Source organism: Enhydra lutris, unplaced genomic scaffold, assembly GCF_002288905.1.
Source record: "Enhydra lutris kenyoni isolate GAN:26980312 unplaced genomic scaffold, ASM228890v2 scaffoldscaffold28, whole genome shotgun sequence".
NCBI lineage: Eukaryota > Metazoa > Chordata > Mammalia > Carnivora > Mustelidae > Enhydra > Enhydra lutris.
The window spans coordinates 5,828,625-5,956,207 of NW_019154112.1; the positions used below are offsets into that span (position 1 = coordinate 5,828,625).

The 127,583-nt window shown below is 48.4% G+C and overlaps 4 protein-coding genes across 5 annotated transcripts; 2 read left to right on the top strand and 2 right to left on the bottom strand.

Moving 5' to 3' along the window:
* Positions 1 to 2,169: 2,169 nt before the first annotated feature.
* On the top strand, positions 2,170 to 14,553 carry LOC111152258 (Fanconi anemia complementation group E). Its single transcript, XM_022510708.1, has 10 exons — positions 2,170 to 2,603; positions 6,131 to 6,749; positions 7,324 to 7,368; positions 7,660 to 7,719; positions 7,994 to 8,137; positions 8,513 to 8,636; positions 8,845 to 8,923; positions 10,509 to 10,575; positions 12,467 to 12,592; positions 14,051 to 14,553. The coding sequence occupies exons 1-10, from the start codon at positions 2,356 to 2,358 to the stop codon at positions 14,150 to 14,152; spliced, it is 1,614 nt and encodes a 537-aa protein (XP_022366416.1). The 5' UTR covers positions 2,170 to 2,355; the 3' UTR covers positions 14,153 to 14,553.
* A 960-nt stretch (positions 14,554 to 15,513) lies between these two features.
* LOC111152222 (ribosomal protein L10a) lies at positions 15,514 to 18,036 on the top strand. The gene is made up of 6 exons (XM_022510627.1): positions 15,514 to 15,666; positions 15,992 to 16,066; positions 16,144 to 16,224; positions 16,583 to 16,731; positions 17,353 to 17,525; positions 17,833 to 18,036. Exons 1-6 carry the CDS (start codon positions 15,662 to 15,664, stop codon positions 18,001 to 18,003), a joined length of 654 nt encoding a protein of 217 aa, XP_022366335.1. The 5' UTR covers positions 15,514 to 15,661; the 3' UTR covers positions 18,004 to 18,036.
* A 5,662-nt stretch (positions 18,037 to 23,698) lies between these two features.
* On the bottom strand, positions 23,699 to 43,290 carry LOC111152457 (TEA domain transcription factor 3). Its single transcript, XM_022510950.1, is given in 15 exon segments — positions 23,699 to 23,899; positions 24,114 to 24,266; positions 24,344 to 24,484; positions 24,697 to 24,870; positions 25,052 to 25,162; positions 25,164 to 25,186; positions 25,760 to 25,821; positions 26,389 to 26,438; positions 26,557 to 26,694; positions 27,273 to 27,284; positions 28,330 to 28,392; positions 31,861 to 31,925; positions 33,660 to 33,911; positions 42,908 to 43,114; positions 43,278 to 43,290. Coding segments are annotated over 15 exon segments (1,578 nt in total). The 3' UTR covers positions 23,699 to 23,785.
* Positions 43,291 to 44,353: 1,063 nt separating this feature from the next.
* Positions 44,354 to 56,255, bottom strand: LOC111152344 (tubby like protein 1). 2 transcript variants are annotated; one of them, XM_022510847.1, is made up of 15 exons: positions 56,209 to 56,255; positions 56,040 to 56,091; positions 55,555 to 55,645; positions 55,097 to 55,252; positions 54,370 to 54,516; positions 53,485 to 53,586; positions 53,291 to 53,410; positions 52,879 to 52,997; positions 50,194 to 50,199; positions 49,920 to 50,090; positions 49,626 to 49,738; positions 48,620 to 48,734; positions 48,444 to 48,542; positions 46,050 to 46,221; positions 44,354 to 44,487 (listed from the first exon to the last, which is right to left on the bottom strand). In XM_022510847.1, exons 1-15 carry the CDS (start codon positions 56,253 to 56,255, stop codon positions 44,354 to 44,356), a joined length of 1,644 nt encoding a protein of 547 aa, XP_022366555.1. The 2 variants fall into 2 exon arrangements, with proteins under 2 accessions (XP_022366555.1, XP_022366556.1); XM_022510848.1 differs by lacking the exon at positions 55,097 to 55,252.
* Between the last annotated feature and the right edge of the window lie 71,328 nt (positions 56,256 to 127,583).

Sequence of the window (127,583 nt, forward strand, 5' to 3'; positions counted from 1 at the left end):
GCAGTATCACCTGTCACTTGACCTTTGCAAAGCTTCACTTTATGCTCCTAAGAGTAGGAGGGTGGAGAGGGCAAATAACATCTTAGTATTGGGAAAATAGTAATGACATCATGGATCCCATGAAAGGGCCTCCAGGGTTCTTGAACCATTCTTAGAGCTTTCCTTCCTGTTCTCCTTCCCATTGGCTAGAATGCCAACCTTAGTGGGCATAAGCCAGAGCCACCATCACGGCGTAAAGCTGAGAATGGAGAACTGGCAAGGCATTGAAGTTTATTTAGCATTCCTGACCCTACCCACTACTTGTCAGGGTCTGTCCCCCACTCCCCCCAAACAGCTGGTCATTTGAAGACCAAAGACCTTTTTTATGAAGTTAGAACAGCCAACCTGAGATAGAGGTGTTGGCAAAAAACTTTTTTTCCTGCTATTTAAGCCTTTGCAAAGCAGTCACTCTCTAGGAAATACTCCTTAGTCTTTCTCAACACCTCCCTTGAAATTGTTTTGGGGGAAAAAAATGGCTTCAGTGGAAATCAGATCCAGCTCAAAATATTCCTATGGCTTACCCTGCCATTCAGGGGCACCTGGCTGGCTCAGTCCCTAAACCATGTAACTCTTGATCTCATGGTTATGAGTTCAAGTCCCACGTTGGGTATAGAGATTACTTAAAAACAAGATATTCCTATGGCTTACCATACTATTTAGAGTGAAAAACAAAGTCCTCTTTATGACCCCAAGGCCTCACAAGATCTAGCCCAGTTACCTTTCTGATCTCTTCTCTGATTACACTCTAGCAAGTACATTCTGCTCCAGCCACACTATGTCTTGGGGCCTTTGCATGTGCTGTCCCCTCCGCCTGAAATGGCCTTTCCACAGATCTCTATCTGAATTGCTTCCATATCTTCTTCAGGTTCATCTTGCCTGACTACCTACTTAAAATTACCTCACCCTATCTCCCTTCCCAGCTGTATTCGTCTTGAAAGCACTAATCACAATCAAACATTCTTTTATTTCCTTAGTAGTTGTCTCTCCTGTCTAGAGTGTCAGCGACAATGTGGAGGGTCTTTGCTTTGTTCCCTGAATCCCCAGCCCTAGGTGCTCAGTCAAGGTTTATTGAATGAATGGATGTGTGTGGCTGCAGAAGCTGAGAACAGTAACTAGAAACTGGAACCCAGAGTAAGGTTTATGGGTGCTGTGGGGGCTCTTCTCCCCTCTCTTTTTTTTTTTTTTTTTTAAGATTTTATTTATTTGAGGGAGAGACAGAGAGCCCAGCAAGGGGAGAGGTAGAGGGAGAGGGAGAAGCAGATACCCTGCTGAGCAGGGAGCCCGATGTGGGGCTCAATCCCAGGACCCTGAGATCATGACCTGAGCTGAAGGCAGGTGCTTAACCATCTGAGCCACCCAGGCACCCCATCCCCTCTCTATTTTTATCCTCTGCAGTGATTCCTCCTCCTTTCCCTCCACTTTCCTGGAAACCCGCCTTCTTCAGCAGCTTTCTTTATACTGAAACCTTGGGAGGTGGAGCCCCTAGTGGCCGCTGATAAAAAACCGGAGCAAGCCGGCTTCCTGGACCTCCGGAGGAAGTTCACAGCAAGGCCTTTGGCCATGTAGGTAGTGTTGGGTTTTACTACCACCCCATTCTCAGGGGTAGTTGTGTATCAAATATTTCTGGAGAGGACTAAAACCCTGATGTGATGACAGTTGATGGCCTGTGGAAGAGGTGATGTCAAGGTAGGGGGGCAAACTGATTAAATCCTATCGCAAAGTCCATGACCTACATACAAAATGGACATCAAGAAAAAATAAATGATGCCTGGGTCCTGAAGAACAACAGGATCGCTGACATACATTCTGCATCCACTTCTCATTCCCCTACAGTCAGGGACCAGTGCAGGAAGGTAGATGAGGGTCAGCAGACAACGACCCATCGCCCCACGAAGCCCCGCCCCACTCCACGACCTCTGCCATGACCCCGCCCACAAGTAACGCCCGTGTTGTGGTCCCGCCCCATCCGTGGAGCTCCCTCGGCCTTCGTCCCGCCCCCTTACTCCGTTCCTCAGTCCTTTGGGCCAGGACTATTTATGGCCCCGCCCCTTCCGGCCTGCCCTCTCCCCTTCCCGTCCGGCCCCGCCCCTGACCACACCCCCTACGTAAGTTTCTAAAGCAGCGTGCGAATCTTGGCGGGCTCCCGGCCGAGTGGCTCCGAAGCTGACTCCGAACGCTGAGCCGGGCAGGGGCACGTGCGGGAGAAAGGTCGTAGCGGCGTCCCGGCAGACGCTGGCGTTCTGCGCCCTTTCGCCTGTTCTCGAGACTGAGGTCAGGAACCAGAGCAGCGGCCGGCGCAGCCCCCTAGCCCTAGGCATGGCGGCCTCGGAGGAGGTTCCCGCTGTGGCTGAGGGCGTGGACTCGGCGCCCTGGGCGCAGCTGGAGGCCCCCGCCCGGTGCCTGATGCAATCGCTGCAGTTGGGGCCGGAGGGGGCGTGGCGCGGCCTGGGTATGCTGCGGGCGCTGGGCAGTCGCAGCGCGGAGCCCTTCGGCTGGGGCTGCGTCCTGGAGGCGCTGTGCCGGGAGGAGCCCGTCGTGGAGGGTCCGGACTATCGCCTGGAGCTGTAAGTCGTCTGGTCGCGGGGCGCCGCGTTTCATCCTCCACGTCATGTCAGGCAGGGGCTGGCGCCACCCCACTTTTCCAGATGAGACCGAGGCCCGGAGAGCTTCACTAATTCCCCACAGCCAGGCGTCCCTGCTGCGCACCCCTGCGACATGAAGGAGGGGCATCCAACAGACCTTCACTGAGGACGAGTGGGTGCGACACACGCCTCCTGCCGCGTGTAAATGAGTAACTAGAAGCCCTGGACGCAGATGGCTTCTGATCTCATACTTCATCTCTAAGGAAATCGAACTCATACCTCCAGTGTAGGGATACTTACGTATAACCACGTGTGCACAAGAGTAAAAATATGTGCGTTATAAAGTATACAAAAGTAGAAATTTAAAACGTGGTGACCGGACATCTAATGGGGTGGTTTTATAATGTTTTCAAAGCACAGTATACATTTTTAGGGCAAAATCACTTTCCCGATGACTTACGTTCTTTGGAGTGATTTTGATTTTTTTTTTTTTTTTTTTTTTTTTTTTGGCCTCTTTATGTGACTGAAAATTTCTGCTTGGAGCAGAAGGGTTAGCTCTGCCATTTTCTTATTTGATGGGCTTCCGTTACTGGCATTTAGTTTCTTCTCTTTCTCTTTTTTTAAGATTTTGTTTACTGGGGTGCCTGTGTGGCTCAATGGGTCAAACCCTCTGCCTTAGGATCGGGTCGTGATCTCAGGGTCCTGGGATCGAGCCCCACATCAGGCTCTCTGCTCAGCGGGAAGCCTGCTTCTTCCTCTCTCTGCCTGTTTCTCTGCCTGCTTGTGATCTTTGTCTGTCAAATAATAAATAAAATCTTTAAAAAAATATTTTATTTACTTATTCATGAGAGATAGGGGGAGAAGAGAGAGGCAGAGGGAGAAGCAGGATCCCCCAGAGCAGGGAGCCGGGTATGGAACTTGATCCCAGGGATCATGACCTGAGCCCAAGGCAGACGCTTAACCGACTGAGCCATCCAGGCACCCCATGGTATTCAGTCTCTTTTCAGTCATCCTTACAAGCCGTGTGTCCATTTAGTGAGTTTGGTTTTGTTAAAGGACATAATACAGTATCCATAAATGCCTTTAATTATGAAATTAAGGAAAAGACACAGAAAGTTTAAAAAAAAAAAAAGTGAGGTTTCCCCCTTCAGCCACCAGGGGGCTAGAGAGGGGGCTTTGCACTTCCAGATACTCCTCCCTCAGAATTAGGCTGGAGACTGGACTATGAAGGGCCATTCCATACATTAAATAGTTGTAATACTTAATTTCTTATGTTTTAGATAAGGAGAAATGGAAATTCTAATATTGTCTTCCCACACCCCACTTTGAATTTCTTTGAAGAAATGGGTTTAGGAGAGGGGCATCTGGGTGGCTCAGTCAGCTGAGCACGCGGCTCTTAATCTCTGCTCAGGTCTTGATCTTAGGGTCCTGAGTTCAGGCCCCACATTGGGCTCCAGGCTGGGTGTAGAACCTTACTTAAAAAAAGAAGGAGGGACGCCTGGGTGGCTCAGTTGGTTGGGCAGCTGCCTTCGGCTCAGGTCATGATCCCAGCGTCCTGGGATCGAGTCCCACATCAGGCTCCCTGCTCAGCGGGGAGCCTGCTTCTCCCTCTGCCTCTGCCTACCACTCTGTCTGCCTGTGCTCATGCTCTCTCTCTAACAAATAAATAAAATCTTTAAAAAAAAAAGAAGGAAAGAAATGGGTCAGGAGAACTTTGCACATCCCCAAATTGGAGGCCATGGAAATGTTTATCCAGCTGTCTGGTTTTTTTTCTTGCCAGAGTAGGAGGGGGACTTAATCTAGGGTCCCTGGTTAGAACTTTATTTCAGTATAATTGGTTTCTTTCATAAGCCCATGTATTTTATCTTACACATTTAACACTTATTCTGATAAGGGGTCCATGCACACACAAAAGTTAGAAGTCCTGAAGTAGGGTCTTCCCTGCCTTAGCACTTCTCAATATCCTCTACCACAAACTGACCACCTTTTTAACTTTTGCTTTTGTTTTTTTTCTCTCACTTCATGTCTATTGTTCACAAAAAAATAAAAGTCAGATTTTTTTTCTCTTTCACACCTCCCAGGTGCCCCTTGTATTGATGACAAGCAGCCCTGCACAGTCACATAGAGAGGAGCAGGGGAGTGATGGCAGGTAGGCTGGATGTACCCATGGCTTGTTTGCCACACCAATAAGCCTCAGGTCACAGTCACACAGCATCTGGATTCTTGCGTTGACAACATGGCAGATGGCTACCTTTGCTTTCTCCATGGTAGCCCAGGCTCATCTCCGGGCGCTTATTCTCAGAGAATTAATTCACCCAGTAAATGTGCTCCCAGTACCTGCGATGGGCTGATGCTGTGCTGGGTACTGGAACATGGAAGAAGAAGAGACTGCCTCTGCCTCTTAGCAATTCAGTTGGGTGAAAGGAACGTCAAAGCAAGATGACTGTGACCTTGTAAGTTCCGGGGGATAGCCAAGGCGAGCATAGGGCTGTATGGGAAGCACTGTACAGCATCCTGGAGTATTACTATTACTACTACTACTACTACTATTATTATTACTATTTTGGGTCTCGGCCCCTCCTGTAGAACTTTTTTTTTAGTTTAATTTATCTTTTTTTTTTTAAGGTTTTATTTATTTATTTGACAGAGAGAGAGAGACAACCAGAGAGGGAACACAAGCAGGGGGAGTGGGAGAGGGAGAAGCAGGCTTCCCTCTGAGCAGGGAGCCAGATGCAGGGCTCGATCCCAGGACCCCAGGATCATGACCTGAGCTGAAAGCAGACACTTAATGACTGAACCACCCAGGCAACCCTAATTTATCTTTTTAAGTAAGCTCTACACCCAGTGTGGGGCTTGAACTCAGGACCCTGAGATCACAAGACACACCCTCTAGGGGGCGCCTGGCTAGCTCGGTCAGTGGAGCATGTGACTCCGGATCTTGGGGTGGTGAGTTTATTTATTTATTTACTTTATTTATTTATTTTAAATAAATAAATCAGTCTTTAAAAAAAAAAAAATAGAAGAAGTCATATGTTCTACTGACCAGCCAGCCAGGGGCCCCTGGAGTATATATTTTTATATAAAGTTTGGAAAGGGATTTTTTTTTAAACATAAAACAAGCATGGATCTTTTATAGGATAGATTTCAATGTGAATTTTTTGAGGCGAAATAGGAGGTGTCAAAGAGCAGAGCCTAGCACAGAATACATGAATACACACTCAATTAAAAAAAGAAAAAGAAATTGTTTAAAAAAAAAGATGGAATTGCTCAGAGATTTTTTTGGTTTTTAGCAATCGTAAAATGAACTCAAACTGGCTTCACCACAACAAAAAAATACATGCTCAGTGAAGGTCTGTTGAATGGCACACATGCTGACCACCTCCATCCTATTGGTACTACCTCCTAGTGCCTGTCTGTCCATGGCCATCCAACCTCTAGCTCTATCCCAGCTGCCCTCTGCTCCTCCCAGCAAGATGCTCTTGAACTGCTTGTTCTCCTTCTGCTACCAGGAAACCCCTGCTGCTGCGATTGCCTCCGTTATGCCAGAGGAATCTGATGTCCCTATTGATGGCTCTTGGGCCATCGCTGCCCGAGAGCGGCCTACTCCCCGTGCTGCAGATTGCACGACAAGACCAAAGCTCCAACCCCGACGCCTGGCTCCAGACCCTGGGGGAGTTGCTGCGGAGGGATCTGAACGCTGGGGTAGCGACTGAGTGGACGTCCCCACTGTCTACAGACTGCCAGAGACAGCTCCAAGGCCTGTGTAGGCGGCTAGGCCAGGGAGGCAGGAGGCTGAAGTTGGCCCAGGCTCCTGTTCCTGAAGAGGAACAAGAGGAAGGCAAGGAGGACAAGGACTCCCCACGGCCTGGGAAACGCAGAAAGGGGCCAGAGGAAGAGCCTGCCAGTCCTGAAGGTGGAGGAGCCCCCAAAAGGTTCCGGCATTTGGAAAGGGAAGAGGAAGGAGGTCAGGAAGAGGAGAGACGTGAACCTGAGTCTTTGGAGCCCCCGGCAGACGGAGGAGGTGCCTCACCCATGGAGAACCAGCTTGTCGGGGCCGAGCCCAGGGAGGCTGGTCAGAGTCTGGAGGAGGCTAAGGACCTAGCCGAGAGTTTGCCCAAAGCTCTCCAGGTACTAGAATGGGGAGGCTGGGTTTAGGGTGATCCCCAAGGAGGGGGTTTATCCAGGGCCAAAGCTGGTCGGGAGACTATTTCCCAACTGGGATAACTGGAATCCGCAGAGCAGGGGGTAGGAGCGTAGGGTTAAGGAAACCGTCTCTGCCCTACAGACTCTGAGGAAGGGGTGGGAAGGGAGGTATAGGAGGGCAGAAACCTTTGGCCTTAATGATCGACAACACGAAGTTAAAGCATTACCACGCAAGAAGAGAAGCTCCAGGGCTATACTGTGGAAGGAGTGGAATCGTGCCAGCCTCCCGCCTGTCCTCCCAACCACAGGCCTAGGTCTGCCCCCATGAGGACGGATGCAGAGAGGACAAGTCTAGGCAGCTGCATTTCCATGGGCCTTGTTGCCTTTGAGTACTTAAGCACCTCTCAAGGTTTAGGCTTCGTGTTCTTCACTCCCTGGAATCATCCTTGCCTGCTAGCTCTCACTGATCTGGGGCCTTCTCGGAAGAGGGGGCTGGGACTGGGCCTGGGGCCACACTGTGCTGGTAGGGACTTGGCAGTGACTGGACTCTCCTCTTCAGGACCAGGTTCCCAGGCTGCAGCAGCTGCTCAAGACCTTTGGGGAGGTAAGTGGCCCCTGCTCACTGTTGCCCTGCCATCCACCTGCCGCCTAGACCTCAGCCCTACCCAGGGAAGCACAGATTGTTTGGATGGCGGGGGTCGGAGTGGCGGTCAGAGGACAGTCACTGTAGGGGCTTGTCTTGGCCCAAGGACAGATAGGTCATCTAACCCCAGACAAGTCCCTCTCCTCTGGTAGCATCCAGGGTCCTCATCCACCCACTGTGCCAGACAAAGGGGTGGTCTCTGACTGATCATCAAGGGCTCTGCTTGCCCTAACATGGGATTTGCCTTTCCAGGGGTTGGAGGGCGCTCCCCCACTTGAGCTACAGCTTCTCCATGAATGCAGTCCCAGCCAGGTGAGTCCATTAAGACCCTGAGGATACATCCCAGCCTTTTTCCATTTAAGTCTGTGTTTGCTTGCCTCATGTGGGAATGGGGGAGGGGATCTTGCTGGGGTTTTTCACCCTGTGTACTTTCTTTTAGCCCTTGGATCCTCACCATGGGGGCAGCTCTCCCAGCCTCATCCTACCTTGGAATATCCTTGCCCTACCCATTCTGCTGCCCTGTTGGCTTGAGACAGCCTAGCAGAGGCAGACTGAGTGCGTCTGTGTCCTCCCTCCTACTTGGCAGATGGACCTGCTGTGTGCCCAGCTGCAGCTCCCACAGCTCTCGGACCCAGCTCTCCTGCAGCTCTGCACCTGGCTCCTGTCCCTTTCACCAGATCTTAGCCTTAGCAATGCGACCATTCTGACCAGGAGCCTCTTTCTTAGACGGGTAGGTGTGTTGCCATACACTTGGCATGCTAGGCACTTTGTGGGAGAGAATCTGAACCTTTGGAAGGGTGGTGCTTGGGAAAGGGGGTTTCCAACCTTATAAGGTGTCTGGCCAGTCGAGGCAGTGTGGGGCAAGGGAAGGGCATGGACTTCCTCCTTCTTGGGTCCCAGACCCTTCCAGAAGTTGAAGGGGTTTCGGAGCTGGGGAACTGAGCTTTGTATCTTTTCCAATGGGTGAATCCATGTGAGTCTGAGATAAAAGAACTTTTGTTTTTTCTTTGTAACATGTATCACCATCTGAAATACATGTCTGATAAACATTTATTAAAGGGAAGAAGAAATGAGTGATTAATATTTTCCTCCCCTTTGGCTGTAGATTCTCTCCCTGACTTCCTCGGCCTCCCGCCTGCTCATCATGGCCCTGACCTCCTTCTGTGTCAAGTATGCCTATCCTGTCTGCAGAGCCCTTCTTGGCCCGGTGCTTCAGGCCCCAGAAACAGGTAATTGTGGAACCAGCCCCAGGCCTGGTAGCTCAGCCCTCTCATTTCCCAGCACCCTTCACTCCAGGCGATCCTGGCCATTGTGTATTCAGTCAGTAAAGATACCTTCCTTCCCTGACGATGCCCCCCTATAATGAGCCAGGCATTCTGTTCCATGCTCTCCTGCCCTTTGCCCCCAGACCACCCCCCTCTGCTGTCCCCTACGCAGGCCCAGCTCAAACGGAGTTACTGTGTTGCCTTCTGAAGGATGAGGCCCTGGCGCCGGACACGCAGGTTCTGATGCTGGGGTGAGCGTACAGCCCTCCCTGCTGCCCCTACTCCACTCCCTCGCACAGGCCCAGCCCGTTCCTGGCCTCCTGGAGCTGGAGTCAGCTGGGGATCGGGCCCTGGGCCTGAAGCAGGGGCCACAGCACAGCGGATGCCTCTCTTGCTGTGGCTTGAGCCTGGCTTGTGCCTCCCCCACTCCCACCCCCCCTTATGCTTGTGCAAGTTGCCATCCTGGGACCCTTCCCAAGCCCTGGGTTCCAGTTCTGGGCCAGGTACCTTGGGGAACACAGGGAAGAGGCCGGTGGTCTCCACTGGAGCAGTTCACAGCATAGCTGGAGCCTGGCCGGCAGTTAAGAGTCTGGCTCTGGAGCCAGGTGGACAGGATTTCAAATCTCAGCCTTGCCCTGTGTCGATTACAGCAGTATCATCTCTCTGAGCCTGTTTCCTCATATGAGAAATGGGGATAATATTTCCCTGGGAGGATTTTTCTAGATGTTAAATTTGGTAATGCACATAGACCACAGCACAGTACTTGGCTCAAGTCAGTGCTCAAAAATTGTTATTAAATTGGTGTTCAATTTGGGTATTAAAACTGGGGAGTCAAGACCCAGACACATAGGGCGCCTGGGTGGGTCAGTTGTTAAGCATCTGCCTTTGGCTCAGGTCATGATCCCAGGGTCCTGGGATTGAGCCTGCATCGGGCTCCCTGCTTGGCAGGAGGCCTGCTTCTCTCTCCCACTCCCCCTGGTTGTGTTCCCTCTCTTACTGTGTCTCTCTCTCTGTCAAATAAATAAAATCTTTTAAAAAAAAAAAAAAAAATTCACACAGAAACAAGTAAGTAGCTAAGACCCCATGACCCTAAGGCGAACTATAAAATGGAGACTCTCACCAGAGAAGGGGAGGGTCTGAAAAGTAACGTCAGCCACCTCTGATTGAGTCCTTTCTCTGTGCTTTTAGTTCTCTCCGTTAGTCCTCACACAGTGCTGTGAGGTGGGTGCTGTGAGGTGGGTGCTGTGGCTGCCCTAGAGACAGAAAACCTGAAGCTCATGTTCATTATGGGGCGTGGGCCAAAGGTCACACCGCCGGCAAGTGATAAACCCTGGGATCAGACTCTAGGCTGTGCATCTGAGAAGCCACACTGCTCCCATGTGACAACGCTGCCTTTCCACATGAACAGGGGATGGCTCCCTAGCCTAGGAGGCACAGCTGGAGTGGCCATCACCATGGGCTGGGTGCTGCAGGGAAGCCTGCCTTCTGGAAAGCCTCACGGACCTCTCAATGGGCCATGATCCTCTGCCCTGGGTCACCCTCACCTTCTCTCCTTACAATGCGCTCTCCACTCCTGCTATTTTTCAGGGAACCTTGGTACACCTCAGGCCAAATCCTTTGTGATCCACCGCCCCAGGCATCTTGGGTCATAGCTTTCCAGCACCAAGTGTGGGCTGGCTACTGGGTGGCCGCCAGCCTTGGGGGGGGTGCCTCTGATGACTTGCTGTGTTGGCTGGGGGAGCCTTGGCTGTCTCCAGGGCCTTGCCCTGCCTTGGGGGTAGGAGCTGTAGATATCCAGACGTGGGCTGTTCTCAGTGGGACCTCTGCTTCTTGCAGACAGATCTTGGAGCTGCCCTGGAAAGAGGACACTTTCGTGGTGGTGCAGTCCCTGCTGGAGCGGCAGGTGAGCAGGCTGCCTTAAGGAAGGGTGGATGCGGTGGTGTGGCAGTGCCATCGCCATGTGTGCCGGGTGTGCGGTGGCTGGTGGGCCTGGGCCCCCTGGGTTTCTGGTCCCTCCAGGGATGGAGGCAAACAGGACAGCTGCCCTGCAGCAAGTGGGGCCATGACACAGCAGGCGAGTCCTGGAGCTTGAAAGGCTGGTAGCCCAGAGCGGACTACATGGTAGAGCCCAGGCTGTGCCTCTTCCTAGCTGTGTGGCCTTAGGGAGGGACTTTTTGGGTTTGTGTGTGTGTGAAATTTAACTTAATTTTATTTTATTTATGAAAGTTTTATTTATTTATTTGAGAGAGAGCAAATGAGTGCAGGAGGGAGAGGGAGAGAGAATCTGAAGCAGACTCCATGCTGAGCATGAAGCCTGACATGGGGCTCGATCCCATAATCCTGGGATTGTGACCTGAGCAGAACTAAGAGTCAGACAATTAACTGACTGAGCCACCCAGGCACCCTGAATTTAATTTAATTTTTGAATAGGTTATAAATTCATAGGTTCACAATTTTTTTTTTAAAAGATTTTGTTTATTTATTTGAGAGAGAGACTGAGATAGCACAAGCCGGTAGGAGAGGGAAAAGCAGACTCCCCACTAAGCAGGGAGCCTGATGTGGGGCCCGATCCCAGGACACTGGGATCGTGACCTGAGCTGAAGGCAGACACTTAACCAATGGAAGCAAAGATTTTATTAATTTGAGAGAGACGGAGAGTGCATATGTGCAAGTGTGAGGAGGGGCGTAGGGGGAGGGAGAGAGAGAATCCCAAGCAGACTCCCCACTCAGTGCAGAGCCCTACTTGGGCCTCAATCCCATGATCCTGAGATCATGACCTGAGCTGAAACCAAGAGTCAGATGATTAACCCACTGAGTCACCCAGGTGCCTCTATGTTCACAAATTTTAAAGCTCAAAAGATAGAGTGAAAAATATTACCCCTGCCATCCAGATTCCCTTCTCCAGGGCTAATCAGTATTAGTAGTTTCAGGGGAACTCTCCCAGAGATGCTTTTATATACAAGGACCCATGTTTAAGTTGACTTTTTGCCTACTTTTTACATAGATGGCAACACACTGAGCTCAGTGCTCTGTCCCTTGCTTTTTTTTTTTTTTTTTTTTTTTAATAAAGATTTTACTTATTTGACAGAGAAAGACACAGTGAGAGAGGGAACACAAGCAGGGGGAGTAGGAGAGGGAGAAGCAGGCTTCCCCATGAGCAGGGTGCTGGACGCAGGGCTTGATCCCAGGACCCTGGGATCATGATCTGAGCTGAAGGCAGACGCTTAATCGACTGAGCCTCCCAGGCACCCCCGTACATTGCTTTTTTAACTTACAGTATATTTTGGCAGTTTTCCATACCACTACCTAAAGTTCTGCCTCATTTCTTTATAACTTAGATAGCTGACCTAACCTCTTTATGCCTCAGTTTTCCCGTTTACAAAAGGGGAGTGATGATAGTAGGTACTGCCCAAGGCCGGGGCGAGGTGGAAGTAGATAATTGGTAGAAAATGCTCAGAATAGTGCCCGATGCATAACAAGCATTTATTCAGTTATTATGAAGAAGAGCTGATGCTATTATGCTGATGGTACCCTTGGGACTCCTCACTTCTTTATATCTTTGGCCACCAAGCAAGGCTGAGACCTATGCGCCAGGCTTTATGTGCCTTATCTCATTTAATTCTTTTCAGTGTCTTTAGCGTTAGGTATCATGAGCACCATTTTACAAATGTAGAAACTGAGGCTTTGTTTGGTTATGTGACCTGTCCAGGCTTACTTAGTTAGAAAGTGGTAGAGTTTGGAATTGAATCTGGGGCCCTTTCTTATTCTCTTATCCCATCTCCCAATGTGTGCAGGTGGAGATGACCCCTGAGAAGTTCAGTGTGTTCATGGAGAAACTCTGTAAAGAGGGGCCAGCAGCCACCGCATCTGTGGCCTATGCCAAGCTCATGCTGACGGTGATGACCAAGTATCAGGCCAGTGTGAGTATTGGTAGGGCCGCGAGGGTTGATCCTGCTACTGTGAGTGCGCCACAAGCATGTACATCTAGGTGTTTGCCGGGGAAAACCCCCTGAGTGTTAGCCAGACCAACTACAAGTTCAAGCCTCAGACTGGGGAATGAGACTGCTCAGGAATTCGCTCATCCAGCCTTCACCACTGTGGGCCAGATACTGTATGGTGCACTGGGGAATCAACAGTCCCATCCTTGACTTGATGCTCTCCACCGGTGCCAGTGAGGTGGGAGAGAGGTGGTAACCAGATCAGCCTAATATCTGGAAGGAACCAGGTGAGAGGTGTGTGCAGGGCATTTGGTTGCGGAACAAGATGGGGCAACTAAACCTTGTGTTTGGGAGTTAAGACAGGCTTCTCAGCTCTGAAAGGGTGAGTGGTAGCCAAGGAAACAGTATAGGCGAGGATCTACAGGTATTAACTGAGGCCTAAAATCACGAGAATGGATGATGGTAGGGGTGAGGTTAGAGGTCAGAGTTTAAACACTGAGCCCTGCTAGGTCTTAGGCACTGTTCAAAGCCCTTTGCCTACGTTAACTTGTTAGTTTATTCCATGTGTTAGACCAATGAGAAGATACTATTATTAGCTCCATTTTATAGATGAGGAAATTGAGACTCAGGTTAAAGTGACCTATGCAAGGTCACATGGCCAGGCCATGCTAACATCTATGGAAGACCCTGTAGGGTCTGATGAGGAGCATGGGCTTTATCTTGAAGGTCAGGTGTCCTTGGCTGTTGGCTCTTTGCCTTTTTTGGGGAGTCACAGGCCCATTTGATGATTTGATGAAAGCTGTAGATCCTCCCAGAAAAATGAAAATCTGAACACACATTTATGCACATTTTCAGGAGGCTCCTGGATCCTCTGGAGAGCCTGACGATCCTGGAAGAAGGGCCTCCAATATGAGACATCAGAAGTTACCCCAGGGCCCAGCTGAAGCTGGAGTGATTTGGTCAGATTTGCATTTTGTAAAGGAGTCTCTGGTATCTGTAAGGAGTGGGGATTGGAGAGAAGATACAGGGTAAAGATCTGTCAGGAGGTTTTAGCGACAGGTCATAGAAGAAACAGTGTGTCATAGAAGGAGTGTGACAGCCACTGTGGAGTATCTCTGACCCTCAGTTTTCTCATCTGTAAAATGGAGGGTTGTGCTACATGAAGCTAGGTTTATAAAGTTGCCACATGGTGAGCATCCAATAATTGTCAACTGTCATTCGTGTGGCTCTCTTCGTAAGTTATACAGTTAATATCTGACCCAGGTCCACTTGAACCCGATTATGCACCTTGCATAATCATGGTGAAGTAATGCATTTAGATATCTCCTTCATTGTCCTTACGTCCTGATTGCTCTCTCCTTCCTAAACAGGGCCATGGGCAGAGGGGAAAGGGGAAGGATCAGTTGCTGGAGTCCTGATATGATTCTTCCCTGTCCCCAGATCACTGATATCCACAGGCTGGGCCTGGCCGCAGTCCTAGAGCTCAACACCACTTTCCTGAGGAAGCCCCTACAGGCCGCCCTGAGACATCTGGCCCCCTGACCTTCACTCCTGGAGCCTGAAGGCTACTTCTCCAGCTGCCTGAAGGATACTTCTGCTCTCAGCGCCTCACCCTGACTCGCTTGCCTGGGGGTAAAGGCAGAGCCTGGCCATGCCAAGGGTCTGCTGCTTCCCTGCTCTAGGATGCAGAGAAAACATCTTGGCCTCCTAGCCAGCAGAGAAGGTCCCGGGCTAAGCAGGCTTGATGAGCTTTATTTCCAAGGGATGCTGACCTTGGGCTCACTCCTTGTCACTTTTGCTTCAGACTGTGGGGATGGGAACTTTCTGAAAGACCTCAGTAGGGTCAAAGCAGACCCGGGTAGATGAATGATGCTTCAGGAGCCCTGAGGTGACCTGTGTCCTTGGCACAAATATCTTGCACTCAAGTGTATGTTATGACCCTCTGTGTTCTGACTTGGATAATAATTTATTAAAAAGTAGGAAGTTTGGGGCGCCTGGGTGGCTCAGTGGGTTAAAGCCTTTGCCTTCGGCTCAGGTCATGATCCCAGGGTCCTGGGATCAAGCCCCACATCGGGCTCTCTGCTCAGCAGGGAGCCTGCTTCCGCCCCCTCCTCTCTGCCTGCCTCTCTGCCTACTTGTGAATCTTAAAAAAAAAAAAAAAAAGGAAGTTTAATGTTTTCTTTGAGGCAGTGTCTGCCTTCTTACGAACTCTGGGTATTTTTTGAGAACTAACAGACACTGCCATCTCCCACCCTACTCAGTGACAAGGGGCATCTTTTTCCTGGCGAAAGTTTCTGTGAGGGGAAGGTGACAGATCTCAAGTTCATTCATTCACGTTCTGGGCAGTGAATGAGACCACTCCCCTCAGCCCCATGAGATCTGTCTGCTGAGTAGGTGACTGTGGCACTGACTACAGGGAGTGGGGCCTGGAAGGTGGGCGAAGCTCTCTGGAGTTGGAGAAGGTTTGTTAGTGGTAAACATTTAATGGGTAGGTGTGATTCAATCAACTATCAAGTACCTTCCCAGCTCTTCCCCACTGCAGGCTTCGAGGGAACGGGAGCAGAACTTTCTGAATCTCCCTTCTCACGACTTCTCTGAAACCATGAGCCCCAGAGCAAGATGATGAGGGAGGGGTCAGAGTAAAGCCTGCTGTTGAGACACGAAGCCGGTGTGGAGGGCCGGAGGAGGTGGGCAGAAAAGGGTGGAGGGGCAAAAACGCGGGAGCTGCACGCTCTCGGCGGCCATCACGCTGCGGTGCCCAGGACCAGCCTCTTTAAGGGCCTAGCAGTAGATGGCGCAAAGCGGGGTGTTCTGAGCCACGGGGCGCCCAGGACGGCACCTCCTCGCCTTCGAGCCAGTCTAGTTGTGCAGCGCGCGGCAGCGCCCTCTAGCGGCCGCAGACGCGGTGCTTCCCGGGGTTGAGCGCCCGAGCCTAGCTGCGCGGTGGGAGAGGGAGCTACAGGGGTAAGCATCTCGCGAGAACAAGAGCCTTATTTGAGCGCCTGCGCCACTTCCCTTACTTTCTTTTCCGGTTACTGCGGCGCGAGAATCATGAGGTGAGTGGCGCTTGGGGAGCCATCCACCGTCATCCGCGACTCCTGGCACCGTGGTAGGGAGGGGGACTTGCGGGCTGAATCGGTGGTAGTCTTTGCCCCTGCTTCGCTGAGGGGCATTTCTCGCCAGGCGTCGTCCTGCGCTGCCCGGCGTTCGAGTCCGCCTCCCCGGCGCTTGCATGGTAGTCGCACTCAAAAGGCCTGACGTGGTGTCCGGAATGCCCTCGGTGTGCTTCTGAAGGCTCGAGGCTTCCGATCACGCCGAAGCTTCCAGGTGCCGATCCGGGCCTTGCAGGTGCTGAGCGCTCGTCTTGCTTCTCTCTCGCAGCAGCAAAGTGTCCCGCGACACCCTGTATGAGGCGGTGCGGGAAGTCCTGCACGGGAACCAGCGCAAGCGCCGGAAGTAAGCGGGGCTCGACAGGGAGGGCAGCGGCGTGCGAGCCGCGGGGCGGCGTCCTCATTCTGTCGCCTTCTCTTAAGGTTTTTGGAGACGGTGGAGCTGCAGATCAGCCTGAAGAACTACGACCCTCAGAAGGACAAACGCTTCTCGGGCACCGTCAGGTTGGCACCGCTCTGACCCCACCCAGGCCTCCGTGCCCCGCCGTGCCCTCGCCACCTTCTAGGCCCCTGTTGAGCTGAAGGCGGGCGGGCGGCCACGGCGGCACGGACGCGCTTGGGTAGTTCGGACCCCCTGCCCCGGGCAGGCGTGGCTGGACGGACCCCCACCCTGGGTCTTAAAATAAGAGGGGAGGCGTGGGGAGGCCTTGGCCGAGCCCGCCGGCTAGTTTGAGAAGCCAGACTAGCTGTTGGTGAATGTGGATGTTCTGGGTAAGGCTCCGTGGCTGCCGCGGTCCCAGACCCCTTCACCTGCTTTGGAAACCCAGGCGGGGCTTGACCTGTTCTGTCCCCTAAAACGCAGGCTTAAGTCCACTCCCCGCCCCAAGTTCTCCGTGTGTGTTTTGGGGGACCAGCAGCACTGTGATGAGGCCAAGGCAGTGGATATTCCTCACATGGACATTGAGGCGCTGAAGAAACTAAACAAGAATAAGAAGTTAGTCAAGAAGCTGGGTGAGTGTGGCTTGGGCTGGTTTTGTATTTGGGCAGACTGTTGTCATGGGACTGGTAGAAGAGAGACGTGGCTGCCATTTGGATTTTAAAATGTTGGAAGAGGGGGCAGAGAATCATGGAAAAGCTCAGTTGTGGTGAGTTGACTTAAGTGATAGTTTAACCTATATTTGCTTTGAGGATTCTTTATAAACAGGGGAGCTCCCCTAAGCTCACCAGTCAGTCAGGTGAGTTAGGATTTATGCTTAAAGCTCTTTTATTTCTTTTCTTCTTCTTTACCCGGTGTAAGCATTTCACAGGTAGGAAACTGGTACTCTGGTTATTCTGTAACTAGGAAGTAGGCAGGATTTGAACTCAAGGAGTTTTAACCAGTGTGTGCATTTGCTATTAGAACATGAGTATGGGTCAGCCTGAGCTTCTGACAACAGGTTTCATGTAAATGTTGAGCCAGTAAAAGTTCAAAGGATAGAGATAAGCTGGAATAAGGAGAGGGTTAAAAAGACTTGGTATGTGGGGTGGGGTAGAGTTTGGTGGTTAGAGTCCGCTTTTGTGGTTGGTTGACAGCTGTTTGGAGGTTGCCTTCCGGGGCCAGTTCCTAAGCATCCAGTGGCTTCTTTTTACCAGCCAAGAAGTATGATGCCTTTTTGGCTTCAGAATCTCTGATTAAGCAGATCCCACGAATCCTGGGCCCAGGCCTGAATAAGGCTGGCAAGTTTCCTTCCTTGCTGACCCACAATGAGAACATGGTGGCCAAAGTGGATGAAGTGAAGTCCACCATCAAATTCCAGATGAAGAAGGTAAGGAGGTCTGACTACCATGCATAGGTTAAGTCTTGGTGATGGTAGGCACGACCAGTCCTAAAGTTTACCCCCATTCTTTGAATGGGAGCTCTGGTTCGCAGAATTTCTGTGGATACTTAGGACATGTGACAGTCCCTGAGTAGAATTGAAGCTTTGCACATAGCCCTGGTCTTCTGGCCTGGGGTTGGTCCTGTTCATTAGGGTCACTGGAGTTGGGGGAGGGATGGGTGGAGCCTATAGATGTGCCTTCTCTGGTTCTTTCCCATCTAGCTACCAGCCTGATTTGACTTTACCCTTCCCACAGGTGCTGTGTCTAGCAGTGGCTGTTGGTCACGTGAAGATGACAGATGATGAGCTCGTGTACAACATCCATTTAGCAGTCAATTTCCTGGTGTCCTTGCTCAAGAAGAACTGGCAGAACGTCCGCGCTTTGTACATCAAGAGCACCATGGGCAAGCCCCAGCGCCTGTACTAAGGCTCAGTTCAATAAATCCTAGTGCTACCATTACCTGGGCTGCCTGTGACTAGGGAGAGGGAGGTGCTTTGTGAGCTGACATGGGGTGCAGTTTCTGGCACCCCCTGGTGGGTGGTCATGTTCTCCATACTGCAAAAAAGGAAGTACATTTTGTCTGCCTTCAAAACTGTATAGTCTTATATTTGGATATTTTATAATTTGTAATAGTAGGGCTGCTGAACCTTGAGACGGGACGATCTGGGCTAAGACTCCAGCCTGTAGTGCTTCACTGTGTACTAGTGGAAGGAGAGGGGTAGGACCTTCACACTGAGGACGTGGATTCAGTTCTCAGCAGCATGCTGCTTAACCTGAAGTTGCTTTTCTGTACATCATGCTTTGATTCCATGGGTTTCTTGTTGTGTCCCTCTAAGTTGTACATCTTGGTACTTGGTAGGATCACAAAAACTGTTCCAAATGGAGATAAGGTTCCTAGATTCTTCATAGGGGAGTGGTGCACTTGATTTGTTTGTCTGACCCTAAATTTAAATACTCTATATTCAGGGTAGTAATTTACACTCAGATGCTTAGGAAGACACAAGTAGTAGACCTGTACAATATTGTAATTGCCCCGGTTTCCTTGGCAAGCTTAGCAAATGGGCTGTGGATTCTTCCAGACCCTCTGCTCTCCAAGTAGCCTCCCCACCCTTGACCTGAGGCCCTGCCCTGGTGGAGGTTTTGTGTTTGTTTTTTAAGATTTTACCTGAGGAAGGAGGAGATGCAGATTCCCCAGTGGAGGGAGGGGGTGGGGTGGGGGGTGAAGCAAGGCGAGGCGCTGCTCAATCCCAGAACCTTGGGATCATGACCTGAGCCAAAGGAAGACTGAGGCATCCGGGCATCTCTTCCTATTGGGAGTTCTTGCCTCCTGCACCCAGTACAGGAAGGTGGGTTTTGGTGCAGGAAATACCTGTAACTTAAGTCTGCTTCATTTAACTTTGGTAAAGTAACAAGTTCATCCCTCCATCTTAATATAGCTGAAGGGCTAGTGGCCTGCTCTTGATTATTCTTAATTTTGGCTTAGGTGGGGGGATTGAGCCCTGTAATGGGCACGAAGGATTATCCGTTTGCCCCTCCCGTTCACTAAAATGGATAGACGTTTTTAAAAAAATACAGCCAAAAAGCTAATCCAAAGCATAATCAGAATGTACCTCAAAACAAGCTTGAGCCATGAATGATAAGATTTTCACCAAAGATCCTAGTTTTGTTTTTTCTATTTTAGCTTTTAAGTTTGTAATTTTGCTTAAAGGTAAAATGGGTACAACCTAATCTTGGAATGAACCTTGGATTTGGGTTCTCAGGGTTAATAGGTGTAGTTTGCTCCTTCTCTGGTCTGTTAGTACAGTATTAGGAGTGATAAAATACCTAGGCTTGTCAGAAAATGGTCCAGAGGGAGGGGGGAAAAAGCTGGCATATGAAACTTAGGACCTAGTTTTATTGGAAGAAACTTTATGCAGAGTAAAAGTGATTGGAAGTTTATATATGTTGGCCATGTTTAACTCAGAGGGAAATGATTATCTGGGATTTTCTGAAGTTCTGTGATCTTTGTAATCAGAAGGAAAAAATACTAAGGCAACAAAGATATTTTGACGACTGAAGGAATGTAATCAGGACTGACATCTGCCTGGTCTCACTGTGTGCACTCAGGCACTGAATACAGCAGGCCTGAGAGCCACAGGCAGAATAAACCCTCAAGCTGGCTAAAGATGGGCCCCAACTGCACCTCTGGCAACCGGTCCTGAGGACCTTGGTGGACAGGGTTCTGAGCCCAAGACCAGAGAGACCATTTCTGTTCCACCAGCCACGGTGCTGTCTCAACACAAGACCAAAAAAACAACGGTTTGTTTTTGTTTTAAAGATTTTATTTGATAGAGATCACAAGTAGGCAGAGAGGCAGAAAGAGCAGAGAGCCCAATTCGGGCCTCGGTCCCAGGAGGACCCGAGCCGAAGGTAGAGGCTTACACTGAGCCACCCAGGTGCCCGAGCCAAGGGTTTTAGAGGTGGTTTCTCCCAACCTCCCATGCATACTCAACTATTTACCGGGCGGGAGAAGACGGCCTGTGATTTGACTGTGGGTGGAACCCCTTCTACTCCCTGAGTTTTTGAATCCCACTTCTCCCATTCAGGAGGCATGTGAGCCTGAATGAGTCCATTCTCTCAAATTGATTGTCTCATTCGAAATCTCAGATGATGGCACCCACCTAAAAAACAGTAGGACCAAATGCTGATGCTTTGCACGGTGTCAGGCTCTTGGTGCTCAAACAGAGGGTGCAAGATGGCTGCAGACAGTTGGGTTCCAGCCCCAGCACGCAAATACCTCCTTGCTTGGTTCATTTGGGTTAGGTGCTGATGAATGGGGAGAACAAGGTGGCTTCAAAATTAGTCATGCCCTCCTATTTGAACTGAGCCAAGGATTAAACATTTTTTAAAAGTTTTGGAAACTTGGGGGAAGGTAAGTGGGCGTTTTTAGAAAAGTACTTGGGAACTTGAGTCACCTGGATTTAAATTTACCCATTCTATCAAGCTTTAGGTACTGGGGTAGGAGTCCTTAAAAACCCACTATATTAAGCAAATGCTGTGCTCGCTTCGGCAGTACATATATTAAGCAAATGCTGACTCACTACTTTCTGCTGGGCTGTGGGGAATCTAGAGCCCTGGGACCTGCTCCCCGGAGGCTCAAATTACCACAAAAAAGAGTAGGCAGCAGAAGGGAAAGCAAAGGGAAAACGTGTGGAGGCCAACTGATTCCACTGTGAATGAAGTTGGCTATTTTAACCAAGTCCCAGCCTCTGGGATGATCAGTCTAAAGCTTAGTGTGCACCTGAGTGAGTATTCAGGGTTCAGGTATCTGGGGAGCCCCAGTTCAGGCGTTTATGCTACAGGGAAATAAAGAGCTCCGGTGAAACCTTCAGTGCCTAGGCTTTGACCGTGGAACTGGCTCAAAAAATGGCATTCCTCCCTCTTTCCTGGGAACATCAGAATGGGAATGGGGCAGAAAAGACAGAACTACCGTCCTTGTCTTTGGGGTCCAGCCATCGTGGCCCTTCCTTGTAGCTTCCCACAGAACCCTGAGCAGGGGTGAGCCACTTCTGGGAGAGGGCCTTGGGCTTTGGGCTCACAAGACAACTCATTCTGGGTCCTTCCTTACTTCGGGACCTTGAAATTAGTCATCACCGATCTCTGACTTCTGGCTCTCTTACATTTGTGTGGGGGGAGAAGGAGGGGATGGGGCAGAGCGGGGCGGGGTTGGGGAAGACAAACAAACTCAACTATCTCAGTTGAGTTTTCTCCATGAGACCTATATGATTTTAAAAGAAATTACCCGAAGGCTGTTTACTCCGGGGTAGTGAAGGCCACAACACACGTGATGATGCCTCAAGCACCCAGTAAATAGAATTACCTGTTAGCCCAGAGATTGGATTTTGCATCCAGTCCTAGGTCAGCACATGGTCTGGCCTAGGGTCCTTCATAAACTACTTTCTGACTCCACGACCCCCCACCCACCTGCCTGGAGTTCCAGGCACTGACCCCATCCTGCAAGTGACAACAAAAGGCTACCTGATGATTTAGTCTACCAGGTGCATGGACTTGAGAGTCAGGCTGACCAGATTCAAATCTTGGTGTATAGCCGGTGACCGGTTCAACGAAGAGAAACTTTAACTTCATCTGCAAACTTGGCTGAGCAAATGAAAATATAGGATGTTCATTTAAATCTAAGCCTTAGATAAATAACTTATGTCCCCTGACCCTCCCCGTTCTCTGGTCCCTGCTGTATGAGTACAAGCCGGCTCAGAGGGGAGAGCAGGGCTCAGCCAGGCAGACAGGAACATGTTGGAATCTGGCTTCTGCTAGCAGCCATTCCCTCGGGAAAGCACTCATCCTCCCTGAGGCTCTCTTCTCTGCTATCAAGTGAGAACCAGGAGTAGCCACGTGAAGACTGGGGATTGAGCAGGGAGGGGCTCCATCTCAGAAGTGTGTGACCTTGGGCAAGTCACTTCAAAGAGACAATTTAACAACTGAACCTAGGCCAGCACTGGGCACATTTTAGGATTCAACTCCCAGCAGGAAGGGGTCAGAGAAAGGAGTCTGCAAAGCTTTAAGGGATCTTTGAATCATACCTATTTTGAGTGTGGGTATGGATGCCCCCCCCAAGCCAAGATGGGGGAGGGTAAGAGGGTGGGGTGACACATCAGGATCTAATCTGGCAGGAGCACCCACATGAAGATAATCCAAGCTGGAGAAGTCTGTCACACACTGGTCACACAACTAACCCACAAACAAATAACTTTAATATTTTTTCTTTTTCTTTTTTTTTTTTTTTTTTGGAGCAGGAGCCGGGCCTTGAGGACCCCTGCCCCAGCCCTGTGCCACGTTTACGATATAACCCATCACAGCTGGATTTAAAAAATACACAAAAAAATATAATATACATTATAAAACCTAGGTTGGGTTTGGAAGTGGCCTGAGCGATATGCAAACTGTGAGGACCTTCAGGAAGCTCAGGGGCGGGCCGTGTAAGGAAGGGAAGGGGCACAGTACTTCATATGAAACTCATAAATGCCCAGAGGCGACTGGTAGACAGGCCAGGCCGGCTGAGGGGCCTGAGTGTTGGGGAGGGGCAGCAAGGAAAGGGTGAACCTTCAGTCCCAGAACTGGGTCTGGGGAGCTGCTGCTCCAGGCCTGGGAAACTGGAGGTGGAGAGAAACGTAAGGGAGTGAACCCACCGAGGGTTCACCCAACCCATGTCTTGGCCATTTGAAAATACCAAATCCTTCTGCTACCCCTTGTCCCTGGAACGCTGGTCTGCCCAGAGGCGGGGACTCCAGCTTCCTACTTGACCCTTCGAGCTATTTTGGAGCCTGCCCCTGGGGGCCTTCTCTGGTCAGGAAGGTGCTGAGGGGCTCAGGTCCCAGATGTGGGCCGGGGCAGCTTGGAGGAGGTCCGCATAGGGGCTCCCGAGGCCCTGGCCGCACTATGGGCTGACAGAGGGCACCTAACAGGTGCCAAGTACCTGCTGCTCCTCTTTTCCTGCTGGTCAGAAGCAGCTGCTCCCCTGAAAGGTGCCCCCCAACCTGGCTGGCTCCAGCTCCCTGTATAGACCCTGTCTCTCACCCCCTGTGGCTGCTCCCCCACTCCAGGGAGGTAGTGTATACCTGGGCTCTGGGGACAGGCAGCCCCGGGTGAGAATTCCAACTCTGCCCTCCTTGCACGGGTCTCTCAACTTCTCCGAGTCTCAGCCCATCACATGAGACACCCAGACCCACGCTCACCTTGCAGGGTCTGAGAACAGGGCCAGGCACACTGCAGGTACAAGAAAGTGTGGGCCCCTCTCTTGTCTTCTCACCCTAACCCCAACTCAACACTCTCCTTCCTGGAGCCTCTGCACTCTGACCCCCTTGATCTCCATTCTACTCTCCCCTGCCGGCCACACATGCCTGAGCCCGAAGGGGTTGGAGCCCGCCTACTGGAGGCTGGGCAGAGCTGGCTGATGGTTCAGCATCCGGGATGGGCTGCCCCACCACGGAGCTCTCCTCTCTTCTCCCACAATTAAAGCGCAGAACAGTGGCAGGGAGTGTGTGTGCTGGGGGGTAGGTGGGGAGGCCTCCTGGGTCCTGGGCCTGAGGCCTATAGGCGGGATGAGTCTCAATCCCAGACCCCCGGGGGTGGGAGTGGGGTGGGGGTGGGGGGCCAGGCAGGTGTGTGGAAAAGATGCTTGTCCTGGATCCTGATACTGGGGGCCAAGAGTGGCCTAGTCTTTGACGAGCTTGTAGACATGGTGCTGGGCCCCGTGCTCGCTGGTGGAGACTTCAAAGACGAAAGCAATGACGAGCAGGGTCTCCTGGGAGTCCCGGCTGGTGACTACCTGGGGGTCAGTAGGAGGATGCAAGGGATCAGGCGGCACAGGGCCACCGCTGGCCAAGGGGGCAGGAGGACTGGGGGGAGGGGGTGGGATTGGGCCTGAGCCTGAGAAGACCCTTCTCCTTTCTGGATAGCAGTCTTCTCAACTGAGCACTGGGGCTGCCCCCCACCTCAAGTGAGGCCCCGTGCCCCCCATGCACCCTATCCCCGCCCCCAACCTGCAGGATGGTGAAATTCTCCAGCACGCTGTTCATCATGTACTTCTCTGGCAGGTGCTTCAGCTTGTGGATGAAGTTGATCATGTACTCGCACATGGGGGAGCGGTGGATGCGGTACACGAAGCGGCCGTTCTCCAGCCTGGCGTATTCCGTCTGCGCATGGCGCGGGGAAGGCGTCACCCAACGGGCCTGCTCCCCGCCCCTCTGCGCCACCCTGGGCCCCCACTCACCTCTACCTTCTCCACCACCTGCTTGCCAAAGGAGCACACCTTGGTGGAGACGCTGATGGTCATGCTGTCGGCCGAGCTGTACTGAGAGCTGACCCCATAGAAGGCTCCGGGGCCCTCCTGGATGGTGCTGTTAAGGTCCGCCTGGGAAGGGGTGGGGGTGTGAGCCGGGCCAGCGTCAGGTGCGGGCCGAGGCCAGGGGAGGCTTTGCGGAGCCACATCGGTGTTCCACCCCAGGGCCCATCATTAAGGCCAGTGCCCTGCCCACAGGCCACAGGGTCCCCGGTGGGCGGGGTAGGCCTGGTGCGCTGCGCGGGTTGGGGAAGAGGTGGTCGGGAGCAGAGAGGGCAGCTCACCCAGAACTTGACGAGGAAGAAGGCGTTAGGGGGCCCTTTCTCATAGAGCTCCTTCAGTCCACCCTTCTTCTCGGGGAACTTGTCATAGATCTGTCGCACGTCTACAGCCTCCAGCGGCGGGTCGGAGAAGGCGGGGTTCGTCTGGCCGATGTGCACGAAGAGGTGTTTGCTGTACTGTGGGGAGGGCCCGGGACGGGGTCAGGAGAGCATGCGGGGCCGTGGGCCTAAGGGCTGCACTGGGACACGACTGCCCCGGGGCTTCGCCAGCCCGGGCCCCAGAGCCGTGGCCCTGGCCCACCACGCCGGGGTCTCCCAGGCTTGCGCAAATCCTCACCCCCACCCTCAGGCACGTTACCGTGTCGGGGTCTCGCTGCACCTCCATGAAGGCGGAATATTCGAGGAGCCGCAGCCGGGAGGAGGCGATGGTGCGGTCCTGCCACACGGGCACGGAGGCAGCAGCTGGGGGGGAGCGGGGTCAGGGGCTCGTAACCTGGGAGGGCGAGATGGACCCTCAACTGCATGGGCGTGTGCGCATGCTCACATCCGGAGCTGCCCCCCGGTTGCAGCTAGCCGATCCGTTGTGCGAACTACAAAATGGGGCCCCTTTCGGGTAGGAACATGGGCGGCACCCCGACCCCTCTGCCCCATCTCCTTATGCAGTGTACAACCCGCACAACTGTGCACGGTGGCCCCAGGTACTATACATAGGCGGGGGGTAGTTTAGAGGTCACTGTTAATGTGTGTTCAAACAGAAAATACGGACAAGTAAAAAGGGAAAGATAAAAATTATCCTGAATCCCAATACCTAGACAGAGTGCTACTCTGTTAAGATTTTGGTGTATTTCCAGAGAAGAATTTTATAAACATACATAAATGTAATATCTTCACTGATATGTACGACATTGTAAAAGGTAAGGGGCCTGTCCCTGACCGTCCCAATGCCCTATAAATGCCACGCCCCTCTCCCTCACCCTCCAAACACATGCAGGCCTTGCCCCCCGCCCCCTTCTGAGCTGCTGAGCGGGTGTGCAGGGGCAGCGACGGTCTTGTGCAGGGGACTTACTGCTGAGCGTTGGCGGCAGGGGCGGCTGGATGGGGTAAGCTGGCTGTGCAAAGGGCTTGATGCTGCAAACAGGAGCGCCGCCTGGTTAGAGGGTCACCGCCCCCCCCCACCCCCGGCCCACTTTCCACCTAGTCCCTTGGGAGGCTCATCTGGTCTCCACAGGGAGCCACCTGCCTTTCTGCCAAGGCCCAGAAGTGCACGCGGACAGGCTAAGCTCCCGCTTTGGGTTTTCTCCACATTGGAGCTTCTATGAAACCCTGCTGCATCTTACAACTGAGGCGCGCGCTGAACGCCGCCTTTCAACCCCACCCTGAGGGCGGCCCATGAAACTGAGGGTGTGTCTGAGGATGAAAGTCCTCTTAGAACCGAGGGAACCCAGCACATTTGACTCCCCCACGTGCTGACTCGGAGACCAACCCGGGGAGCAACCGAGGGAGAAGTGACCAAAGGGCAAACGGATGGCAAGTGGACGAGGAGGTGGATGAATGAACAAACATGAGAGAACAGACAGATGTGTGGCTCTCTTCCAGGCGCTCCCTGTCCTCTATTTTTGAATTAAAGCTTGGAGGCCAGCTCAAAGGGGACGTCCCAGTGGCAAGGGTGTGAGAGGGATGGGCCACAATACTCACTCCTGAGAGGGTCCAGGCTGCTGTCCCAGGAGAGGGGGGTTGCTCCAGAACTAGAGAGATGGGACAAAGACCAGGGGCCCCTCAGCATCCAGGACCCACCGCCACCGTCCAGCCCCGAAGGCCCTCCCTCACCTCAACAACCCCCGCCCCACCCCAGGCCCACTGTACCCGTGAGGAAGTGGAGAAGACGGCTTGGGGCAGAGGGGAGGGCGGGCTGAATTTGTTCTGTAGGACGCTGGCGGAGACAATCTGGGCGGATGACATGGAGGCCATGCTCTGGAGGGCTTTGTCCTTGGAGACCTGGTCCTGGGGAGGAGAGAGGCCGTGTGAGGATGGGCCAGGTCAGAGACGGGCTGGGGCTTGCCTTGGGGCCCCTCCCAGGTCCTAGGGCTCTGTTGTGTCGGCTCAGGAGAGTCTCAGCCCCTGCCGGGGCCTATCTCCTGAGTACATCACCCCTCTGAGCACAGTCCACATTGAGACATTATTTTATTTTATTCCATAACCCAGTATATACCCAAACATTTCCCCTTATGTTATCTGTCATGCACTCCCCTATTTCCTACTCTGTTTCATCATTGGTTCTCAAAGTATGGTCTGTGGACAGATGGTACCAGCATCACTTGGAAGCTTAGAAATGCACATTCTCGGGCCCCAGCCCAGACCCACTGATTCAAAAACTCTGCAGGGGAAGCCCGGAAATCTGTCTTCACCAGCCCTCCCAGCAATTCTGATGCGTGCTAAAGTGTGAGAACCACTCTATCTCATTTTTAAACAGTGTTGGTTGCCAACCCTATTAAGTTGATTTCACAATTCATACTTTGGAAATCCTGTATTAGGTGCTCTCCCCCTGACCTCGTCCCCAAGGGGAGGGGCAGACTACTTACCAGGTTCATGGCCTGCAAAGGAGAGGGAAGGTAGATTAGAAGAGGCACACAAGAGGGTGACATAGGGTAGGGACGCGACCTCCTCCACCCCCATCCACTCAACAGCCACCAGCCTCTCGGGTCTCAGGACCCCAGGGGAGCTCAGAGGCAGCTGTGGTCCCTCCTCCCACCTCCCCACTGCTACCCAAGGGGAGGGCTTGCTAGCTGGGGGTGCCCTGCAAAGGCAGGATGAGGGAGGGCAGGCTGGAGACCTAGAAGGTGGACCACGCTGGTGCCCCCGGGGGTCTGTCCGTGTCCTCTGCAGCTGTGATACAGGCCCAGGGGCCTGGAGCGCGAGGCCCAGCCTGGTGTGCAGCCAAGAAGCAGGGAGAAGCCACAGCTTACAGAGGCCCTGAGCCCGTGCTCTGAGATCCTCAGCTGCAGGGCAGCCAGGATTGAGCATCCAGTGCAAGGAAGAGCCAGGGCTACCACAACAGCCCTACTGGCCAGTGTGCCCATGTCTCCTCCTGCCCATCTGAAGGCCCCGTGCAATTAACAAGCAGCAATTAGGAAGGAGGAAAAGGAAAAGGAAGAAGAGAGGTGGGCCTTAGTGGCCCCCGGATGGTCTTCCTCTCCCTCACTATAGGGCTGGCTGTCACCCTGGGCTTCTGCTTAGTCTCCAAGGGCTGAGGCCCTCTGTAGCCCCAAGTGGCCTTTGGGTTTCATGCTGCTGTTTGCATTTGAGACACCCTCCCACCCGCCATAGCCCTCCAGCTGCCTCTCTGCCCTGCGCTCAGAAAACAGCAGGGCCAGGCCAAGTGGCAGGGGAACCCCTACCTTTAGCTTGGACTGAATCTCTCGAGATTTCCGCCTGGCTAGAACCTGCAAGTGGCTAGAGACCTGCAGAAAGAGAGAGAAAGAGAGAAAAAGAGCAGAAAGGGCAGAAGAGGCAAGAACAGAGCTTCAGCCAGAAAAGAGGCATAGTGAGAGCCGGCCACAGCAGAGGCCTGAGCTGTGCAGAGATAGCGGTGGAGGCGCCGAGGAGGGACCGGAGGCCCTAGTCAGGTGCCCAACATACCTTGATGCCAACCTGGTACTCCCGCACCTTCTTCCGAGCTAGAACCTGTATGTGGCTGGACACCTAGGGGCCGCCCCGCGCCCCGCCAGAGAGGAAAACACAGACAGTGAGGAGGCACGGCATGGGGTGGTCATGGTCAAGGAGCATCCCAGCCCTTGTCTCTGGGACCAAATGGAAGCCAGGGGGAATCATGGGGCCCTTGTGAGCAGACATCCCTGAGCCCTGCTAATTCTCTGCTCTCTTCTTGGCCCTATTTTGATCAAAAGCCTACCGTAGCCTCCAGGATCACTACGTACAGTTGTACAGGTCATTCACTGCACAAGAGGATCTAACCCAGTAAGGGCTAAAATCCAGCCCAAGCTCTGCCACTCAAGTTATGTGCCCTGGTGCCGGGCTGCATCTAACCCAGAGAAAGGGTATCTTTTTATTTTTCCAAGATGGGTGACTTTTTCCTCACTGATATTCTTAGAGGGGCACCTTTTTCTTATCTTTTTTTCTTCTTTGAAGGTTCCTTATTTATTCAAGTCATCTTAACACCCAATGCAGGGCTCAAACTCACAACCCTGGCTCTACTGCCTGAGCTGGCCAGGCACCTTGAGATACTTTTCTCTGATTGGCATCACCAACAGCCATAATGCTCATGCTGGCCATCAGATCATCCATCTGGGCCATGGCTTCCACGAAAGCTCTCCCCACCCCACTGCCAGGACATGGTCAAGGGTCTGACCCTTAAGCCTCAGAGAACCTATTTTCCCCAGGAAAACAGAAGGGAACACATGGATCCCCAAGGCTGCTTCACTTGAGCTCCTGATATACAATGGCTGTGGGCTTTCTCTGCAAAGTTGTTTTTATCCCCACTAAGATACAGCTTCTTTTGCTTTTTAATCATAACCTGAAATACTGTGTCTGTTGTTTCCCCACAGCGCCCCACCACCACTAGCTGGTTAGGACCCAGATGGCTGTGCCTCAGTCCGCCTCACTGGGCCCCAGAATCAGATGTCTGTCCAGCAAGGTTACCTGTCACTTCCTATGATGACAACGGTGACATTTACTGAGGAACTAGACTGTTCTCAGCATTTTACACATACCTCATCTGACCCGTACTAAGAAGTCAGTCCTAACATAATCCCCCAAGTTACAGATGAAGAAACCCGAGCACAGAGCAGTTAAGCAGTTTATCCAAGGTCACACAGCGGAGGGCTGGAGCTGGGATTTGAACCTAGGCGGCCTGAATCCCGAGCCAACTTGCTCCACCACCAAGCTATGCTCCCAGGATTCTTCTGACCCTTAGCACAGAGGACTACTGCCAAACGGTCAAGTCTGTGACAGCTGAAAGTCACATGGGACTTAATCCTAATGTAATATTTAGCTGTTTTTCCAGCATGGAGGCATTGCACTTGCTATTGATTGCTGTATGTATCTCTAAAAACCCTAACACTGCATTTTTTCAACCAAAAGTGAGACAAAAACCCTTGTCTGTCATCTGGTTGCTCTTTGCAACACATAAAGATGTGCTCTGTCCTCGCAAACATAGGTATGGCTTTGTCTGTCTTATCTATCTACCTACCGACTTATCTAATTTTTCTTAAGACTTCATTTTTTTAAGTAATCTCTACACCCTATGTGGGGCTCAAACTCACGACCCCAAGATGAAGAGTCATCTGCTCTACTGACTAGCCAGTCAGGCGCTCTGGCTTTCTGCTCTTCAAGATGTAACATTAGGGGCGCCTGGGTGGCTCAGTGGATTAAAGCCTCTGCCTTCCCCTCGGGTCATGATCTCAGGATCCTGAGCATCGGGCTCTCTGCTCAGCAGGGAGCCTGCTTCCTTTCCTCTCTCTCGCCTGTCTCTCTGCCTACTTGTGATCTCTGTCAAATGAATAAATAAAATCTTTAAAAAAAAAGATAGGCTGTGCCACTTAAAAAAAAAAAAAGATGTAACATTAATGGCAACAGCAGTGGCACATTCTTCCATTGTGCTTACTCTGTTCTAAGTGTCTTCCCATATTAGCTAATTTAATGGCCGAGGAACAGAAACTGAGGGGCAAGGCACTCCTTGCCCACAGGTGGGGGTGAGGGTATTTGAACTTGGGGATTTGATGTTCAGCCCTCCCCACTACAGTCCCAGGCTGCAGGAACAGGGCCCCTGTGGGTGGGGTCCCCCTGCTGTATCCCTAGCGCCAAGCACAGAGGCAGAGCTCTAGAATTCTCTCACTGAATAAACACTGTGCCCCAGGAACTGGCCCCAGGAGAGAGATTAATAAACGCCAGAGCAATGGGGGAGGCCCCTGCTCCCATACCGAGGGCGTGGACTCAGAATCTTCGAGATGGTGGGATGGGACAGGTCAGCTTTGTCATCTGCACATGTGGGGATCTGGCAAGGTGGGGTGCCAGGTCCAAACCCCACTAGACAGGGAGGCTGGAACGGCCGAGGATCAGAGGCACCCTCCGGTCCTCCAGTCTCTGAGCCTAGCCTGCCTCTCTCCCGGGCACCCCTGCACATCAGCCACCCCAAGCAGCCCCCTTTCTGGGTTTCCTCGCAGGACCAGAAGCCGCCCAGTCATCTCTCCCTGACACTACCACCTCCCTCACCTTTGCCACCACACCGGCCACCACCGCTGCGGACCTCTGTCCCTGCCTCAGAGCCTGGCCCTCCCTCATCCGTTACCCCAGCTGCTCCTGGGCCAGCATTCCTCGACAGCTGCCACCTGCCACTCCCTGTTCTAGTCCCTTCCATGGCACCCAGCTGCCCGGAGGGGAAAGCTGTCCCTCAGGCCTCTGGCCAACCTCCCTCCCTGTCCTCAGCACTTCCCACCCCTCTCTCCATGCACCGCACTGCTGACGGATGGCTCTTTCTGCCCAGTGGGCTCAATCCTGGATCCACTGCCTACCAGCTGAGTGACCTGGAGGAAGTTACTTAACGTCCCCCTGCCCCCATGTCTTCATCTGGAAGATGGAGATGATTACTAGACCTACCTCCCGAGGCTGCTGCGAGGAATACACAGATTCACGTAACCTTAAGCACCATGGGTGTTCAGGGATTCAATGGATATCTGACTTCCTCAGCCTGCTAGAACCTCTCCCCTCTTCTCTGCCAGGCTGAACCCCAAATTCCTTCTTAAAAATGCATCTTGGGTGTTGTCCCCTCCAGAAAGCCACGGCAACCCCCTCCTCCCTTCCCCTACCGGGTCCAGGCTCGACCCCTGTTTAGCAACACACACTCACTCTGGGCTTGGCCACGCTGCCCTGCTCTGCACCCGTGTGTCACTATCACCATCTGCCTCGATGACTGGTCGGGGGGCCACTCTGGGCAGTGACCACACCGGCCTGCCCCACGGGGCTCATCTCTGGTCACTGACCCCCAAGGCCTTGGGCGGCATGGTGGCTGCTTAGAGAGGGCAGTGCCCCCTTCTCGACAGACCGGGGAGTGTGAAGTCCCTCAGGGGAGGAAGGGGGACAGGGAGGGGCCGACGGTGGCAGATGAGGGCGCGCGCATGGGCAGAGGGCCCGGAGCGTGCATCCTCCTCTCCCTACCTGTTTTCTCGTCCGAGTCTTCCCGGTCCTCAGTTTAATGTAGCGTGCAATCAGCTCATTTCGACCTGGCATGGGGTGAGAGAAGAATGAAGAGTTGGCCAAGGGGGGCTGCTGGTGGCTGCAGACCCCACACCCCCTGTTGCAAAACACACAGACCCCCTCCCCCAACACCACCCTTCTGCCCCCTCCCCACCCTCTTCACTCCAAGAGGCACACGCAGGTGTGTGAGGGGTGGCAGGGAGCCCTAGGACCTGGGTGGCTGCTGGCTGAGGGAGGTGTGAGTAGGGGGCAGCAGGGTGGGAGGGGACAAGGTCAGGGGCCCAACAGGTTTCCCTGCAGAAAGACAGCTGGGCCGCTCACTCCTAGCCCTGGTGGCACCTCCATCCCCCTCTGTGCACGACGGGAGTTCGGAATCTTTAAGTGTAAGCATCTGTGTGTGAGCCAGGCCTGCTGCATGTGCCCCAAGAGTCTGAAAGATGGGTTCCTGTCCTAGCTGTCCTTGCGATGAGGTTGTCCAGGGACACCCTGGATAAGTCCCCTCCCTTCTCTGGCAAAACGGGCAGGAAGGGCTCAGTGGTGTTCAGCATAACTCTCACACGGATGGCCTGTGTCAGGATGTCCCTGAGTCCATCACTGTGTCCCTGAGCCTGTCCCCATGTCCCGGCTTACCAGTGTCTCTCCTGCCCTGTGAGGTGCTGACAGATGCTGATTCAATACCTTTTATCCCCCCAGTCCAGGCCCCCAGACCCCAACCCCACAAGCTCCCCACAAGGGCCACATTCTCCAGATTCCTCCTCCATGACAGAACCAGCCCCACTGCTCCTCCCTTCCTGCCTGCCCCTCTCCACCCCACTCCCTCCGCCCTGTCTAAACATACCCTGTGGGGCTGCCCCGGCCATCTGGGAGGTAGCCATCGGGGAAGCACCCGGGGACATCTGCCTGCCTTGTGAGGGGGCTCTGGGGCTCCAGTGGGCGTGGCATAGTTCCTGGGGACAGGGGCTGCAGCAGCCCTTACCACTTGGCCCAGCTGTCTCCTTTCCGCACCCCACCACGGTACTAGCCGCCGGATGGGACAGGCCCAGGGCCTGCCTCACTCAGCCATAGGCTGCCATGGAGGGTTGGAGGGAGCTGGCAAGGAGCCAGGCCCAGAAGGGTTGAGTTATCCCAAAAATGCAGCTCTGGGAGAGCCCTCTCAGGGCTGGACAAGAGGGGGACACTCCCTTCTGGAGGCAAGAGATGGGCAAGGTGGCAGAGAGCAGGCCAGGAGAGGAAGAGAGAGCTGGGGGGTGGGGGGTGTCTGAGGAATGAAGGAGTCCCCGTGTCCCTTCAGCCCTCTTCCTAACATAGGCCCTTGTCACAGTGTGGCCTGCCCTGACCCCATACCCATATGCTGGACAGAATTCGCCAGTAGGGCACCCAGGTCTCATCTCTCAGGCTTCCCCACGTGTGGGAAGGGACCCCTTCCCAGGCCTTTCTGGAGCACCAGGCACTGACCCAGTTTCCTGTGTCCACTGAGTCACCCTGAAACCTGCAGGCCAGCAGGGGGAGGAGAGGAGGACAGACGGGGATGTCAAGGTGTGGGCCCCAATCTGGTGGAGGAGGCCAGCCCGGCTTGTTTATGAGGAGGACCCAGACACACAGGCTCACACGCCCAGACTCGCCCGTGGCGGGCTGGCAGGCGGCCCCGCAGGACTTCGCCAAACCGGTTGGGTGAGGGGGCAGAGAGCAGGGGGAGGGGCCGGGAGGGCCAGGCTGCCTCCTCCAGCCAGGGCCGGTGTCCCGTGTCTCCCTACACGCACCGTACATCTTGCCCTCGTCTGACAGGATGATCTTGCGGCGGCCGCAGGGTGGGTAGATGGCCAGGGCCTCCTGGAAGCTCTGCTCGATGTCGGGGCTCCACACGCCCTCTGCGTCGTTGTCCAGCCCCTTGTCCAGGCCCTCAGGCCCATCCTCCCGGGCCTCCCCGGGGCTGCTGCTGGCATTCCAGCTGTTGGACGCTATTGTGCTGGTTGCTCTGGGCTCTGGGCCTGAGCCCACTGGGCCGCCGGAGCCTGCGGGGCAGACACAGACGGGTGAGGGCCGGGGCTCTCCCAGACCACAGCCATCTCCCAGCCCAGGGACAGGCGCTGCAGTCAGGGAGGTGGAGGCAACCAGGCTTATTCCGTGCTGTGCAGCCTTAATGAGTTACCTCACCTCTCTGAGCTTTGGTCCCCTAAGAGGAGGAAAAGGTGTCTTTGAGGTTGTGAGGCTTAAAATTAAATGAGGTCACGACAAAGGACCAACCACAATACCTCATATCTACACGGCACTTTTGTGGGCACAAAGCATGTTCATGTCCACTTAATCCTCAAAACTAAGGCAGGGAGGGCAAGGAGTGATACCCATTATTCAGAAGGGACACTGGGGCTCACAGTCGTGATGAGCAGAGTGGAGTGAACAGAGTTGCCGGGAGGACTGCTTTGCCAGATCTTTGCCCTGCTATCGGCAACCAGAGACCTCTTGCCCCCAGCCTCAGCGCAACCCTGCTGAAGACCCCCTGTGGGAGGGGGAGGGCCTGGGACCCAGGAAGGGTGTGGTTTTAACTTCCCTAAAAGATAACTCCCAGGAGACCAGCAGAACCTAAACACCGGGCAGGGACCGCCCAGGAATTGCAAGGAGGGAGCGATGCTGGCCGGCAAGGGAGCAGCCGAAAAGGTGCCCGGCCTGCAGCCTTGCTCAACCCCACCGTCTTCTCCATCCCACTTCCTGTTCCTGCACCTCCCGGCCCCACAGCAGCCCATAAACCACCCACACGCCCGCCCCTGCCCTGGCCCACATCATGGAAGAGCCAGAGCTCTCTAAACTCCGGGTTCCCTGCACACGCCAGGCTGGGTTATTAACCGAGACCACACCTGGCAGGCCCCCCAACACACGTAGCTCCAAGGCTCGCCCCACACCCCCTTCAGCCTCGGACTCTGCATGCCCAGTGTCCGGGGAGCTTAGGAGCCCCAGATGGCTAGATCCAGGGACTTGGCTCTGGTCTGCAGGGAGAGCTAGGGTGGGGTGGGGGGGGGCAGGGTAGAGGGGTGGGAGATCCTTCGGAAGCTATGGAAGGGAATTCTTTCCCCTCAGACAAGAATTCCAGGCCCTGCCAAATGGATAGGTGTCCTCTGTGCTGGACCACCTGCTTGTTTAGGGAGGCTTGACGAGCGTCACTAGTGGCATGGGATGGGGAGGGTCTAGAGGGCCAGATTATCAGATGGAAACAGAGTCAAGACTATTACTGTAATGAGAGCACCTGCCACACGTCAGGCCCTGTTCTGGGATTTTATACACATTGACTCATTTAATCCTCACGATAACCTATGCGGTAGAGACTATTATTAGCCTCACTTTACAGAGGAGGAAACCAGAGAACAGAGAGGTTAAACAACTTGTCTGACACACAGCTTGGAAGAGCTAGAGCCCGGTTCTGAGCCGGCCACTCTGGCTTCAGTCTTCTAACCAGAGGGAATGAAGCCGAGAAGCTTCACCACCTGGAGCAAGAAAGGAGGCAACCACCCTGAGCCCACCCAGGGGGCCCCGCCCTGGGGCCTCCCCTCTAGCCCAGAGGCTGGGGCAGCTTCAAGGACCCCCACCTGGCTGTAGCCCTTTCTGTGAGGTCCCCAAGACCAGGAGGAAGAGCTCTCCCACACCAGAAGGCAGCCAGGGAGAGGGGAAGCCTTGCTCCTGACCAATGAGAGGGGCCATACTCCTCCATTCCCAGGCCATTCTCCCCACGCACCCCCGTCCCCCAGGAAGCTAGATCCCTATCCCCTCCTCAACTCCTGAGGCCAAGTTCTTGGAATAAAAATGTGAGGGCACAGAGACTCTGGGAGCCCAGGGACGCCCATATTGAGGTAGTTGAGATACAGAGCCTCCCCCAGGATCTGACACTGCCACAGGCTGAGGGGAGGCAGGAGAGGGGCTGTGGTGCTCTACAACCCCTCCCAGCAGAGTCCTCAACCCATTCCCCCCAAATCCTTTCCTGAGGCCTCCCTCAGAGCAGCAGGGGCCCAGTGCATGGGGGGCCCTGGCAGCCCCAGACTTTGCAAAGCAACTTTCCTGCCTCCCCCAAGTCCCTGCCCGCCTCCCCTCTTCCAGGCAGTGCCCCCCCCTTCTCGGGGTGATGTCAACCCCGCCCCGCCCCCCGCAGGAGCACTGTGGCCAAATATGGCGAACACAGCAGTGCTTGGGAGCTGGGACAGACTGGGGGGGGCGGGGCGGCGGCCCCTGGCTGGGACCGCTGGCAGCTGGTGAGGGGGAGGGGAGCCCAGGGGGCGGCTGCAAGGACGAGTCAAGGAGACAAGTGGGACCACCGTCCCTTCTGCTGGCTCACGGGCACATGCAAGACTCACTTTCTAGGAACACTCCTGTGGGCAGAGGCACCAACACTGGGGCCCACAGGTAACCCCCCCCAACCCTGCGCAGCCAGGCACTGGAGCCCACGTGGGCAGGTATGCCGTGTGGGGGCCCGGACTGACACCCAGATGAGAACTTTTTGTACCCCGGGGCCCAGGCACCCCAGTGGGCAATGGCGAGCGGGCAGCTGTGCCGGGCAGGGCACTGAACTGGGGTCCCTGTCCTGCTGCAGCACTCAGGAGTCAGGCTGGAGGCTGTGGCAGGGGGACTGAGACCGGTGCATGCCCACCCCCTTCTCTTTAAACCCTCACACCGCTGGGGACCCAGCCTGGGGGCTGTGGGCTCTTTGGACAGTTGCAGGTTGGCCTGGACGAACGTGGGGCTCAGGCACCCTGCAGGGGAGCTGGTGGCCCCAGCCTAGGGCCGATCATCACATCATCCCCACCCTACAGAGCAGGGCTGGCAGGGGTGGGAGTCCCCCAGCTGCCTACTGGTGCTCACGCTGATGCCTGAACCTCTGTGTGCTGGGCTGTGCCATCCAGAGGGGTGGGAGACCGGGAGGAGGACCCAAGTGAGGGGCGAGGGGGTGGAGCCTGGGAGGGGCCTGTGGGTGGGGTCAAGAGAGGGAGACAGACCCCGCCAGGCAGATAAGAAAACAGACAAGGGAGACAGGAGAGTCCCAGAGAATACCCAGAGACAAAATCCCCACAAAACCTCGGGGTGAGCCCCAGAGGAGAGATCCAGAGAGAGGCAGGCTGACAGAACAGAGAGGGTGCTAGAGAGAGTTGGATCCAGAGATGGTGGGGGCCGGAATCACAGCTAACAGACCCAGACAGATGGAGACCAAGACCGAGATAGATGGAAACACATAGTTAGGGGGCTAAAAGGGGCAGGAAGGGGGAAGATCAATAAACTCAGATGCAGTCAGTGAGGGAGGGGAGAGAGGGAAAGAGAGAGAGAGAGTTATGTACATATAAGCCGACAACAGAGCCCAGGGTTCAGGACAGACCCTAGAAGGAAGGAGTGTCAGGGAAGACATTGCTGGGGGCCAGGGTCAGCCACAACAGGGTCATGTCCAGGACACCCCACTCCTGTCCCATCTGTCCTACGTCTTCAGGACCATCTCCTATGTCTCTCTTCAGAGGCCCATTATTACCACAGGCTGCAGACCCCTACCCCCGGACCTGGGGCCCACTCTGCCTCTACCCTCTGTCGGACCAGCCATTCCTGCTTCACCTCTTTGAGGGCCCTCAGCTTTCTAAGGTCAGAAGGTGCCTCTGGGTGGCGGCAGGGATGGGAGCTAGGAGGCTTGGTGAGCAGGCTCTGGGGCCCCCAGGGGAGATAAGGGGCCCCTTGCTGCCCACTCCCCACCCTCGGGCCAGACTGCTGGAATAACTGGCTGGACAGCTCCGGTGATGGAGGCCTGCCCTGGGCAGCTGCACAGGTCCTAGCTCCCTCTACCCCAACCCCCACCCCAGGCCCCGCAGCCTCCAGACCACCCAGGCCTATACTTCCCTTTCAAGGGAGTAGGGGAGACAGGCCTGAAGCTTGGGCTCCCCCAGCCCTCTGCTCTGATGGGAATGGAGACAAGGCCAGTCAAGGAAGGTGGGTGTCATCCCCAAGTCCCTGGCTACCCTTCCTTACGTAGCAGCCCCACTGGGAGGACAAACTGAGCCCAGTGACCCTCCTGGGTCTACTGGTCAGCAGCTGTCCACTCCTGCAGGGCCCACAGCCCCCCAAGGGCTCTCATTTGGAGGGAGAACAGCCACTCCAAAGGCAGGAAGATTAGTGAAATCAGCAGTCGCATCCCGAATCTCCCGCCCCAAACCTGGGCTGGGCTGACCCACCAGGGGGTTGAGGATGGGGAGGGAAGCTCCCCACCCGCTCTGCCTTTCCCTTCTTCCTCCTCACCCACCCCCACAGCGGGGCCAGCTGTTCTCCAGCTGCCAGAGGCTCCCACCCTAGAAGGAGCCATGCTCTGGTTGGGACTGGAGAGGGGGCAGGAGGGGGATGGTGTCTGCCTTTAGCACAAGGACCCCTGGGGGACCCTGCCAAGTGGCCACACCCTGCCAGACTGGGGAGGGAGTACCCTCCTCCCTGGGGCAGGGCTGAGATTTTTACAGGAGGAAGCAATTTGCAGAGCCCACTAGGAGGGAGGTGGGGAGGCCTCCTCCCCTCTCTCCCGCTTATTAATGTGCTTCCAATTTGGGAATCAAGACTCTGCACCCACCCACTCCCACTACTCAGAGCACAGGCTTCCTAGTGGACCAGAAGGGGCAGGATGCCCCCCAAGCCTTTCTTGTCCAAAGCTCATCCTCACTGTCACCACCCCTGCACCAGTGTAGGAGAGTGGGAGGTAGAGTTTCTAAGCCCTCAAACCTCTGCAGAGAGAAGGCAGAAGAGAGAGGAATGCCTGCAGTGGGAGACGTCCCTTCACCCCTACTCTAGGACTCTGTCCCACCTCATTTTTTTTTTTTTAACTCAATCACCTCTATGCCCAATGTGGGACTCAACGCCACGACCCCGAGATTGAGAGTCGCACACTCCACCAACTGAGCCAGCCAGGCGCTTTCTGTCTCCTCTTGTCCCACACCAGTGAAGGCCGGGTGTCCAGCCTGGGGGTGGGGGTGGCAGCCCATGGGTAGCTTGGTTAAGCCGGTTTCACAGTTGTCCATGGCCATGCCTGAGGGTCTCCTCTCAGCCTGCCCCAGCCCCTGGTACTGTGTCACCCGCTGAGCTGCCACCCGTCATTCGGCTGACCCCCCACCACTGTGACAGTCACAGTGTCCTCTACAAACATCCAGGCTTCCTCTTGGCTCTGCTCGCTCACACACACGCTCGCCTGCCACCGTCCCGCACATCCACGGTGACCTGCGTTCCTATCCTGTTCCTTCTTAAGCTTTTCATTGCGCTAACATACACGTAACATCCCCTTTACCATGTTTAAGCACACCATTCAGTGGCATTAAGTACTTTCCTTCTTTGTTTTTAAGGGTTCACCGTCCTCCACGCAGATGCCCCAGGCATCAGGGTCATGGGCTCCCAAATATGTCACACACGGTCTCCCAGGCATGCCTGGCTCAGCCCTGATGGCTGTCACCCACGCTGGCCCCGGGTCCCCGCAACCACAGAGTGTGCCCACCCACGGAGGCCCCCGGTCCCCCCCACCGGTCCCCTGACTCACAGAGCTGCAGGGGCAGGGTCTAGAGGCCAGGGTGCCCCCACACACACCTTCTTCCCCACTCAGCTTCTCACATAGCTACTCAGCGGCGTGTCACCATGCATCTCCTCACACGCACCACATACCGTCCTAAGTTTTACACGTGTCCCGTACAGTTGCACACACAGCCTGTCAGAGCTCCAAAAACCTGAGACCACTTCATGTGCTATAAACACACACACACACACACACACACACACACAAAGCACGCACAGTATTACATGCGCTCACCCCTCAGCACCTGACGTCACACAGAATGGCACCCGTTCTTGAACAATCGCAGTGTCCCTCACACACGCAGAGCATCAGGATCCCCGCGGGGTCAGACCCAGGCTCACGCTGCTGGTCGCTGAGAAGCCATGTCCCCTGCGATGGCCACTCATAGAGACCATGCGTACAGCTTCTTTCACACACACACACACACACACACACACACACACACACAGAGGACATCACTCATGGTGGCTCCCACGTACATACAGTATCAGTCACACACACCAGTGTTCTAAAGTCACAGGCAGTGTCACACACAGTTTCTGTCCTGTACAAGTCCAGCCTCACATGCAGTCACAAGAACTGGTTTTAGCCGGTTCTCTCACACTTGCACCCCTCACCGCCCCAGTCACCCACGCAGAATGTCCCACTCAGTTTCTCTCTCACACACGTCCAGCATCACACACGGTTGCACTCTCATTTCCCTGTATCGCTTCCTGTCCTTTCAGGCCTGGCAGGGAGCACAGGAAACAATCAGCACTCTAGGAAACCTCAAGGGCTGAGGCTTTGGGGACCTGTGGAGGGACAGGGATTCTCTGGCCTCCAGCCTCCTGTGGAACCCTTCGAGGACAGGCAAAGTCTGTTCCCCTCTCGGGTCCTTCCCTGAGGGGCAGCACCTCTCTTGCAGACAAGCCCAGGCTGGCGTGACACCAGGACAGAGGTGAGGGCAGGGCAAGGCCTTGAGGATGGGGCTGAGTGTGATCTGCTGACCTCAGACCAGAGAGGCTCCCGCCATGGCTCCAGGGCTGCCTCTGAGGTCCATGGAGACCTGGACCCCACAACTTCTGCAGTTCTCACATGGGAAGAGACAGCGACCTCTTAGCTACTGCCACAGAAAGCTGCAGCATTTAGGGCTCTCCTCACGGCTCCCCAGCAACCTGGGGTCTGGCACCCCAGATCCCTTCCCCACTCTCCTCATCGTGGGTGGACCCCTCTGCTCCCCAATCCTTCCTAAGTGAGGAGGTGGGCAGGACTGATAGCTTCAGTTCCCTTCCAGCTTCCGCACTGAGCCCTTTGGAGGGTCTGGGAGTCAGGCAGAGGGGCAGGCCATCCACGTGAGCTCACAACACAATTCACCCCGGCCAGCCTTGCCAGACCCCAGGGTCACTGCAGAGGGCAAGTTCCCCCAGCTCCACCTGGCTTCCCTGTCGCTCGACGCCTGCTGCCTGCAATCTTTCAGCCATACTTCACCTGACTTACAAACTGCTCAGTCACCCCCTGGTTTGTCCTCACTTTCTTCCTTAGCTCACTGATCGTCCACTCACCTCTCCAGACCTCACCAGGTTCATGGTCCATAATGGAAGGAGCAAGGACCACTGACTAGAAGACCGAGACTCTGGAAGGAGCTCAGAGATAGGGGACCTGAGAAGTCATTTATTTTAAGCAGGGAAACTGAGGCCCAAAATGACACAGGTGGTGAAAGGCCCAGCTGGGACCAGATCTCTAATTTCTTGACATCCTCTTTGAGATGTCCCCTCCTGGTTCTAATATTTCCAGAATACAAAGGGTCCACAAACCTGAGCAAGGATGGGAGCACAAAGACAGACAGACAGACAGACACGCAGGGGGACACACACACAACACACTCACACACACACACACACACACACACACACACACAGCTCTGTCCTGCCAATCACTGACCATCCTACAGAGCCAGTCCCCAGCCCCAATGCACTAATTAGCATTAATTATTGTTCCCTCCCTAGGGGGGTGGGGTAAGGCTCATGAAGTTGAGAATCCCATTGGCTCTTAGCCTCTCCCTGAGGAGAGGACATCCAGGGCCCCTGAAGTCACCCTCACCGGTGAGCCTGTTCCTAGAAGTTACATCTGTCCGTCCCCTGCCCACAGGGTGAACTGGGATCCACAAGACCACAGAACCATGTCCTGGAATGACACCCTCCTGGGGGAGGGTCTTGGAAAAGGAGCTGCAAGAATCTGGAAGGGAGGAGCACATAATCCCCCTAAATGTCCAACTTTGGGGGACTCTAGATTTCCTTTTTGCCCAGGCTGCCCCCGATATTCTAGCCAAGGAGGTGTCCAGGCCCCCTGCACTGGGGTGAGACGTGTATACACAGGCCACAGGAGATGGGATACGCAGAGCAGCCCTGAACTCCAGCCCCTAAGCTGTGTCCAGTCCCTACCCCCATCCCCTGCTTTCCTGGACTACAAGTCCAGGCCTGACCTGGTTCTGCCTCTACCTGGAGAGAAAACACAAAAGGAGGTGCCCCTTGAGAAGTCCTCCCCCAAGGCCTCATTCCCTCTTGTCCAGAAAGAATCTCTGAGCCCTGGGCCGCTCTCCCAAAAAGGTGACAGAGTGGGGTCTCAATGACACTGCCCTGGGGCCGGGCTAGCTAAAAACCAGATGCAGGCAGGCACTCCTGGCCTTCCCTCCCCAGTGGTGGTGGTAGTGGAGGGGACAAGCCTCCTTCCAACCCTCTAAAGTCTAAACAAGGGCTCTAAGGAAGTGTAGAGAAAATAAGGCCCCAAAGCCAGCCCTCTTTGGAGCCAGGCTCCCAGAGCCCTGGTCTGGACTCCGAACCTCCACCCCAACAGGGGCGGCAGAACTGGAAGGAGCTGAAGCCCCTGCTTCTCAGGGGGCGCACGCCCAGGGCACGAAGCTCTGCTCCCAGACACACTCCACAATCCAGCGCAGCCACAGGCACCGCGCGCCGGAGCCGGCCTGGGCGTCGGGAGGCCGGGCCCGAGGCCTGCGTGGAGCTGGGGCCGGGCCGGCTCCGAGAGCGCGCGAGCCGGGAGTCCAAAGGGCGGCGGGGCCCGGGACTAGGAGTCCCGGGTACGAGCTCCCCGGTGGCAGGCCCCCCAAAACGTGCGGCCCCCAGACCCCTGCCTCGACACCCCAAACGCGGACGTTTGGGGTGTCGAGGGACAGGCGATGGCACCGGGGACACTCTCCCTGCTCCCCGACCTCCCCCGACCAACTCGTCCGGGTCGCGGGGGGGGGGGGGGTGGGGGGGGGGGGGGGGGGCGGGGCTTCCCGGAGAGCTTCCCCCCCCTTCCCTCTAAACTTCCCGGCACCCAGATCCGGGGCTCGGGCTAGAGCTGGACAATAGCTCGGGGACCCAGCCCCCCTTGAGTGCCCCCCCAGTCCAGAACCAGCCAACCAAACCACCTCTCCCAGCAGGGCCTCCTCCCCACTTCTGCCCGGCTTACCTGGTCCGAGCTCGGGGGGGCGCTCCGGCCGGGCCGCTCCGCCGGGCCCGAAGGAGCTGAGAGGGGGGCAGGGGAAGGGGGGTCTTGGGGAGGGGGCTGGCCGGAATGTGCGGAATGAGCCGGGCTGGAGCGGGAGGCGCCGGGCGCGGAGGAGGGAGCGAGCGGGACGGAAAGTTTGTGTTGAGGAGCCGGGGCGGGGGGTGGGGGCTGAGGGGAAGGAGGGGGCGGGGCGCGCAGGGGGGCGGGCACCGGCCGGGAGGGGCGGGGCCGCGCGGGGCCGCCCCCAGTCGGCTCTCGGGCTGCCCACCCGGCGGCTTCGCGACCGGTGGCTGCTCCCAGCCTTCCCGCGCCTAGGCGCTCCCCTCCTCGCCTTCCTGTGCCATGCTCTCAACCTCCCCCTGCACGCCGGGTCTTACCCCACCTCCCCAGGACCCGACCGCAGTTTTGGGGCTCAGGCCTGGGCGGGGCCGAGGGCGGAGCTCCCGCCTACCCGCTGGACTCCAGTCGGGGTGCCGCGTCACGAGGGACCCCGCGGAGCCGGAGCGCACGGGCCTTGGGGCTCCCTACCCACGCCCCAGTCCCGAGCAGCCGAGGTGGAGCGCCCTCTCCCGCCCGAGAACCCGCCCCCAACTCTCGGGGCCCCAGACCCAGCCCCGCCCTGGCGACTGCGCCCGCCCTGCCCGGACCCGGTTTGTCTGGTTCTCCCCGAGAGGCTTGTTTCTCGAATTTCTCCCTTTCCCCCTCTTCCCGGACCTCCGGGGCCCTCCCTCTCGGCCCGGGGCCCCCGCGGGGGGCGTCTCGACACCACGAGCCCGCCGAGTTTCGGTAGGACCGGCGCTGGGCGCGGGGGAGGGGACGCGGGAGCGCCCCGGGCCTGGGCGGGAGCGGGGTTGGGGGTGGGGGAGGCTGGCCTCCAGCCCGCCCTCCGGACCTCTCCCGCGCTCCGGACCCCTCCCGCCGCCGCGTTCTCGGCACGCGCTGAAGAACCTCTGCTCGCTGGGTCTGGGACGCGGCTTTATTGGGGATGTGGGTACCCGGTCTTCCTCCCGCAACACCTACCCCCTCTTCCGAGCCCGCCCCACTCCTCGGAGCCCTTAGGACGATCCCGGAGGGGGTTAAAACAACACTGACTACTGCTCCTGGACAGGAAGTGACTGGGGCGCGGGGCGGGGAAGGGGGGCGGCTGGTGAAGCGGCGCAGGCTAGCTCTGCGACCAGATGTGCGGCTCCCGATTCCAGATGTTCTTCATCTCTGTCGGACCGCCGTCTGAGCTCCTCCCCTGCCTCGGCCTGTGCCAGGCTGGGGAGCGGATGGAGGTCACTCGGAGACAGAGGGGTCAGCCCCGGACAAGAGAGGAGTCTTCAGTGGGGGCTTTGGCGAACGGACCCTGCGGGCCTCCACTGAATCCTTTCCCCCACCCTTGGCGGGCGCTGGGGGTTGCCGGGGTCACTCGCAGGCCAGCTTCCCGTCGAAACTGGAGAGGGCGATGGCGAAGGCCTGCAGGGCGCACAGCGGGTAGCGGTAGTCTAGAGTGAAGGCGTCCTCCGCCACGCGCCCGAACTGCAGTACGATGTAGTCCGCTATGGACACAGACAGGGAAGCGGGGGGGGCAAGATTTCCTGGGGTCCCAATCCTGGCAGGCAGTGTCCTCACCTTTGGGAGAAGTCTCCCTCTTCTGCTTTGGGGCCCTTATCCTCAGCCTCCATCTCAATTATTTACCCTCCACCCATCCACCCCTTATCTGGCCCATCTGGCCCCACCTGCAGCTTGACCAGCCTTCAGACTATAAGCCCCTGAGGGCAGGGACCCTGCCTTATCTTCTGCCACCCAGGGCTGTGTGTACGCCAGGCACTTAAATATAGGAACCTGTCACACATCCCCCAGCCTAGAATCGTTTTCCAGTGGCTGCGGCCTCATTCCTTCCCATCCCCAGCCCCAAAGTCCCATCTTAGACTGCCAGGCTCTATCCCTTCACTAGCCCCTGCGTCCCTACCTTATTGAGTGGCTCCACTCAGCCCCATCCCATATCTGGTCCAGGATCCCAGCCCCAGTCCCAACACCTCCCCCAGCATCCATAGGAACAGGAAGTTGCTAAAAATACCCCTGATCTCTGCAGACCAGGCTCCACCAGAAATGTGATCTGGAGAGCAGTTTTCTAAAGCCTTGGGACAGGTGACACTAGGGACACATCCCTAGGATGGAATGGGGGATGGAGAAGTTGCTCGGTGTCAGCCAATCCTGGGAACCCATAGTCCCTTGGGAGGTACCTTTCCACCCCAAACTTCTTCACCCTAGTGGGAACCTGTCCCCCAGGCCTGTAACAGGGACATTTTTATTTAATTGTGTTCTGGGCATATCTTGTTTCCTTAACTCCTTGAGGGCAGGCCTTTGACCTTACTTGAGGACAACAGAGTAGGCATTCAAAGATGCTTGATGAATAATTCCTAGCCCTGCAAAGCAGCCATCTTGAAGCGATTGGGTCCTGGGGCCCTAGAACCAGACCACCTGGGTTCTCATGCCAGCTCTCCCTCTCTGAGCCTCAGTTTTCTCATCTGCCAAGTAGGGACAATAATAATACCTTCCTCAGGTATTGGGGGGACAGGGTTGTTGAAAGATTTAATGATTCAGTAACTGTAAAGTCCGGAGAACAGTGCCTAGCACATAGGAGGCTCTGTGTATCTGTGAAATAAATTCTCATGGCCAGTGGGAACTTTTGGAGTTGCTGAAAGACTCTGGGGAAGGTGCCGCCCTCTCTGAGCCTCAGCAGCCTTTTTGAGTGGTTCTCAAGCTCCAGCAGACTAACTCTCCCTTCAGCATAGTCTTTCTTACCCAGAATATCCCAGTATCCACCCCAGGCTCTAGTCAATGCTAGAAAGAAGGCCTGGGACAGAGAGCCCCAAGACAACTGCTTGGAATATTGGAGGTTCCTGGGAGCATGCTGTCAATGCCCATGCAGGAGGGAGTGACTTTCTTAGATGTTCTGGCTCCAGAGATCAAGGACAGCTTTGTGCACACCCGCTCACGCTTGTGTGTGTATGAGAGAGAGAGAGAGAGACAGCCAGGTGGTGGGGAAAGGCCCGAGGGAGGGTCAGGGTCCTGGAGGTGGTGGGGAACAGCCCAGCTTGGGGCCTCAGATACTCACGGTCATCGGCGTGAATAATCTGGAAGTTCTTGACCGAGGCTTGTGTGACTCGGCCTTGGAAGTTGAGTGTGTAGGAGCCGCTATCTTCGTTCCAGATAGGTGGCTTGTTGTGCAGCTCAATGAGGCTCTCCAGTGTCTTGTTCTGCCAGCGCACCAGCAACCCATCGCTGGCCTGGGGTGCCAAAGTAGAGTGTTAGGGAGAGGACGGTTAGGGGTGGCCGAGATACCTCGGGACCGAGGGGAGGGGGCCTGGGGACCTGGGCCTGCCTTCGCATGCGTGTGCTGGTATGCAGCCTGGACATCGACATCCATTCGGGGGATCCCCGAAAGGACACTTGGTCTCTGTGGTGTCCTTGTGGGCAGGGTGGAGCTCTATGAGAATGGGGTTTCCCTGTGGGATGTCAAAGTGGAGGGTTGGGAAGTAGCACTTGGCCCCCAGTAGGCGTCCATGCGCTTGACCCCCAGTGGGCCTTCGGAACAGCCGCATGCTGGCACCTGATCACAAGAAGGCACCAAACAGGAGCGCCTCGGTGGCTCAGTGGGTTAAAGTCTCTGCCTTCGGCTCAGGTCATGATCCCAGGGTCCTAGGATCGAGCCCCATATCAGGCTCCCTGCTGAGCAGAGAGCCTGATTCCCTTCCTCTCTCTCTGTCTGCCTCTCTGCCTACTTGTGATCTCTGTCAAATAAATAAATAAAATCTAAAAAAAAAAAAAAAAAAAAGAGGAAGGCACCAAACAGGCTAAGTTCGCCGAGGAGCTCACAGTTGCGCGTGGGGAGATGGACAGGTGAACAGCGGTTAAAATAAGATGTCCCAGAAGAGTTTCTCAAAGGAAGGAGTGGTGTCTATGGGATAGCGCTCCTGAGATGCTCCTTTCCCCAGTTCCCTTGGCACTGGTCCCATCATGGCTTAGAGTGAGTCGGCACAAGATCATGACCTCTGAGAAGCCTCCCTGACCTGGTGTCTGATTTCGATGTCTTAGCTCGAGGCTCCCTCCGTAACACCTTGCTCTTACTGTTTCTCCCACTACACTGTCATAAGCAGAATTAGATACTTAAAGGGAAGGCATTATATTTTATTGACAGCTCCGTGCCTCAGTTTCCCACACAACAGGGTCTTGTGAGGATTAAGGAAGGTAATAGTGCATGGCATGTTATTCAGATCAGTTAACAGCCCAGAGTGAATGCTCAGTAAATGTCGGATTGCTCTGATGGACAGTGAAATGATGAAGTTACCCGGAACGGCCCTGGGGAGTTCTCACCAAGCCCAAACACACCCAGGAGGCACTGCCTCTGGAGCTTTTGTGTGTTTAGTCCAGGCCCGGAAGGAGCAGCTGTGGGACCCCACAGGTCCTAGAGACTAGAGCCTTCCATGCCTCATGCCTCATGGGTTGGCTGAGCCTCTGATTACAGTGTGACTTGCCAGCATGGAAGGATGAGTGATCAGCTGACGGGTGTTATTTTTCATTGTAAGTAGTGACATCACTACAGGTATGGAGCAGGCCAGTCATCCTGTTTCTGCAGTCCTGGGCTCACTGACCTGCCAGTGCCAAGGAGCAGAGGGAGGGACTGACACTGAAGGAGGCCACCTCTCCCTGGGCCATCTCTCCCTCCTACCTTAGACCTCACACACAAACAAGCAATCTTTGCTTTTTAAAATAAAAGGCAAATCAAGTCACTCCTGAAAACCCTGCTGTGGCTTCCTGTTTCTGCGAGTACAAACCAGTTATACAGGCCCTATCTGCAACTCAACCCTCACCTCTCACCTCAGACCCACCAGGCACCATCCTGCCTCAGGGCCTTTGCACTGGCTCTTCCCTCTGCCTGGATGCTCTTTCCCCAGGTATCCGTCAGCTTGCTCCCTCACCTCCTTCAGGTCTTTGCTTAAACATCACCTTTTCAATGAGGCCCACTCTTTTTCTTTCTTCCGTACGACTTGTGACTTTCTAACATTCTACACAATTTACTTATTTGCACAATTATCGCCTACAGTCTGGTCTGTCTCCTCCCCTAGAATGCCAGCTTCATGAAGGCAGATCTTTTTTACTCACTGATGTCTTCCAGTTGCCTAGATTAATAATCAGCACTCATTATACACTGAAGGTGGATAGTACAATATACGCAATATGCAATTCATTCAGTGAATGAATATATGAATGGATGATGTGGTATACACTGAAAAAAAAAAAAAAGCCATTGTATTTGTTTCAGTGAATTCAATTACAAAACCCCCTAATTCATCCCACGAGTTTCCAGAATGAATGGATGTGCCCAGGAAGTTGGGTATGGGCAACCTGAGCCCCTCACAACCCCCCCAGCACCCCAGGAGTGGGTCATGAGTGGGTCAGGTGGGAGCAGGATCCTCAGGGAGAGGCGTCAGGGAGGTGCTGGGCTCACATTTCGCGGCCGGATGGGGACCCTCTCGTTGTCCGAATTCATGCCAGGAATGATGACCGTCATGCGCCGGGGTCCCCGGAAGCCCAGCACATTGGTTTCCTGGGAGGGAGATGCCTGTTAGGCCGGCCCATGTGAAGGGGAGTGTCCTGCGGGGGTGCGCCCAGGGGGATTCTCACATAGATCACCGCTGCCAGTTCCTGCCGAAGGCTTCCTACGTTAGTGCTGCCTCCTCCACGGTGCGGGTTCTGCCCATTGTCAAAGACGGTAAAGCGGTTGCCCAGGAGATTGGACCTGCAAGCAGGGCGGAGCTGGGGGCGGGGCTGAGGGATTCCACACCCCTGCTCCAAGACCCTTCCTCACTGCCAGGCAGTTTGGAGAGCTTCCTGTGTCAAGGGTGTGGGTGTCTTAGGACAGAGCTACTCTTGTCCCCTGCCCCAGGCGCTCCTCATGAGGTCTTTTTAGAAGCTGAATCTGGAAGGACACTGGACAACCTTCAGATCTCAGCTCCATCTCTTACTGCGTGACCCTAGGCAGGCTAAACTCTGAGCCTCAACTTTCCCCTCCGTAAAATGGGCCTAATGGCAGTATCTAACTCACTTGGTCAAGAAAGGGACTAAATGGATTCATATTTGGAAGTTAGAACGATGCCTGACACATAGGTAGGCCTTTCATAAGTGTTTGTTAAGTATATAAATATAAGAAATAAGGCGTGACTCGGGGGTCCCCCTTGCCCTTACCTCTCAGATGTGCAGTGAGGATTAGATGAGATATATGGGGGGGACACAGCACAGGTTAGGTGCTGGATATTTGTTTATGCATTCACTTAGTAAATGTTTTATTGAGTTGCTACATGTACCAGGTGCTGGGAATTCAGCCACGAACCAGACAGGTACCGACCGTCCCTGCCCTCATGGACCTTATGACCTATGTTAAGTGAGGTCCTTGGTCCAGCAGCCTGGGCATCACCTGGGGACTTGTTAGGAATGAAGAATCTTGGCCCACACCCAGACCCACTGGGCCATTTTAACAACGCTTCCAAGTGATCTGTGCACATTCACGTGTGGGACGCCCTGGGGCAGGGGACATTTCTAGAGTGCCCACTGTGGCGGACACTGCCAGGCACAGGGAGATGGAAGCGACTCGCCGTGGCATTCTTATGGCCCCCGGGCCTCCCAGCCCCACCTCAGCTTCCCAATGAAATTCTCCCCTCCTCTGGACAGATTGGTGGGGTCGCTGGATATGAGGTAATTGGCCGTCTTGCTACGTTTCCGCTTCCTGCCAGCCAGGAGAAACACCTGGGGAGAGAGGGACACAGGTGAAGGAAGGAGGCATGTGAGAGGGAAAGGAAGGCCTGTTTGTGTTGGACTCCACCCACCCCCTGGTATTTTGGCTCTAGGCAACCCCCCCCTACCCCCGCCGCCAGCCTGGGTGCTGAAACCTACAGTCTGTCTCCCCTGCCGCCTCCCCCCTACCCACCTTCTTCTCCGTGTCCAGGTGCAGGAAGTAGGAGGGATACAGGCCCCGATCCATGCCTTTCTTGTCCCGGGTCAGCCTGCAGCGTACTGTCCGGCCCTGGGGCGCAGGCCGGAGCACAAACTCCCGGGGCTCATCCACTTCCATGGGTGGGGATGGGGCTCTCTCCTCCTTCTGGTTTGGGGCAGAGCATGTATCAGGCCCAGAAGCACTGGCTCCCCTGCTCTCAGCAGGTCCCCAGTACTGGGACACAGGCAGGACAGGCAGGACAACTCACCGCTTTCTGTGTGGGAAGAGAACAGATGGGCCAGCTACAGTAGGTTGGGCCCCCACACTTCCCCAGGCTCTGGGGAGTTTGGCATTTCATTATTATTTTGTTTGGCTTCTGGTTAAGAGCCTGGGCTCTGGAGCAAGACAGCTTGGGTTCAAATCCTGGTTCCATCACTAACTCGGTCATCTTTCACTTGAAACACCATATGACTCAGTTTTTTCACCAGAGAAATGCAGAGGTTGGGGCTGGATACCCGGGAGAGACCTTACTTCATCTCTATATTTAACAAACACTCATATAAAGTCTACCAATGCGCTGGGCATTGCTCTAAGTATCTTCCAAATATTAACTAATTCAATTCCCTTAGGTAACTACTGAAGTTGTTGTCCAAATTTACTGAAGTTGAGGCTCAGAGAGGTTCAGCAATTTGCCCAAGTTCAAACAGTTAGTAAGAAGTGGAATTGGGCTTTATTTTTTTTTTTAAGATTTTATTTATTTATTTGACAGAGAGAGAGAGATCACAAGTAGGCAGAGAGGCAGGCAGAGAGAGGAGTAAGCGGGCTACCCACTGAGCAGAGAGCCCAATGTGGGGCTTGATCCCAGGACCCTGAGATCATGACCTGAGCCAAAGGCAGAGGCTTAACCCACTGAGCTACCCAGGTGCCCCTGGAACTGGGCTTTAAATGGTACCTGTTAGAACCAGAGCCTTAGAAAGATCTTCCGTGTGGACACTGTCTCAAGGGGTGAGCTGAGGTGGGGCCAAAGGTATGAACCGCTGTGTTCTAGAATATTAGCCACTGCTATCATTACAGTGTCTGGTAAATATCAATAACTGTAGTAGCCAGCCTCCAAGATGAGGCCCAGCGATCCCCGCCTCCTGGTATTTACATGTCATGTAGTCCCCCTTCTACATCTTATCAGAGTTTGGTCTCTCTGACCAATGGAATATAGCCCAAGTGATGGGGGGGGTGGTCATTTCTAAGGCCTGGTCATAGAAGATATGGTGGCCTCTCCTTGCTGTCTCCCTTGGGCCACTCTTGAGCCCTGGGTGAAGTTGGCTGCTATGTCATTAGACCATTCAGGCCACCCTATGGAGAGGGCCCCAGCCAACAACCATGACAGTGAACCATTTTCAAAGCGGATCCTCTCTTTCCGGCCAAGCTTTCCGAGTGACTGCTGACCCAACTGACATCTTGACAGCAATCTAGGGACAGACTCCCCAAGCCCAAAGTATCTTGCTAGGCCCCTCCTAGATTCCTGAATTCCAGAAACTAAGAAAAGAAATGTTTGTTTTTTTAAGGCACTAAGTTTTGGGGGTGCTTTGTCAGACGGCAATACAGAGGTAAGACAATGAATGAATAAAAAAGATTATCTTGCTCATAGAAAAACTCCCAATCACAGTTTGGTGGCATTCCCCCCTAGGGTGGCCTAGGCCCAGCCTGGTGACCCCACAAACCTGGTGTCCTCCACCCTCATGTTCTATCCCTCTCCTAAGAGGGAGAGCCAAGATTCCAACCCCAACTTTCCCACTATAGGGAACTTTCCCACTAAGGGGCTATAGGAGAGCCACGAGGAATCCCTGATAGGCTGAGGTTGGCCATTTTTGCCGAGGACAGGTTTGGACTGCGTGTGAAGTGAGGCTGGTGTTGGTGAGCAGGCCCGTAGCCCGCAGGCCAGGGAGCATCTCCTCTCCACTCTGAGCTGCTCCTGAAGAAACTCGGGAAATGTAAGACTATGTTTGGAATGTGATGTGGAGAAAGCCAGAGCTTACTCAAACAGTTCCACAGCTGTGAATTTCTAGGGCCTACTGTACAGGAGGCGGCACTGCGGTTGGTTATATTCCCTGTGGGAGATAAGAAACTGGCCTTTCAGTATATATATCGGAATCTGGTAAGGTTGACTAATGTGAGTCAGTCCCCTAAGACCTGACCACTCCTGAATGAACCAATAAATGCACATGGCTCAGACCCTGGCCCTGCCCTCAGCGTGATATCTCCACTTGTGGAAACCAATTTCTCAAAGCCTTTCATCCCTTTCTCTCTCCAGTTTGACCGCCCTCTCCTGCTTAACTCCAGCTTGTCCAAGTTGGTGCCTGAGTCCTTTTTGTGAGGAAGAGCAATATTCAAAATAGTTAGTAACCTGTTCTGCCCCTGAGAATGCCCCTGGGTCTGAATGGACCCTGGTGGGCCTGGAGGAGGGTTCTGGAGGCCCCTGTCTGCCCGTGTTAACCCTTCAGCTGCCAGAAGGTTGGGCCATCCTGGGTGTGCTAGCGGAAAACACTTGGGGCCCCAGAGCAGTAGTGTGAGAACATTTTAACAACTCACACAGTCAGTGAACATGCTCTGCCTGTGTGTTCTGCCTCTCTGGTACAGAAGATGGGTGTCCCTTCATGTGGCAACTGTGTGAGCATCTCTGGCTGGGGCTGCTGGTTAGGCAGCAGAGGGGAGGGCTTAGAGCCCAGATAACATCAGGCCCTCAGGGAGCCTATCCCAGCCCAGTGACCCCTCAGCCGCCTTCTCTGTTCTCACAAGTCTGGTGCCCTTTGTCCTCCTATCATGTTATCAGGGAGGGAGTCAAGATTCTAACCCCAGCCCCATTCCCCCACCCCACGAGGTTCTATACTCTAGTCCCCCAAACCCAGGCCCCTGCTCCCTGAAGGGGCCTCAGCCCCCTTCCCCTCTGGATCCCAACCTTTTTGGCTTTTCCTTTTGCTTTGCCCTTCTGATTGCTGTTCTTGGTCCCCACGGCTGCCCCTTCTTCCTCCTCTTCCTCGTCCTCCTTCCTCTCCTCTTCTGGGCCTTTGGAAGTGCCTGGGCATGGAGGGGGAGCAAGCCTGTATGCCCCTGACCCGGCAGAGCACTAACCCCCACGTCTTACTTGGACCCTCCCCACAAATACAAGAGAGTATTCCCGTGTTATCAGAGACTCAGAAAGGCTAAAATACCTGCCTGAGGCCACACAGCTATTCAAGTGGGGAGCAAGATGGCCGTCAAGTCGTCTGACCCCAGAGCCTGCTCCTCACCTGACTCTGATCCCTGCATCCCGGCTCCCCACCCCCAGGATGGCTTCTCCACATCACGGCACACAGACCACAGCCACCCACCTTTCTTCTTCAGAGCTTTATCAGATGAGCCTTCTTCCCGGACCAGAAACAAGGCTGCTGGAGTCTTCTTTCTCACTCTGGCCGGGCTCCCTGAGGGGTCCCTGTCATTCTCCCCAGACCCTGTGTGGGTGGATGTGAAGGAGACACAGTCCACCACACCCAGAGTCCCCTGTTCCTCCGGAGACCAGTCTCACCTTTCTTCTTCGTCCTTCTCATCCTGGGCCCCTCCCCCGCTGGTGCCTCTTTCTTCTTAAGGCGCAGAGGTTTGGCTGGGGGGACAGGGCTTCCCAGGTCCCCTGGAAATGGAGGGAGGGGTTAGACAAAGAAGAGCCTGTTGGGCCTGAAGGCTGCCTTCCAACCCACTCATCATTCCTTCAGTCCCCAGGGAAGCTGAAGGCCTGACAAGGGCCCAGGATCTGTCTTCTGCTCGTCGTGCTTTAATCCCGAGTCCATAAAGGGCAGGACAAATACCAGGAACTTCGTAGGCATTACAGAATGAATGAATGAATGAATGAATGAATGAATGAATGAATGAATGCCGGGCCTTCTAACTGAGCCTCCGATTTCCAGCTCCCACCCCAAACCCTTAGCAAACCCCCAGGAGACTTCCTCCAGCAGGTGCTACAGACAGCACACTGTCCCTCCCACAGAGGCCCAAGGTCCTAGCTCCCTCTTCCCCTTTAGATCAGCCTGTGGTACCTGTAGCCCAGGCCAGGGAGCCATGAACAGCATTTATTTCATTGACTGATTTGCACCGTAATCACTTTGATACTTTTATGAAAATTATAACAATAATTTATATTGAGTTACCAAAAAAAAACTAAAATCACAAAACTAAAATCCTCTGTCCTCCCTGGCTCACAGAGCCCCCTGGGCAGCCAGTGGGGCAGCGGGGGGAGGAGGGCGGTGGATACATAGTGATCTAGGTACTTAAGGACCACCATGGGGAAGACACCAGAGAAAGAAACTCTTGCATCCAGGTACTAGGTAACTTCCTGATGTCTCAACTCTCGCCTAGCCCTGAAGGACAAGGCTACTTTTCCGAGTCTGTGTGCTCCCTCTGTACCCTCAACACTCACCCTTCTGTCCCTGGGCCTTGGCCTTCCTCTCCTTGATACCCGCAGAAGTCTTCTCTTTAGGCTTTTTGGGTGGCAGAGGGGTTTTCTGTTTCTTTTCCTCTGCCTCCTCTTCCTCTTCCTGGTCCTCGTCTGATTCCTCCTCATCCTCTATAGGTAGAAACTTCTCATAATGGGGGCTGGCGTAGGCCCCATTATCTGGGAGCCCAGTCCCCCCAGATTGTTGGGAAGTGGTCATGGCGGGGGAGGCTCCCCTTCGGGAACAGGAACAGGAGGAGGAACACAGTTCCAGCACCTTCCTCAAATCCTGGGGGTGACACCCTAAGGTGTTCAGGGGAGTGAGCTGGGGTTGGGGGAATGCAAGGGACTTGGCAATCCTGTTCTGGGGGAAAGGCCCTTCTCTGTAAGGCTTTCTCTGTCCCCTCCAGGACCCTCTGCTTCTCCCTGGCCTTGTCCCTTTCTGACCTCCAGCCAGACCCATCTGGGCTACCTCTGGCCCCTAGCTGTAGTTAAAGGCAAAACTCTTAACTGCTCTGTGCCTCAGTTTCCCCATCTGGAAAACAGAGTAAAGAACAAGAGAATAAGGTTCTTTTCTGACTCTAAGAGAAGGCCAGAGCAGGGGAGGTTTTTTCCCCGAGTTTTCCGCCTCCCTGTCGCGGTTCCCGTGTGGCCACCTAGCGCCTTCTCCCCAGTGCCCGCCTCCCGGCCTCCCCGCCGGCCCCTGTCTCACCCTCGGCCGCGTCCGGGGCTCGCGCTACCAGGAAGGTTTCCCGCGGGTCGCGCTTGACCTCGGGGTCCCTGAGGAACTTGGCGTAGACGGTGCGCGACGGCCGGGCCTCTGGGGGTTGCGGGGCCGGATCCTCCCGCGGCTTCCCCCTCCGCCCGGCTGAGCCGAGAGGCCGGGGTCAGGCAGGGCCGGACCCCCTTCTCCAACGGCACCAGAGCCCCGGACCCTGCCCTCCTCGGGTTCCTCTCCATGGGGGTCCCCCTGGGCCCTCTTTACACTTTTGCACCCCATCCCCTGGCTTTCATACATCCCTCCTAGCCCCTACCCACTTCAACCCCAGCCCGCTCCCACCCCTCCAGGACCCCCCTCGCTGTCCCCACCCCCAGGACTCCAGGACTCAGCCGCACCCCTCCCGCGTCCCTCACCCTGGGGAGCGCTCCCGGGCTCGGTGCCCAGCCCGCCTCCAGGTCTCCGGGACTTGGATCCCTTAGGGCCCGGGGACTCCGGGGCCTCAGTCCTCTTCTTCCTCAACTTCTGCCCCTTGACGGGTCGCTGCGGAGTGGGGGGTCAAGAGGGCGGAGTAGAAGGAAAGGGGGGCTCTGTGGGCTGCCCGTGACCCTCTAATCCCTTGAGCCGCCAGAAATAACCGCGGATTATCGGGAGGGGAACCGCAGTCGTCTTCTTGGGGTGGGGAACGGTGACCCTCTCCCATGCATCATGGCCACGTCCAAGTCGGAAAGTCCCAGTTCTTCCCCTGGACATCCCATGCCCCAAAACACCCCTTCCCTCAAAAATAAAAAAAAATAAAAAATAAAAAAATTACAAGGAAGCAACCTCAGACGCTGCTGAGGAGGACGTGATCCACTCCCAGATCCCCTCCCTTGCGTGGGTTTACACGCAATGGCGGGTTCTCCCTGCCTCCTTTCCAAGAAGGGGTGGCGCGTACCTGCTTCAGGCGCGACTGGACCTCCGGGCTCTGGCTTTCCTCCTCGTGTCCACTGATTGTAGCAAAGGAATCAGTTTGTCTTCCTCCCCTTGTCTGCCCCCCCAGCCCCTCCCTCTGGGCCCCCCAGGGTTCTGGTAGGTTGAGGTGGTGGTGGGGGGCACTTCCGGACCTGTCCGAGGCCCACACCTCTCGGAGGGTGTCGTCCTGCAGGGGCATGGTGCCTTCCACTATCCGCACCCCTTCTCTGCCCACCCTGCAGCTCTAGGAAGCCTCCCAGCCCTCCCTCGTTAATCCCGGCTCAACTTCACCCCACCTCCCGCTGGCTCAAGAGGGCGGCAGCTGGGGGGGTGAGAGGTGCTCCTCTCCCGCCCAAGACTCCCCCCACCCCAGGTCCAGCCCCCTGCGGGAAAAGGCTGAACTCCCAGGTTCCGAGACCACCAGCCCCACCGTCCCCTACCCAGCCTCCACTTACAGGTGTCACTTTGTCATTTGTCAGGGGTCAGTGGGGTGTGGGAGGAAAATATCAGATAGATCCTGTATTTATCTTTTTTTTTTTTCATAAAAAACAAGAACCAGTGTTTGCTGATATTTAGTATACATGGACTGACAGAAGCAGGTGTATACACAGTGCTTTATTGAGAAAAATGCCTAATTATGGGTGTACACTTAAGATTTTTTTTTTTACTGATAGAGAACATGCTTTTTAAAAAGTTTAGAGACCAAGGGTATAGTTTTTTGTTTGCTTGTTTGTTTGTTTTTAAGTAATCGCTATGCCCAAGGTGGAGCTCAAACTCATGGCCCCACTCACGAGCCATTCATGACCCAGAGATCAAGAGTCACGCGCTCCACTGACTCAGCCCGCCCGGTGCCCCCCCAAGGATATAGTGTTGATGAGATTAATATCATGGGAGAAGTTTAGTTAAATGCTGAGGATCCCAGCTGAGATGCTGAGGTTAAATGCTGAGGTTGGTTAATTTGGTTAAATGCTGAGGACCCCCCAGGGGTCCCAGTCAGCTGTCCTGGGGGCTTCCTGAAGCCCGATCTAAAACTTAAAAGATGGTGAATAAGGAGTTCCACAGGCAAAAATAAAAGTGGGATATGTCACCTGGTAAGGGAACAAGATAGAGGCCTGGAAGTTGGAAATAGCCAGATGTGTTCGAATGTTTAGTGCTAGGAGGCAGGGCTCACCCATTGAGTCAGCCCTGAGCCCACAACCTGAGCTCTGTCACTTAAGGCCTAAAGGCCCTTGGGTGACTTACTTAGCCCTCTGAGCCTCGAGTTCCTCTTTTATAAAATGGGCTCGACCTGGTAAGGATACTGTTAGATTCGTTGAGATGAGGCATCTGGGTGGCTCAGTCAGTTAAGCCTCCAACTCTTGGTTTCTCAGGGTCGTGAGTTGGAGCCCTACATTGTGGCAGATTCAGTGAGATGACAGGTGGAAAGGAGCATGCAGTGGGCACTCAGTAATTGGGAATTATGTGCCCCTTTTCACTGCAGTCCCATTTCATCCCTGTCTCTTCAGCATTTGCAACACGACTTGATACATGAGTGGGATTCATTTTTTCAGTGAGTTAATGAGTTTTTTATTTCATTCAGGTCGCACCAGTGATCCAGTGAGATAGGCAGGGTAGAGATGATTATCTCCATTTTACATATGGACAAACTGAGGCTCAGGGAGGTGACTTGAGTGCTCGGGGAGTGCTCAAGTTCAGCCAGATCATAAGGTTGCTTTGTGAATCCAGATCTGACTCCTGTCAGAGCTTTTACTCCTAACCCTTGCATGTTTTACGCCATCACAGGAGTTAGAGAAGGGCTATGAATGAAACAGTCAGGCTTTTTGTTTTTCACTGCTTGGTCCACCTGATCCAGATGGGCCCTAATCAGTCTTCCTAAAATACCACTTCTTCAGCTGACACCTCTGCTCAAAAACATTCCCTGGCTCCCTGCTGCCTAAGGATCAAATTGAAATGGGCTGGGTTGGTATACAAGACTCTCTCTGGTCTGTCCCCAGTCTGCCTTTCTAACTGCAAGGCTATCCCCAGCCCTACTATTCACCCAGCCACATTGGTGTGCATAAAGCCTTTATATTCTCTCTCCTCCATGCCTTTGCTTAAGCTGTTCCCATCTGGAATGCCCAGCTTATTCCAAGAAACCTGTCCCACTCTAAATAGCCCTCAAGGGACGCCTGGGTGGCTCAGTTGGTTAAGCAGCTGCCTTCGGCTCAGGTCATGATCCTGGCGTCCTGGGATCGAGTCCCACATCGGGCTCCTTGCTCGTCAGGGAGCCTGCTTCTCCCTCTGCCTCTGCCTGCCATTCTGTCTGCCTGTGCTCGCTCGCTCTCCCTCTCTCTCTCTGACAAATAAATAAAATCTTAAAATAAATAAATAAATAAATAGCCCTCAAGTCCCCACCTCCAAGATTCCTCGGTCCTCTTTGGCCTCGGAATGCATAGTAACAATAACAGTAGTAGTAGTAGTAGTAGTAATAATAGCAGCATTCATTGACCAGTCCCTGTGTGTCAGTCTCGTTGCTCCCCTTCTCTCCCCACCCTCACAAGAATGTTTATAAGTCAGACATTAACACCCTAATATCAAAGGTAAGGAAACTCATGGCTGAGAATCGGTCAACGAATATTTCCAGACCATACTGACTTCGTGCCAAGCAGTATGCTAAGCCCAGGTCATACAGTGACAGGCGAAAGGATGTGGTCCCTGCCTCACGGAGCTGAACTTCTTCTGAGGAAGACACAGAGTAAAGACACAAGTACACTAATTCATTGATGTGTGATCTCGCTGTTATTAATGGTACTTAATACCAAGAACGAAAATAACTGGGTTCCTTGAGAACAGCAGGTGGGATCCAGGTGGGACTGATTGATTGATTGATAAGATTTTATTTATTTATCTGACAGGGAAAGACAGGGTAAGCAGGGGGAGCAGCAGAGGCAGAGAGAGAAGCAAGGCTCCCTGATGTGTAGAGATCCTGGGATCATGACCTGGAGGAAGGCAGACCCTTAACCCACTGAGCCACCCAGGTGCCCCAGGCTGGATTTAGAGGACGGACAGACAGGACTGTCTGAGAAGAAAGTTTTTTCCTTTCAAAGATTTTATTTATTTCACACACACACACAAACACACACGCAGAGCTCACACACAAGTGGGTGGAACAGCATAGGGAGAGGGAGAAGGAGCCTCCCCATCGAGCAGGGGGAGCCCCATGCAGGGCTCGATCCCGGAACCTTGGGATCATGACCTGAGCTGAAGTCAGATGCTCAATTGACTAAGCCACCAAGAAGGGAATTTTTTTCTTTAAGATTTTACTTATTTATTTATTTGAGAGAGAGAGAAAGTGAGGGAGAACATGAGGGGGGAGAAGGTCAGAGGGAGAAGCAGATTCCCCGCGGAGCTGGGAGCCCAAGATGGGACTTGATCCCGGGACTCCGGGATCATGACCTGAGCTGAAGGCGGTGGCTTAACCAACGGAGCCACCCAGGCGCCCAAGAAGGGAATCTTTTTTTTTTTTTAAGATTTTATTTATTTATTTGACAGGGAGAGAGAGATCACAGGTAGGCAGAGAGGCAGAGAGAGTGGGGGGAAGCAGGCTCCCTGCTGAGCAGATAGCCGGATGCGGATGCGGGGCTCCATCCCAGGACCCTGGGATCATGACCTGAGCTGAAGGCAGAGGCTTAACCCACTGAGCCACCCAGGTGCCCCCAAGAAGGGAATCTTTAAGCTGAGCCCTGACAGGGTTCCTGGCTGGCTCAGTCAGTAGAGTGTGCCACTCTTGATCTTGGGATCACGCATTTGGACTCTATTTTGGTGGCAGAGTTCACTTAATGAATATATACTAAAATAAACTGAGACTTAAAGGCTTTCAGAGACTAGGAATGAGAACATTCCAGGCATAGGGCACAGTTTATGAAAATGTTTCCAGGCAACAAAGCACTTCGCATAATAGGGCAGGGGCGCCCCTCGACCAGGCCCCCAAGACCATCCTTTAGAGGGTTCCTGAGGATCAAAAACCCCAGACAAACACATGACTAGGAACCGGAGGGCATCTGCGGCTCAGGGCTGATCTGATCAGGCGAAGTGAAAACTGACATATCCGTGTTCTAACGGGGGTGGGTGGGGGTGGTGGTGTGTTGGGGGGTGTTGGGGGTGTGGGGCGGGGCTCAGGGAATGCCTCACATCTTGCTCCCTGTTCTCCAAACCAGAGCTGTCTGTGCTGGACTGAAAGTGGGCTGGGTGACCACCCAGGTCAGAGGACACGGCTTTGGAGTGTGGGCCGGTGTGAACAGCAGATGCTTTCAAGTGAAAGAAAAGAGGAATGCATTTCTCAGACCTCTCCTCTGAGGTTGCACGGACGTGATAGGTTCTCAAGTAGTAAAGCCTCGGGTTCTTCTGCTTCTTTTCACGTTCTGAAGGTTCTCCTGAATCAGCACTGGTAATCTTAAAGGTGCACATGGTGGCTGAGGAATGTTTTATAATATTAAAAACCATTCATATTGACTCTTAAATTTGTATATATGTAGGTCGGGACAATGTGTGAAGCGCGATTGTTGTTCCTCGGATTGACACATCAGATGCTATTTTGGGAACAGTTCTGTTTTCCTAAACATATATAATAAGGCGGAATTAAAATGTCTGAAACGATTTAAATTCAATTACATTTTGCTACTTATTTTTTTAAAATATATTTTTAAAGGATTTTATTTATTTATTTGACAGAGAGAGATCACAAGTAGGCAGAGAGGCAGGCAGAGGGAGAGGGGGAAGCAGGCTCCCTGCTGGGCAGAAAGCCTGATGAGGCCGCTCTATCCCAGGACCACAAGACCACCACCTGAGCCGAATGCAGAGGCTCAACCCACTGAACCACCCAGGTACCCCTACATTTTGCCACTTATTAATTAGAAAACATATTTGCCTTTAAATTTTAATATATAATTTTGAATGTGAGGAAAGTCACTTTTGAAAGCATGTGAAAAATAACTTTATTAAAAAGGTTTATTTCTTTAGCGGCACCTGGGTGGCTCAGTGGGTTAAAGCCTCTGCCTTCGGCTCAGGTTATGATGCCAGGATCCTGGGATCGAGCCCCACATCAGGCTCTTTGCTCAGTGGGGAGCCTGCTTCCCCCACTCCCCTCTCTTGGCCTGCCTCTCTGCCCACTTGTGATCTCTGTCTGTCAAATAAATAAAATCTTTTTTTAAAAAAAAAAAGGTTTCTTTCTTTAATTTAATTTATTAAAGGTTTTATTTAGTAAAATAAGCAGAGAGAAAGAGAGAACAAGCTGGAGGGAGGGGCAGAGGGAGAGGGAGAAGCAGACTCTCTGCTGAGCAGGGAGCCGCATAAGGGGCTTGATTCCGGGACACTGGGATCATGAACTGAGTCAAAGGCAGATACCCAACCAACTGAGCCACCCAGGCACCCCAAGTTAATTTTGTTTTCAAAAATGTTTTTTTTCATTTATTTTGGAGAGAGGGAGAGAAAATGGAGGGAGGGGCAAAAAGAGAGGGAGGGGCAAAATCTCAACCAGACTCCACGCTGAGTGGGGAGCCTGGCAGAGGACTTGATCTCATGACCCTGAGATTGTGACTGGAGCTGAAATCCAGAGTCTGGTGCTTAACCAACTGAGCTACCTAGGTGTCCCTAAAAAGGTTGGTTTTTTGTTTGTTTTTGTTTTACATTTTTATACTTACTTTTGAGGAGAATGTATTCATATTTTGTATGCTTTGAATGTAATTATATATTTTTAAAGATTTTATTTATTTATTTGACAGAGAGAGAGAACACAAGCAGCGGAGCAGCAGAGGCAGAGGGAGAGGCAGGATCTCCCCCGAGCAGAGAGCCCAACATGGGAATCCCAGGACTCTGAGATCACAACCTGAGCCAACCACGCTCCTGCAATTATGTTTTTAAAAATCCTTCAAGAGTTCGCCTGGGTGGCTTAGTGGGTTAAGCCTCTGCCTTGGGCTCGGGTCATGATCTCAGGGTCCTGGGATTGAGGCCCACATTGGGCTCTCTGCTTGGCAGGGAGCCTGCTTCCCCTCCCCCCCCACCTCTGCCTGCCTCTGTGCCTGCTTGTGCTCTCTCTCTCTGTCAAATAAATAAATAAAATCTTTTAAAAGTATATTAAAAATTAATGCAGGCCCAGATCATGAGAGGAACAGAAAGTAGCAAAGTGGATCTCAGAAAAAAATGAAAGGAAATGTCTGGGTTTTGGTGATGCTAGATTTGGTGAGCATGTGTGGGGAATTTAGAGACAGTATATAAATATTCAGATTTGGGTCAGGTCTGGATTCAGGATTGAGCATCAAGATTTTGGTTAAAATGAAGGTCTGAGAGGGTGCCTGGGTGGCTCAGTCTGTTGGGTGTCTGCCTTCTGCTCAGGTCATGGTCCCAGGACCCCCAGCAAGGAGCCTGCTTCTCCTGCTCTGTCTACCCCTCCCCCTGCATGTGCGCTCTCTCTCTCTCTCTCTCTGTCAAATAAATAAATACAATTTAAAAAAATAAGTAAAATGAGGGTCAGTTTAGGAATAAGAATAAGATCAGGAATACAGATAACTTCTAATACCTTCTGACCTAACACCATTGCAACAGGCCTTTCTCCAAAGAAACACAGTCTCAAGTCTCCCTAATTACACCTTGTTTCGGTCTAAAAATGACAGTTCTTAGCTTGATCATTGGCATTAGTCACCAGATTCAATTCCACATGAATTTTAGCCGTTTTCTAAAATTAAATCTTCTTTTTTTTCTTTATGTAGACTCCACACCCAGCGTGGAGCTCAACATGGGACTTGAACTCACGACCCTGAGATCAAGTTGGGCGCTTAACCAAATGAGCCACCTACGTGCCCCTAAAATTAAATCTACTTTCAGAAGACAGAAATTCACCACCACCACCAGCTGGGACGCTGATAAATAGTGACTCCTACCACATGTCAGGCACAGTTCATCCTCACATTAGGGCTTGCCTGGCTTCAGCTCAGAGAAGCTAAGCGACTTGCCCAAGTAACGTGGGGCCATACTGTTGACTAAACACCCACTCTGTGCCCGATATTTACTTGTGTTATCTCTAGTCCCTGTGGAAACTTTGAGAGGTGGCTGGGCATGTGGTTTCACCTCCCTGTGGGCCAGTTTTCTAGCCAGTAAAGTGGTGACAATCACGGTACGTGGCATTAGGGAAGTTTCCAGAATCGAATGGACTGATACGTGTAGGCGCTTAGCACAGTGCTGCGCGCAGAGAAGGTGCCCTGTTGATGTCACCGAATATTGGTTTATCTTCATTTCACAGATGGACCGACGGGAAGCCCAAGTCTCTGAGGGGCTCAAACCCAGGGATCCTTGGGTCAGCGTAGGCGGTGCAGTGGTGAAAAGAGGGGATCTTGGGAACGTCTGAAGCAGTGATTAAGAGCTGGAGATTTGGGGCGCCTGGGTGGCTCAGTGGGTTAAGCCACTGCCTTCAGCTCAGGTCATGATCTCAGGGTCCTGGGATCGAGCCCCGCATCGGGCTCTCTGCTCAGCGGGGAGCCTGCTTCCTCCTCTCTCTCTGCCTGCCTCTTTGCTTGCTTGTGATCTCTGTCTGTCAAATAAATAAATAAATAAATAAATCTTAAAAAAAAAAAAAAGAGCTGGAGATTTTACCCAGAAACAGTCCTGGTTCACCACATCCCAGCTGGGGTACCTGGGGCAAGCTTTCCCTCTGGCTTAAAATATCTTGCCCCTGACCTCGACTTCTTGACCTGTAGATGTAGATGTGTACCAGGAAAGGATCCATTCAGTCAGGCTTATCAGAAACCTGGGAACCCCACAGCCTGAAGGTGTGTCCAGGCTCTGGCAAAATAGAAAACAGGCCTGAGCTTTGAAATGACCACTTTTTGCCAGCTTTACTTTTTTTTTTTTTTAAGATTTTATTTTATTTATTTGAGAGAGAGAGAGCAAATGAAAGACAGAACACAAGCATGGGGAGGGGCAGAGGTAGACTCATGGCCCTAGCAGGGAGCCTGATGTGGGGCTCGATCCCAGGACTCTGGGATCATGACAAGCCAAAGGCAGACGCTCAACCAACTGAGCCGCCCAGGCACCCCTGCCAGCTGTATTTTGCTGAAGTTGTCTGGGGCTTCTTTCATCCATCAAGGTTCTGTTGGTGTCATGTGGCTCCTGGCAGACTGTTCCCACAAGGAAGTTTCTCTCAGTGAACCCTAGACTTCCAGTGCCGGGGTCCTAGCCATAGCCCTGCTTTTCAGATAAGGGAACGGAGGCTCAGAAAGGCTAAGTCAGTGTCCAGAGTCTCACAGGTGGACTGTGAGTGAGTAGGACGCAGACCAGCCATCGGAGCTCAGAGCCCTGGAAGAGCACCACGGGGGCCCACAGAGGAGCTTTTGGGTTGTTTGCTGAGTGAAGCTCTAGGTGCCTACTGGGTGCTAGCTGCAGAAGCTGAAAATGGGATTCACGCTCAGTTTTCATCAGCATGGAGCTCACAGCCTGAGGGAGAAGTGTTGCTTGGCGGCAGAAGTGGTGGGATGGAGGTTGGGGAGGGCAGAGAATGAAACAGGGCACTGACATCCACTCTAGAAAGTCTAGTGTGACAATGATGTTATCGCGGGACTTCACGGCTTTTTGCAGAATCGGTGTGCATCTGGGCCGTAAGGGCTCTACGGGTCATGCGGTGTGACCCCCAGCAGAATCAGGGGTCCAGAATGAGAGCTCATTCAATAACTATTCATCGAGACCATACTGTGTGCCAAGCACTGTTCTGGGTATTTGACATGTGGTAGTGAACAAAATGTGCTAACCCGCTGACCTCATAATGCTGACCTCATAATGCTGACATTCAAACCTATTACACAGTGTGTTAGAAGGTGAGGCAGGGGCATCTGCGTGGGTCAGTTGGTGAAGCACCTAACTCTTGATTTCGGCTCAGGTCATGATCTCCACATTGTGAGATTGAGCCGCACATCGGGTTCCATGCTGGGCCTACATGGAGATTAAGAGTCTCTCTCTCTCTACCTCTATAAAAGAAAAGAAAAGAAAAGGAAAGGAAAGAAAAGAGAAGAGAAAAGAAAAGAATGTGATACATACTGTGCAGAAAAGAAAAGCAGAAAAGGGGGGGAAAGGTTAAAAGTATGAGGGGAGCAGGGGTTGCATATTAGAGTGATCAAGAAAGGTATCCCTGGGAAGGTGACATCTGAATAAAGATCTGAAGAGGTGACAGGTGAGCTGCATCAATATCTGGGGGCAGAGCATTTCAGACAGATGAAACAGCATGTGCAAAGGCCCTGAGGTAGAAATGTGCTCAGCCACGTTTGAGGAACAGTAAGGCTGGAAGAGAGTGGGTGAAGGGGAGAGCAGTAGACAAGGTCATAGAGATACTTGGGGTGTAATGGAGGCTGAAGAGCAAGGGAATTAAGGTAACATTTAGCTCTACTTATTGAGAACCGGGGAACATTGGAGGGTTTTGAGCAAATTTTAATAAGACCACTCTTATTAACATTCAGGAGGGCTGGGGAGGCAAGGAGGCCAGCAGTTCACCAGGAGGTGACCAGGTGAGAAGGTGGGGGGCAAGACAGGCTACCCTGGCTCATTACTTTTGGGGTTGAAGGGTCAGGGTGGCACTCAGGCTTTGGCTTGAGCAACTGGAGGCCTGGAGATTCCATTAACTAGGATGAGAAGGACCTTGGAGTGTCATGTGTGGGAGGTCGGGAGTCTAGTGTTGGATGCGTTCAGTTTTAAGTACCAGTTGAGGGGTGCCTGGGTGGCTCAGTGGGTTAAGCGTCTGCCTTCAGCTCAGGTCGTGATCCCAGAGTCCAGGGATCAAGCCCTGCATCAGACTTCCCACTCTGTGAGGGGTCTGCTTCTCCCTCTGCCCCTCCCCCTACTTGTGCTCTCTCTCTCTCTCTCTCTCAAATAAATAAATAAAAATTAAAAAAAAAGATTTTATTTGTTTATTTGACAGAGAGAGACACAGCGAGAGAGGGAGCACAAGCAGGGGGAGTGGGAGAGGGAGAAGCAGGCTTCCCACCGAGCAGGGAGCCCGATGTGGGGCTTGATCCTATGACCCTGGGATCATGACCTGAGCCAAAGGCATCCGCTTAATGACGGAGCCACCCAGGTGTCCCAATAACTAAAATCTAAAAAAAAAAAAAAAAAAAAAAGTGCCAATTAAAGGGCACCTGGCTCACTCAGTTGGAAGAACCTGTGACTCTTGATTTAAAGGTCATGAGTTCAAGCCCCATGTTGGGTGTAGGGATTACTCAAATGAATAAATAAGAATTTTTAAAAAGTGAAGTGCCCATTGGATGGGCCTGTGTGATGTCACAGGGCAGCCTGACACAGGGTCTGGGCTAGAGATACGACATTGGGAGTCACAGCCCCGTCTATCATAGTTACAGTCAAACACCTGGCTGGAATGACTGAGGGAACAAGTGAAGATAGAGCAGAGGGGGGACTAAGGACTGAGCACAGGGGCACCACAATGTTAGAAGGTGCCGGGACATGAAGAGGGACCAAACAGGGAGCCTGAGGAGGAGAAGCCAGGGAGGGAGGAGGAAATGCTGGAGTGTGAGAGGGGGAGCAAGCAGGGGAGCAAGCAATCGTGTCAGGTGCAGCTGAGAGGAAGGGCTAATTTATTGTGGAGGCCCATACACCTGGGAGTAGAGGCGGGGCTATTCACAATCACACAGGAGCGACAGACATAAACCAGGGCTGTCCCAGGCAGGCGACAGGTATGGCTGCGGTAGGTGAGCAAGGAAGCTGGCTGGTGGCTGTCCCACTGTGGAGGTTGCTGGTGGTGCAGGCAAGGGCATTGCTGGAGGAGCTGGGTGGGGGCATCTTGGAGTGAGTGGGAAGAAAGAAAGTGGGGAGGGCCAGGGCAGCGGAGAAATGGGGTGGTACCTGGTGGGGGAGCTGATTGGAGTGGGAAGTGTTTTAAATTAGGAGAAATAACATATTTGTAAGCTAAAGGAACAGGGAAAGGTGACAGATCCTCCAGCATATGTAGTTTCTGGTGAAGTTGAAAGATAGTGGGAGTTGGGGGGGCCAGAGGAAGTGAGCTGGGTCAGAAAGTGGGGGGGGGATGAGATGGAGATCCCTAGGGTCAGCGGTGACATGGTGATGATACACTCTGGTGGCGGAGGGCAAGTTGAGAAAGGAAAGGAGGCCAAGAGACAGAGAGGCTGGGGTGGGCATTGGAAAGGTTTACCTGGATATGGAAATGACCAAGAATTAGCACAGGGACATACAGGAATGTCAGTGAGGCAGGACCCAAATCTTCAAAGAATGGTGTAGTCTGGTGATATGAGATTCAAAACTGAGGTCCTTCTTAGGACTAGGGATGGACAGATAATTGTCTGGGAGCATCTACTTGTCCTCTAATATGTCTTCTTCCTTAATAATAAGCCTCTGATTTGTAGCTAAGCATAAGGATACCCAGAAAAACACATTTCCCAGCTTTCTTTACAACCATGTGGCCATGGGGCCAAATTCTGGCCATTGGGATGTAAGTGGCAATGTGCATGCCACTGCCTCAAAGTGTTCTTATGGGGGCTGTGTACCGTTCTTGGTTATTTTTTCCTTCCCATGTGTTGGCAAGAGGGCCTAATGGCTGGAGCTCTCGCAGCTATCTTGAACCATGAGGTAACTTTGAGAAAGTGAGCTGTGACTGTGGAGCCACCAGCTAGAAGCCTTGATTTGAGAGAGAGAGAGGACAAGAAAATAAACTCATCTTGTTTAAGTCACTGTGACATGGAGATTTTATTTTTTTAAGATTTTATTTCTTTATTTGTGAGAGAGAGAACAAGCAGGGGAAGGGACATGAGGGAGGATGGGGGGGTGCAGAGAGACAAGTAGATTCCCTGTTAAAAGCACAGATGCTAGACACCAGGGCTCAATCCTGGGACCCTGAGATCAGGACCTGAGCTGAAGTCAGACGCTTAACCAAGTGAGCCACTCAGGTGCCCCAACGTGGAGATTGTCTATTACTCGTAATTAAACTTAATGCTAATGGCTCCAAGTGGAAAGTTATGTTTGGGTTGTACTGAAAATGACATTTAGTGCTAGCGGGTATTGGCAGATGCTAGGATGCCTTTGAAAGTTGTTGAACAGGATACAGGCTGACGGGAACTGGATGTCCAGAGAGGCTGTGGAGAGTAAGCTAGAACACATGCAGGAGACAGCGGAAGCGAGGATGCATAGTTAAGTCTTGGCTCAATGACAGCATCTGAAGGACTGGGTCTGGACATCAGGTTTTAGGAAGGTTGTGAGGTTGGCATTAGTTTAACTAGCAGTTTCGGGATTTGATCATGGTGAGAGTCAGGCTGGAGCGAGGCTTAGGGTTGCAATTTAGACCAGGGTTGGATTTCAGGTCGGAAATGGGAAGAGTGCCAGGGTTGGCCTTGGGGTCACTGGACGTGTCTGGCACACTGAGAACTGGGCACTTAGGGGTTCTGGGATATGGCTGGTGCTAAGGTTAGCATCTGATGCAGTGGCTCCCAAGGGGAGATCAACTGGGAGAGACGGATATCCTTAGAGCCTGGGGCCAGGTTGAAGGCAAATCTGGGGAAAACTGAAGCTCAGTCTGGGTTTGGGTAACTTTGGGGGCCATGGTGCCCAACCATGAATTGGAATCATTCAGTGTTTTTTTAAAGTTTATTTACTTATTTATTTTTTTAGTAATCTCTGTATCCAATATGGGGCTCAAACTCATGATCCTGAAATCAAGAGTGGCATGCTCTTCCAACCAGCGAGGCACCCCCACTCAGTTTTGTTTTGTTTTGTTTTGTTTTAAAACGCTGATGGTTGGCGTTACCTCCCAGAAATTCTGAGTTAATTATTATGCAGTGGGGCTTGGGCAGAAGGCATTTTAAAAGTTCCTTGGACAATCAGAGCCATCTGTGGGGCCTGAATTTCTCACTCTTTAAATTAATCCTCTTGGCTAATTAGTGGTTTTCAAAGTGGGGTCCCTGGCCCAGCAGCATCAGCGTCACTTGGGAACATACTGGAAATGCACGTTCTCAGACCTTACCACTAACTGTCAGCAGCTGGGGCGCAGGGGGATGGGGGTGGGCAGCGATCAGCATTCTAGCACCCCTCTGGGGGATTCTCATGCCCACTCAAATTGGAGAATCACTGAAAAACAGCACCGTCTCTGGGAGGCCCTCAAGAAAAGACTTAACTCTTGGGCAGTTCTCCACGCTTCTCTGGGTTGTGGAACCTCATCTCTCCAGCTGTGGATGGCAAGCTCCATGAGGTAAGGGACTCTGAACATCCTGTTCACAACTGTGAGGGCCTGGCCCAGAGCCCATGCTGAGGAACTGAACCAGGACAGAGAGACACAAAGAACCATCTGTGAACAGGGAGGGGAGACCCTCCCTGCCTTTCTCTTCTCTTGGTTCTGCAAAATGTGAGCCTAATGTTTGCTGGGTTTACAGATACAGATTTCTGGCACACGTGGGCCCTCAAATGCCTGTGGGGCGACCTGGCACTTGGGGGCAGAGGTGTGGGTGCGCTCCAACATGGGGTGTAATACCACCAGCCAGCACCGGTCCCAAGTCCGTCTGTGCATCCCCAGTGTGGTGGGTGACTGTGACGTTGGCCTGGTGTAGGACTTGACAGGCAATGTACGACATTTTTCCTTTTTTTTTTTTTTTTAAACTTTTTATTTTGAAACAATTTCAAACTTTCATACACGTCGCAAGACCAGTCTAATGAACTCTGGAGTACCCTTGGCCGAAAGATCCCAACTGAGTTTTGCTGACTGCCGGAACAACGGCGTTTACCAGTCCAGGACCAGGCTTGGAATGGGTTGTTGGTCTCCCAGTCCTCTTCGAGCTGTGAGAGCTTGTCTGGGGGACTATGGCTATCTGCGATCTTCACTTTAAATTCCTGTGATTGGAGAGTTGCCTTCTGGACCCCGCCTCTGTGTAAAAAGCCACTTGAACGTCAGCTTAGCTGAATCCCCAGGCATCCTGGGGGTGAGCAGGGACTGAGCTAACCCAAAGCCGGGCAGGACTTGGCTTGATTGGCCCCTTACCTGGGCCAGCTGGGAGCATTCTCACCTCAGGTGCCCTCCAGTCTCCCCCTCACTGCTTTCCTCTGCAGTGATAGGAACGGTGACCTCCGGCATTCCCCCCATCACATCAGTTCCCCCTGAGTGACTGGCTCCACGTGGGTCACCTGCTTCCCCTTGGATGACTTGGTTTCATTCGAGGATGGGATACTCGGATTGGCCAGTTTGAGTCTTGGGCCCGCCTAGGGGCGGGGCTCTCTATAATTGATAGCCCGACGCCCAAGAGAAAAGGGTCAAGCAACAATAAAAAGGAGGGGTTCTGCTACTTCTGATCAGTCCGCAGGGGGAGCCATTGTCAAGAGTCAGGAATGATAATAATCCTAGCGGTATTACAGCTACTGGCTCAGTAGCAGTCCTCGTTTATTTATTTTTTAAGATTTTATTTATTTATTTGAGAGCGAAAGCGAGCGCGCGCGCATGCGAGCAGGGGGAGGGGCAGAGGCAGAGGGAGAAACAGAGACTCCTGAGCAGTGAGCCTCACTTGAGGCCCAATTCCAGGATCCTGGGATCGAGACCTGAGCTGAAGGCAGACGTTTAACCGACTGAGCCACCCAGGCGCCCTCTAGCAACCCTTGTAACATTTACTGAGAGTTTGCTGGCTTCCAGGCACTGTTTACTACAATCACTTCATGTGATAGATGTTACTTTCAGACGCGTTTCCACTGGAGGCAACTTCACAGAGAGGCGCAGTCAGTTGCCCAAGTTCACACAGCCGTGTCCAGCAGACGCGGGGGTCCCACGTCCGCAGGGCTCTCTCCAGAGGAGGTGTTGGCGCACACAAGAACACACCCTGCCCCCTCCTCCGTGACCTCCAGCGGCACCTGGGAGCCCTGGGGGAGCAGAACACCTCAGCAGATTGCTTATCGGAAGTCCAGAGCCTAGAGCAAAGCCCGGAGGAGCAGAAAACAGAACTGGTGAGTTCATCGTCGTGGTTCGCCACTGCAATACTTACCGACCTTTACAAAACCCCAGTGGTCAAGCCACACCCCAGACCAATTAACCAGGATCTCGGGTGGGGAGGGGGGGGCGCTCAGGCTTCAGTATTCTTATGTGTTTTGTTTTGTTTTTAGTAAAGATTTTATTTATTTGAGAAAGATAGAATGAGCAGGGAGAGGGGCAGAGGGAGAAGCAGGCTTCCCGCTGAGCAGGGAGCAGGACTGGACTGGGGACTCCATTCCAGGGCTTTGGGATCATGACCTGAATTGAAGGGAGATGTTTAACCTACTGAGCCCCCCGGGGCGCCCCAAGCTTTAGCACTCTTTTTAAGGCATCCCCGGTGAATTCAATGTCCAGCCAAGGTGGAGAACCAATAGTATAGAGGCCTTCTGGCTTAGTGGAAATAGCTGTGGGTTAAGATCTACCTGGGTTTGAGAGACTTGGCCCCATCATCGCAAGCTGTGTGACTTTGTCCCAGCCACTTAGCTTCTCTGAACTTCGAAGTCCTCATGTGTGGAAGATCTGTGGCAAAGATAGCATAGGGATTGTCAGGGCTGAATGAGACGTCCCTAAGGAACTTAGCGGCTCACCATCACTAGGATGAGGCTGTGGAATAGACTTTAGGGGCTTTGGGGGATCCTCAGACTCCAGGTTTTTCCACCTGGAGCTTCTGCTCCCACCGAGGGCCCTGAGGCTTCCAGATGGGGTGAGCTTGAGAAGGGATGGGCAGGCTGGAGTTGGGGCAAAGTGGTGGCGGGAAAGAGGAAATGGTTGTGCTCATGCACTGACTTAGCCCTACCACTAGGTGGCGAAAGGAACACACCCACTGGGGGAGGACACCAGCCACGAGAGGAAGAGGGAATAGCACAAAGATACTAGAGGACTTTTTTGTTTTGTTATGTTGTGTTGTGGGGTTTTCTTTCTTTTTTTTTGAGTACTAGGTATGCTAAAATCTCATTTTCGTTCAAATTTATTTGCTTCGTGCAACAGTCCTGTGGTAGGCACCATTATCTTCCTTTAGCGGGTGAAGAAATTGAGGCAGTTGCTAACTGGCAACTAGTAATTAAACCCAGTCAGTCTGACTCCAGATACTAGTCTCTTAACCACTGAGGTCATAGAAGGTCAGAGCTGCGAGGGCCTTTGGACGTTCTTGGGTCTTGTGATTCTTAAACCTGTTTGATGATAAAAATCACCTGAGGCTCTTTTAGAAAAATTTCAAATTCCTGGGGCCCAGGCCAGGCACTGAGTTAGAATGTCCCAGGAAAAAGGGGCCTGGGAATGTGTGTGGTTAGCAAGAGACCCCCTTGGATCTGTTCTCAGAGAAGGAAAGTGACCTGTTCAAGGTCACATGGCCAGTCTCCTCCAAGCTCTTAACACCCTGAAATCCAGAAGCCAGGTCACCCCTAAAAGAGATGAGACAGTATACCACGTGATCCAGCAATTCCACTTTTGGGTGACTCCCTGAAGGAATTGAAAGCAGGGTCTTGAAGAAATATCTGAACACCCACGTTCACAGCAACATTACTCACAATGGCTACAAGGTGGGAGCCACCCTCAAGTGTCTGTCAACAGATAAATGAATAAGCAAATGTGATCGACATATACCATTAAATATTACTCCAGCTTAAAAAGGAAGGGGGGGGCGCCTGGGTGGCTCAGTGGGTTAAAGCCTCTGCTTTCAGCTCAGGTCATGATCTGAGGATCCTGGGATCAAGCCCCGCATCGGGTTCTCTGCTCATCGGGGAGCCTGCTTCCTCTTCTCTCTCTGCCTGCCTCTCTGCCTACTTGTGATCTCTGTCAAATAAATAAGTAAAATCTTTAAAAAAAAAAAAATTCTGTCACAGGCTATGACATGGATGAACTTTGAGGATGTTATACTAAGTACAATAAGCCCATCACACAAAGACTGTACGATTCCACTTACATGAAGTACATACAGGAGTCAAATTCACAGAAGCAGAAAGTAGTACGATGGTTTCTAGGAGCGGGGTCGGGGGGTGCGAAGGGGGAAGAAGGGGATGGGGAGTTCGTGTTTAACTCATACACAGTTTGGGAAGATGAAAAGAGTTCTGGAGATGGATGGTGGTAAAGGTTGTGTAATAATATGTACTTAATATCACTGAACTGCACATTAAAAAATGATCAGAATGGTTGATTTCTATGTGTATTTTACCACAGTAAAAAAAAATATTGGAAAAAAAAAAGTTGACCACAATCTGTGCCTAGAGCTTGAGGGTGATAGCGAGGAGGAGTCAGAAGATAAATATGATTTCTTTTATCTTTTTTTAAAAGTTTATTTAAGGAATCTTTTTCTTTTTAAGATTTTATTTATTTATTTGACAGAGAGAGATCACAAGTAGGCAGAGAGGGGGAAGCAGGCTCCCTGCCAAGCAGAGAGCCCAATGCGGAATCATGACCTGAGCCGAAGGCAGAGGTTTAACCCACTGAGCCACCCAGATCGCTATTTAAGCAATCTTTACAATTGACATGGGGTTGGAACTTAAAACCCTGAGACCAAGAGTTTCTGAGGTGCTTTTCCACCTGAGCCAGTCAGGTGCCCCCCCCTTCCTTTATCTCTTGAATGATGTAATAAATATTAAATAAAATTAAAATAAATATTACATGGACATTGAGGAACACTGTCAAATCCCCCCTCTCCTCAAAAAGGATGTGCTGAAGTGCATGGGTGACTCAGTCTGTTAAGGGTAGGACTCTGGATTTCAGCTCAAGTCATGATCTCAGTGTCGTGAGATTGAGCCCAGAGTGGGGTTCCATGCTGAGCGTGGAGTCTGCTTAAGAGTCTCTGCCTCCCTCTCCCTTTACTCCTCCCCTCCTTCTCTCTCTCTCAAAAAAAAAAAAAAAAAAGGATTGTACTAAAAATGTATGAATATATTTTTTTCCCAAAACTTCACCAACTTTGGTTTTATCATTTTTCTTTTTTTCTTTTTTTTAAATATAGGCTCCATGTCCAGTGTGGAGCCCAATGTGGGGCTTGAACTTAAGACCCTGAGATTAAGACCTGCACTGAGATCAAGAGTCCGATGCTTAACTGACTGAGCCACCCAGGTGCCTCTCTTGCTCTCTTTATTTTTTCTATTTAATGGATGAGAGATGGTATTTCATTATTGTTTAAATTTGAATTAAAACTTATTAGATATTGGGACACCTTGGTGGCTCAGTTGGTTAAATGTCTGCCTTCGGCTCAGGTCATGATCCCAGAGTCCTAGGATCGAGTACCATGTCTGTCTCCCCACTGGGCAGGAAGTCTGCTTCTCCCTCTGCCTGCTGCTCTCCCTGCGTTCTCCCTGTGTTCTTGCTCTCTCTCTGACAAATAAAATCTTTTTTTAAACAAACTTACTAGAACTTAAGTGAAAGGTCCAAAATTTACCAGTGTCATTGGTACCAGCCTTAGAAATGATTTCCCCCAAAATGTTAATTGCCAATTATTATATGAAATAAAGCAAATCTGTGTTTAGGTTAAAGTGAATCAATAAAACGCCGACATCTGTGCTGCAGAGGGGAGCAGGCTCCCTGCTTTGATTGTTCTTACTTATTCAAGAATTCCAGGTTCTCAGACTGAGGCTCTTGAGGAGCTGGTGGGAGATGGAGATTGAAATGAGCAGCATAGAAGAGCTTCAGGGCATGAGGAATGAGGGAAGAGAGGAAAGGGGATTTTAATTAGTGTGCTGGTGAACTATGTATCTGAATCCCTTTGAAGTCCTTTGAGAAGCGTGACTAAAGAATGAAATTGCTTGTTAATTACTTTAGGCTATGGGGTTGTATATCTTGGGTCAGATCCTGTTCTGAGACTGAACCACCTGGGACTGTGTTTTATTAGGGTTCCACCCTTATTAATGAAGACAGGGGTATGAGCTTTGCGAACTTCCAACACCCTGACCTTCCTGCCACCCACTGACAGGGCCACACCCTGAACCCTGTCATCACCCGAAACTGCCCCACCTCCGAAATGACGATTCAGACATCCCGCTCTCTGATACTGGTCTTCCCACACCCCACCTGCTACCCTTTGCTCACTTTCTTCCACCACACCTCTCCTCTGACCCCATTGGGACTTCCAGCCCATCGATCCCAATTCTGCGGAGCCATCTTTTCCCTTTCCTCTTGGTAATGGCACCTACTCTTTCCTTGGAAGAAAAAAAAAATTTTCCCCCCAGTATGGATAATGTGATTCAGCTGAGACTATCTCTACCCTTCCTCTACCCCAGGGATAGGCATAGCTGGGCAATCATATTTCAGACCTCTGGCCAGCAGCAATGCATCATGTGATGCTGGTCAGTCCAGGGAGAGCCAACCCCAGGACTATTGCTGAGATTCCAGAGAATTTTCTGGACATTTCCTTTCTGCTCAGGTGGCTCAGTGGACAGGACATAGCCTGGACTGGCTGGGGGTCTTCCTGGGGATGAGAGCCTGCAGAATAGTAAGAAAAACTGAGCAAAGAGAGGAGATTTCTAACAATCTTTTTTTTTTTTTTTTTAAGGCAGTTTTTTTTTTTTTTTATTTTGTTTATTTATTTGACAGAGATCACAAGTAGGCAGAGAGAGGGCGGGGGAAGCAGGCTCCCTGCTGAGCAGAGAGCCCGATGCGGGGCTCGATCCCAGGACCCTGGGATCACGACCTGAGCCGAAGGCAGAGGCTTAACCCACTGAGCCACCCAGGCGCCCCTCTAACAATCTTGTTGTAGTATCTGAAACTAGCCATTCCTGAAACTATCTTGGGTTTTTCAGATAATAAATCAATATCTAAGATTTGTACACTGGGGTTGGATTCTATCAATGGAAACAGACCTGTTTCTGTCCCACTCCTGCAAGGCTCTAGATCGGGGGTTCCTAAATGTGGTGCTCATCAGAATCACGAGCAGAGATTTTTTTTTCCCTTAAAACCTTATGTGAAGGATGCCGTGGATACAGAAAAGTGCGTAAAACATAAATGTACAAGCTAGTGCGTTATTATAAAGCCAGCTCCCATGTAACCTCACCTATATCAAGAACTAGAACACTCTATAAGCCTTAGCCCCTTGCTCCTGTTCACAGGGAACCACCATGCTGACTTCTATGGCAATCATTTCCTAGCTTCCTGTGATCCTTTTCAGCCTGAGCGGACTTCCTGTTGGAGGAGGTAGTCAAGAGGACATGACCATTGGTTGACCCTTGAGCTAGACTCAGGTAATCTGAGGCTCCTCATCCCCCCTCGCCCCGTCCTTAGAATGTATGTTCTACCCAACCTTCCCATAGTGGGATCTGTTTTCAAGGACATAGTTTTGAGAGAATAAGGTGGTGTTGAGACTGTCCGGTTATATATGTGACTGATATTGGGACATCCAGCAGGTGGGTGTGGAGGTCTACGCCTTGTGGCCATGAGTGGCCTGTCTCTTTCTTGGGTCTCTCCTTGCCCTCTGTAAACAGGAGCCAGTTTTCAAACTAACACTACCCTAGACACTATGGTATAGTTTTGCCTGTTTTAGAGTGTTACATAGGAATTATTTATTAATCTTAGTGAAGCCAAATTTGTCAGACTTTTCCTTTAAGGTTGGTGTCATGAAAAGAAATCTGTTACCCTCTCCTCCACTGCGGTTTTCATCCTAATTATTTTCTTTCACCCTCTATCATCTTTTATAATCTTTATTCTGCCCTCCAAATTTAGGACAAAACCCACCTGGGATTTATTTGTGTATGGTGTGAGGTAAGGGTCAAGTTTCGTTTTTACCTCCTGTGAACACTCAATCCATTTACTGGAAAGGCTCATGTGCGTCCTTCCCCTTGCTTTCAATGCCACGTGATCACAACGTATTGATGTCAGTTTCTAGTCTTTTCTTGGTTGGTCTGTCCTTGTACAAATACCACTCTGTCCTCGTCACTGTACTTTGATTAAAAAGTCTTGATTTTCAGTAGAGCAATATTTCCATATTGTTCTTCTTTAGGAAGCTATTCTTAGCCCTTCATTTGCATATGTAGTTTAGAATCAACCTGTCATGCTCTACAAAGAAACAAAAACAAAAACAAAAAAAAAGCAAAAAACAAAAACCTGTGGAGATTTTTATTTGATTGTGTTGAGTCTATAGATCAATACATTGTTCAATATTGAGTCTTCTCATCTTTGTTTTCTTTTTAAGATGCAAATATCAGGGGCGCCTGGGTGACTCAGTGGGTTAAAGCCTCTGCCTTCGTCTCAGGTCATGATCCCAGGGTCTTGGGATCAAGCCCCGCATCGGGTTCTCTGCTCATCGGGGAGCCTGCTTCCTCCTCTCTCTCTGCCTGCCTCTCTGCCTACTTGTGATCTCTGTCTGTCAAATAAATAAATAAAATCTTAAAAAAAAAAAAAAGATGTAAATATCAGGGGGCATCTGGGTGGCTCAGTGGGTTAAGTGTCTGCCTTTGGCTCAGGTCATGATCCCAGAGTCCCAGACTGAGCCCCACATCTGGCCCCCCGCTTAGCAGGGAGTGTTTCTCCCTCTCCCTCCGTCTGCTTGTGCTCTTTCTCTCTCTCTCTCTCTTGCTCATTCGCTCTCTCAAATAAATAAATAAATCTTTTAAAAAAATTTATCTATTTATTTATTTATAAAGATTTTATTTATTTATTTATTTATTTATTTATTTATTTATTTATGTGACAGAGACCCAGCGAGAGAGGAAACACAAGCAGGGGGATTGGGAGAGAGAGAAGCAGGCTTCCCGCTGAGCAGGGAGCCTGATGCAGGGCTCGATCTCACGATCCCAGGATCATGATCCAAGCTGAAGGCAGATGCCCAATGACCGAGCCACCCAGGTGCCCCTAAATAAATAAATCTTAAAAAGAAAGATGTACATGTTAGGAAGAGAAGATATAGGAAGGGGGCTAATTTCTTTTTTGTAATTTCTTTTTTGGGGGATCCAGATTTATTGAAATATAATTGACATAAAACACAGATTGGGTAAATTTAAGGTATACAGGTATTGATTTGATAATTTATATATTGCAAGATGATTACCACCGTAAATTAGCTGACACTTGCTTCCTGCCACATAATTACCATTTCTTTTTTGTGGTGAGAATATTTAAGATCTACTCTTTAAGTAACTTAGTTTTTTAGAGATTTTATTTTTTTAAGATTTTATTTATTTTTGCAAGAAGTTACATATATATTATATATCTAAATATATAATATGTACTATATATATTTTATATCTAAATATATAATATATATTATATATATTTATGTATTTATATAATATATAATATAATTTTAGATAGAAATCTAAATTTATAACTAGATATAAATCTAAATTTAAAATTAAAATTAAATAAAAATAAAAATAAATCTAATTAAATCTAAATCTAAATATATAATTTATAAATAATATATTATGTGTATAATGTATGTGTATAAGATACAGTATTATTAGCTATAATCACCATGCTGTCATTAGGCCCCTAGAATTTGTTAATCTTATAACTGGAAGTCTGTACCCTGGAAGTTTGTCTTCCTTGAACAGAGAAATATTTATATGTATGTGTACATGTGTACTCACACATAAAATTATTTAGAGAATTTAAAATTGTTTTCTCTATAATGCTTTTTTCCCCATCTCTTTTAGATTTATCTCTACATAATTGCTATCTATATATTTTTTAAATATTCTATTTATTTGAGAGAGAGAGAGCACGAGCAGGGGAAGGGGGAAAGGGAGAGGGAGAAGCAGGCTCCCCACTGAGCAGGGAGCCTGATGTGGGGCTTGATCCCAGGACCCCAGGATTATGATCTCAGCCCAAGGCAAACATTCAACCAACAGAGCCACTAAGGTGCTCCAATAATTGCTGTATTTTTAAATGCCATTCAAGTGGCTTAAAGTTCAGATTCTTTGGCTCATCTTTTGGAGAGTCTGAGTAGTTCTGGGGGCGGCAGACAAATGTGAATTTTGGAAAAAGCTGCCCAGGTGATTATGATGGGCGGCCAGGGTTGGGAACATGGATGTCTCTGGGACTCCACTCATTGTCTCTTTCCAGTTCTGTTCAGCCCCCTTCCCCTCCAGCAGGCTTAGTCCCAGAGGCCTTTGAGTGCATGCAAGTCTCTCTCTGGGAATAACCCGCTGATCCCTGTGGGTCCTACCATCTCCCTTCACTCCCATGCAGAAAGTCCCATGCATTTTCCGAAGGGTCATCTACACCTGTTATTTTAACTTTTTAGGCTTACATACTCCTTTAAATACATTTGAAGAACCCTGTAGCCACTCATACATTTTTTAAAGATTTATTTATTTATTTGAGGTGGGGAGGGGTAGAAAGAAACTTAAGCTGACTCTGCACTGGGCACGGAACCCCATGTGGGGCTGGATCCCATGACCCTGAGATCACAACCTGGGCCAAAACCAAGAGTCAGTTGCTTAACCAGCTGGCCACCCAGGCACACAATTTTGACATCTAATTCAGATCATCCGAACCCACCCCTGCGTCCTTCTGGTCTACCAGGCTGGCTCTTCCTTTCACCCTGTCATTCTCCTCCACCCCTGCAAGGTGGCTTCTGGTGTCTGCCTGCCACTAAAGCTACTCTACTCCAGGTCTTTAGACTTCCAAGTCGCTCAGTTGTGGGGAGTTTCAGTCTTTGTTTCCCTGCCTTCCCTGAAGCATCTGGCATGCTCTCTCCCTGGGTGCCCGCAACAGCACACTTTTCTCGTTGCACCCCCACCTAGCTCTAATGAGCTACTCACTGACCATGTTGAGTGATTGAAGGGAACAAGCTGGGAGAGAGCATCCGGGCACCTGGAAGGGAGGGTGCCAGAGCCGTTTACTCAGCTCCAGCCTCTTCATTTCCTACGGAGCCTCTCCCATCCCAAGACCTGCCAATCATACCCATGGATACAATGTTTCCCCCCAAATGAAGAAAATAGCATCTATCATTGTAAACCTTGAAGTGCACTGAAAAGACAAAGAAAGACATTTAAAACCACCTGAAATCCCCCTACCCTGAGAAAATTCATGATCATGATGCTGGTGCCCGTCTGGCTGCCTCTCTATGCATTTATACATACTCACAAGTGTTAGTTTACAGAAAGTTGGCAAAAATGGTGGTTATCCTAGATGCCCTTTTTTAAAAAAATGTTTTTTCCTTATTTATTCATTTTTCCTTTCCTTCCCCAGAAACCAGTGTTAACACTCTGGTGTATGTCCTTCCAGACTTTCCGCTTGTTGACAGAATTACACATAAAAACACTGGAACATATATAGGATTATTTTTGTTACTATTTTTTATATTAAAAAATCTGACCATGTTATATATGCATCTTTTCTTCGTGCTTAGGTAACCCCTTGCATCAATTAGAAGAGCATTAACTTACCTCTTTTAAGGGCTGTATAATATTCCACATTTATTTATTCATTATTCCATTAAAGAGCATTCCACCGGGGCACCTGGGTGGCTCAGTGGGTTAAGCCTCTGCCTTCGGCTCAGGTCATGATCTCAGGGTCCTGGGATCGAGCCCCGCATCGGGCTGTGTGCTCAGCGGGGAGCCTGCTTCTCCCTCTCTCTTTGCCTGCTGCTCTGCCTACTTGTGCTCTCTCCCTCTCTGTCAAATAAATAAATAAAATCTTAAAAAAATAAAATAAAAAATATAAAAAGCATTCCACCATACACAAAAATAAACCCAACATGGATAAAGACCTAAATGTGAGACCTAAAGCCACAAAAATCCTAGAAGAGAGCACAGGCAGTAATTTCTGTGACATCGACCCTAACAACATTTTTCTAGTATGTCTCCTGAGGCCAGGGGAAAAATAGCAAAAATAAACAAGTGGAACTTCATCAAAATAAAGCGCTCTGCATAGCAAAGGAAACACTCAACAAAACTAAAAGACAGATTACTGAATGGCAGAAAATGTCTGCAAACAACATATCAGGTAAAAGGTTAGTATCCGGGGACACCTGGGTGCCTCCGGCTCAGGTCATGATCCCAGGGTCCTGGGATCGAGTCTCACATCAGGCTCCTTGTCCAGCAGGGAGCCTGCTTCTCTCTCTGCCTTTGCCTGCCACTCTGCCTGCTTGTGCTCTTTCTCTGACAAATAAAATCTTAAAAACAAATCTTAAAAAAAAAAATGGTTAGTATCCAGAATAAAGAACTTCTACAACTCCACACCAAAAACCCCCAAATAATCCAATGAAAAAATGGGCAGAAGACATGAACAGACATTTCTCCAAAGAAGACATCCAAGGGGTGCCTGGGTGGCTCAGTTGGTTGAGTGTCTGCATTTGGCTCAGGTTATGATCCCAGGGTCCTGGGATCAAGCCCCACATTGGGCTCTCTGCTCAGCGGGGATTCAGCTTCTCCATCTGCTTCTGTAGCTCTCTCTGCTTGTGCTTGCTCTCTCTCTCAAATAAATAAATAAAATCTTAAAAAAGAAGAAGACATCCAGATGGCCAACAGACACATGAAAAGATGTTCTTCATCATTAATCATCAGGGAAATGCAAATCAAAACCACAATGAGATAGCACCCTACACCTGTCAGGATGACTAAAATTCAAAACAAAAGAAAAAACAAATGTTGGCAAGGATGCAGAGAAAGGGGAACCCGCTTACACTGTTTGTGGGACTGCACACTGGTGCAGTTGCTGTGGGAAACAGTATGGAGATTACTCAAAAAATTAAAAATAGATCTACCCTATGACCCAGCAATTGCACTACTGAGTATTTATCCAAAGAATACAAAAACACTAATTTGAAAGGATAGATGCATCCCTATGTTTATAGCAACATTGTTTACAATAGCCAACCTATGGAAACAGCCCAAGTGGCCATTGATAGAGGAATGGATGAAGATGTGGTGTATAGATACACAATAGAATATTACTCAGCCATAAAAAAGAATGAAATCTTGCCATTTGCAACAACATGGATGGAGCTAGAGAGCATAGTGCTAAGTGAAATAAGTCAGTCGGAGAAAGACAAACACCATGTAATTTCACTCGTACGTGGAATTTAAAAGAAATGAACAAAGGCAAAAAAAAAAAAAAAGCTAGAAATAAACCAAGAAAGAGACTCTTAACTACAGAGAAGCTGCCGGTTTGGGGAGGTGGGGGCAGGGGATGGGAGAAACAGGTAAAGGGGATGACAAGCTGTGAGTAATATACAGAATGGTTGAATCACTGTATTATACACCTAAAACTAATATTACATTGTATGTTATCTATAATGGAATTAAAATTAAAAACAATAAAAATATAAAATTTTTTTTCTTCTCCCCTCTTATGCTCTCTGTCACTCTGTCTCTCAAATAAGTAAATATAATCTTTAAAAAAAAGTTTTTAAAATTTATTTGAGAGAAAGAACACAGTGAGAGAGAACACGAGTGAGGTGGGAGGGGCAGAGGCAGAGAGAGAAGTAGCCTCCTGGCTGAGCAGGGAGCCCGATGTGGGGCTCAATCCCAGGACCCTGGGATCATGATGTGAGCCAAAGGCAGACACTTAACTGACTGAGCCACCCAGGCGCCCCTGGATTGTCTTTTACTTAACAATTTGTAGGAGCTCTTTGTATAATATAGATATTAACTTGTCTCTCACATGGATTTCAAGTGGTTTCCTGTTCTCTCAACACCTTTTGACTTCGGGGAAGGTGTCTTTTGCCATAAACAATTTACAGTTTTTATATGATTAAATGTGTGTACATTTTCTCTCACAGCTTGTGGCTGTCTGGTCTGGTTTAAAAGGTCGCCTGGGTATATATTATATATATTTTGCGTATAGTTTGCAGGTATGGTGTTAAACCATCTGAAATTTATTTTTTATTTGGTGACACTGAGAGGTAGGGGCCCTAGCTCATTCTTCTTGGTGGGAGACCCGCTGAGTCAGCATCACTTAGCACATAAAGTGCCATTCTTTTCTCACTTACTGGAAGTTCCACCATTGTTATACATGAAATCAAATCTGTATTGGGATCTGTTCTTTTTTTTTTTTTTTTTTTGACAGAGGTCACAAGTACGCAGAGAGGCAGGCAGAGAGAGAGAGAGAGAGGAGGAAGCAGGCTTCCCACCAAGGCTTTAACCCACTGAGCCACCCAGGAACCCCCTTGGGATCTGTTCTTGTGCTCTCTTCTGTTTCACTGAATTTTTCATCACTTTCTTGACCATTCTTGGAAAGGTGTTGGCTGGAATCAGAGATCTGGACGAGCTGATGCAGGACTGCTTCTGCATTGAGTGTTTATATAGCCTTCTCTGTCCCCTGCTTCCTTCCCTGATAGCCTAGACAGCCACTCAAGCCCCCCACCCTCAACGCCTCCACCGCAGACACCAGCACTAATCTCCTTACGCCCTTATCCCTGTTTACGTCCTGGCCAGCCTCCTCGCTGAATCTAATCCCCATCTGGCCCTGCTTCCCTTCTGTCATCCTGTCTCCCACCCCCTGACTACTGACACCCTCTCCCGTGCTCCCTTGAACTCAAGCATGGGAAGGGCCCTAGCGTTTGTCTTCTGTGAACAGTTTCCTTCCCCTCCTAGCTCTTCTGGAAAACTCACTCTCCCTGGGGACCCTGCTTCCCTTACCTCGAGCTCGAATGGTGGCCATTCTCTCTCCCGTGCTCCTTCTTCCCCCCTCCCCTCCCCTCTGCCTGGGCCAGGACGTAGAGTCGGTGACCTGCTTGCTCCACTTCCAGAATATGACACTTCCCTCTCCCTCCAGACTCTCCCTCCAGACTCTCATGCCATTTGACAATACAAATCAACGACGTTGTCGCAGACGTCCTACGGAGCCCTGGTCACTCATTCCTCGAAGAGTTAGCTCCTGACTCGCTGCCCTTCTCTCTGACTCCACTCCAGCCATAATGCTGGACGTGTACAGTGTCCCCATAGATGGTCCTTCCATCCCCTGGCTTTTCAGTTTCCCGACCGACTTCTTTCTACCAGCCCCGGCCTCAGCATCTCCCCCGTGGTCACACATGTAGCTTTGCTGTCCCCGCCCATAGGCCCCTCTCACCCTGGCTCTGAGCGGGTTCTGCCTGAAATCCACGCTGCACAGGCAGGCTCTCTCCACCTCCTATCCTACCCCGGCTTTCACCTCCATTGCTTTGGGCTCCCCTCTTTGACGAGTTTGTACTTTGCTGTTTGGCCAGAGATGGCCTTTCTGTCACAGTTCTGGATTCGTCTGTAGGAGATCACTTACCAGAGACTCTGGGCAGGGGTTGGTGGGGGGGTTGTGTGTCCTAGATATCTATTACTGTATGACTTACTGGCCTGAAACAATGACCGTTTTCTTTGCTCATGATTCTGTGGGTCGATGATTTGTCTCTGCTCAGTGGGGCGATTCTTCTGCTGGTCACCCCTGGGGTCATTCATGTGGTGGCAGTCCTCTGGTGGCTTGCCCGGGGCTGGAGGAATGCCCCAAGACAACAGGCTGGTTGGTACTGGCCACCAGCGGGGACTGGCTCTGTGTGTGGCCTCCTGTCCCCCAAGAGGTCTACTAGCCCCTTCCCCTGGCAGCTCAGGGCAGCAGGAGAGGGGTAGTGGAAGCGGCAAGCCTCGGGGGACCTGTCCTCAGAACACCCACAGAATCACATCTGACGGGGCGCCTGGGTGGCTCAGTGGGTTAAGCCGCTGCCTTCGGCTCAGGTCACGATCTCGGGGTCCTGGGATCGAGTCCCGCATGGGGCTCTCTGCTCGGCAGGGAGCCTGCTTCCCTCTCTCTCTCTCTGCCTGCCTCTCTGTCTACTTGTGATCTCTCTCTCTCTGTCAAATAAATAAATAAATAAAATCTTAAAAAAAAAAAAAAAAAGAATCACATCTGCCACTTTCTGTTGGTCCCAGTGCATCACAAGGCCAGTCCGGATTTGGGGGAGTAGAGAAATAGATCCCACCTTCTGATGGGAATTGCAGGAAAGTCACATTGCACAGGGATGCACGTACAGAGAGGGGAGGGATATGTGGCCCGTTCTGCAGTCTACCACACTGTGTTAGCTTGGACAGCTAGGAGAGGAGTTAGCAGCTTGCTTAGCTGGTTGACTAAACCTTGCCCTCCATGATGGCCTCTGTTCAGTGAGGCTGAGCTGGAATTATGTAGAAGGATTCTGGAAGTATAGGAAGGGGGAGAAAGGGACTGGATTTGTCACATGTGACCCACACATCCCCTCCTCTCACTGAATCTCCTGAGAAGTCCCAGGGGACACACCCGCCATGAGGAGGCCAGAAATATGGTAGCAGGGGGAGGACAAAAATCCTTGACGAGTCCCCTGTTGGCTGTTTCTTGTCCGCCAGGAGCCGTGGGGATGAGACCCAGCCATGAGATGGGGCCTCACATTTTAGTAGGAAAGCTAGAGTCCTGGATGAGGAGAGGCCAGGTGGCAGCACTCAGTCACCAGAGACACTGGGAACCACAGAATGGCAATCGGGATGTTTCGACCTGTGTGGGTTCCGAGGGAGGCTAAATGACTATGGTGTCCCCAGGAATAAGAGATGAGGGGCCTATTAAAATATTTCTTGATCTTGAGAGCAGAAACACAACAGGTCAGGTAGCCAGAAGCCTGACTTAGTTTCCACAGTGATGGTCGCAGTCTGGAGCTGAGGCATATCATCGACTCAGAGCCCTGGGATGGAATTGAGCCCAGCGTCCCCTTGAGACAAGATCTTACAAAAACCCCGTAAGCATGCAGTATAAATCACCGAAGCTTTCCTCAAAGGGCTCTGCAGCCATTTACTAAGGTAACTGTGTCTTGGGGAAAGGGACATTCTCAGACTCGTTGGAGACGACTAGATACTGGCTTTGAGTCATCATTAATTCCTGGGAACCCAAGAGCCAGAGGGGGCGTATGGTGGTCAGATGATAGATGGAATTTTGACTCACGTCTAAGTCACAGTGAGCCAAGCAAGACCACTGACCCTTCCTGTAGTTATTTCCCTGGTCTTTTGAATGAATGCTAGGCCAGTGACAGAATCCTCCCATTGGCTCTCAGAACCATGGACTAAAGGCTATTATGGTTTGAAGGACCACAAGGAAGGATCCCAGAATTTTTCCCCTCTATGCAGATAGTAAACCAAAAGGCATGTTGCACACTTGGGGAAGCTGCAGGGTGAAGCTACTTAGGTTTTCCTTTCCTTTCCTTTCTCCCTCCCTCTCTCCCTCCCTCCCTCCCTCCCTTTCTTCTTCCCTTCCTTTCTTCTTTCCTTCCTCTCTCTCTTTTTCTTTCTTTCTTTCTTTTTTGTTTTGTTTTGTTTTGTTTTGTTTTTGAGGCAGGGAGGGCCAGAGGGAGAGAGAATCTCAAGCAGGGTCCACACTGAGCACAGAACCCAATGCGGAGCTCGATCTCATGACCCTGAGATCATGACCTGAGCTGAAATCAAAAGTCGGATGCTCTGGGACGCCTGGGTGGCTCAGTTGGTTAAGCGGCTGCCTTCGGCTCAGGTCATGGTCCCAGCGTCCTGGGATCGAGTCCCACATCGGGCTCCTTGCTTGGCGGGGAGCCTGCTTCTCCCTCTGCCTCTGCCTGCCACTCTGCCTGTGCTCGTGCTCTCTCTCTCTCTCTCTCTCTAACAAATAAATAAATAAAATCTTAAAAAAAAAAAAAGTCAGATGCTCAACCGACTGAGCCACCCAGGAGTGCCCCCCACCATGATGCTACTTAAACAAGCCCCCATTTATCCCACTTGTTTGGCTTGTGCAAAAGCCACGTGGCTTTTAGAGAATTTCTGTAATTCATTATGAACACAATCAGATGGTGACGCCAATGGCAGCTGCTGTTCTAGATGAGATATCTTTACTGGAGTAGATTAGCAGAGTCCCTGGTCTCCTGGTACGGCACTGTTGATCTGGCCAATGACATTTTCTCTGTAACAACTGAGAGTATTACCCAAATTGGTTTAATTTCACCTGTCCCGCCGGACACAATACCTTCACAGCCTTGCTGCAGGGCTCTGTCAACTCTGGTTCTGTCATAATCTAGGCTGCAGAGATTTTCCTCATTCTACACTTCCACAGAGCATCACTGCCTTGATGACGTCATGTGGGTCAGACCCAACGAGCAGCTCATAGCAAAGACTTCAGATTCCTGAGTGAGGTCCAAATAAGCTGGAGGGTGGGAGACAAAGCCCATAAAAATGTAGGGGCTCGCCACCTTTGGGTTTTTTTTTTTTTTTTTTGGGTTTTTTTTTTAAAGGTTTCATTTATTTATTTGACAGACAGAGATCACAAGTAGGCAGAGAGGCAGGCAGAGAGAGAGGGGGAAGCAGGCTCCCTGCTGAGCAGAGAGCCCGATGCGGGACTTGATCCCAGGACCCTGAGATTATGACCTGAGCTGAAGGCAGAGGCTTAACCCACTGAGCCACTCAGTGACCCCAGGGCTCGCCATCTTAACAAAATTTCTGGAGGTGGGGGTCCAGTGGTTTGGAGCAAATTGGATTTATTTCCTTAAAGATGAATGTTGCGTATAACAAAGAGGTACTGTATATACATACAATGGAATATTCCTCAGCCATCAGAAAAGATGAATAGTTACTATTTACATCGATGTGGGTGGAAATGGAGGGGATTATGCTGGGCAAAATAAGTCAAGCAGGGAAAGACAATTGCCATATGGTGTCACTCATATGTGGAACATAAGTAATAGTGCAGAGGACCACGGGGGAAGGGAGGGAAAACAGAATGCAAAGTCATCAGAGAGGAAGAAAAACCATGAGAGACTTTTGGTTATAGGAAATAGACTGAAGGTTGCTGGAGGGGAGGTGGGTGTGGGGGGGTGGGGTAACTGGGGGATGGGTATTAAAGAGGGCACTTAATGTATTATACCCAACCGATAATTTATTGAACTCTACGTCTGAAACTAATGATGTACTATACGTGGGATAGTTGAATTTAAATTTAAAAAACTAAAAAAAAAAATGGTGAGTATTGCCTTCCTTGTACTGACTGTGCCTAAAAGTGAGACCCAATGCTTTGTGGGTCCTTTTGGATTTGGGAGACATTATGCTTTGAATTGCTTTTCTCAGGAAGATATATTGAAGTTTTAACCCCCAATACCTCAGAATGTGACCTCATTTGGAAATAGGGTCTTGGCAGATGTAATCAAGTTAAAATGAGGCCATTAGGGTGGGCCCTAACCTAACATGCCTGGTTTTTTTTTTTCAAAGATTTTTTTTTTTTAATTTATTTGACAGAGAGATCACAAGTAGGCAGAGAGACAAGCAGAGACAGAGAGAGGGGGAAGCAGGCTCCCCGCTGATCAAGGAGCCCAATGTGGGGCTCGGTCCCAGGACCCTGGGATCATGACCTGAGCCAAAGGCAGAGGCTTTAACCCACTGAGCCACCCAGGTGCCCCTGTTTTTTTTTTTCTTTTTCTTTTTTTTTTAAAGACTAATTTATTTATTTGAGAGAGACAGAGTGAGTGAATCTCCAGCAGAATCCCCGCTGAGTGTGGAGCCCAACTCGGGGATCGATCCTACGACCCACAAGATCATGACCTGAGCCATAATCTCGAGTCAGATGCTCAACCAACTGAGCCACCCAGTTGCGTGTCTCCCCACCCCATGACTGGCGTTTCTATATGAAGAAAATGCACGTGAAAGCACAGACGCATAGGGGAAACACTATGTTCTGACAGAGGTAGAGATTATAGTGATCTGTCTATAAGCTGAGGAACACCAAAGTTTGCTGGGAACAACCAGAAGCTGGGAGAAAGGCTTGGGATAGATCCTCCCCTAGACCGTCTGAGAGAATATGGCCCTGCGACACTTGATTTCAGACTTCCACCCTCTAGACCTATAAGAAAATACATTTCTGTCATTTTAAGCCCTTTGTGTTCATGGTAATCTGTTGCAGCAGCCCTAGAAAACAAATACAAGAGGCGGCGTATATCACATGTGAGTGCGCATCTCTGACCCACTCCCTGAGTTTTGAGTGGGGTCCATGGAGGGGCGGGCAAATGGCTCCAGCACTTGGGTCTTATGACCCAAGAGGTCGAAGGACAGTTGAAGTATCTACGGCAGAGAGAAGCCACTGGAAAACCTTAATGGAGAGTCACAGCACACATGTAGAAGCTTTTGGAGCATTTCCATGCCCTCGTCTGCAGAGAACTCCTTTCCTTCTGACTTAGCTCCAAGCTTGCTACTAAGCGTTGGTAGAGACCATGGGACCTCAAGTGGCCATGTGATCTGAGATGCCCATTAAATACTGAGTAATATCCGAGCCGCCATGTTATAAGGCAGAGAACATCTTGAAATATTGGGGTTTGTCTTAAAGGATGAACTGCTTTGAAGAAGTACCCAGGATAGATAGATCTAGAAATCAAACGGTGGAAGTGTAAGCAGTTCCTATCACAATTATATCTAATAATCTCTTCATATGTTCTTTGCTTCCTGTTCCTACAACTCTGAGCTCTGCCAGTTTAAAAGTCATGATTCCCTTGGGGTGCTGGGTGGCTCAGTGTGTTAAAGCCTCTGCCTTCGGCTCAGGTCATGATCCTGGGGTCCTGGGATTGAGCCCCACGTCGGGCTTTCTTCTCAGCAGGGAGGCTGTTTCCTGCCCACCCCCGCCCCGCCTGACTCTCTGCCTACTTGTGATCTCTGTCTGTCAAATAAATAAATAAAATCTTTAAAAAAAAGTAAAAGTCATGATTCCCAGTAGAGGAATGCTTCCACCATGGGGCACAAGGTTGAGTTCATTGATCTGGAACCCAACACTTGCCTGGTCATTTGGGGGCTCCTCATGGCACTGAGCCAACAAAGAAGTGCTTATTCTACTTGCTGGAATGATCGAATCTGACAACCAAGGAAAAATAGGGTTGCTATGACATGATGAGGTCAGAACTCTGTCTAGAATCTGGGGTGTTCTCTGGGGTGTCTCTTAGTATTTTTACATGCCCAAGTTAAAGTTAGTGGAAAACAATAGCCTAACAACATAAGACAGGACCGCTGAGAATTCACATCCTTCAGGAATTCAATAAAGTGTTACCCCATCAAATAAAGAATTCAGTCAACTGAAGTACTAGCTGAAAGCAAAGGGATCATGGAGGGGCGACCGGAAGAAAGAGGTGATTAACATCACTTGCAGTAAATTACAAAACAAGATTGTATGAGTTAGGTACATTTTCTTGCTTGCGTGTTAGATGCGGACATACTCACAGGCACACAATGAGTTTTCGAGGGCTATCATAAAAAAGCCGCTGGCTGGGTGGCCTAAAAAAACCATTAGGAAATCTATTCTCTCACCATTTGGGAGGTGGAATTCTGAAATCAAGTTGTGGGTGGGATCATGTTCTCTCGAAGGCTCTAGGGAAGGAAACTTTCTTGCCCCTTCCAACTTTTGGTCGCTCCTGGCAGTTCTTGGTGTCCCTTGGGCTGTAGACACATCACTTTAATCTCTGCCCCCACCAGAACATGGTATTCCCCGGGTCTGTATCTTCCTAAGACATTTCCCTCTTTTCGTAAGAACACGTCATATTAGATTGGGTCCCATCCTAATAATCTCACCTTAATTTGGATAACTTTGTAAAGACCATATTTCTAAATGAGGTCCCATTCTAAGATATTGGGGGGCTGTTAGGACTTCAACCTTTCTCTTCAGGAGACATCTCTACCCCTAAGACATAGACACACATACCCATAATGCATATATATAAAGAAATATATATATTTCTTTCCCCCTCTTTCTTCAAGTGCCCTTTCTAGTTTCTATAAAGATTGTGATGGGTGGTTCATCTTACAGTTCAGTCTGTAGACTACAGAAGAGTGAGCCAGAATGTGATTGCCTCTAGGGGTAATTAACATAATTTAGAGATGGCTGTAGGGACTCTGTATCCCCTTTTGGGGAAAGGGTGAGAGTATCTTCATTGTCTGAAGGATGGTTGCATCTGTCCTGTTAGGCAGAAGTATAAGGCTGTGTGTATGTGTGTGTGTTTTAAGATTTTATTTATTTATTTGATAGAGAGAAAGAGCGCGCGAGAGGGAACATAAGCAGGGAGAGTGGGTGAGGGAGAAGCAGACTCCCCGCTGAGCAGGGAGCGCAATGCGGGACTCGATTCCAGGACCCTGTGACCACCACCTGAGCGGAAGGCAGCCGCTTAACAACTGAGCCACCCAGGTGCCCCAGGCTGTTTTGTTGTACACAGAAGTTTAAATACAAGTAGAAGAGTGGGTAGGTATGGATGCTGGGTAGGGAAAGGGTGGATCTTCACTGTCTTTCAGCTGCTCATCCCCCTTCCTAATTTCCCTCTGACTTGCTGGGTGGGAACTGTGTTTCTTTTCTGCCCTTTGGCTTCCTGCGCGCTTGTGCCAGCAGGGGGCACTAGAGGAAGACCCGACAGCCCCAGCTGGGACTTGGCCCGCGCACCCGCTGGGCCCCATCTGCTTTGCACCAGCAACAGGCACCCCCGGGCACCAATAGTTGGCGTCAGCCCCCAGCCTGTTTTGGGAGGCCCAGTTCCGGCCTGGTCACAGCCCCTTGGTATTTGTGACCCAGCGACACAGCATCTCTCCTCGGAGTTCTGAGTCCCAGTCCTGGGAGGACCCTCCTCTGAGCTGTTGAGCTGCGAGCACAGCTAGACACTGCCTCTCCTCAGAGGTCGGACCCCCACTTACAAGAGGCCCTCCCCGCCCCCATCTCCCCAGCCCCGCTCCAAGCTTCTCGGATCTTCCTTTTGCTCCCTCAGCCCTTTAATGGTCAGCCGTGTTTGCAGTAATACATAAGTCTGTGGGACCTCAGTGTCTCGTGTCCACTTTTCTAGCTCCCATTTCATCAATGCCCTCTTTTTGCATTCTCTCTCTTAAAATGACTAGTGAGATATCTATTTTCTTGACTGGACTCTGATGGGGATAATTACTGGACAAGGTTGGGGAAGAGATACCAACTTTATTGTTTGAAAATCAGATGGCAAGGACCTAGATTTATAAATTTTTGCAGACCCACAGGACTGAATGAAGACCCCTACAAATATTCAGTAAATGGTAGAGTAATGAATAATGAATGAATCAATGTGCCCATAAAAGATTATCCATGTCGGGGCGCCTGGGTGGCTCAGTGGGTTAAAGCCTCTGCCTTGGGCTCAGGTCATGATCCCAGGGGCCTGAAATGGAGCCCCACATCAGGCTCTCTCCTCAGTGGGGAGCCTGCTTCCTCCTCTCTCTGCCTGCCTCTCTGCCTATTTGTGATCTCTGTCAAATAAATAAATAAAATCCTTAAAAATAAAAAAAAAGATTATCCATGTCCTGGAGCGCCTGGGTGTCTCGGTTGGGCATCCTGATTTTGGGTCAGGTCATAATCTGCAGGTCTTGAGATCGAGCCCCGAGTCTGGTTCTCAGCTCAGCCAGAAGTCTATTTGGGATTCTCTCTCTCTCTCTCCGCCCCTCCCCACCATGCTGGTGTGTGCTTTCTCTCAAATAATAAATAAATAAATCCTAAAGAAAAAAAAGATATGCGTGTTCTGAACTGTGGAGCCTGTGAATGTTTTCTTATACAGGGGGAAAAAAGAGTCTTTGCAAATGTGATGATTAAAGATTTTGAATTTGGGAGATTATCCTAGATTATTGGGGTTGCTTTAAATGCAAACACATATATTCTTTTTTTTTTTAAATTTTTTAAAGATTTTATTCATTTATTTGAGAGAAAGCATGAGAGCAAGAGAGATTGAGAGAACAAGTCAGGGGAGAGGCAGAGGGAGAAGCAAACTCCCCACGGTGCAGGGAGCCAGAGGCGGGACTCCATCCTTGGACCCTGGGATCATGACCGAGCAAAAGGCAGACACCTAAACAACTGAGCCACCCAGGTGTCCCACATGTATTCTTTTTTTTTTTTTTTAAGATTTTATTTATTTATCAGAGAGAGAGAAGGAGAGAGAGCGAGCACAGGCAGACAGAATGGCAGGCAGAGGCAGAGGGAGAAGCAGGCTCCCCGCCAAGCAAGGAGCCCGATGTGGGACTCGATCCCAGGATGCTGGGATCATGACCTGAGCCGAAGGCAGCTGCTTAACCAACTGAGCCACCCAGGCGTCCCCCCACATGTATTCTTATAAGAGGGATGCAAGGTAAGATTTGATAGAGAGAGGAAAAGGTGAGGTGCTGATGGAGCCAAGGCAGATTTTAGGAGGCTGGCCTGTAAGATTGGAGTGGTAAGCCAAGGGCAGCTGGCAGCCCCTGGCCCCTTGCAGGGCCATGGAACAGATTCTCCTCTAAAGCTGCTGGAACTGTAGGAGGGTAAGTGTCTGCTGTTTTACACCATGCGGTCTTGGAAATTTTTTCCAAGCAGCTCTAGGAAACGAATCCGTGAATGTTAGATTGGATCCGATTGCTCTTTGGGGCACAGAAAGCAAAAAGGCACTGCCAAGGCATTTAAAGAGGGAGAAACACAGAGCTGCAGAATGACATGGGAGAGGACTTTCCAAAGGAAAATAGTTCTTCTCATGTCACATCCCAGTGGTTTAATTAGGTCAGTGTCCTGTCCGTCTTGATTCCACCTGGACCCCCCTCATTTTTTTTCTTTCTTTCTTTTTTTTTTGGACCCCTCATTTTCAACTCTGATTTATTCCCTATTCTAACCCACCTACTCCGTAAAATGCTTTGAAGGGCTTTGGAGTAAAAGACAGCTCCAAGTACATGTCAAATGAGAAGAACTGAAGTCACATTATAGGAGTCATCGTTCGTTCATTCATTCTTCAGTCTTGGACTCATTTAAAATATTCAACAAACCAAATTAATCTTCCCAGCACTGTGCTGGATTTGATAAAGACACTCCTTAGGAGGCAGGATCAAGACAGACAGAAATGATGAAACTAGAGTGAGCCTAAGCAGCTTGGTTTTTGGGCTCAGCATGGCTAAGAAACAGGGTAATAGGGCCAAACATCAGCCTGCCTGGGTTGTGGTCCCCACTGGGCTGCTTGCTTGCCTGGCTACTGGGCCTCAGTTTCCTCCATTAGCCAGAGTACCTGAGTGACTATATGGAAGAAGGCTGGCTGTTTACCTGATTAGTACTCTCACATTACACACAAAGACATTCCTATTGTGTATAAGCCTTACCTGTTTCGGGGTCTGTTTGTGATAGCAGCTGGTCTGCCTTATTAATACAACATTCTCGGACAATAGATTCATCAATTTCTGGGGAAAGGATTCATTGCCAATGGAGCCTGTAGTACTGGGACATAAGAAATATGTATTTGATCTTTCTTCTGTTTCTGAGCTCCTAACACCCTTTGAATTTCCTAAGAGGCAAGAGCAATAGGAGCATCATTTGTTATATTTGATTTTCTGTCCATGGTTCCCTGAAACAGCTCCAGAGCCATACAGGCAAAAGGAGTGTCTTATTATTCATAACAAACCCCTTTAATCACACTTTATGTTAGGAGGTGACTTTTGGAAAGCCCCTAAAGATGGGGAACTGGTTGCCAGGGGAAGCAACCACTGATTAGAGGATTGGAACTTTCAGTCCTCTACCCCTTGACCTTGGGGGAGTGGAGAAGGGCTAGAGATTGAGGTCAATCACCAATGGCCAGTGATTTAATCAATCATGCCTATGTAATGTAGCCTCCATAAAAACCCAAAAGGGTGGGGGTTCAGAGAGCTTCCGGGTAGATGAATACATCAGAGCTGCTAGAAGAGAGGTGCTCTAAGAGGCCCATGGAAGCTCTACACGCCTTCCCACATGCCCTGCCCTATGCATCTCTCCCACCTGGCTGTTCCTGAGTTATATCCTTTTTATAATAAACTGGCCATCTAGAAAGTATATGATTTCCTGAGTTCCATGGGCCACTCTAGCAAATTAATCGAAACTGAAGGCGGGGGATGTGTGTGTCATGGGAACTTCCGATTTATAGTCCGTTGGTTGGAACACAGATGGCACCCGGGACTTCCGGTTGATGTCTGACCTTGGGGTGGGGAATAGTCTTGTAGACAGCCCTGAACCTGGGGTGTCTGGTGCTATCTCTAGGGAGATAGTGTGGGAATTGAGTTAAACTATAGGCTACCCAGCTGCTGTCCCAGAATTGCTGAATGTGTGGAAAACACCCACACATCCGCTGTCAGAAGTGGTGTTGTAGCAGAGTAGTGTGAGTAGCAGAAGAAACAGGAGGAAGTGAGTTTTTCCTTTACATTGAGTCATTTTGGCTTAGAGCAGGGCTAGGCAAGCCCCTGAGCCAAATCCAGCCTGCCATCTGTTTTTCATTGTTGTTGTTCGTTTCTTTACTTTTCCTTTAAAATTTACTTATTTATTTTTTTAGTAATCTCTACACTCATTGTGGGCCTCAAACTCACGACCCCAAGATCAAGAGTCATATGCTTTTCCAAGTGAGCCAGCCAGGTGCCCCCCACTTTTTAAAATTAAATTGTATTTTTAAAAAATATTTTATTTATTTATTTGACAGAGAGAGACCATTCAAGAGAGGGAACACAAGCAGGGGGAATGGAAGAGGGGAAAGCAGGCTCCCCGCTGAGCAGAGAGCCTAATTCGGGGCTCGATCCCAGGATTCCGGGATCATGACCTGAGCCGAAGGCAAACACCTGATGACTGAACCACCCAGGTGCCCCTAAATTGTATTTTTTTTTAAGATTTTATTTATTTGACAGAGATCACAATTAGGCAGAGAGGCGGACAGAGAGAGAGAGAGAGAGAGAGAGAGAGAGAGAGGAGGAAGCAGGCTCCCCGCTGAACAGAGAGCCCGATATGGGGCTCGATCCCAGGACTCTGGGATCATGACCTGAGCTGAAGGCAGATGCTTAACCGACTGAGCCACCCAGGCTCCCCTAAAGATTTTGTTTTATTTATTTTTAAAGATACACACACACACACATATATATTTAAAGATTTTACTTATTTATTTGACAGAGACACAACGAGAGAGGGAACACAAGCAGGAGGAGTGGGAGAGGGAGAAGCAGGCTTCTCGCTGATGTTGGGCTTGATCCCAGGTCCCTGGAACCATGACCTGAGCTAAAGGCAGTCACCCAACGACTGAGCCACCCAGGCACCCCAAGATTTTATTTTTAAGTAATCTCTACACCCATCAATGGGGCTTGAACTCACAACCCTGAGGTGAAGTGTCACATGCTCCACGGACTGATCCAGCCGGGTGCTCCCTTCACACACTACATTTTTTTTTAAAGATTTTATTTATTTATTTGACAGAGAGATCACAAGTAGGCAGAGAGGAAGGCAGAGAGAGAGGGGGAAGCAGGCTTCCCGTGGAGCAGAGAGCCCGATGTGGGGCTCGATCCCAGGTCCCTGGGATCATGACTGAGCCAAAGGCAGAGGCTTTAACCCACTGAGCCACCCAGGCGCCCCTATATTTTTTTTAATTCATTCATCTTTCATTGGACACTTAGGTTGCTTCCATGTCTTGGCTATTGCACATAATGCTGCAGTGAATATGAGACAGCGATTTTTCTCTTCTTGGGGTAAATATCCAGGAGTGGAATTGCTGGATCATGGTAGTTCTACTTAATTTGGGGAGGAACCCCCTTACTATTTTTCATAGTGGCTGCACTAATTTACATTCCCAACAAGAGTGTGTGAGGGTTCCCTTTTCTCTACATCCTCATTCACACATATTCTCTTGTCTTTTTGATAATAGTCATTATGATGCATGTGAGGTGCTATCTCATTGTGGTTTAGTTTCATCTTTTTTTTTTAAGATTTTATTTATTTATTTGATAGAGACACAGTGAGAGGGGGAACACAAGCAGGCTGAGCGGGAGAGGGAGAAGCAGGCTTCCCGCCAAGCAGGGAGCCTGATGCGGGGCTCGATCCCAGGACCCTGGGACCATGACTTGAGCTGAAGATTGAGCCACCCAGGCACCCCTAGTTTCATCTTTTGCATGTAGCTGTCCAGTTTGCCCAGCACCATTTATTGAAGAGACTGTCCTTTCTCCATTGTAAATTCTGGCACCTCTGTACATCTATGTGTGGGTTTATATCTGGGCTCTCCATTTTGTTTCATTGATCTATGTATGTGTTTTAGTGCTAATACCATACTGTTTTGATACTATAGCTTTGTAATGTAGTTTGAAATTCAGGAATGTGATACCTGCAGCTTTGTTCTTTCTCAAGACTGCTTTGGCTCTTTGGGGTCTTGTGTGGTTCTGTACAAATTTTAGGGTTGTTTGTTATATTTCTGTGAAAAATGCCTTTGGAATTTTGATAGGGATTATGTTGAACCTGTAGATTGCCTTGGGTAATATGGACATTTTAACAATATATTTTTTCCATTCCATGATCATTGAGTATCTTTCCATGTATTTGTGCGTTCATTAGTGTCTTAGAGTTTTCAAAGTACCAGTCTTTCATGTTCTTGGTTAAATCTATTACTCAGTATTTTATAACTTTTTGAAATAATTATAAATGGCACTGTTCACCTAATTTCTCTTTCTGGTAGCTCATTATTAGTATATAAAAATGCTACAAATTTTTGTATGTTGATTTTGTATCCTGCAAGTTTACTGAATTTGTTTATTCTGGGTTTTTGTTTGTTTGCTTGTTTTGATGGGATCTTTAGGGTTTTCCATATCTTGTCATCGGCAAATAGTGACAGTTTTACTTCTTCCTTTCTGATTTGGTTGGCTTTTATTTCTTTTTCTTACCTAATTGCTCTGGCTAGGACTTCCAGTACTATGTTGAGTAAAAGTGCTGAGTGAGACTTCTTATCTTGTTCCTGATCTTAGAGGAAGAGCTGTCAGTTTTTTTTTTTTTTTTATCATTGAGTAGGATGTTAGCTGTGGGCTTGTTACATACAGTCTTTATTATGTTGAAGTATGTGCCCTTGATACTCACTTTGCTGAAAGTTTTCATCATAAAACAGTTGGTGTATTTTGCCAAATGCTTATTCTGCAAACTATTGAGATGATCATATTATTTTTATCCTTTATTAGTTAATGTAGTAGATCATATTGATTGATTTGTAGATGTTGAATGATCCTTGCTTCCTGGGGATGAATCCCAGTTGATCATGGCATCTGATCCTTTTAATGTATTACTGAAATTTGGTTTGGTAATATTTTGAGGATTTTGCATCTATGTTCATCAGGGATACTGGCCTCTAATTTTCTGGTTATGCCCTAGTCTGACTAGGGTATCAGAGTAATGCTTACCTTGTAAAGTGAGTTTGGAAGTATTCCCTCTCTTCATTTAAAAAAAATTTTTATTTATTTATTTATTTAATAGAGAGAGAGCGCATGCATGCACGTGCGTGCCCAAGCGCACAAGCAGGGGGAGGTGTAGGCAGAGGGAGAGGGAGAAACAGGCTCCCTGATGAGCAAGGAGCCCAATGCGGGGCTCGATCCCAGGACGCTGGGATCATGACTTGAGCTGAAGGCTGATGCTTAACCCACTGAGCCACCTAGGGACCCCTTCATTTTTTCATTTAAATTGTAGTATAGTTGGCACACAAGGTTATATTAATTTCAGGTGTGTCTATCTGTTATATTCACCACAAGTGTGGCTACCATCTGTCACCATAAAATGTTATTACAATATCATTGACTATATTCTCTTTGCTGTACCTTTCATTTTCATGACTTATTCATCCCATAATTGGAACCTTGTGTTTCCCCTTCAGTCATTTTGTCCATCCTCTACCCTTCCCTCTGACAATCATCAATTTGTTCTCTGTATTCATGGGTCTGCCTTTTTAAAAAAGTTTTATTTATTTGGGGTGCCTGGGTGGCTCAGTCGGTTAAGCATCTGCCTTTAGCTCAGGTCATGATCCCAGGGTCCTGGGATTGAGCCCCACATTGGGCTCCCTGCTCAGCAGGAAGCCTGGTTTCTCCCTCTCCTGCTCCCCCTGCTTGTGTTCCCTCTTTCACTGTGTCTCTCTCTGTCAAATAAATAAGTAAAATCTTTTAAAAAAGAAAAAAATAAAGTTTTATTTATTAAGTAATCTCTATACTGCACGTGGGGCTCAAAATCATGACCTCAAGATCAAGAGTTGCATGCTTTTCAGACTGAGCCAGACAGGTGCCCCGTTTCTGCTTTTTTTGGGGGGGACAAATTTATTTATTTGAGAGAGCGAGGGAATGTTTGTGCACTAGTGGGGGGGTAGGGACCTGTCTATTTCTCCTTTCAACCCTGTTAGGTTTTTCTTCATATATATTGATGGTTTGTCATTAGGTACATAAATGTTTATAATTGTTTTATTTTCCTGCTGTATTGAATCTTTTATTATTATTTGTTTATTTTTATGTAGCCCAGTATGGAGCCTAACATGGGACTTGAACTCATGACCCTGAGATCAAGACCTGAGCTGAGATCAAGAGTTGGGCGCCTAGCTGTCTGAGTCACCAAGGGGCCCCTTGAGCCTTTTACTGATGTATACTGTCCTTTGTTTCTTGTAAATTTTTTTTTTCAAATCATTCTGGCTAATGTAGTATGGCCACTCCTCTCTTTTGCTTACTATTTGCATGGAATATATTTTTCTATTCTATCATTTTCAACCCGTTTCTGTCTGGATCTCAAGTGAGTCTCTTGCAGATATTATCTAGTTAGAGCTATGCTTTTATGCAGTTGTCATTTGATTGAAGACTTGAATCCATTTACACTTAAAGTATTTACAGTGGAGAAGGGACTTCTCTCTAGTGCTATTTGTTTTCTACATGTCGTATAACTTTTTTTTGTCCTTCATTTCCTGAATTCCTGTCTTCTTTTGTGTTTAGTTAGCTTTTTTAATAGTGCAATGTTTAAACTCCTCCTTAATTTCCTTTTGTGTCTATTCTGTAGCTGTTTTCTTTGTGGTTACCATGGAAATTATAATTAACATCCTAAAGTCATGACATTCAAATTTGAATTTATAGCAACCTAACTTCAGTAATATACAAAAACTCTGTTCCTTTACAGCTCTGTCCTCACCCCTTTGGGTTTTTGATATCACATATTACATCTTTGTATAGTGTATGACCAGAAACATAAATGAATACTTCTTCAAAATACATTAGTCTCCTAAATTATGTTGAAAACAAGCTTTGGCTTTACAAACCAAAGTTACAGTATTAGGAAGACTAGTTTTTACACTAATAATTTTTAAAAATGTGGAGTCTTAAACCATGTGGAAAACAAAAAGTAGTTACAAACCCTTGCTACAATAATACTAGCATTTATAATTGCCCATACTATTATTGATATCTTTATATCTCTTCCTGCCTTTGAGGTACTGTCTGTCCAGTGTCTTCATTTCACCTTGTAGAGCTCCTTAGAGCAACTCTTGCAGGGCAGGTCCAGCGGTCACAAACCCCCTCAGCTTTTCTTTACCTAGGAATGTCTCGATTTCTCCCTCAGTTTTGGATATAGGAATCTTGGTCAACAGTTTTTTCTTTTGGCTCACTTTCTCCTGCCCTCAAATTTTTTGGTGAGAAATCTGTTCATGACGGTGGCTTGTATGTGATGATTCGCTTCTTTCTTTCAGGTTTCAAGGTTTCTCATTGCCTTTGGGTTTTAAACATTTGATATAGGGAGCCCTGGTGGCTCAGTTGATTGAAAGTGCTCAGCACAGAGTCTGCTTCTCCCTCTCCTGCTCCTTCTGCTCTTCCCCACTCCTTGCATGCTCTCTCTCTCTCTCTCAAATAAATCAATAAATAAAATCTTTAAAGAAAAAGTTTGATTGTAAGTATCTTGGTGCGGGTCTCTTTGAGTTCATCTTATTTGGAATTCATTGAGTTTTTTGGATGTTTATGTTCTGTATTTCATCAAATTTAGGAAGTTTTCAGCCATCATTTTTTCTAATGTTCTCTTTGTCCCGTTCTCTCTCATCTGGGCTGTCATGATGTGTAAGTTGGCCTACTTGATGGTATCCCACAGGTCCCTTAGACTCTGTTCATTTTTCTTCAATCCTTTTTCTTTCTGTTCCTTGGCCTCAATAATTTCTAGTGTCCTGTCTTAAAGTTCACTGATTCTTTTTTCTGCCTTTGAATCAATCTAGTGAATTTTTCATTTTCATTAAGGTCCTTTTCAGATCCAGACTTACTTTTTGGTTTCTTTTTTTTCTTTTTTCTTTTTTCTTTTTTTTCTGGTTTTCTTTTCTTTTTTTTTCTTTTTTTAAATTTTAAAAATTTTAAATAAACATATAATGTATTTTGATCCCCAGGGGTACAGGTCTGTGAATCGCCAGGTTTACACATTTCACAGCATTCATCATAGCACACACCCTCCCCAATGTCCATATCCCCACCACCTTCTCCTGTCCCCTCAGCAACCCTCAGTCTGTTTTTTGAGATTGAGTCTTTTATGGTTTGTCTCCCTCCCGATCCCATCTTCTTTCATTTTTTTCTTTTCCTACCCCCTAAACCCCCCACGTTGCATCTCCACTTCCTCATATCAGGGAGATCATATGATAGTTGTCTTTCTCCGATTGACTTATTTCGCTAAGCATAATACCCTCTAGTTCCATCCACGTCGTCACAAATGGCAAGATTTCATTTGTTTTGATGGCTGCATAGTATTCCATTGTATATATATATATACCACATCTTCTTTATCCATTCATCTGTTGATGGACATCTAGGTTCTTTCCATAGTTTGGCTATTGTGGACATTGCTGCTATAAACATTTGGGTGCGCGTGCCCCTTCGGAGCACCACGTTTATATCTTTAGGATATTTACCCAGTAGTGCAATCACTGGGTCATATGGTACCTTTATTTTCAGTTTTTTGAGGAACTGCTACACTGTTTTCTAGAGTGGTTGCACCAGCTTGCATTCCCACCAACAGTATAGGAGGGTTCCCCTCTCTCCGCATCCTCGCCAGCATCTGTCATTTCTTGACTTGTTAATTTTAGCCATTCTGACTGGTGTGAGGTGGTAACTCATTGTGGTTTTGATTCGTATTTCCCTGATGCCAAGTGATGTGGAGCATTTTTTCATGTGTCTGTTGGCCATTTGGATGTCTTCTTTGCAGAAATGTCTGTTCATGTCCTCTGCCCATTTCTTGATTGGATTATTTGTTCTTTGGGTGTTGAGTTTGCTAAGTTCTTTATAGATTTTGGATACTAGCCCTTTATCTGATATGTTGTTTGCAAATATCTTCTCCCATTCTGTCTTTTGGTTTTGTTAACTGTTTCCTTTGCTGTGCAAAAGCTTTTGATCTTGATGAAATCCCAGTAGTTCATTTTTGCCCTTGCTTCTGTTGCCTTTGGCGATGCTCCTAGGAAGAAGTTGCTGTGGTTGAGGTCAAAGAGGTTGCGCCTGTGTTCTCCTCAAGGATTTTGATGGATTCCTTTCTCACGTTGAGGCCTTCATCCATTTTGAGTCTATTTTTGTGTGTGGTGTAAGGAAATAGTCTAATTTCATTTTTCTGCAAGTGGCCGTCCAATTTTCCCAGCACCATTTGTTGAAGAAGCTGTCTTTTTTCCATTGGACATTCTTTCCTGCTTTGTCGAAGATTAGTTGACCATAGAGTTGAGGGTCTATTTCTGGGCTTTCTATTCTGTTCCATTGATCTATGTGTCTGTTTTTGTGCCAGTACCATACTGTCTTGATGATGACAGCTTTGTAATAGAGCTTGAAGTCCGGAATTGTGATGCCACCAACTTTGGCTTTGTTTTTCAATATTCCTTTGGCTATTCGAGGTCTTTTCTGGTTCCATATAAATTTTAGGATTATTTGTTCCATTTCTTTGAAAAAAATGGATGGTATTTTGATAGGAATTGCATTGAATGTGTAGATTGCTTTGGGTAGCATAGACATTTTCACAATATTTGTTCTTCCAATCCAGGAGCATGGAACATTTTTCCATTTCTTTGTGTCTTCCTCAATTTCTTTCATGAGTACTTTATAGTTTTCTGAGTATATATTCTTTGCCTCTTTGGTTAGGTTTATTCCTAGGTATCTGATGGTTTTGGGTGCAATTGTAAATGGGATTGACTCCTTAATTTCTCTTTCTTCTGTCTTGTTGTTAGTATAAAGAAATGCAACTGATTTCTGTGCATTGATTTTATATCCTGACACTTTACTGAATTCCTGTACAAGTTCTAGCAGTTTTGGAGTGGAGCCTTTTGGGTTTTCCACATATAGTGTCATGTCATCTGCAAAGAGTGATAGTTTGACTTCTCCTTTGCCAATTTGGATGCCTTTAATTTCCTTTTGTTGTCTGATTGCTGAGGCTAGGACTTCTAGTACTATGTTGAATAGCAGTGGTGATAATGGACATCCCTGCCATGTTCCTGACCTTAGCGGAAAAGCTTTCAGTTTTTCTCCATTGAGAATGATATTTGCGGTGGGTTTTTCATAGATGGCTTTGATAATATTGAGGTACGTGCCCTCTATCCCTACACTTTGAAGAGTTTTAATCAGGAAGGGATGCTGCACTTTGTCAAATGCTTTTTCAGCATCTATTGAGAGTATCATATGGTTCTTGTTCTTTCTTTTATTAATGTATTGTATCACATTGATTGATTTGCAGATGTTGAACCTTGCAGCCCTGGAATAAATCCCACTTGGTTGTGGTGAATAATCCTTTTAATGTACTGTTGGATCCTATTGGCCAGTATTTTGGTGAGAATTTTCGCATCTGTGTTCATCAAGGATATTGGTCTGTAGTTCTCTTTTTTTATGGGATCCTTGTCTGGTTTTGGGATCAAGGTGATGCTGGCCTCATAAAATGAGTTTGGAAGTTTTCCTTCCATTTCTATTTTTTGGAACAGTTTCAGGAGAATAGGAGTTAATTCTTAAATGTTTGGTAGAATTCCCCTGGGAAGCCATCTCACCCTGGACTTTTGTTTGTTTGGAGATTTTTGATGACCGTTTCAATCTCCTTACTGGTTATGGGTCTGTTCAGGTTTTCTATTTCTTCCTGGTTCAGTTTTGGTAGTTTATATGTCTCTAGGAATGCATCCATTTCTTCCAGATTGTCGAATTTGTTGGCATAGAGTTGCTCATAGTATGTTCTTATAATTGTTTGTATTTCTTTGGTGTTGGTTGTGATCTCTCCTCTTTCATTCATGATTTTATTTATTTGGGTCCTTTCTCTTTTCTTTTTGATAAGTCTGGCCAGGGGTTTGTCAATCTTATTAATTCTTTCAAAGAACCAGCTCCTAGTTTCGTTGATTTCTTCTATTGTTTTTTGGTTTCTATTTCATTGATTTCTGCTCTGATCTTTATGATATCTCTTCTCCTGCTGGGTTTAGGCTTTATTTGTTGTTCTTTCTGCAGCTCTTTTAGGTGTAGGGTTAGGTTGTGTATTTGAGACCTTTCTTGTTTCTTGAGAAAGGCTTGTACCGCTATATATTTTCCTCTCAGGACTGCGTTTGTTGTGTCCCACAGATTTTGAACCGTTGTGTTTTCATTATCATTTGTTTCCATGAATTTTTTCAATTCTTCTTTAATTTCCTGGTTGACCCATTCATTTTTTAGAAGGTTGCTGTTTAGTCTCCATGTATTTGGGTTCTTTCCAAATTTCCTCTTGTGATTGATTTCTAGCTTCAGAGCATTGTGGTCTGAAAATATGCAGGGAATGATCCCAATCTTTTTGATACCAGTTGATTTGTGACCCAGGATGTGGTCTATTCTGGAGAATGTTCCATGTGAACTGGAGAAGAATGTGTATTCTGTTATTTTGGGATGGAATGTTCTGAATATATCTGTGATGTCCATCTGGTCCAGTGTGTCATTTAAGGCTTTTATTTCCTTGTTGACCTTTTGCTTAGATGATCTGTCCATTTCAGTGAGGGGAGTGTTAAAGTCCCCTACTATTATTGTATTATTGTCAATGTATTTCTTTGATTTCATTATTAATTGGTTTATATAGTTGGCTGCTCCCATGTTAGGGGCATAGATATTTAAAATTGTTAGGCTTTCTTGTTGGACAGACCCTTTGAGTATGATATAGTGTCCTTCCCCATCTCTTATTATAGTCTTTGGCTTAAAATCTAATTGATCTGATATAAGGATTGCCACCCCCAGCTTTCTTCTGATGTCCATTAGCAAGGTAAATTGTTTTCCACCCCCTCACTTTAAATCTGGAGGTGTCTTCGGGTTTAAAATGAGTTTCTTGTAGGCAACATATTGATGAGTTTTGGTTTTTTTTTTTTTTTTTTTTTTTAAAGATTTTATTTATTTATTTGACAGAGAGATCACAAGCAGGCAGAGAGGCAGGCAGAGAGAGAGGGAAGCAGGCTCCCCTAGAGAGCAGAGAGCCCGATGCGGGGCTCGATCCCAGGACTCCGAGATCATGACCCGAGCCGAAGGCAGCGGCCTAACCCACTGAGCCACCCAGGCGCCCCGATGAGTTTTGGTTTTTTATCCATTCTGATACCCTGTGTCTTTTGATTGGGGCATTTAGCCCATTAACATTCAGGGTAACTATTGAGAGATATGAATTTAGTGCCATTGTATTGCCTGTAAGGTGACTGTTACTGTATATTGTCTCTGTTCCTTTCTGATCTACTACTTTTAGACACTCTTTGCTTAGAGGACCCCTTTCAATATTTCCTGTAGAGCTGGTTTGGTGTTTGCAAATTCTTTCAGTTTTTGCTTGTCCTGGAAGCTTTTGATCTCTCCTTCTATTTTCAATGATAGCCTAGCTGGATATAGAATTCTTGGCTGCATGTTTTTCTCATTTAGTGCTCTGAATATATCATGCCAGTTCTTTCTGGCCTGCCAGGACTCTGTGGATAAGTCCGCTGCCAATCTATTGTTTTTACCCTTGTATGTTACAGACTTCTTTTCCCGGGCTGCCTTCAGGATTTTCTCTTTGTCGCTGAGACTTGTAAATTTTACTATCAGGTGACGGGGTGTGGACCTATTTTTATTGATTTTGAGGGGCATTCTTTGCATCTCCTGGATTTTGATGTTTGTTCCCTTTGCCATATTAGGGAAATTCTCTCCAATAATTCTCTCCAATATACCTGCTGCTCCCTTCTCTCTTTCTTCTTCTTCTGGAATCCCAATTATTCTAATGTTTCATCTTATGGTGTCACTTAGCTCTTGAATTCTCTCTTCGTTGTCCGGTATTTGTCTCTCTTTTGCTCAGCTTCTTTATTCTCTGTCATTTGGTCTTCTATGTCACTAATTCTTTCTTCTGCCTCATTTATCCTAGCAGTAAGAGCTTCCATTTTGATTGCACCTCATTAATAGCTTTCTTGATTTCAACTTGGTTAGATTTTAGTTCCTTTATTTCTCCAGAAAGGGCTTTTATCTCTCCGGAGAGGGTTTCTCTAATATCTTCTATTCCTTTTTCGAGCCTGGCTAGAACCTTGAGAATCGTCATTCTGAACTCTAGATCTTTCATATTATCAATGTCCGTATTGATTAGGTCCCCAGCCTTCAGTACTGCCTCTTGTTCTTTTTTTTGTGGTGAGTTTTTCTGCCTTGTCATTTTGTCCAGATAAGATTTGCTTTCTCCTCCTCTGGAATTCCACTGTTTTCCTTGGTGAGTGAAGTTGGTCTTGACAGGGTTTCTTGTTGATCTTCTGGGGGAGGGGCCTGTTGTAGTGATTCTCAAGTGTCTTTGCCCCAGGCGGAATTGTACTGCCCTTACCAGGGTCTGGGCTGAGTAATCCGCTCGGGTTTGCTTTCGGGAGCTTTTGTTCCCTGAACGCTTTCCGTAGAGGTCCGGAGGACGGGAATGAAGATGGCGGCCTCCCAGTCTCTGGCCCGGAGGAGCCGAGAGCTCGGGGTCCCGCTCCTCAGTGCGCCCCTAGAGAAAAGTGCCCAACTGCCCCCGTCTCCCTGGCCTCTGGTCGCGCTTGGAGAAAAGTGCTCAGTCGCTTCCGTCTCCCTGGCCTCCAGCTGCACGCTTGGAGAAAAGTGCTCAGTCACTCCGTCTCCCTGGCCTCCGGTCGCCCTCCGAGGTCACCGAGCCTGTGCGCCCAGTTCAAGGTAACCCTCAGCTGAGAGCTCACTCCTCAGCTTTGTCACTGTAGTTGGCTTCCCTGCTCTAATACCTGCAAGCTCTGCGACACTCAGACACCCACGGTCCTTCTGTGACCCCGCGGGACCTGGGGTTACGCTGACCCCGTATGTGCTTCCCCCCGGTTTAGCCTCTGGATTGATGTCCCTCTGTGGAGCAGACTTTTAAAATTCCTGATTTTGTGCTCCATTGCTCTGCCGCTTGCGGGGAGCCGGCTCCTCCCCGTGCTGTCTATCTTCCCGTCACTTTGGATTCACTTCTCTGCAGGTCCTACCTTTCAGAAAGTGATCGATTTTCTGTTTGTAGAATTGTTGCTCTTCTTCTCTTTGATTTTCCGTTGGATCTGTAGGTGTTTGCAATGGTTAGATAAGCTATCTAGTTGAACTCCTTCTACCTGATGTCGTCTCAGCCTGCTACTTCTCTGCCATCTTGACTCCTCCCTCACTTTTTGGTTTCTTTTTGTTTTCTCTCTCTTTCTTGATATTTCCATTTTCTTTATACATTATTTTCTTGACTTTTTCCGTATGTTCCTTGAGTTCTTGAAACATATATAAGAAAGTTGTTTTAAAATCATTGTGTTATATCTGCCACTAGATCTTTTTCAGAGAAAAATTATGTTAAATTATTATTTTTTGGAATGGGCAATACTTTGTCATTTCTTTGTATGTCTTGTGACTTTTTTTTGGATTGAATATTGGTTATTTGAATCTAATAATGTGTTATTAACTCTGAAAATCAGTACTCTTTCCCCTTTCTCCAGGGTTTGCTGTTTTTGCTACTGCTTTTTTTTCCTTAGTTATCTAGTTTATTTGATTTCAACATGAAATGTTTTTATTAATTTTAGGGCAATTTATATATTTTTTCATTTCATTTTATTTCCTTTCAGTGTTCCAGCATTCATTGTTTATTCACCACACCCAGTGCTCCATGCAATACGTGGCCTCCGTGATACCCACCACCAGGCTTGCGCTCCCCTCCAAAACCCTCAGTTTATTTCTCAGAGTCCATAGTCTCTCATGGTTTGTCTCCCCCTCCAATTTTCTCCAAATCACTTCTCTCTATCTCCTAATGTCCTTCGTGTTATTCCTTATGCTCCACAAGTAAGTGAAACCATATGATAATTGATTCTCTCTGCATGATTTATTTCACTTGGCATAATCTCTTCCAGTCCTGTCCATGTTGATAAAAAAAAGTTGGGTATTCATCCTTTCTGATGGAGGCATAATATTCCATTGTATATGTAGACCATATCTTCTTTATCCATTCATCTGTTGAAGGGCATTTTGGTTCTTTCCACTGTTTGGCAACTGCGGCCATTGCTGCTATGGACATTGGCGTACAGATGGCCCTTCTTCTCACTACATCAGTATCTTTGGGGTAAATACCCAGTAGTGCAGTTGCAGGGTCATAGGGAAGTTCTATTTTTAATTTCTTGAGGAATCTCCACACTGTTTTCCAAGGTGGCTGCACCAACTTGCATTCCCACCACAGTGTAGGAGGGTTCCCCTTTCTCCACAACCTCTCCAACACGTGTTGTTTACTGTCTTGTTAATTTTGGCCATTCTAACTGGTGTAAGGTGGTATCTCAATGTGGTTTTGATTTGAATATCCCTGATGGCTAATGATGATGAACATTTTTTCATGTGTCTGTTAGCAATTTGTATGTCTTCATTGGAGAAGTGTCTGTTCATGTCGTCTGCCCATTTTTTTACATGATTATGTTTTGTGTGTGTTGAGTTTGAGGAGTTCTTTACAGATCTTGGATATCAGCCCTTTGTGTATGGTGTCATTTGTGAATATCTTCTCCCATTCTGTGTGTTGCCTCTTTGTTTTGTTGACTGTTTCATTTGCTGTGCAGAAGCTTTTGATCTTGATGAAGTCCCAAAAGTTCATTTTTGCTTTTGTTTCCTTTGCCTTTGGAGACATATCTTGAAAAAGTTGCTATGGCTGATGTCGAAGAGATTACTATGCCTCTGTTCTCCTCTAGGATTTTGATAGATTCCTGCCTCATGTTGAGGTCTTTTATCCATTTTGAGTTTACCTTTGTATATGGTGTAAGAGAATGGTCGAGTTTCATTCTTCTACATGTAGCTGTCTAATTTTCCCAGCACCATTTATTGAAGAGACTGTCTTTTTCCCACTGGATATTTTTTCCTGCTTTTTCGAAGATTATTTGAGCATAGAGTTGTGGGTCCATATCTGGGCTCTCTACTGTGTTCCACTGGTTTATGTGTTTGTTTTTGTGTCAGTACCATGCTCTCTTGGTGATCACAGCTTTGTAGTAAAGCTTGAAATCAGGCAACATGAGGCCCCAGTTTTGTTTCTCTTTTTCAGCGTTTCCTTAGCAATTCAGGGTCTCTTCTGGTTCCATACAAATTTTAGGATTGTTTGTTCTAACACTTTGAAAAATGCCAGTGGAATTTTGATGGGAATGGCATTGAAAGTATAGATTGCTCTGGGCAATATAGACATTTTAACAAGGTTTATTCTTCTGATCCATGAGCATGGAATGGTCTTCCATCTTTTTGTGTCTTCTTCAATTTCTTTCAAAAGTGTTCTGTAGTTCCATGAGTACAGATCCCTTACCTCTTTGGTTAGGCTTATTCCCAGGTATCTTATGGTTCTTGGTGCTATAGTAAATGGAATCGATTCTCTCATTTCCCTTTCTATATTTTCATTGTTAGTGTATAAGAAAGCAACTGATTTCTGTACATTGATTTTGTATCCTGCCACATTACTGAATTGCTGTATGAGTTCTAGTAGTTTGGGGGTGGAGTCTTTTGGGTTTTCCTAAGTATCATGTCATCTGCGAAGAGAGTTTGATTCCTTCTTTGCCAATTTGAATGGCTTCTATTTCTTTTTGTTGTCTGATTGCTGTTGCTAGGACTTCTAGTACTACATTGAACAACAGTGGCGAGAGTGGGCATCCTTGTCATGTGTCTGATCTCAAATGGAAGGCTGTCAGTTTTTCCCCATTGAGGATGATATTTGCTGTGGGTTTTTCATGAATAGATTTTATGAAGTTGAGGAATGTTCCCTCTATCCCTATACTCTGAATCATTTTAATCACGAATGGATGCTGTATCTTGTCAAATGCTTTTTCTACATCAGTTGAGAGGACCGTGTAGTTCTTCTCTCTTCTCTTATTGATTTGTTCTATCATGTTGATTGGTTTGTGAATGTTGAACCACCGTTGCATCCCATGGAGAAATCCCACCTGGTCATGGTGGATAGTCTTTTTAATGTACTATTGGATCTAGGATCTTGTTGAGAATCTTGGCATCCATGTTCGTCAGGGATATTGGTCTGAAATTCTCCTTTTTGGTGGGGTCTTTGCCTGGTCTGGGGATCAGGGTAATGCTGGCTTCATAAAAACAGTCTGGAAGTTTTCCTTCTGTTTCTATTTTTTTAATATTTAATTTATTTATTTGACAGAGAGAGAGGGATCACAAGTAGGCAGAGAGGCAGGCGTGGGGGTGGGGAAGCAGGCTCCCTGGTGAGCAGAGAGCCCAATATGGGGCTTGATCCCAGGACCCTGAGATCATGACCTGAGCTGAAGGCAGAGGCTTTAACCCACTGAGCCACTCAGGCGCCCATGTTTCTATTTTTTGAAACAGCTCCAGGAGAATAGGTATTATTTCTTCTTTGAATGTTTGGTAGAATTCTCCAGGGAATCTGTCAGGTCCTGGGCTCTTGTTTTTTGGGAGGTTTTTGATCACTGCTTCAATCTTGTTACTAGATATTGGTCTATTCAGGTTGTCAATTTCTTCCTGATTCAGTTTTGGAAGTTTATACGTTTCCAGGAATGACACATTGGACCAGATGGACCTCATAGATATATACAGAATATGCCATTCTGAGAAGAAGGGATCAGGTTTTGGATTGTACAGGTTTTGGTGTTCATTAATGGTAGAGACAGTTTGTCCTGTGGATTTGGGTGAATTCCTCTTCTCCAGGTCCCCAAATATTCTGAGGTTCCTGCACCCATTCCAGTTTTATGGTCTTAAAGATATAAAAAACCTGTATTTGTCAAAAGAGTCCCTTGCATGAGTCTCATTCAGTACTAGATGCTTCAGTATTATTATAGGATTTTTTTCTCCCTTGGTATCCATAGCTCTTGGTCACACCACTTCAAAGAATTAAGAGGTGGACCAGACAGAGTGGTGGGCAGCAAAGCAATATTTATTGAGCAAGAGCAAAGTGATAGTACAAAGCTTCCAAGGGATTGCCCACTACTGTTTTTGTTTATTGCTTTCTCTTCTGGTTGCTCTAGACTGTCACTGTGCTGCTCATCAGCCTGAGGTATAAACTTAGTGTCTTGTCCGGTTTTGGGTTTGTTTGTTTTTTTTTCAGTCTTTCCCTAGGCATTTGTGGTTACTCTCTAATTTTCCCTATATATGTGTTTGAATATCTTAATCTTTTAAAAAATTATTATTTTTCAAGATTTTATTTATTTACTTGAGAGAGAGACAGAGCATGAGCAAGGGGAGGAGCAGAGGAAGAGGGAGTGGGACAAGCAGACTCCCTGCTGAGTGGTGAGCCTGATGAGCTCAATCCCAGGACCCCAAGATCATGACCTGAGCTGAAGTCAGATACTTAACTGGTTGAGCCACCCACCTAATCTTTAAAGCCTGGCTCCCAAAAGGAGAAATATGAAAGATAAGGGATGAGGGGGAAGTGTGCTAGCCCTTTAAATCTTCTTGGCAGTCACCTGACCTAGAGAGGGAGAAGCTTGCACAATTGCAATAATGGCTGTCTGCTTCTTTGTACCTCTATAATCAGAAGCAGCAATAATCAGTCAGTACATAGATACCTACTATTTGGAGATTAAGGTCCTTTTTGCCCTCCCTAGCTTCACGCAGGCTTTGTGTAGTTGTTCCCAGATAATTTGTACAGCTTCCAACCACATGACTGTGGGAAGGAGATAGGTAGCTGTGATAAGGGCTGAGATTTAATGAAATTAACTGCAATTTGTCATCCATGTCTTTTCCTGGAAGCTGCTAGCCTTCCATAGATTCCAGAGTTCCAAAATGTTACATCAGACAGATTTTGCCAGTGCAACTGCTGTGTATGTAGGGAGACTATTCCTGGTGCTTCCTATTCTGCCCCATATTCCCAGAATCCTCTGAGCTTTTCAGTGTTTTATTTTTTTAATTTTTATTTTTCTTTAATACTTTATTTATTTATTGGACACAGAGAGAGAATACAAGCAGGGGGAGTGACAGACAAAGGGTGAGGGAAAAGCTGACTCCCCACTAAGCAGGGAGCCCAATTGGTGCTCGATGTGGGGCTCCATCACAGGACCCTGAGATCATGACCTGAGCTGAGGTCAGACACTTAAACAATTGAACCAGCCAGGGCCCAGCTTTTTAGTGTTTTAACTTGTCCCTGAGGCCATCTGTTACTCTTCCACTCTGAAGTAGCTTTGGAAACTAACAAACTGCACTCACTGTGGAAACCAGCAACATGGCAGCCATTGAAGGGAGAAGAATGGGGGTAGAGCTACTTCACAGCCTCATTCTCACAGGATTACTTTTATTTGACCAGTCTAGTGGCTCCTTGGAAGATTCCCCCTTCTAAGGCTATCTCTGTATTTGACCTGACTCAGAATTCACCCAGTGCGTAAAGCCTTTTCCTGGTGCAGGTTGTTGTGTGTGTTTATTAAAAGCAATTATAGGCAATTAAAAAAAAACTTTGTGGCTTCCTGAGGCAGTGGATGGTGGTTGGAATATATGCTATTAATAGGAAAAGCTGGGAAGTGAGATGTCTAGAGGGGTCTTGAAAAGCTCTGAGATATTCCTGGGAATCTAGAAGGCCACATGCATTCATTTGTAGGATTGTGAATATGTCCAAAGCTAAATGCATGATGAGGAAAGACCTCAGAATGTTCTAGGCTCCCACCTTTGTCTGACTTTGAGTCTTCATGTAAGGAAGAGTAGTCAGGTGCTAGGTTGATTTTCAAAGCCATGCTCCAATTTGAACATGGAACTCCTTGACAAAGACTGGGAGACTTGTTGATTTCATTAGTTAAGAAAATCTCTGTGTAGTCATTTGCTGACCAATAAGCTAACCAAGAAGGGACTTCAGTGGCCACATACAACAAAGAACACAGACCTTACATAATCAGTTCAGAAACATCACCTAACAAACAACAACAATAACAACAAACAATTATAATAGACTGTGTGTGTGTGTGGGAGAGATTCTGATTTCCAGAATTGCCACAGTATACTACTGAACATGTCCATTTTTCAACAAAGAATTATGAGACATGGAAAGGAGCAACCAAGTATGGCCCATGCACAGAACAAAAGCAATTGATAGAAATCATTCCTGAAGTCCAGAATTGAACCTACTAGAAAAAAAAAAGGACTTCAAATCAATTATTTTAGATATGATTAAAGAATTAAGAAAACCATTTCTAAAGATCTAAGTGAAGGGTGGGAGAAATGGCAAAGGGGGTCAAAGGGTACAAACTTCCAGTTATAAAATAAGTCACAGGGATGTATGTACAGCACAGGGACTAGAGTTAATAATACCATGTTGCATATTTGAAAGTTGCTAACAGGGCAGATCTTCAAAGTTCTTATCACAAGATGAATGGATGGAGAGGGTGTGATGTATATATACAATGGGCTATGACTCAGCCATAAAAAAGAACAAAATCTTGCCATTTGCAACACATGGATGGAGTTGGTGTTATGCTAAGCAAAAGAAGGCAGTGAGAAAAAAAAAATACCATATGATTTCACTCATATGTGGAATTTAAGAAATGAAACAAATGAGCAAAGGGGAAAAAAGAGGCAAACCAAGAAACAGACTTTTAACTCTAGAGAACTGATGGTTGCCAGAGGGGAGGGGGTGGGGGAGTAGATGAAACAGATGATGGGGATTAAGGAGGGCACTGGTGATGAACACCGGGTGACATGTGGAAGGGTTGAATCACTATATTGTGCACCTGAAACTAATATTACACTGTATGTTAACTAACTGGAATTTGAAAAAATAGCCTTAAAAAATTCGTATCACAAAAAAAAAAATTGTAACTATGTATGGGGACAGATGTTACCTAGACTTACTGTCTACATTCTGGGGAGTTTCCATGTACCCTCCCGTCTTGCCATTTTCCCTGCATCTCCACATGTTCAATTCTCTACATGGTCATGATTGACTAAGTCACTGGTCATTGGCTGATTCAACCTCCAGCCCCTCTACCCTTCCTGGAGATTGGGATGTGATGGAAAGTTCCAACCCTCTAATCACATGGCTGATCTTCCTGGCAACAAACCCCTGCCCTCAAGTGGGGTCCAAAACACACTGCTGTTATTAATAAGACACTCAGTTCAACTTTATGGCTCTGAAGCATTTTTAGGAACTGTGGATGAAGCCCAGATATATCTGAGAAATATATTTTGGTTATCTGAATGACCAAATATGTATTTTTAATATATCATTATATTGCAGTCGGTATTAATCTGAATTCTATTATATATTAAGATGTTACTTGTAATCCCTATGGCAAGCACTAAGTAAATAATATATATATTATCTATATATATAATGAGAATCAAAATGTTATATATATTCCTATATATGTACATTTTAATTCATATATATGGGAATTAAAATGTTACATTAGAAAATTGCTATTTAACACAAATAGGCAGTGATGGAGGAATAGAGAAAAAGGCCAGATGTCAAGACATCGAGACATACAGAGAACAAATAGCAAAATGTAAATCCTACCATATTTGTAATTATATTAAATGTAAATAAGATTAGGCATTCAAGTTGAAAGAGATTGACAGAATGAATTTGAAAACTGTTTTAACTATATGCTGTCTACAAGAGACACACTTTAGACTCAAAGACACAAATAAGTTGAAAATAAATGGATGGGAAAAAGATTTATCATGTAAATAGAAACCAAAAGAGGGGTAGAGTAGCTACTTAAATATCAGCCAAAAGAAACTCTAGGAAAAAATTAGAGATAAGAATGTTATTTTATAATGATAAATGGGTCACTCCATCAAGGAAACAAAATAATTATAAACATATATGTCCCAGACCCTCAGTGCACATGGAGCAAAAACTGACAGAATTGAAGGGAGAAATAGACAATTCAACAACGATAGTTGGAAACGTCAATATCCCACTTCCAACAATGGATAGAACAACTTGATAGAAGATCCACACGGAAATAGAAGACTCGAACAACTATATAAACCGTCTAGACCCAACAGATCTTTCTCAAACAAGCCATCCAAGAATAGCAGAACACACATTCTTCTCAAGTGGAATGGAACATTCTCTGGGATTGACCATATGTTAGGTCATAAGACAAGCCTCAATAAATTTAAAATGTGAAATCATACAGAGTGTGTTCTGACCACAATGGAATGACATTAGAAATTAATACCAGAAGGAAATCTGGAAGATTCACAAATATGTGGAAATTAAACAACATAATCCTAAATAACCCATGAGTCGAAGAAGACATCACAAGGGAAATTAGAAAATACTCTGAGGTAAATGAAAACAAAAATGCCCCATGCCAAAGCATCTCTACAGAATGCAGTGAAAGCAATGCTGGGAGGGAGATTTATAGCCGTGAGTGCCTATAGGAAAAAAGAAAGATCTCAAACCCATAACCTAACTTTCCACCCTAAGAAACTAGAAAAGGAAGATCAAGCAAAACCCGAAACAAGCAGAGGGAATAAAATAATAAAGATTGGAGTGAAAATAAATAAAACAGAGAATAGGAAACAAGAGAGAAAATCAAGGCAACCAAAAGTTGTGTTTTAAAAAGATCAACAAAGTTGGCGAGGCTCTCCTCCCATCACAGGCTGATTTCTGCACACATGTAATTTCGATTATCTATTGTCGCGTTACAAACTACCCCAAATCATTGATTTAAAACAGAGGCAACCATTTATTTGCCCCCAATTCTCTCTCTCAGTCAGGGTTCAGGAGGCATGCTGGAGCTCTGATATGTAATCCAGAAGCTCAGCTGGGGCTGGGGCTGGGGCTGACCTTTTCCATGATTGCCCGCTCCCCTGGCTGGTCCTTGTTAGGGACCTTTCCCTGTGACCGCAACTGGGTTTCAAGAAGGAGTGGTTCAAAGAGCAAAGGTGGAAATGGCAGATCTCTTAAAGACCAGCCTTGAGTGTTACAGAGAATCCCTAGCGACACGTTCTGTGGATTGAAACATGTCTCCGATCCTGCTGATTGAAAGGGAGGGAAATCGACTGGACTCTGTGGGAAGAGCGGGGAGGAAAAGGTAGCCATCTTTAATCCACTGCATAGGGCTCACCTGTGTGATTCCTCCATCAGCCCTTCCCCAGCTGTTCATTAGGACAAAAGCAGGTCCAGGGAGGTTCTTGCTACCAGCTGGTGACCTGCTCCCACTGCTCCAAACAAGAGATTTTGTTTTTGCCCCGGAGGGCGCGCTCCTCACTCTCAAGGCTTGTACTTTGCTGCTTCTCACATTTGTGTGTGTGTGTGTGTGTGTGTGTGAGAGAGAGAGAGACAGTGTGAAATGAGGCTGCATGGGACAAAGAGATCATGAACACAGAGTCTGGAGCCAGACGGCCTATATTTGAATTCAGCCTCTGCCGAATACTTCGTGACCTGGGATGGTTGCCCTTCTTGAGCCTCAGCTTCATTGTAAATGCTATGTAAGTATTTGCTACCATATTGTTTTTTACTGTTTTGTTACTTTTTTTTTTTAAGATTATATTTATTTATTTGAGAGATGAGAGAGAGAGAGAGAGAGAGCGTGAGCATGAGTGGAGGGGAAAGGCAGAGGGAGAGGAGCAAGGGGACTCCCCATGGTGCAGAGAGCCCAATCCCTGGACCCTGGGATCGTGACCTGAACCAAAGGCACACACTCAACCGACCGAGCCCCCCAGGCGTCCCTGTTTTGTTACTATCATCATACAGGCACCCTCTGCCATCTTTCTTTAGTTCCTTTGCTTGATTGCTGCTGCTTTTCATGCTCCCTCTGTTGTAGCTCAGGACTTCGGGTAGCTCTAGGTTCATTGGCAAAGGATGTTAAGTTTCTCTATCTCCTCTTCCATGTTGCTCCTAAGTGAGTTCTCTCTTCTTAAAAAAAAATTGTAATTGACATACAATATTACATTAGTTTCAGGTGCACGTCATGCTGATTCAACCTTTATATATGGTACTAAACGATCACCATGATAAATCTAGTTACCATCTATCACCCTGCAAAGTGATTACAGTTTGTCTTGGAGATAGCGTGGGTTCAGTTCCAGATCTTCACAATTGAGCAAATATCCCAATAAAGCAAGTCAAGTGAATTTTTTGGTTTCCTAGTGCCTATAAAAGTTATGTTTACACTACACTCTGGTCTTGTAAGCGTGCAATAACATTGTGTCTAACAAAATCTAGGTCTTAAATAAAAAAATACTTTATTGCTAAAAAATGATAACTAGCATGAGATTTCAGTGAGTTGTAATCTTTTTGCTGGGGCCGTGTCCTGTTCCATGTTGATGGCTGCTGACTGATCAGGGTGATGGTGGCTGAAGGCTGGGGTGGCTGTTTTCTTAAGACAACAATGAAGTTTCTTACACTGATATACTCTCCCTTTCATGAGCAATTTTTCTGTAGTAGCTGATGCTGTTTGATAGCATTTTATGCACAGCAGAACTTCTCTCTCTCTCTCTCTCTCTCTCCTATTTTAAAATATTTTACTGATTTATTTGACAGAGAGAGCACAAGCAGGGGTAGCAACAGAGGGAGAGGGAGAAGCAGACTCCCTGAGGAGCAGGGAGCCTGATGTAGGGCTCAATCCCAGGACCCTGGGATCATGACCTGAGCTGAAGGCAGACGCTTAACAACTTCTTTCAAAATTGGGAGTCTGTCCTCTCAAACCCAGCTGCTGCTTTATCAACTATGTTTATGGAATATTCTAAATGCTTTGGTGACATTTCAACAATCTTCACAGCCTCTTCACCAGGAGTAGATTGCGTCTCAAGAAACCACTTTCTTTCAACTCCTCATCCACTCAAGTTGGATCATGAGATCACAGCAACTCAGTCCCATCTTCAGGCTCCCCTTCTGACTCTACGTCTCTAGCTAGTTCCGCTGCACCTGCAGTCACTTCCTCCTCTGAAGTCCTGAGCCCCTCATAATCCTCCATGAAGGTTGGAATCATCTTCTTCCTAACTCCTGTTCATGTTCATATTTTGACCTCTTACCATGAACTGCAAATGCTCCTAATGGCATCTAGGTGGTGAATCCTTTACAGAAGTTTTCCAGTTTATTTTCCCCAGATCCATCAGAGGAATCATTCTCTCTTTGGTAGTGCTAGCCTTATGAAGTGTATTTCTTAAGTAATAAGACTTGCAAGTTGAAATGAGTCCTTGATCCATGGTCTGTGGAATGGATGTTGTGTTAGCAGGCGTGGAAACATTGATCTCGTCCATCTTCATCACAGCTCTTGGGTGACCAGGGATACTGTCAATGAGCAGTCATATTTTGAAAGGAATCTTTTTTTTTTTTTGAGCAGGAGTTCTCAACAGTGGGCTTTAAGTATTCAGTAAACCATGTTGGAAACAGGTGTGCTGTCATCCAGTCTTTGTTCCATTTATAAGAGCACATGCAAAGTCAATTTAGCTTAATTTTTGAGGACCCTAGGATTTTGGAATGATCCTTGAGCCCTGGCTTCAACTTGAAGTCACCAGCTGCCCCTGACCAGAGTCATTCCTTCCTTTGAAGCTTTGCAGCCAGGCATTGACCTCTCTAACCATGAAAGTCCTAGATGACATCTTCTTCTGATAGAAGGCTGTTTTGTCCACACTGGAAAGCTGTTGTCTAGTGTAGCCCCGTCATGGATGATCAGAGCTAGGTCTCCTGGAGAACTCGCTCCAGCTTCTCCACCAGCACCTGCTGCTTCCCCTTGTACTTTTGTGTTACGGAGACGGCTTCTTTGTTTAACCCGCATGAAGCCACCTCTGCTAGCTTCAGACTTTTCTCCTGCGGCCTCCCCACCTCTCTCAGCCTTCACAGAACTGAAGAGAGTGAGGGCCTTGCTCTGGGTCAGGCTTTGACTTAAGGAACGGTTGTGACTTGCTTGATCTTCCATCCAGACCATGCAAACCTTCTCCATATCAGCGGTAAGGGTGTTTTGCTTTCTTGTCATGCATGCGTTCACTGGAGTAACACTTAATTTCCTTCCAGAACTTTTCCTTTGCATTCACAACTTGGCTAACTGGTGCGAGAGACCTAGCTTTTGGCCTATCTTGGCTTTCGACATGCCTTCCTCATCAAGCTTAATCATTACTAGCCTTTCACTTAAAGTAAGGAACATGTGACTGACTCTTCCTGTCACTTGAACCCTAAGGGGCCATTGTAGGGTTATTGATTGACCTAATTTCAGTATTGTGTCTCCGGAAATAGGGAGGCCCAAGGAGAGGGAAAAAAAACAGGGGACTAGCTAGTTGGCACTCAGAACACGCACAATATTTATTAAGTTCCCATCTTCTATGGGCACAGTTGGTGGGGCCCCAAACAGTTATAATAGTCACATCAAAGGTCACTGAGCACAGATCACCCTAAAAAATATAATAATAATGAAAAAGTTTGAAATATTGTGAGAATTACCAAAATTAACAGAGACACAGAGTGAACACATGCTGTTGGGAAAATGGCACCAATAGACTTGCTGGCTGCCCAGCTGCCATGAACATTGAATTTGTGAAAAACGTGGTATCTGCAAATTGCCATGAGGTGAAAGGCAATAAAACAGGGTATGCCTGTACATTCCCTATGCTCTACTTTACGTTCCCATCACTTATTTATTTTATAATTGGAAGTTTGTACCTCTTAATCCCCTTCACCTATTTTTGCCCATCCTCCTAACCCCCTCATTCTGGCAACAGGTTTGCAATACAGTTTGCTCTCTGTGTTTATGAGTCTGTTTCTGTTTTGTTCTGTTTGTTCATTTGTTGTTTTAGGTCCCACGTATAAGTGAAATCATATGGTATTTGTCTTTCACTGTCTGATTTATTTCACTTAGCACAATACCCTGTGGGTCCATCCATGTTGTTGCAAATCAAGATTTTATTCTCTCTGATGGCTGAGTAATATCCTATTGTATACACATACCATGTCTTTATCCGCCCATCTGTGGATGGACTCTGAGGTTGCTTTCGTATCTTGGCTATTGTAAATAATGCTGCAAAAAACATAGGGGTGCGGTTATCTTTTTTTTTTTTTTAAGATTTTATTATTTATTTGAGAGAGACAGAGAGAGAGCATGAGAGGAGAGAGGTCAGCGGGAGAAGCAGACTCCCTGCTGAGCAGGGAGCCTGATGTGGGACTCGATCCTAGGACTCCAGGATCATGACCTGAGCTGAAGGCAGTCTCTCAACCAACTGAGCCACCCAGGCACCGCAGTTATCTTTTTGAATTAGTTTTTTCACTTTCTCTGGATAAATACTAAGAAGTGGAATCATTAGATTGTACGGTATTTCTATTTTTAATGTTGACGAATCTTCCTACTCTTTTCCATAGTGGCTACACCCATTTATATTCTCACCAGCAGTGCATAAGAGTTCCCTTTTCTCCGAATCCTTGCCAGCACTTGTTATTTCTTCTTTTTGATACGAGTCATTCTGACAGGTGTGAGGGGGGCGCTCATTATGGTTTTGATTTGCATTTCCCTGATGGTCAGTGATGTCAAGCGTCTTTTGTCTGTTGTCCATTTGTATGTTGTTGGAAAAATGTCTATTCAAGTCCTCTGCCCATTTAAAAAAATCAGATGATGACGATGATTAGTGTTGAGTTGTATGAGTTCTTTAAAAAATTTTTTATCATTAACATACAATGTTGTATTAATTTCAGGTGTAAAATGTAGTGATTCAACGCTTTCTTACCCCACCTAGTGCCCATCAAGACAAGTGTACCCCTTAATCCTCATCACCTGTTTTACCCATCCCCCCCACCCACCTCCCCTCTGGTAACCATCAGTTTGTTCTTAACAGTTAAGAGTCTCTTTCTTAGGGCCCCTGGGTGGCTCAGTTGGTTAAGCCTCTGCCTTTGGCTCAGGTAATGATCTCAAGGTCCTGAGATTGAGCCCTGCATTGGGCTTCTTGCTGAGCAAGGAGTCTGTTTCTCCCTCTGCCCCCATACTCCTGAGCTCGTGCAGGCTCTCTCTCTCAAAAAATAAATAAAATCTTTTCTTTTTTAAAATCTGTTTCTTAGCTTCTCTCTCTCTTTCTTTTTTTCTTTTGCTCATTTGTCTTGTTTCTTAAATTCCACATATGAGTGAAATCATATGATATTTGCTATTTTTCCTGACTTATCTCACTTAGCATTATACTCTCTAGCTCCAACCGTGTCATTGCCAATGGCGAGGTTTCATTCATTCATACATACATACATGTACCACTTCTTCACCCTTTTTTCTGTGGATCAGAACTTGGGCTGCTTCCATATTTGGCTGTTGTAAACAATGTTTCTATAGACATGGGGGTGCACGTATCCCTTTGAATTAGTGTTTTTGTATTGTTGGGGTAAATACCCAGTAGCATGATTACTGGATCACAGGGAAGTTCTACTTTTAACTCTTTGAGGAACCTTCATACTGTTTTCCACAGTGGCTGCACCAGCTTGCATTCCCACCAACAGTGCAAGTGGGTTCCTCTGTTGGCCATCTGGATGTCTTCTTTGGAGAAATGTCTGTTCATGCCTTCTGCCTATTTTTAAATTGGATTATTTGTTTTTTGGGTGTTGATTTGTAGAAGTTCTTTATATGTTTTGGATACTAAACCTGTGTTGTATAGATTTTTTAATAAATTCTGGGCTTTAATTCCTTATTGGACACAACATTTGCAAACATCTATGATTTAGTAGGATACCTTTTCATTTTTTTAAAAAAGATTTTATTTATTTATTTGACAGAGATCACAAGTAGGCAGAGGCAGGCAGAGAGAGAGGAAGGGAAGCAAGCTCCCTGCTGAGCAGAGAACCTGATGTGGGGCTCAGTCCCAGGACCCTGAGATCATGACCCAAGCCAAAGGCAGAGGCCTAATCCACTGAGCCACTCAGGTACCCCTGCCTTTTCATTTTATTGATGATTTCTTTCACTGTGCAAAAGCTTTTTAGTTTGCTATATTTCTAATTGTTTATTTTTGTTTTGTTGCCCCTGCCTGAGGAGAAAGTTCTAAAATATTTTTTTTTCAACATCATTAACCATCAGGGAAATTCAAACCAAAACCACATTGAGATACCACCTTATACCAGTTAGAATGGCCAAAATTAATGAGGCAGGAAACAACAAATGTTGGAGAAGATGTAGAGAAAAGGGAACCCTCTTAAAGTAATATTGTGAAGGCTGATGTCTAATGGGTGCCTGGCCAGCTCAGTTGGTAGCATGTGATTCTTGATCTTGGAGTTGTGAGTTCAAGCCCCATGTTGGGTGTAGAGATTACTTAAAAATAAAATCTCAAAAGAAAAAGACTAATGTCTAATAATTTACTATCTGTGTTTTCTTTTAGAGGTTTTATTGTTTTAAGCCTTATATTTAGGTCTTTAATCCATTTTTAGAGTTGACTTTGAATATGCTATAAGAAAGTTGTGTAGTTTCCTTCTTTTTCATGTAGCTGTCCAGTTTTCCCATCACTATTTATTGAAGAGACCATCTTTTTCCCATTGTACCTTCTCTCCTCCTTTGTCATAGATTATCTGCCCATATAAGTGTGGGTTTCTTTCTTGGTTCTCTGTTCCATTGATCTGTATGTCTGTTTTTATGTCAGTACCATACTGATTATTATAGCTTTGTTGTATGGTTTGAAATGTGGGAGTATGATACTTCCAGCTTTGTTTCTCTTTCTCAAGATGCCATGACTATTTGGGATCTTTTGTGGTTACATACAAATTTTAGGATTATTTATTCTTGTTCTTGAAAAAAATACTATTAGTATTTTGATAGGGATTGCATTGATTCTGCAGATTGCTTTTGGTAGTATGAATATTTTAACATTCTTCCAATCCATGAGCATGGTATATCTTTCCATTTATTCATGTTATCTTTATCATTTTAAAGATCTTATTTATTTATTTGAGAGAGAGAGAGAGAGAGAGTATGAGTGCAGGTGAGGAGCAGAGGGTGAGGGACAAACAGATTCCCCACTGAGCAGGGCGCCTGACCTGGGGCTTGATCCCAGGACCCTGAGATCATGACCCAAGCTAAAGGCAGATGCTCAACTGACTGAGCCACTCAGGCACACCCATTTGTGTTATGTTTAATTTCTTTCATCATTATCTTAGAGTTTATAGAGTACTGGTCTTTTACCTACTTGGCTAAATTGATTCCTAGATATTTTATTATTTTTTGATGCAATTGTAAGTAGGATTATTGTCTTTCTTTTTAAAAAAGATTTGTTTATTTAGGGGCACCTGGGTGGCTCAGTTGGTTAAGCATCTGCCTTCACATCAGGTTATGATTCCAGAGTCCCGGGATCCAGCCCTGTGTTGGTCTCCCTGCTCATTGGGGAGTCTGCTTCTCCCTCTACCCCTCACCCCACTTGTGCTTTCTCTTCCTCACTCTCTCTCAAATAAATAAATAAAATCTTAAATAAAATTTGAAAAAAGATCTTATTTATTTATCTGAGAGAGAGAAAGAGTGAGTGAGAGAGAGAGCACAAGCAAGGGGAGGGAGAGAGAGAAGCAGACTCCCCACTGAGCAGGGAGCCTAATGAGGGGTTCGATCCCAGGTCCTGGGATCATGATCTGAGCCAAAGACAGATGCCTAACTGAGCCACCCAGGTGCCCCAGTGGGATTGTTTTCTTAATTTCTTTTTCTGCTACTTCATTATTAGTATATAGAAATACAACAGATTCCTGTGTATTAATTTTGTATCCTGCAGTTTTACTGAATTCATTTATTAGTTCTAATAGTTTTTTTTTGATGGAATGTTTAATGTTTTCTATATATAGTATCATGTCATCTGCAAAGAGTGACAGTTTAACTTCTTCTTTACCAATGGATTCCTTTTGCTTCTTTTTGTTGTCTGATTGCTGTGAGTAGGTTTCCAATATTATGTTGATTAAAAGTGCTGAGAATTGATATCCTTGTTTTGTTCCTAATTTTAGAGGAAAAACCTCCAGCTTTTCACTTTTGAGTGTGATGTTTGTCATTTATGGCCTTTATTATGTTGAGATATGTGCCTTTCATACCCACTTTGTTGAGAGTTTTTATTGTAAATAGATGTCAAGTTTTGTCAAGTGCTTTCTTCTGCATTAATTGAGATAATCATATTTTTATTCTTCATGTTATTAATTTAGTGTATCATGTTTGATTAGCAGATATTGAACCATTCTTGCATCTGTGGAATAAATCTTATCTGATCATGATATACAATCCTTTAAATATATTTTTGAATTTGGTTTGCTAATATTTTATTGAGGACTTTGCCATCTACGCTCACCAAGGATATTGGCCTATAATTTTCTTTTTATCTGCTGTCTTTGGTTTTGGTATCTGGAAATTCTAGCCTCATAAAGTGAATTTGGAAGAATTCTTTTACAGTGATTTTAGAATAGTTTGTGGATAGGTATTCTTCTTTAAATGTTTGTAGAATCCTCCTTTGAAGCCATCTGGTCCTGGACTTTTGTTTGTTAGGAGTTTTCTTATCACCATTTTAATTTCATTACTAGTAATTGATGCATTTAAATTTTCTATTTCTCTCTGATTCTGTCTTGGAAGATCATATAATTCTAGGAATTTATCCATTTCTTCTAAGTTGTCCAATTTGTTGGTGTGTAATTGTTCATAGTAGACTCTTTTAATTCTTTGTATTTCTGTGGGGTTGGTTGTAAGTTCTCCTCTTTCTTTTCTGATTTTACTAATTTGGGCCTTCTCTCTTTTTTTTCTTTGAAGAATCTGACTAACAGGTTATCAATTTTGTTCATCTTTTCAAAGAATGAACTCTTAGTTTATATGTCCTTTCTTTTACTAACTTTAGGCTTTTTTCCTTCTTTTTCTAGTTCCTTTAGGTGTAAGGTTAGATTGTGTGTTTGAGATTTTTCTTGCTTCATGAGCTTGGCTTGTGCCATAAACTTCCCCCTGAGAATTGCTTTTGTTGTATGTCAACGATTTGGAACTGTTGTGTTTCCATCCTTACTTGTCTCCAAGTATTTTTTATTTCCTCTTTGATTTCTTCTTTGACCTGTTGGTTGTTTATAGCATGTTGATTAGCCTTCACCTGTTTGTGTTTTTTCCAATTTTTTTTGTAATTGATTTCTGGTTTCCTACTGCTGTGGTCAGAATAAATGTTTGCTGTGATTTCAAACTTTTCAAATTAAGATTGGTCTTTTGGCTTAACATGTGATCTGTCATGAAAAGTTCCATGTGCAATTGAAAAGAATGTTTATTCCTTTGTTTTGGGACGGAATGTCTGTATATATCTATTAAGTCCATCTGGTCTAATGTGTCATTGAAAGCCACTGTTTGCTTATTGATTTTCTGTCTGGATGATCTATCCATTGATGTAAGCAGGGTGTTAAAGTCTCCTATTATTTTTGTATTATTGTTAATTTCTCTTTTTATGTCTCTTAACATTTGCTTTTTATATTTAGGTCCTCCTTTGTTGGGTGTATAGTTTTTTGGGGGGGTATAGATATTTACAATTATTCTAGCTTCTTATTGGGTTGATATCTTTAGTAGTATTAATGCCTTTTTTGGTCTCCTGTTACAGTCTTTGCTTTAAAGTCTATTTTGTCTGATAAAAGTATTGCTACCCCACCTTTCTTTTTCTTTCCATTTGTATGAATATATTTTTCTATCCTTTTTAGATCTGCAGTGAGTCTCTTGTAGGCAACATATAAATGGGTTTTGTTTTTATCTCTTCAGTCACTCTGTGTCTGTTGATTGGAGTAGTTCATTTACATTTAAAGTAATTATAGATAGACATGTCCTTAATGCCATTTTGTCCACTGTTTTCTTGTTTTTCTTCTCTTGATCTCTTCCCTTGTGATTTGATAACTATCATTGGTCTTATGTTTGGATTCCTTTCTCTCTATTTTTTTAATCTAAGTTTTTGGATTTTGGTTACCATGAGGTTCATATATAACATCATATGTATGTGGCAGTATTTTAAATTCATGGTCACTTCAGCTTAATTACATTTTAAAATATTTTTATTTATTTGACAGAGATGACACTTAGGCAGAGAGGCAGGCAGAGAGAGAGAGGGGCGGAAGCAGGCTCCCTGCTAAGCAGAGAGCCCGATGCCGGGCTCGATCCCAGGATTCTAGGATCATGACCTGAGCTGAAGGCAGAGGCTTTAACCCACTGAGCCACCCAAACACCCCCAGCTTAAATATGTTTTAAAGCACTCTATTTTTACCCCCCAGCTCTATGGTTTAAGTATGTGATATCATACTTTATATCTTTTTATTTTGTATGTCACTTAACTAATTATAGCAGATATTGTTGATTTTACTACTTTTGTCTCTTAACCTTCATACTGTCTTTTAAAGTAGTGAATCCATTACCTTTACCATATGTTTGCTTTTACCAGTGAGATTTTTCCTTTGATAATTTTTTTTAACCTTGAGGTATGACCTTTTCTCTTCCACCTGAAGAAGTCCCTTTAACATTTCTTGTAAGGTTGATTTGGTGGATGAACGTCTTTAACTTCTGTTGTTTGGAAAACGATTTCTCCTTCAGTTCTGAGTGATAACCTTGCCAGGTAAAGTATTCTTAGTTGTAGGTTGAATATATCGTGTCATTTTCTATTGGCTATAATGTTTCTGCTAAAGAATCAGCTGCTAATCTTATGGGTGTTTCCTTGTGTTTAACTAGTTGCTTTTCTGTTGCTATTTTTTTAAAAGAGTTTATTCATTTATTTGTTTGTCTATAGAGAAAGTGATTGGGGGGAGAGGCAGAGGGAGAGAGAGAATCTCAGACTCCGTTCTGAGCACAGAGCCCAATACAGAGCTCAGTTTCATGACCTGAGCTGAGATGAAGAGTCAGATGCTTAACCAGCTGAGCCACCCAGGCACTCCCCTTTCTGTTGCTGTTTTTAAGATTCTCTCCTTATCTTTAATTTTTGATTTTTAAAATTTAAGTTCAATTAGCCAACATATAGTACATGGTTAGTTTCAGATGTGATGTTCAATAATTCATCAGTTACTATAACACTCAGTGCTCAACTCTATGGTCGACTAATTCTTGACATTTAAATTACTGTGTCTTGGTGTGGACATCCTTTTGGGGGCTCTCTGTGATTCATGAACTTAAATATTTCCCTTTGCAGGTTAGGGAATTTTTCAGCTATTATGTCTTCAAACACATTGTCTTCCTTCCTCTCTCTTTCTTCTTTTGGGACCCCTGAGATATGAATGTTAGTATACATTATGTTGTCCCAAAGGACACTTATTACCATCCTCATTTAAAAAAAAAAAAACTCTTTTTAAAAAAAAAGATTGTATTCATTTATTTGACAGAGATCATTAGTAGGCAGAGAGGTAGGCAGAGAAAGAAGGGGAAGCAGGCTCCCTGCCGAGCAGAGAGCCCAATGTGGGGCTCGATCCCAGGACCCTGAGATCATGACCTGAACCGAAGACAGAGGCTTTAACCCACTAAGCCACCCAGGCGCCCCTAAAAAAATTATTTTTGCTATTTTGCTTGAATGATTTTTCACTAATCATTCTAGATCACTAATCTGTTCTTCTACATCATCTAAGCTGCTCTTGATTGTTCTAGATCACTAATCTGTTCTTCTACATCATCTAAGCTGCTCTTGA

What these genes read in the sequence shown, in the direction of transcription:
- LOC111152258 (XM_022510708.1), top strand. Translation starts at nt 2,356, where the DNA reads ATGGCGGCCTCGGAGGAGGTTCCCGCTGTGGCTGAGGGCGTGGACTCG. An exon ending in CCGGACTATCGCCTGGAGCT is followed by an intron (nt 2,604 to 6,130) that starts GTAAGTCGTCTG and finishes TTCTGCTACCAG; the next exon opens with GAAACCCCTGCTGCTGCGAT. An exon ending in GGAGCCTCTTTCTTAGACGG is followed by an intron (nt 8,138 to 8,512) that starts GTAGGTGTGTTG and finishes CTTTGGCTGTAG; the next exon opens with ATTCTCTCCCTGACTTCCTC.
- LOC111152222 (XM_022510627.1), top strand. An exon ending in AACCAGCGCAAGCGCCGGAA is followed by an intron (nt 16,067 to 16,143) that starts GTAAGCGGGGCT and finishes CCTTCTCTTAAG; the next exon opens with GTTTTTGGAGACGGTGGAGC. An exon ending in GAAGTTAGTCAAGAAGCTGG is followed by an intron (nt 16,732 to 17,352) that starts GTGAGTGTGGCT and finishes TCTTTTTACCAG; the next exon opens with CCAAGAAGTATGATGCCTTT.
- LOC111152344 (XM_022510847.1), bottom strand. Translation starts at nt 56,255, where the DNA reads ATGCCCCTGCAGGACGACACCCTCCGAGAGGTGTGGGCCTCGGACAG. An exon ending in TCCAGTCGCGCCTGAAGCAG is followed by an intron (nt 55,646 to 56,039) that starts GTACGCGCCACC and finishes CCCACTCCGCAG; the next exon opens with CGACCCGTCAAGGGGCAGAA. An exon ending in AACTGGCAGCGGTGATCTAT is followed by an intron (nt 48,543 to 48,619) that starts GTGAGAATCCCC and finishes TCTCCCTCCCAG; the next exon opens with GAAACCAATGTGCTGGGCTT.